A 144,179-nucleotide genomic window follows, 5' to 3' on the forward strand; every position below is an offset into this window, starting at 1 on the left:
TCTGCACTATTGTGAAAGCATTCCTGACGTTCTCTCTCCCACAGTTAGAGGTAAACAGATCACTGCTTCTCGGTCCTTCCGATTGTCCAGTCAACGCACACAATAGGCTAGCCAAGCGATGCCAACCCCTCCCACTCTAAAAAACAGAGGCGCCGGTCTCAAAGGACGGGTGAACGCTGTTTTTGTTTATTTATTCCTGTTTTGACACTCTTATTGCTGACACCGATGTGTGAATACGGTTGTTCCCTTGTAACATGGCCTTAGTAAAAGTCGGGTTGCGGCGTATGAGTTATGGTGTAGTTAGATTTGAAGGTATTACCACATTCATTTTCAGTTACGATTTTTTATTAATATTCCCGTGTAGATGACAACAGATTCGCTTGAAGCTTACGATCTTGCATTTGTGCCTTTTTTTTCCAAAGTATCTATACATGTGATCATATCGCATTATCAGTTACTATGTTTTCCTATAAAAAATAAACAAACACCATCTGAATCACTTCTTTTGCTACCGACTACAGGATTCAATCTGCGCTGCAGATCATCTTTAGGTCCGGCGCGGCAAAGTGCACTTTGTTGACAAGTTGCACTCCCCAGCGTTAGAACTTCAAATGATCCTTAGCGCATACTGAAACTGGTTGTCGGTAATGAAAGAAGTGATCCAGACGGTGTTTGTTTATTTATTATAACAAAAGAGATCACAGTCCCTATGACATGTAATCAGTTATGCTAAGTTTTACATTCTGAGTTGCCTCAAGTAGATTGAGTCAACTACTTAAGGATAACGCAATCCTACATGTGGAGCGGACTTATTGTTTTTCATGAAATATGCGCCCGAGTTTGTTTATCTTAAATTTGGACTTTCCTTCATTATTTTGTCTTCCCATCATCTTCAGCGACTTTACCATTAAAATTTGAAAGCGAACTCTTTTCCTTCTGGAAGAAAAACATTTGGTAGATTCATGCCTATCGTTTGTGTGGTACTGGACACCACTGGTGACAAAATTGTTCAAATGGCTCTGAGCACTATGGGACTTAACATCTGAGGTCATCAGTCTCCTAGAACTTAGAACTACTTAAACCTAACTAGCCTAAGGACATCACACACATCCATGCCCGAGACAGGATTCGAAACTGCGACCGTAGCGGTCGCGCGGTTCCAGATAATAGCGCCTAGAACCGCTCGGCCACCAACCTGTGTTTTAGAGCGAGATGACGCAGAGATTCAGGTTTTTCATAACTTCCCTAAATAGCTCCAGGCAAATGCGGGAATGGCTCCTTTGAAAAAGGCACAGTCGATTGCGTTCCTCATCCTTTCGTATTCTGAGCTTGTGCTCTGTCTGTAATGACTACACTGTCGAGGAGACATTAAACACTAACATTCCTATCCTTCCCTTTTCCCAATGACACCTCGATTCTAAGAACATAATAAATACTCATATCACATATATTAAGCTGTTGTAATGAATTTTACTGGATTTAAAGAGCTTTGTTACCGCTCGTTGGTCTTATTTCCTTTGTCCAAGCTAACCGCGTGACACAAGTTATGCAGAGTAGAATGAAGCCTCGCACGCATGGCGATACTTTCGTCGAAGAGGTGTTATCGGAATGAATAAATTTTTAAAGGGCGTTCTAAACTTGGAGCCTTCTTCCTGGGGTATGAATGTCATTTTACCCATGTCCTAACGAGAGGTGTTCTCATTGATACATTTTATTAATTTAATCAATGTATTCTCGTGTGTATAAGGGATCATAGTAACCTCAATGTTAAGGTCGTTCTTTTATGTTGAACTGAAATTTCATGTAATAAATAACTGATTTATATGGGAATTAGTCTTCAGTTTGAGCTACCCCCTGAAAGAGATTCACATTGTAGAAGCATCCGAGAGATGTACTAAATTCAGGTGTGTGTAATGAATCCCAAGAGAATCAGTCATCATCGTATTGTCTTATGGGATCACATGACGGATTTGTTTGCTTGTATAATAAAGCTTGTTTCAACCAAATTCACTCTGGCACATACCTTACGTCATATTTTATTCCAGGATTTTTGTGACACTGGACAATCTTGAGAAGGGCTTGTTATGCTTTGTAGCACACCCGTAACGTCAGGAGCATAGTATCGCAAGATTTTATGTCTAAAATGTTTGTGCGAGGTTGGTTTTCACAAAAATTTTGGGGTGGTTATCATATATGACAAGCTACCTCAGCACGTTTCTGGCATTTTTTTCGTTCATATCAATATAAATAAAGTGATAAATCATAAAAAAGATGTTGCTGCAGACATTATGCTTGCTGCAGTAATGAAAGTAGAAAAGGAAGGATTATTATTTTCCAAATCTGACACTCATTCACTATCAAATCAGATGTCAAGCCTTAGCAAGATATTGTGAGAAAATTCACCACGATGAAAAAAGAACAAAACACATCAATGGTTATTTTACAATGATGACGAAAATTAGTTACACCAACGTTTCCTTGAAATTGCAAAGTTCTACTGCAGTTTAGTGCTAAAAAAAGAGATAAATACTTTGACATCTGATATTTGCGTGCAAATGCTGGTAAATATCCTATGGCATGGCAGTGTGCGCAAGTCACTACTTACAGTAAAACCTTTGCCAGAGGCTGCTGATAAGAAAAATACAAATAAAAATAGCTCCCAAGAAAGAGAGACAGTGTTAATATAAGGGGCGTTCAAAAAGAAACGAGCCGGAGGCATAATTACATAAACCAGTACCTGTATGTTAGAAGTACTGATCCTGGCTTTTGAGACACTTGTCCCACTGTGACACAAAGTGGTGAATGGCTGTCTCATAAAACTCCCGGAGCTGCGATGATAACCAGTTCCGCATATATAGCTGGACGTCGTCGTACGAGGTGAATCGTTTGCCCCTCAGAGCCTCTTTAAGGGAACCAAAAATGGCGTAATCACAGGGAGAGAGGTCAGCACTGTATGAAGGGTGGCCGAGAACCTCCCATTTGAATTTCTGCAGGCGTGTGTGGGCCATATGAGGCTTTGCATTGTAGTGGACCAGAATGACCCCACGGGTGGGATTGCCTGGTCGTTTTGATTTCATCGCTTGGTGAAGGGTGGTCCCCTGCTGCAGGAAGTGAATCAGTAGGGTCCCCCTTAAAAAGGCTCCGAGGGTCAAACGATTCACCTGGGACGATGACCTCCTGCTGTACGTGCCGAACTGGTTAACATCACAGCCCCGAGAATTTTATGAGACAGCCATTCACCACCTTGTGTCACAGTGGAATAAGTGTTTCAACAGCCAGGGTCAATATTTCTAACATACATTCATGGACTCATGAAGCACGCAGCCCTGGGCCAAATAGTTTTTATTCTTGTCGAAATTGTGAAAATATGCTGGAAACTAACTAAGCTAATATGAAAAATACAGTTAAATATATACTTAAATTGTTATTTTAGTGTCTAAATTAGTCTGCTATAAGAATTATTTCTTCATCGAGAGTATTGTTTGATTTTTCTGCTTTTAGCACTTTTTCTTAAGAAATAATTTCCTTCTATACTTAAATATTCCCCGAAAACCAACCCCAATATCTGTGTCAACCAACCCGGAGTCGGGCTGAGTTGTCAAGAAAATTAAATCGTACAAAACTTTTTTTCTGAGCACCCAAATGCTGCTGTAGCCTAAAATTTTGAGCGGTATAGTCAAGGATATTTATTACGAAATATACTAACGGCAAATGAGAAAGCGCAAATACTGCCTCTTCAAAAATTAAAAATCATAATTTATGACAACCTGTCCCGGTCTCCACTAATGCTGTTTCCTGTGGCAAAACAACATATCCATCAATATTTTAGCACATGTCCATCTAATCTGTCCATTCTTCTATTCAGGGGTTTCTGTAGTCCGTTTCTTTCACCATTCCTACTAGAGTCTCGTCATCCGTACTCTTTATCCTTAGCGTCCTTCCCATATTTCACCTGTTTTTTTCTCTTTTCTCCACTGCTTAGTCAGCTGCAATTATTATCAATCATAACCATAAGCATATTACACAGTACTGTATAAGACACTCCACCATCGCTTTCTAGTGATGCGTTCCGTACCTGCCAGTCTGGTAGACTTCTAGCAGGGTGTGGGCTACACGACGCATTTTATTGTCACGGCTAAAATAAATACGGCCAGATCGTCTGTAACTACAAAGCTGGGTTTACTTCAGCGCTTCCGACCGATCATCAGAAACAGGATTCTGCCTCTTTGAAACACTTTCTCACTATCACAGCTAAAAGTAACTTGTCCGTAATACCTAATCTGTCAAAATATTTCAGTAGAATGTTATAAAAGTGGAAGATAGCTAGATTTTGTTATATTTCGCGGTTATTAGTTATGGAGTGAAGTAGAATGCATAAGCAATAATACAGTCACGTACCACTCATATCTATTTGTTGTAAGATTACAGAACGAATATCACTATCGTATAATGACATTCTCGCGACAAAACAACCCCTCTGTTCATAAAATGCAAGCTTTCAGTGCCAGAAAATTTTCCATTTAAAAAAATTTGCTAGCTATTTCGCTGTATTCGAGTTGATTTGCTTGAGAAAACCAACGCAGATGGAGACGAAACGATAGGTTTATGAAGCACATTAATTCAGCCACTGAAGAAAACACGTCTTTGTAGCAATCAACTTGGGCTCGATATGCTGGAACGTTCGCCCTCTAACTCCAGAAGGCTGTAGATGGAGTCATTCATTTTTCGTTCAATAGTGTCAACCGTCAAGCAAAAATTAGTTTCAGAAACACTTAGTCAAATATGCGGATGGACTGCGGACTACGTAGGACGAGTAACCCATAAAGTGCTCTAATACTACAGTGACTTCCCTTTCTACGCTGGACTTTAACTTTTCCTCTTCCGACGTGTCGTATTCATTTGTAAGTCGTCCTTAGAGCCGAAGCAGCGTCTGGCATTGTTCGAGTAAATGTGATAGAGCCGCTGGTATTCACGATACATATATGCATGACCAGATAGATAACGGCGATATCTCTCTGAGACAGCTTGCAAGGAATGCTGTTGTATAAAGAGATGCGGCATCCATAGAAAGTTGTTGCGAAATGCAGGAAGACTTTGAGACGTCTAGCTCTTGGTGCAAATAACTGCAGCTGCCTTTGGCTGCATCATCAGCAATCTTAATGGAGTTCGGCATGTAGCCACTAAACACCTTTGACCATTTGACTTTTAATTCTAGAGCTCATCATCAAATAGCATATTCATAACTGAGTCTGAAAATGTTGAGAATAAGTGGAGACTATTTTACACTACGCCTTGGACAGGTATGTGCCAAGTAAAGTGAAAGACGGGAGAGACCCATCGTAATTCGACAGCCATTTTAGAAAGGTACTCCATAATCAAAGAGAGCTTCCCCGCGGTTTTAAACATAGCCAAAGCCTAGTGCAAGGGAAAAATATTTTAAAAAATGAACGAAGGCTGTGCTGAAAGGGAGCACAAAATTATAAGCCTGTATCACTGACAATCGGAAATTTTGGAACACATTTTGTGTTTGAGAACGATAACCTCCCTCGAAATTCCATAGGAATCAACAAGGATCTGTGAACAACGATTACGTGAATCCCACTTCACTCTATTTGCACACAAGGCCCGTTAGGCAGTAGATATTGGTGCCCAATTTGATGTCCCCATTCCTTGACATCAGGAAGGCGTCCAGTACAGTTCATCACCGTCACCTATCGAAAAAAATACGGTGAGACGGGCAGTTGGCCCGCTCATTGTTGATCCGACGACAACCCAACTGAGAGACAGTCAACAGACCCACCGACAAGATAACCTCTGCTTCACCCGACCATCACACAACAGGGAGTTCAATGGAACAACGTGGAAGGTACTGGCGCTCACAACCAATTATACATTGAACTGTCAAACTACACACCGTGAAAACTACACACCGTGCTGGACAGCGACAACACGATGAGGAAAATACACTGCCTGAATTTACATCAACAGCCAGGGCAGCTAACCGGAACATTAACGGCCACAAGGCAGAAGATTCCGCTGGTGCACTTCAGTTCAAATAAACAAGTACAGTTAAACTTCACAGGATGGTGGCTAAAATTTTCCGACGTGAAAACACATGTTGTTGCTAGTGGGAATATCCCCACAGCCAACGATGAACTCCGAACGACACAACGTGAACAGTCGTGACTTGCTGGTAGATTAAGTCAAAACTAAACTTTCATGTCCAGGATCGGTGAGCCACGAACCTTGTAGCAACGGTAACAGCACCACACACTCTGACACTGCATAGAGGCCGCCAGCGGGCCCGTCCTGACGACGCATCGTGGAGATTTCCTCACTGCTCCACGCCAACCGACCAACTCCAGGCCTGGGAACGGTGAAAGGACCAAATATACGTCGGCTGATGTGACGTCCAACCAACAGTCGCCCTGCTCCAATCTCCCTCCGTCAGACAGTTCATGTGCGTCGAAAGCGGTCGACGAGCACTGGCTGTCGGCACCTCACCAGCGCTCCATCCCCAAATACCCTGCTGGTCCGCCCCGAACTGAGTAGTCAGACACACGACGACCTGGAAATACTATCGGTCGCTCTAGAGATGGTACGACAGTGCACTTATCGATATGCGCTGCTGCTGCCGCTCACGGGCGAGTAAGGTAGGAAGTCAGTGATGTCAGTAAATGGAATAAGAAAACGAGGCGGCAGTACCGTAATTGAATGACAAACAATAATGGCATGAACACGAACCGTGTATGGCTCATTTACACAGACTTTTAATTATTCCACAGTGCCTATACTGAATAAACATCTTTCTGGCCACAACAAAGATATGAATATGACTCTGAGTTTAGGCATACATAAACCTGACAAAATACCTCCAGTGCGCAAGCAACCAACAACTACGTGCAGCGAAATGGAAAATTACCAAAAAATCCTCAATTAATACCAAAGCCTTCTCCGGCGCCACTAGCACGATAACGGTAGGCTGCGAACTCTCACGGCGCGCGGATTCTCTCCACTGCACCCTGCGTCCGACCACTTCCGACTCCCCTCGACAACAGCTCGCTCGATACTACTCCCGATAATTATATCTCAGAGTTTGTGAATGTACACCGCAGAATCATAGACGACCAACTTTGAAGCTCATCTTAAACCCCTGGAATTATTTCAGCCACATCTAGTACACATGTCAATTACGATGTGGAAAGAAATATTGTGGCTGTGAGAACTATCAGTCTCCTATTGGGGTTGGGGGTGACAACGTAGAGAATGAAGAAGGGAAGAGGAGATGGACAGGCAAAGAGGAGGAAGAAGGACGCAGGGAGGAGGAGGAGAAAATGGACGGATAGAGGGGAGGGGAAATGGACAGAGAGAGAGAAGGGGAGAGGTGGACAGAGAAAAGATGAGGAGGAGACGGACTGAAACAGGGGGATGAAGAGATAGGTAGGGAGACGGGGGGGGTGGATGAGGAGATGAACAGAGACAGGGGTAGGAGGAGATGGGCTAACAGAAAATTGCAGTAAATAGGTGCAATGGCTGGTGCTCAGTACCCGCACAATGCCGATTGCTTAGGTAGTACTCTCTAAAACTGGACGTCTTTGATAACTTCGGTACCTGCTTAGGCTACTAGATATTAACAGCGTTCCACATGGCACAAGTAGGGTATTGATGTTGGACCAGCATGAGTAAAAACGCTGCTGGAGGAAATTGTGATGTATGACAGAATGAGAGAAACCACGTGGTCAGTAAACATTATGAACATCCTAACACAGCTTTGATAAGCAGTTTACTGGTTGTAAGCAAGATCGTGTTGTAGGCGTATGAGTGGATCGATGTCTTTGTTGTGATCTTCAGTCTGAAAACTGGTTTGCTGCAGCTCTCCACACCAGTCTTTCTTGTGCAAGTTGTAACACGCCCGCGGGTACAATGGCGGGGGTGATTAAACTATTTTCTCTCTTCGGACCGTGCTCCCTGTCCACACCACGTACCTGACAATCCCGCGGCGGTTGTACTGTCCTGCTCCACACTGCTGCTGGCTTGCCTGAAATTATCTATCGAAATATGCCAGCGGGTTTAGGGGAGCCACTCAACGTCAAAACACAACACTGTCTTACGTTTGGTATGAACAACTATATTCTGAAACGATAAAAGAAAATCGCAGGTTGCACTGTTTACACTCTAAGTCGTAAATGTTTATCCCAATTAACAATCTTGATGATTATCTGTCCACAATATCACTTGGACGAGCGTACGCGTAACCGAACACGGCTCGGATGACTGTTGATGATGCGAAAGCCGAATAATCGAACGAAAGTTCTTACACTCGCCACGCATACACAATTTCTTTTGGTACAGCCCTTCTTGATACTAGTAATAAATTTTAACACTGCTCACAAAGTTAAATTTACAGTTCACAGTTCTCAATTGTACGAGCGTGTGCTGTTGATTATTGATGATGCGGAAACGCGATGACTGAATGCACGTTCTCACGCTTGCTGCGAGACACTGGCACTTGTTTGCAGTCTTCTATGGTAACTAATTTTTGCTGATTCACTTTAGTTCATTGTGAGAGACCGAACACGGCGCGGATGATAAATACTGTACGGTACGACAAGCAACAAGAGGATACACAAATACGTTATCGGCGGCAATGTTCATTTTTTAATTACTTCTTGACGCACTTCCCTCTGAATCATTTGCATATTTTATCACTTTATTGTAATAGCACTTGTAGCAACACTTCAGCTTTCATACTAACAATGTCTCTCACATGCAGAGCTACCCACAACACAGCATAACAGTTCCGTGTCCCGTGCTCGACTCTGCGTAACACGCTGCCCGCAAAGACACTCCGCAACCAAGCCAGCGATATGACAATACGCTTGCAAAGTCTCTTCATCTCTGAATAACAACTGTAGTCTACAGCATTGGAATCTGTTACTGTACCTCAAATTTGCTCTCCATCTACAAATTTTGCCATATGTACTTCCCTCCACTACCAAATTGGCAGTTCCTTCTGACCCCAGGATGTATACTATCAATGGATTAGATTGTGTGACAAATTTCTTTTTTTCTCCACTTCGAACCAGTATCTCCTCATTAGTCACTCGAACTATCCGTCTTAACTTCAATATTATTCTGTAGCACGCATTTAGAAAACTTCTATTCTCCCATTACGTAAACAGTTTAGTGCCCATGAATGAAATAATAATGAAATCAAGACCTTAAGCTGTCCAGAGGCGTTGATATACATCAACGGGAACAGTTGAAAATGTGTGCCCCTATTGAGACTTGAACCCGGGATCTCCTGCTTATATGGCAGACGCTCTAGCTATCTGAGCCACCGAGGGCACAGATGATAGTGCGACCGCGAGGATTTATCCCTCGCACGCTCCCCGTGAGACCCACATTCCCAACTTAAGTGTCCACACACTGTATTCATAGTGCCCCTGCCCATTACACTCATTACTCGAGGCAGACAATCTTACCGAGTCCCGTAAGAGTTCGGGCAATGCGTGTGGCTCCAGCACAGAAGAAGAAAGTCAATGGCCAGTTAGCCTTAACTATATGAAGATGGTATCTGTTCTTTCGGATATGTCCGAAAGAATAGATACCATCTTGACATAGTTTATTGTCCATGTTCCACTTCGGTACAAGAATGGACTCAGAAGACTTTCGGAGAAGACTCCCTAACATTTAAATTTACAATCGATGTTAATAAATTCCTCTATTTCAGACATCTTTCCTGTTACGGCGTAAAGTCAAGCGCCGGCACGCCAGTGAGGAATGATAGAGAAGAGATGGCTGTGAGAAGACGTCAGCAAATCCCACGCTGACCGACCCCTTTCCAGGACGACAACGCGACAAGAGCGGCCCCTGTGCGAAGAGGACATAAGCACCGCGCCCGACTGGTCGCGATCCAGTTCAATAGTAGCTTCAAGACTACTGACTTGCTTAGCAGCGACTTAGGATTGTCTGTCCTGAAGAAACTTGATTATTTCGTGTGTCACCCTTTGCTTGCGACACATCTGTGTAATCGCAAAGCATTGTCTCTTTTCATTTTGTAATAAAACTCAATAATACTATTTGTTTGAATTGTTGGTCTAGCGAACCGAGTACCTAGGATTCCTAGACTCCTCGTATTCGACGACGAGCTTACAAAATTTCCCTTGGTATTACCAGTCCCCATTTTACATCGTCCCTACATCGTCCATCATCGTTATTTTGCTTGTTTTGCTGTTTTGTCCATATACTTATCAACAACTTTTAGTCTCATTTCCTAACCTAATATCTTCCGCATCGTCTGACTCAATTCGCCAAAATTCCATTACCCTTGTTCTACTTTTGTCGATATTCACCTTACAAATCCTTTTTAAGATAGTACCCATTCCTTTCAACTGTTCTTCCAAGTCTCTTGGCGCCTCTGATAGAATTTCAAGTTCAGTGACAAACCTCAAAGTGTTTATTTCTCCTCCTTTTCCCAATTTCTGTTTGGTTTTATCTACTGATTACTCAGTATCAGACTGAATGACATCAGCGGCTACAGCCCTGCCTCACTCCATCTTTCCCAGTGCTTCCCTTTCACTCTTCCTTCATAATTTCGAAGAGTGTATTCCACTCATCGTTGTGAAAAGCTTTCTGTAAATATAAAAATGCTATAAATGCCTGTTTAGCTTTCTTTAACTGATCTTACAAGATAAGCCATAGGATCAGTATTGTCTCGTATGTTCCTACATTTTTTCTTATCTCCAGAATGAAATTTTCACTCAGCAGTGGAGTGTTCGCTGATATGAAACTTCCTGGCAGATTAAAACTGTGTGCCGGATCGAGACTCGAACTCAGGACCTTTGCCTTCCGCGGGCAAGTGCTCTACTGATCTGCCCCCGAGGTCGTCTTCTACAAGTTTTTGTATTCATCTGTAAACAATTCATATCAGGATTTTGCAAGCATGACTTGTTAAACTGATGGTTCGGTAATATTCACACCCTCAAGCATCTTCCTTTTTTGGAATTGGTATTATTACATTCTTCTTGAGGACTGAGTTTGTTACGACTGTCTCATATATCTTGCACACTATGTGGAAGAGTGTTACCATTCTTTGTTCTATCGGTCATAACATTAATTCTGAAGGAAGGTCGTCTACTCCAAGTTCTCGTTTAGAAATGGTTCAAATGACTCTGAGCACTATGCGACTTAACTTCTGAGGTCATCAGTCGCCTAGAACTTAGAACTAATTAAACCTAACTAACCTAAGGACATCACACACATCCATGCCCGAGGCAGGATTCGAACCTACGACCGTAGCGGTCACGCGGTTCCAGACTGGAGCGCCTAGAACCGCACGGCCACACCGGCCGGCTCTCGTTTAGACTTTTGGTGTCTTACTTCTCAGTCGAACTCTTCTCGCAGAGTTCCTTTCTCAGTAGCCATTCGGATTGTTTGCTCAACACGTTGCTCTTGAGGTGTGAGTTTTGTCAGTGATGGTAGCGGTGATCCAAAGAATCTGTAAACGCTCAAGGGCCGATTTCCGGACGGAAGGGGAACATGGAATTAATCTTTGGTCTTCACATCAGCCGAACAATCAAGCACAGTCGAACGCAGCACAAATTCTAATCAATGTAACACTGTGAACGTCAGGTACGAGCGAGCAAGGATGTCAAATGATGGAATGTATCAGGCAGCGAGGTGTGTGGCTAACTGCCGACACTGACGTAAGTTTGTAGACAGCCACAGCCTACAGTGGTTGTACGCTATCACTTTCTCTGAGGCACAGAGAAAAGCGCAGAATTTATCATCTTAGTGATAAATCTTTTCCCGTTCGTACTACTTTAGGAAGAAGTGATTGTGCTCACTTTTTTCGTTGTATTCATCGCTCTCTCCAGGATGTTTAAGTTTGCTAGCCAACAACATCTACCAGATTTGAGCCGCATTAAATATCTGTTAGAAATGATGCTATGACATCTCTGCATTAGAAACTACATCGCTCTACTTGTTATAATTGCGCCTCTTTATATTTTTATTTTAGCCATGAGTCTTGAGAATGGTTTGTGCGGCGCTCTTGTGATAACCTCTTCATCTCAGATTAGCACTTGCACTCTGCATCCTCAATTATTTCTTGAATGTGTTCCAGTCTCTGTTTTGCTGTCTCCCCAGATATAAAACATGTGTCATACGGTCGATTTCTCGTGTTCCCTTCTTCGCTATTGCTGCTAAAAACCTCATTTCTTATCAGACCACGCAATTACCAACATTCTTCTGTAGAACGACATCTAAGGCACTTCAATCCTCTCCTTTTTCTGTTTTCTGGCAGTCCATGTTTACTACACAATTCATTCTCATATTTTTTTCCTCTCGAATTAGGCCTATATTTCGTAGTATTACACTTCTTTTGTCCAAGAATATCTTCTTGGACTGTACTTTTCATATCTTCCTTGCTCCGTCCATCACGCTTCCAAGGGAGCAGAATTCCTAAACTTACCTACTTCTGCTACCAAATTTATCGCTAATCTCATTTTTACTACTTCTTATTATTTTCGTCTTTGTTTGGTTTACTCTCAATCCATATTCTTTGGTCACTGGACTGTTCATTCGATTCAACGGGGCCAATAATTCTTCTTCAGTTTCACTGAATGGAAGTGGTCTGGAACACTGTCTTCCGCGATGACATCCCATAATCTTTTTGCACACATTTTAGCACTGTATTTTAGTTAAAGTAGAGTATTCAAGATTCTGAAACTGTCTAAGACAACCTGCCCACAGGTTAATGTTACTATGATTATGATAATATAACACAGAATAATATCTAACTAAAATTTCATTCACGTGACACTATTTCTTCAACGTGTTCCACTCTTGAAGTGTGGGTTTCATTACATCCTACCTGTATGATTTCTTCTATCGTAAAACTGATGCACTTTCCAGCAGCGATCACCTTCAGTTATTATGAAAGATTTAAATGCAAAATTGATATAGCATCGTTCCAGATGACGGCGAGTCTCGTGTACGCTTCGCCAAATGGGAACAGTCACGAAGAAATCGACACCGCTTCCCGCCCTAGTGAAACAGAATCCCAGTCCATCGCCCTCAGTAAGTCAATAGCTACCACGCAAGAAGGTTTGCTTTCCACAAATGGAGACTTGGCCTTGGAAATCGATAGCTCCTATCTACACACAGTTCGCGTAGGTGCTATATGCGACATACTGCTCATCAAGATAGAGGCATTCATTTCTGATTAAAATCGACTACAAAACTGTGTTTGCCACTGTAGGGACGTAGGCAATGATGGCTATTTCGACGGAGCACAGCAAAGATCGTACTTCCTCAGCCTTAATAGGTTGTTTGTGCCACAGTCGTTAAACGAATTTTCTATTGCCTAATTTTGTGTACGCATTGTAATTCAAAGTTACCCTCATTGAAGTGGGAGGAATGTGTATCTATTAACCACGCACTAAACACGTAAGATACTCAACTTAGGCACAATAAGAAAAAAATTTAAGCATATAAACCATTCAGCTACGAGTGCTACGAGCATCGCTTTCTTCTCTTATTATATAACTGAGGTTCCAAAATGGCTCAGAGATTTACGATTGAGGATAGAAGAGTTATAGCAATTGGACTGAAGTGTACGATTCAGTGAATGCAATCCGTCGAATGTAACAGGATCGATTTGCTCATGACACGCCAGGCCATTTCATAATCTGCTACATTTGACAAAAATTTGGGGAAACTGGTGTCAGTAGCAGACTACTATCATGGAAATCATGACGTGCGAGATCAGGTAAATCTGATATAACCGTTGTTGTCGTACATAAAGGTGCAGTGCAGGGCTCATGGAAATCAGCCAGGCGGTGCAGTTCTGAAACTGGGATGCCACAGTCAACTGCGCTGCACACTTTGAAATATGAACTAGGGATGCAACCATACCACATTCAAATCGTCCAGTCTTTAACAATGGAACAAAATCGTTGAATCCTACCATATAATAGCTGAACTAACGAATACTCAGAATCCCGCCAAGAAGGTATTGCCATTCAGTAATAAGGCTACCTTCCACACAAGTGGATTCGTTAAATGATGTTTTTGGGACAGTGTAAATTCTCATGAAATCGGGTAACATAAATGTGACTCTGCTAATGTGAATATTTGGGGTTCTGCGAGGGCCACTTTAATTGTAAGGCCCTACTCTCCTAACAGAGAATAAATACGTGCACTTAACAATGTTACAAGACCGCTGATGAAACTCCACTACAAATCCGAAGCGTAAGTTTCTCCGCCGTATTACGTGAACACTCTTCGTGTAAATCGCGGCCAGGCCTTACCCGGTAGATGGATCGGTGGTGCAGGATCATTTTAATGGTCTCCACAATCAAAGGACTCGACACCCCATGATTTTTGTTGAGGGTAATGGATCAAGGAGCGTACGCACGGCATGAAAGTTAACATCAGTGACCTGACGGATACGATACGAAAAATGGTATTTATTCGTGAAATGTATGTATGGTTTTCACGTGCTATGGTTAGTTGTTGGTTTCCATGTGTGACACGTGATGGCGATGAAGCTGAGACCGCTATGTAAATTAAAAATTACGGCAAAATCCAGTTGAACTGATTCAAACACAAAATTCAGGACCAGGAACATGTTTACCATTCTCTGTAATGAGTGTGTAATGTGTATGAAACAGCATCAAATATCTTATTAATTTACAAATGAGTTAATGTCTTATTATTTGACATTAAGGATGTAAAATATTTATGTATAAAGATGCGAAACCCTAATTATGTTGGTATTAATAGTCTATGATTTTCACCAGTAAAATAATGACAAAGTCAAAACCAGGACAGTTGATCTTCGTTGAAAAAAAAGGTACTTTTTCTCGCATCTCAATGTTTATGACGTCATATCGTCTGGATTAACTGTCGCACAGGCATGTAACTCTGCAGGCACTTTCTGTTCTATATGCTTATATTGTCTGCAAAACGTGTTGTGAATAGGGTTATTAGTAAAGAAGTAATGGACTAATATGTAATGCATGATGCTAAAGTTTTTCCATAAACCACAAAACACGAAAAGTGTAGTAAACGATAAACGTTTTTACTTAAAATCATTTAGTGTGAGTGCCGTAAAGGAAAAGTTGCTAAAAGTTTTGGAATAATGGATAAAGTTTGTTGGGAGTCGGTAAGTGCTCTCATTCTCAGATAGTTGTTTAATGAAGTCTGTGTAATTAGGCTGCCTGAAGACATATGCATAGTTTCTAACCTTAATACCTGACTTATTCTGTTAAACCCGTAAAGTAACAGGCCATATCTTTGTAAGTAGATTATGACAGCATTATAAATTCGGTTAAAATTAGAAGAAATACTCAAAACCAAATTTTTGTTTCCCTTGGAAGCCTTACATTGGGTGGCTGCAACTGGTTCTCAGTGAACATTTTAGTTCTTTAGTTATACAGATGACGAGCGAAACTGGCAATGCTTCGCAACTGTTAAATATGTATGGCAACTGGATGTACGTCCTAATACGAGATATCGTTGGAATTGTTTCAGGACGCAGATTTCGGCTCCTCGTTGTGACGTTGCCCGCTTTGAAGGTATGGAACTCGAAACTGTAATACATAAAATAAAATGTGAATGAAAAAGATCTCGAAAATTTCTTGACCGATTCACCTCCATTTTTGCTGCACTGTACTCTCACAGCATTCGGGTAGACATAGACAATGTAACACTGTACAGGTTTTCTGAAAACTGTGAAAAAGAAAACACTATGCTCTGCTGCGAAAACGTTCGGTTTCGATTTTTTTTTTTTTTTTCACCCCAGACGGTTTTAACTACGGCAGCAGTTCATTCAAACCATTAGGCAAAACTTTCCTCCCATATCGCTTTTCCATACGTGTAATTTTATGCACAAATTGGATAGGCAACAATGTGCCATCTTGTTTTCTTTCTCGCAATGGATATAGACTGTATATAGACTGAAGCGACGAATGGGAATTTTTACTAAGGCTGGGAATCGATCGTGGCTCTTCTGCTTATTGGTCAAGTGTGTTAGCCACTAAGCCACTTTGGGATAACGGGTCACACAGCTGCACGGATTACCCTGGCATGCCTCCTCCTCGATCCAAATCCTCACTCCCGCCCCAATCTACTTTATATTCCCTCTTACATACGAGAAAATACAAACGAAATGATTCAATTTCAGAGACATTACTGGTCACATACTGTTACGATGTGATCATGAGCATAAGACCAGTAAAGTCTCCGAAACCGCGTCATTTCATTTGTATAAGTACCTACACCTGGGTGTCAGGCTGGATCCCCATTTACGTTAGCCGGCCGAAGTGGCCGTGCGGTTCTAGGCGTTGCAGTCTGGAACAGCGCGACCGCTACGGCCGCAGGTTCGAATCCTGCCTCGGGCATGGATGTTAGTGATGTCCTTAGGTTAGTTAGGTTTAACTAGTTCTAAGTTCTAGGGGACTACTGACCTCAGAAGTTGAGTCTCATAGTGCTCAGAGCCATTTGAGCCCATTTACGTTAGATGCATAGGTGCTGTTTCAGAACACGGACAGCCTCGGCAATTCTGTTCGTGTGTAACGGGGAATTTAGATCGAGGAGTGAGGGGTACCAGGGTAATCCGTACAGCTGGGTGAACTGTTGTGCCAACGTTGATTACTGGCTAACGCACCTGCCTTGTAAGCAAGAGGCCCGGGTTTAATTTCCAATCTTGGTACAAATTTTCGTTCGTCACTTCAGTCTACACACATAATATCATACGTGTATGAGATAAGTAAAGTCTCTGAAATTGTGGCATTTCATTGGCAAAAGAAAACTTGTATATTGTGAAGGTTGTATTTATGGCTTATCGGCTGGTGATTAGAATACAATTACGCAGTCTGTCGTCAGACTTGGTAATGCTACCCATCCGCTGGCTGGAACTATGCGGAACAAACTCATTGAACTAGCATTCTCACAGATACAGCAGCTGGAATGGTCTCTCATAGCACATTATACTGATGCCGATTTAGCCACTCAGTCAGCTAGCGTACTTAAAACTGGTTGCGAAACAGCAAACTAATCCGCAAATATGCACAGGAAAGCACGGCACAGCACATTTTCTCTCTCACAGTCGATTGTGAAAGAAAACCTGTACATTATTGTCTAAAAAAGGATAGAAAACCTACCGTACTCTGAATGTTTGTCAGACGACTACGTTAAAAACTGAAGTAAATCAATCAAGAACATTTCACGATTTTAGCGAACGTTTCTTTTTATATTTATGTATTACATATATTTAAAAGATACATAGCCTATCGCCGCCAGAATTCTGAGCAAAGCTGAAGTAAAGCGGCCAAGAACTTTTTGAGACAAACAACTTTTCCCCATTTTCCCCTTTACGCAGGGTGAGTCTGGATGAAAAGCACATGCCTTCTGGGGAGCTAGTGTGTGTAGTTCTGAAAAAAAATTCATATGAACATATTCTCTATTCCGAACGATTTCCGAGACAGAACATGTTAGCCGGCCGAAGGGGCCGTGCGGTTTAAGGCGCTGCAGTCTGGAACCGCAAGACCGCTACGGTCGCAGGTTCGAATCCTGCCTCGGGCATGGATGTTTGTGATGTCCTTAGGTTAGTTAGGTTCAACTAGTTCTAAGTTCTAGGGGACTAATGACCTCAGCAGTTGAGTCCTATAGTGCTCAGAGCCATTTGAACCCATTTTGCACAGAACATGTTTAATGTACTTTATTACTTATTTTCTGTATTATTCAGTGCACTATCATTCTTTGCAACATACCGCAGTAGAGTAGAGGAATTCGAAACGAAGAGTTTGATGGAGGGCAGTTGTGGTCTATCAAGTCGGGAACTACCTCATACTGGCATACAAAAACTACCTAAGCTAAAGCTCATGCACGTCGCGGGAGATTTTCGGTATTCTCTGGCTCTCTTCACGCAAACTATTAACCCTAGAATAAAAATGAATGGGTCTTTTTCGTAGGAAATTAAATGTAGTTTAATTTTGTACTGTGGATTTCGTTTAAAACGAAAACGAAGAAAACTAACATTAAATGCGTTCTGTCTCGATAACAATGCGGAGTAGGGCTTATGTCATTGTGAAGTTATGAAGCTTTTTGTGTTCAGAATCACCAATACTATCACCCCTCAAGACAAGTACCTTTCCTCCAGAGTCACCCTGCATAATAGTAGGGATGGGAAAATTACAAAGACGGAAAAATAATCGCAACACCAGAAGGAGGTTGCGAAATTAAAGAAAGTTGGGAGGCGTGTTACTACATCGGAAAGATGGCGTCCAGTCAAATAGCACACCAGTCATACAAGAGTGTCGGCAGTAGCGCCACTATGAGGATGGAAGACAGTTTTGCTTAAAATTAACGCTGTGACTGTTGAGCGTTAGTTACCCTTGAGATTGGACGTGGTGAGTTAGTGTGGTCAAAAATGGCTTTAAGGCGACTAAGATGCCGTTGTCAACATCCCACTGACCTTGAACTATATCGTGTAATAGGGCTATGAGGAGCTGGATGTTCCTTCTGCTTTATTACAGGACTAGGGAAGGAATCTACTCACTGTACATGACTGCCGGCAGCTGTGTTCGGAAGAACGTGCGTTCGCGAGAAGACCGGGCTACGGTCGGCCACGTGGTATTACCGAGAGGACAGACCACAGCTTTCGGCATACGGCTCTGGCCCATCATATTGCATCTGCAACAGCAGACACAAGGAACTGTTACAAAACGGTTACTCCAAGGACAGCACCGAGCCAGAGGCCCTGTAACGTGCATCCCACTGACCCCAAACCACTGCTATTTGCGACTTAAGTGGTGTCAAGCAAGAGCTCATTGAAGGACAGAGAGGATATCTGTTGTGTTTCCTGGTGAAAGCTGTTTCTACCTCGGTGCCAGTGATGGTCGAGTGCTGGTTAGGAGGAGGCCAGCTCAAGACCTGTACCCAACCTGTCTGTGTGCTGGACGCACTGGACCCACACCTGGAATTATAGTCTAGGGTTTGACTTTGTATGACAGCAGGAGCACTCTCGTGGCTATCTCACGCACCCTCACAGCAAAACTGTACATCAATCTGGTGATTCGACCTGTCGTGTTGCCTTTCATGAACTGCATTGCAGTGGTGTTTTCCAGCAGGATAATGCTCGCGCATACAGATGCTGTAACCCAACATGCTCTACAAAGTGTCAACATATTGCCTTGGCCTGCTCGATCACCAAATCTGTTTCCAGTCAAGCATACATGGGACATCACTGAGATCATCGAACGACAATGCCAATATCATCCACAACGTGCATTAACCGTCCCTGTATTGATCGGCCCAGTGCAACAAGCATGCAACTCCATCCCACAAGCTGACATCTGGCACCTGTACAACATATACGTTTGCCCGCTTCCATTCAACAGTCTGGCGGTAACATCCGTTTTTAATGTACCACATTTGTGACGGCTCTTCTCGCGTTTACATTAGCCTGTGGGCTTGCAATGTTAATCACTTAACTAGAAGTGGAGTTGATCAGGTTTTTGTTGAAATGTGGAAATATGCAAGTGACACAGTCAAGACCTCCTTACACATGGCTCTAACAAAAATTTGGGTAACAGAACGATTCCCCGAGCATTGGACCACAGCTATCATCCGCCTACTACACAAAAAGGGAAACAAGAGCAACCCAGACAACTAGATTGCACATACAAAATTCTATCCAAGATCCTATTTGAAAAAATCAAGGTGCAATTAGAACAGGAGTTAGGGGAATATCAGGGAGGTTTCAAACCAATGAGGAGCTGTGCAGAGCAGATAATTAGTTTAAAATTGATTGTGGCATACTACAAGAAACGGAACAAACCTCTGGCAATTACATTTGTAGATTTGAAGAAGGCATATGACTGTCTCCACAGACCTTTAATATTAATAATTTTAAGAAATCTAGGACTCCATCCAAAACTACTTAAAATAATACAACTCACTCTAACCAAAACCAAATAAAAGTGAAGTTTAGAGGAGAAATTTCGTAACAATTCCTCATAAAAACAGGCTTAAGACAAGGTGACTGCCTATCACCATTACTGTTCAACTGTGCACTGGAATACATAATGAGAGAATGGTACAAGGACAATCCAAAGATAATAAGAATTGGAAGTGCAAAAGATGATATTAGCTTAAACTGCTTGGGATTCGCTGATGATCTTGCTCTTCTAGCCAACACCGTTCAAGAAGTCAAGCAACAAGTGAAATCACTACAAGAAATAGCAGAGAAAGTAGGCCTTAGAATATCATTTGAACAAACGGAGATTATGCTAACTGATCCTCCACTTGCAAACAAAATTACAATAGGAGAACAGGAAATCGAAATTGTTGATAAATGTAAATATTTAGGCGAAATAATAACATACAATCTAAATGAGAAGCCATCATGGCAGAATAGAATACAAAAACTGAACTACGCAAATTACATTACCAAAACTACATACAACAAAAAAAGCGTATCTATAGATGCAAAATTAAAACACTACAGAACAGTTACACAACCAGAAATAACGTATGTAGCTGAAACTATCTTCAAAACAACTAATAATTGACAGAATACTAAACATAGAAAGAAGAATAATTATGACATGTATAAACAAACAGTATAAAATAAATGGGCATTGGAGATTAGCATCAAATGAAACAGTATATAAGAAAATAGAACCAGTCGTGAGCAAGATCAGGAAGAAACGCATCTCATTCTTTGGACATCTGATGAGAACTCCAGAAAACAGAATCAGTAAAAAAAATAATACAAAAATTGTGGAATAGCAAGAGCGACATTAAATGGATCACAGAAATTAAGGAAGATATAAAAGAACACCTAATTACAGTAGATGACGTAAAAAACAAGACAGAGAAAACCAGAATACTGCAAGACCCGCAAACCAGACTACAAATGAAAATCAATAAAAGGAGTTCAGGAAGAGTGGCCTCAGATGAAGAAAGAAAGAAAATATCTGAAAGAATGAAGAAATATTGGGCAGACAGAAGAGCAAAACACCTTTCATATAAGAGTAGACACTAATCATTATATTACCTTAATATCATATTAAGTTATTGTTGAACCAAATTGTATCCCTGTGCAACAACTTGTTTACAACTTTGTATTTTTGACTAGAGTGGTCCAATGAAGGCCATAAAATAAATAATAATAATAATAATAATAATAATAATCACTTAACTAGACACCTCTGTTCCCGAAATTTCATTACTCTGCGTTAATTTTTTTTTGTCTGGCGATTTTTTTGCGTCAGTATATTTGCCTCGTGGCGAAGTGCTCTGCTGCGTGCAGCAGGCAGTGAGCGTTGGACGGCAGCAGCAGCGCTAACCAGTATCCAGGGACAGCCGACGCCCACGGAAGTACCCCTGCTGAGCGCCGAGTCTAACCTGCTGGCGTTACGTCACGGCCGGCATGCTGCGGAAGCGCCCTGGCTACGCTAACCCGGCCCCTGCCACGCCACTGCCAACTACCCGCCTGCCACCGGCCCTGCACAGCAAGCGTGGGGCTCCAGCTACGCACTCTGCCTGCACCGCTCCTCTCACAAGAATGTGAACCACGCAGGATCGGCTTGTCCGGTTGCAGACGGGAACTGTTCATCTTGCGACCTGTTCGCTGTGGCGTGTGCTGCAGTGGTGAGCGTCTGCGGATGCAACCACTTTGCCAGAGAAAGGATCGTGGCGCTTTTTTCGCTCCCGCCCGAAGACGTGAGAATCATGAGAAACATAGCAACCGAGAAAGCTTGAAAGGGCACGCAATGTTACAATGTTGCTGGAATTCAAGTAATTTATAGCCGTTCAGAGCTCACAAGAAGTTGAATGGCCTAGACTGAGCTGCAGTAACTACTCGTAATGCATTCTCTGGAGAGAGAGAGAGAGAGAGAGAGAGAGAGAGAGAGAGAGAGAGAGAGAAAACTTCATCCCTGTTCTATCGATTACCACTAACATCAGATTAGCGTTGCAGTTGTAGTAACAATAGCCATAGGATATTTCCAATGCCAATTAAACGTGTAACTTCGTAATGTACCAAAAATTTTCTTACTTAATACTATCAACAGCCTTGGAAGAGAATCTAAGTCTCTACATCGTCAGAAGCTGAGCAACAGCTGCAGAAACACGACATACCAAGAACACCCAGCCATAACGGATTTCCCACTCCAAATGCCAGTCATGCATATGGAACTTGAAAGGCTCCTCACCGTTAAATCGAAACACGTACCTTTTGTCAATTACTAATTTGTATGCCTATTTTGTGTTATCTCTTTCATATTCTTTTATGCTATTACTCGCTCAAAATCATTCAATTGTACATACTTAATTTAACTGATTTTCTTGAAAATCACCCTTCTGACTCTTTCGATGTGGTCCCCCACGAGTTCTTCTTTTGTGTCAACTCTTCATATCAATGCAGCACTTGCATGCTACTTCCTCAATTATTTGTTCCGTGTATTGCAATCTCCGTCTCCTTCTGCAGTTTTTATCCTCTACAGCTCCCTCTAGTACTACGGAAGTTACCCCTTGATTTCATAACACAAGTCCTATTATAACCCTACCACTACTATTGTAATTTAGTATGATTTTACCTAAATAACAAAAAACCCTGTCTCTATGTTGTCACGTATACTATACACCAAGAGAAAAAATAGTCCAGTTACGGGAAAAGCCAAGTATAACCCTCTTACTAAAATTTAGTTTAGTTTACAACTAAAGTACTATGGGAGGATAGTCCTGTTAATAGCAAAAGCTAATCAATAGAGTTACCCCTTTCACAGGATTTGACCGCGTGTTGTGTCTAATGGATAAGCATATCAAACTATTCACTTCTTTTCCTAAGATTTTTACCCAGCGGTTAAATAGAAACGCAGTATGATTACATTATACTGAAGCTAGGACAGCTCAGTTCCATGTTCATTTAGTGGTTTAAAACATGTACTAATGGTCGGCAGCCTATGCAGGCAGTGAAACAATGAAGTTTTGGGAAAGCAGAAGTATGAATTTTGCTTACTCTCTTGCTACAGTTTGCTTCTTTAAATAAATGTTACTGCACGTAAAGAATGTTGGCGCAGGCAATGGAATACTTTTACTACTGCACCCTTATACATTACGTTTTTAAAACAGAAAAATCCCAGTAGATCAGGGAATCGAAAAAAAATTTGGGCAGCGTGGACTTATAGAAAACCATTTTCTATAATAAACAAACATAAATACTAAAATAATTAGCTACTAAGGCAGACACTTTTATACGGATCGTTTCACTCCAAGGAAACCTCTTTCACACTAGAATTTACTTTCAAAAGCTATTATTCTTTGAAATAACTCTGTATAGTCATTTACCAGATTCTAGTAACTTGGCCACACTCTGATTCAATTTTACGTAAGCAAACTTTTACTGTAACACTTTGCAATTGCTAAGAAAAAATCAAAAATCAATTTAAATGGTGCCTCCTTATATTGACTTGGCACTTCATAAGATTGTAAATTCGGACCTATTTCTTATATTGTTGCTAAGCGTGACCATTTCTTAAAATGTCAAATTTTCATTGACGTGAACAATTTATACACACAAATATTTTTAAATACGGAAGGTCATCAGAAAATTATTTAACGTAATAAACAATTTACATAGCATTTTACTTGTGTTACTCACATACAATACAAAGAACTTCTCTCTCCAGTATAGTACACTTCACATTTACAGAAAATTTAGCATCAATAAGCGAAAATTTTTAAGCAAAAAATTATGAATAATTTAAATGAACCAAAAACAAATATTGTTATACTATCATCCTGTCCCGTCTTCTTGTCAGTGTTTTCCACATGGTGCTCTCTTCTCCGATTTTATCAGGCCACATAATTCTCAAAATTCTTCTCTAGCACCACATCTCAAATGCTTCAGCTCTCTACTGTTTCGGCTTCTTCTCCACAGTCCATATTTCCCTCTCATATAATACTGTGTTCCAAACGAACATACTCAGAAATTTATTCATCAGATTAAGGCCGATGTTTAGAGTGTAAGAGACCTTTTTGGTGAGGAATGTCCTCTTTACCTATGCAAAGCAGCTTTCATCTCCTCCTTTGTCCGCCATGTATCATTCCTTAACTTCGTCTACTTCATGAGTTACGTTGTTAAGTTTGTCGCAGATCTGATTTCTGATACTTCTTATTACTTTCGTAATTTTATATTCTGGACTAATGAGAATGATGACCCCAGTCAACAAGTCCTGTAGTTTTTCTACTCTTTCACTGGCGACTGCAAACTCATCACTGAAATCCTCAATTTCAATCTCACATTTGAAACTTTCATTTATTTGTAACATTGGGCTTTCTATGTATAGACTGAACACTAGGGACGAAAGATTACATTCCTGTGTTACACTCTTTTTAATCTCAGCACTTCCTTGTCGGTCTTCCACTGTTATAGTTCCCTCCTGGTAATTGTGCATATCGTATGTTATCCTTCCTTCCCTATAGGTTGCTCCTATTTCGTCACAGTTACTTAAAACTTGCACTATTTTACACTGTCGAACACTTTTCCCAGGTCAGCAAATTGTATGAATGTGAAAAACGGCAGGCACGCCTTTCGATTTAATTTGAGGATGATTCAATAACTGAAGGCGATAACTGAGTGGCATCCAGTAGCAATGTTTATTTATCATACTATCAGATCAGAGCCCCTGTTCATAACGATCTGTTTCTAGTTTCATATTCTTTCATTTAAAATGGTACTAGACTGTCGTGTTTTGTGGATGACTTCTATGCACATGAGAAGGTACAGTGCACTGGATGTGTGACAGAAACCGCAGTGAATGTAGAGAAAACAGCTGCATCTTTGCCATCAGCCCAGTCTGGAAACTGAGGTGTTTGTTTTGGAAGAATTTGCGACTCCTGGGCGAGCCAATGGGCGTAGCCGATCGCTGTGCCTTTTACAACTGGGACCTGGCCAGGTGTCGAACTGAGGGCGGGAGGCGATCTCTGTAGCAGGAGAGCAGTGCTTTCTCACGTTTTTCAGAGAGCTATTTATGGTTCTTGAAAGAAACATGGTTTGCCGAAAATCATGGCTCAGCCTTGTGAACAGCTCTCTAATTTCGTAGAACCTCTGAGGTGAGGCTAGTTGCTGGATACTAAAATGCGCCATTGCTAAATCTATCAGTGATGTCACAGAGTTGAAGCTGGGATGGCATAGTGCAGAAGCAGCGAACGAATAGCGCTGTTGAATGGCAGTATAAAAGGTGATTCAGTGATGATTTTACAAACTTCAGGGGATGACGAAAGGCAAATACATCACTTTGAGGTAGCACACTCTGCTCCATAAAGGACCGAGTGGGAAGTTATAAGTGAAAGTCGTTCTGATACCTCTGACAACCGACTTTTTCTGCTGTAAGCTCTTTGCTTTCCATGTTATGGGAGGAGGCAGTATGGACAAAAACCAAAAAAAAAGTCCAGTGAACATGGTCTCTAAAGTGTATACGTTACGAGGTAATAGGAATTGTTTATCCTTGCCACTGTGAAAAACATTTCTTTTACTGAACAAGTGCTCACAACTCTTAAGGTATTATTTTTGGAGCCCGAACTTGCAGGACAATTTTTTTCTTGTTTTGGTCCATACTACATCCTCCCAAAATATTTGAAGCAAAGATCTTGCAGTAGAAGAGATCCACTGTTAGGACTATCAGAAGGAATTTCGCTTATAACTTTTCCATCATTCCTGAAAGTTTGTAACATTATCACGAAATCATCCGGTATAGTATCATGCAGCAGCGCTACTTAGTCGCTGTTGGAGCACTCGTTATTCCGTACTCTTATGTTTTGCTGCTCTTCTTCAAGAATACTTTAAACCGAATATGGAACTACTCGTATATTAATTTAGCTGTCCTATCGAATGGTAAATCAGAACACTAATTTAAGAAAGAAATTGTTTATAACTTGAAATAAAATGCCGTCTTCCGTTCACTATGTGCGTAGCATGAAAGACTCATCTACACATCTAAGACACGAAGTTGCAAACACGAACCGACACGCCAGAGAAAATGTACACTTAATCCTACGCATATATGTGATGTAACTAAATGACTCCGTCAAAATTTGAGGTTACACCGCAATTTGACGTCCACCAACGACGCTACAGACCGTCGGAATTATAACCACCTACCTATAGGCTGCCCTTCTTCCGGAAATATTAGTTGGTAGTCTGATGGATATCAAACAGTACTGCTCGGAATGGGCTTTCCAGCAGGCAGGACGTTACATGCCGAAAGCATCCGCACCTATAACAGCAATACTATTGAAACGGCCAAGTGTTCGTCGCTGCCGAAGGGAGGGCACACGTATATATAGGTTGCCATAAGTGAACATTAATATCGGATGTGACCACCTTGAGCCTTTATGAAGGCTTGAAATCTGCTGGGGATACTTTCAATAACGTGTCTTAAAGTCTGCGTTAGGAATGGCAACCCATTATTCATTAAGAGCCGAAACCATGGGAGATAGTGATGTTGGATACTGAAATTTGTTCTAATTTATCCCAAAAGTGTTCCACTGGGTTCACGTCGGGATTCTGGGCGTGCTAGTTTATTTCAGGAATTTTATTACCCATAAACCATTGCCTTACAGGTATTGTTTTACGAGAGAACACCAGGCTTCGTGTACAGTGCAAGTGGAATCTCTGCAGGAACACATTTTGAAGTGACGAAGCGTACAACATGTATGCTGAAAAGTATGTGGACTGACGAGAAACTAGAAATCCCTTCACAAATTCACCAAGAAAGGGGATATTTGAAAAATGCCAACCACATCGATGTCCACTAAAATTGTAGCACAAACGTCTTGTTGAGAGGAATTGAATCTACAGCATGCGTGAATCAGCCAATGTCAGGCATTTGACGACACCCTCATAAAGCAGGTAGCATAAACGCCATGTACATTCTGTATATAAGGAGAGACGGCGCGCAGAAGGCTTCTTATTCAGGAATTGCATTAGAATACTGTTTGTGCGTGAGAAGAAAAAACGTCTAAATGCAAGAGCTGCAGGACTAGACTCTCGAGACTGTTGCTTATCGCTGTACAATACTGCTGCTCAGCTTTTCAGGGTCCCACGACATGCGATGGAGATTCGATTCTTTCAGGGAAACCACGCTGAACGCCATCCACAATCTCAGCAACACCGTGCGACTAGCGCCCGAAAGGATTGACACGTTAGATCACACATCCAGATTAAAACAGCAACGTAATGTACCAGGATATCGTCATGTGTGCGGAAATACAAATATCGACAATGTCATTGCGACTGCGTCTGGAACACCACTATCCGGACGGTGACAGTCGTTGTGGCTTTTTTGGAGGCCACGGCAGGGAGGGACACGCTAACCGTGCCGCGACTTACGGCATCACTGGACACTGGTGGCAGAACTTTGTCATTTTCGACGAGCCATGTTTCTGCGTACGTCATCAGGTGTAGTCGACCATGTATATAGGTTCAGAGGGGGACGAACGCTGTTTTTTTTTTTTTTTCCTTTTTTTTTTTTTTTTTTTTTTTTTTTTTTGACTGGTTTGATACGGCCCGCAACGAATTCCTCTCCTGTGCCAACCTCTTCATCTCAGAGTAGCACTTACAACCTACGTCCTTAGTTATTTGCTGGATGTACTCCAATCTGTGTCTTCCTCTACAGTTTTTGCCCTCTACCATGGAAGTAATTCCCTCATGTCTTAACAGATGCCCTATCATTCTATCCCCTCTCCTTATCAATGTTTTCCACATATTCTATTCCTTTCCTCTCCGATACTGTGCAGAATCTCCTCATTCCTTACCTTATATGTCCACCTGATTTTCTAAATTTGTCTGTAGCACTACATCTCGAATGCTTCGATTGTCTTCTGTTCCGGTTTTCCTACAGTCCATGTTTCACTACCATACAATGCTGTACTACAGACGTGCATTCTCAGACATTTCTTCCTCGAATTGACGCCTATGTTTGATACTAGTAGACGCCTCTTGGCGAGGAATGCCCTTTTTGCCATTGCTAGTCTGCTTTTGATGTCCTCCTTGCTCAGTCCATCATTGATTATTTTAATGTCTACGTAGCAGAATTCCTTAACTTTATCTACTTCCTCAATCCTGATGTTAAGTTTCTCGCTGTTCTCATTTATTCTACTTCTCATTTATTTCGTCTTTCTTCAATTTACTCCCAGTCCATATTCTGTAGTCATTAGATTGTTCATTCCATGCAGCAGATCATGTAATTCTTCTTCACTTTCACTCAGGATAGCAGTGTCATCAGCGAATCGTATCATTGATATCCTTTGAGATTGAATTTTAATTCCACTCCTGAATCTTTCTTTTATTTCCATCATTGCTTCTTCGAAGTACAGATTGATCAATAGGAGCGAAAGACTACATCCCTGTCTAACATCCTTTTTAACGCGAGCACTTCGTTGCTGGTCTCTTACTATTCCCTCTTGGTTCTTGTACATATTGTGTATTACCTGTCTCTCTTTATAGATTATCCCTATTTTTCTCAGAATTTCGAACATCTTGCATCATTTTACTTTATCGAACGCTTTTTCCAAGTCGGCAAATCCTATGAAAGTGTCTTGATTTTTCTTTTGTCTTGCTTCCATTATCAACGGCAACGTCAGAATTGACCCTCTGGTGCCTTTACCTCTGCAAAGCCTAACAGGTAGAGTGCATAAATCACCAACATACGGGTCTAGCGCCTGTCGAGGTAGATTGCATTGCCACTGAGTAGTTGCCGATCCCCCCTCCACCACCACACACACACTTACAGAGAACGTTTGCTTCATTAAGGCATTTATATTTCTGTGTATTTCACTTTCCAACTTCCTTACATATCAGGGGCGTTCAGCAAGGGTCTTTTCTTCCACAGCCAATTTCTGTTGAAAAAGTGTGGAATCAGTGCGGAACATAGTTTTAAGTTCAGAAAGGTGGCAGAACAATGCTTCGCCCGTCAGATGTTCCACTGAAAAGTATCTGCAAGATGGGAGGCAAGAAACCTGATTCCTGATCTCAAGAGTGTTAGAATGGAAATCAGACTCGATCACTTGGTAAAGTATGCACGAAAGGGAAATGACTCATCACAGGCGATGAGGCATGAGTACACCACTTAATCCCAGAATTGCCTACTATGGTCACCGGTCTCTGGTTCTGCTACACATGCTTAACGGGTTTGCTTCAGTACTATAACAAAAAAATGGCTCTGAGCCCTATGGAGCTTAACATCTCAGGTCATCAGTCTCCTAGAACTTAGAACTACTTAAACCTAACTAACCTAAGGACGCCACACACATCCATGCCCGAGGCAGGATTCGAACCTGCGACCGTAGCGGTCGCGCGTACTACAACACCTCTGTCAGACCCTTGAGAGGTGAAACGTCCCCTCAGAAAACTTAATGAATTACTATGCAGATAAACCTCTTACATTATTTGATTTTTAAACAGCTGAGCAGAACTGAACGTACTCAGACATTTCGCTCTTTACCTGTTCTGATCACCACTAAACTGACACACAATATTTTTAGCGCAACGCAATCTGACTTTCAATAATCCCTACAAAAGAATGGCCCTGACTAACATTAACCTATACCTTTCACAAATCACTTACCTCACAAAAATCTTCGTTACTCGAACAACTGGAATACAGCGAGCGCCACTAATGCCAGCTAAATAAAAGATTCAAACTACGGAAGGCACTAACTACTGATAGGCATACTTGGCAAATGAATGATTTTAATAGAGAACAAACAATGTATTTACCTTAATAGAGTTGAAAAATCATAATATACATAGCAGTTTACGACATCCAGTCTTAATTTCAAAACTCCGCCATTTCTCTCCCCACATCCACCACTGCTGGCGGCTCACCTCCAACTGCGCCACGCTACATGCTGTTAACATCCAGCTGCCTAACACTACAATGGCAGGCAACAATGCAAACCCAATCACCATCGAAGAGTCTTGCGGAGAATATAGCAAGTCCATAACCACCACTTGTGCACTCACAATGTTTTTGGAATTGTCCTTAGAACCAGCAATGCTGCTAACCAGTCCTTTGCTGAATTATCAACAAACGCCCAAACACTAACAGTCCTCTTTCTTTTCATATATTGTGCATATGACCAACAGAAATATGTGCAGTAAAACGAATGCTTACAAGTTACTAAATTTGATGAACTGGTGTCAATTACAATTTTATAACATGAGAATACAATAACAAAGCTACAGAAAACATCATTAAAAACATAATAATACAGATAACATTTGTAGTAATACAAGCTTTACAAAAGAATGGAAATAACATATACATCAGTGTTACAGGAATTATGACATAAGTAAATACATAAAAGATCAGAATAACTTCTGAAACATCAATTTCACACATGAGCATTAAAACAAAACAGAATAAATAATGTCTAAACATCTTTACAAAGTAAATAACATATTATTAATGCAAATTATATTTGAGGATAACAGTATTCCTCATCATAGTGAATGTAACTTAGTACCAGAAAAATTCTACAACGTAAGTCTTTTCAGATAAACACATAAAGACAAGAAGAACACAAATACACAAGGTACACAGACACATAGTGGAATGACACAAAAGGACAGGACAAGGTTTGTTTTCAGTGTGACATTTGGTACTGCAGTCCAACCCAAAACTTCATTTCATAGATGTTTCCTCTTATTTCACCTTTTTTTTATACCTTGTCAATACATTACTTCCAATTCATGTCAACTTATTCTCTTATATAGCCTACCCCCTCCTAAGATAACTTAAATCTACTGAGCTCAGGTGCTAAACTAAGGGACGAGGCAATGCAGCAGCATAAAGCAGCAGTATATCTAAATTAGCAGAGCAAATGATACATTACAACTAGTATGAGCCAATGTGCGCCAACAAGAAAAATAAATCAGTAGTAAAACTGGCTTAGCAGAGTAACCTTTCACAAATCACTTACCTCACAAAAATCTTCGTTACTCGAACTACTGCAATACAGCGAGCACCACCACTGCCAGCTAAATAAAAGATTCTAACTACTGATAGGCATACTTAGCAAATGAATGACTTTAATAGAGAACAAACAATGTATTTACCTTAATAGTGTTCAAAAGTCACAATATATATAGCAGTTCATGACTTCCAGTCTTACAAATTTACTGTATCTGATGGACACACTTCCAGATCATCCGCTCTCAAAACTCCGCCATTTCTCTCCCCACATCCACCACTGCGCAACTGCGCAACGCGCAACGCTACACGCTGTTAACAGCCAACTGCCCAACACTACAATAGCAAATTCCAACAATGCAAACCAGCCACAGACTGCACACAGCACAGTGATTTTCATATAAAGCGCTACATGGCCTTACCAACATAATAACCTAAACAGCCTACTTACAGAGGTATTGTTGCATCTTATCAACTAAATCTTACTTAATGGTGTGTGGGCAACGAAGGCAGTTTGGTGTGTGTTTGCCTCACACTTTTCGACTGTGCTCACTCACACTCACACATAGAACAAGTACCGCTGTAGCACTCTTGATGACCAAAGAACCTTATCGAAATGTATACACTTTGCGGCTCGATTTTGTTTAGGCATCCCTGCACTGAAGCAATACTGGACTGTAGGGACTTTTTATTGTCCCCTTCTTGTACTATCTCAGTGTGTAACGTTATATTTATTAGAGAGGTAGGGCATAAAATAAAAAACTGTGACCCCACTCCAGAATTGAGCCAGATTAGAGCCTGTCATGGATTACAAGGCACGATCACTTCTGTTCCACATAGCTACTAATCTGAATAGCAGTCATTACATCTGTGACGTATTGAAGATGGTGGCCCTGCCCCATCTTCAAGTTCTCCATGAAATTATCTTTCAGCAAGATAACACAACAGCGCAAATTGTCTGTTCTCTCTTGACCTACCTCTGCACAGAAGCAGTTTGACTGTTGCCACGGCCAGCATGTTTTGCAGACGATTCACCCACTGATTACTTCTCGTCGAGGACTGATAAAAAAACTGGCACTCATCCACTAGTCATTCACTATGATAGATTAATTCTGGTATAGAGCTGTCCGTCATCTAAGTGCAGTGGGTCTTGATGCCCAACCATTGTTACTACAGGGTGTGGTAGTTCCGTTTACTAAATTTCGAAATGTGTTAAAAGTAATATAAGGTTTATTTTCTACCTCAGTTGCATTTGTGTTATGGAACGATGGCTCTCCATCATTTGCAGACCTGTGTAGTTGCATAAGCATCTCAGCACACCTATCAGAATATGCGCAGATCACCTACAAATGTTATCATGTATTCTTCATAATGTACTAAATACGCGCAATAATTAACATTTCACATTTTGCTGTGCTTCTTGTGTTGCAATTTTAAGGCTAATAGTGCAGAAATGAGCGGATTACCGAACGTGTGCTAAGACACCAGTGGGGATAGCTTCCATCCTAGAGGAGGTAGTCGCAGAAGGCGAAAAAGAGGAAAACAGGTACATCAGATAAATGAGAACGTAGGTGCTACTCTACAAAGAAGAGATTGGCACAGGAAAGTGTATGGTGGCGGTCGCACTGAACCGGTCAGAAGATTCATGAGGGAGAAAAAAGGTTCATAGCTCCGAGCACCAGCCCTGAGTTGTTTATGCTCTGTAGTACGGAATTGCCGGCAGTATGTCAATGGCAGCCGCTTTCGTTAATAACAGTAAATGCGCGCGAACTGGTGCTCCGCAAGAAATTAATGCATCCGTAGGGCTTTGGCGGCTAGTGTCAACTGGCGCCACACTGGGCGACCGTATTAATCTTGTACGCACGTGTGTGTGTGGGTGTGGATATGTGTGAGAGCGTGTGTGTATACGAGTGGGTGCGTGTTTGTACACGCTGCTGGCCCGCTGCCAAGGTCACCCACAGACCTGCCGCAGACACTGCCGCTTTAGTCGTTGTTTACCCCGTCAAAGCTGTTGCATTCTTGGCAGTGACAACGCTACGCTACGCTCGTACACAGATGTGGCGTGAGGTGCCTCGGCGCACATTGCTTCAACGTGTGCAAAAGCCGATGACCTGCTGCTCGGTCTATCTTTACAATAGCCATCGCTTTCTCTCTCCCTCCCTCCCCCCCCCCCCCCTCTCTCTCTCTCTCTCCACTCTCACTTTGATTCTCCTCTGTTTCACATGACGCACTGTATTTTTCTCTGCCTGTAACGTCGTCTTTATTTTATGCTACACAGCGTTCAAAATCTTCAATTTTCTCTCCATCTCCTTCATTTCAAAATATTTTTCTTTCGTGTTTCTTCAATGCAGGTAATTCCTGTGTTACACGGAGTGCATACGAACCCCAACAAACACTACCCACAGTGAAACTTCCTGGCTGATTAAAACTGCGTGCCGATAAAGACTCGAACTCGGGACCTTAGCCTTTCGCGGGCAAGTGCATTACCATCTGAGATACCCAAGCCCGTCCACACAGCTATACTTCTACCTACCTTCCAAACTTTACAGAAGCACTCCTGTAGTGAGGACGGGGCGTGAGTCGTGCTTGGGTAGCTCAGATGGTTGCGGTCAGAGAGCTGGTTGGCCTCTGTAATAAGAAACGGAGTAGAACGATCAGCAAAACGAACTTGAAAGAAACTCATGTGACGCCCGCAGCGATCAAACACAACGATCAACAACAAACAAAATGAAAAAAAAAAAAATATGGTAGAGCACTTGCCCGCGAAAGGCAAAGGTCCCGAGTTCGAGTCTCGGTCCGGCACACAGTTTTAATCTGCCAGGATGTTTCATATCAGGGCACACTCCGCTGCAAGGTGAAAATCTCATTCTGGAAAATACCCACATTGTCTCATCCTAGGAGGTTGGTGCCAAAGTACAGGACACGTAAAGAGCCTTGTAGCCGAAACGTCGCCACGGGGCTTGATCTCCTCACAAAATCACATATTTTTGGACATGCTTGCACCATCTTGTCAATGAATCAGTATCAGCAGTTCGTTTTTTAAAATAATTTATTAATACTAAATGTACAAATTATCAGTGGAATACAGACAGTCGCACCAAGCAGTCACACCAAGCAGTCACACCAAGTTGCACACAAAAGAAGTCTTTCTAGTTCGGTACATTGAGAGGTTGCATCTCTCTTTCTCGCAGTAATTAGCATTTCTTTCTTTTACAGGCTAGAGCTATAGCATCATCACTATCATCGTTTTCTTCTTCTTTTTCCTCTTCTGTTTCTACTTCTTCTTCCTGAATTCACAGGATGACAGTTATGGAACTATATGAAATACAATCGTCATAACTTCGGAACAGTTTGCATTCGGACGTTCAAACTGCACGGCTGGCGGCAGGGCATGATGGAATTAGTAAGCGCTACACGATTTGGTTTAGCGACGAAGTCCACTTTCATTTGGATGGGTTCGTCAATAAGCAAAACTGGAGTATTTGTGGGACTGAGAAAGATACGTGAAGGTTTTGGAAGATGATTTCATCCCTATTATTAAAAGTGACCCTGATTTCGACAAGATGTGGTTCATACAAGAGAGAGCTCGACCCCATCGAAACATGAGAGTGTTTGATGGGTTGGAGGAGCTCTCTGGGGATCGTATTCTGGCTCTGGGGCACCCAGAGGCCACTGGCATCGGCCTCGATTGGCCGCCATATTCTCCGGATATGAACAAATGTTACTCATTGTTGTGGGCTGTATTAAATACAAGGTGTACTGCAATAACCCCAAAACCATTGCTGATTTGAAAACAGCTATTCAGGAGGTCATCAACAGCGTCGATGTTCCGACACTTCACCGTGTCATGCAGAATTTCGCTATTCGCCTGCGCCACATGATCGCTAATGATGGCAGGCGTATCGAACATGTCATAACTTAAATCCGAATATCTGTAGTGACGTTTACATGTTGAATAAACAGCGTGCACGCCGTAATTTATAACTAATTTACATTTTTTTTCATGTAGTTCAATAACTATGACCCTGCATGTCATAGTCGTTATTTTTAGCATACTGGCAAAGCTTTCGGTACATCTGGCATATGTCGTGATTTCCAGAGTTCGTTTTCGGTGTATGATAAGTAATCGTAGTGTGTTGCTGCTTGGTGATGCGTTATATATGCTGCAGTATGAACAACAATACAGATAGCGCCTTTGTTCAGTTGTTCGGAGAACTTATAGACGACGTAAATGTTGTCCAGGTCTCCAATATAAAACCTGAACATATTGCTATGCATCAAACAAGAAAACAAACCTGAGACAGAAGCGAGCAATATCAATCCAAGCTTGAGGGAGAAGACTTAAGTGGATATCGCTGTTCTTAACAGCTTATACTGTGAGGGAATGGAACAAATTTGTTTGCAGACAAGTCAGACAGCGTATACCGCCAACATTTACATTGTTAATCAAATACTTCTACTGCAGTTCAGATACCAGATAAATGGGGTAGGTAGTCATGCAAAATCCAACTACTCTGTCACGAAGCATTGGAGCTACAGGTTCCTGAAGAAATGTTAAAAATTAAGAGCTTCTCCGCAGAGTAAGCGAGCAGGAACATGTAGAAAATATTAACAGAAAGAAGGTACGGATTGACATGACATGTGCTGAGACATCAAAGGAACGACTTCTATGCAACATGAGAGAGCCTTAAAAGGTTAAGAACACAGAGCAAAACAGTTGCTGGAATATATCTAACAAATAAAGGACGTTCAGTACAACTATTATTCTGAGATGAAGAGAAGAATTCATGGCGGGCTGCATCAGATCAGATTTCCACCTTCGAATTTCTTAATCGGACGATGCAAAGGTACTTTTCCGAATGGTCTGTACAAATGGTTCGCTTTCACTAAGTGTTACGGGCCGACGTTTGCGGAAGCGTTCCATCTGAGCTTGTTTGTCTCCGTTTGAAAGACTGAAAGCTCTAGAGATGATGAAATGCAGGCTGTCTTAGAATGTTTTCACACTGATGTATGAATTAGTGAATTTTTCTAGTAACGAGCACCATCATCTTTTACCTCAACGATGGCTATGAGTCGATGTGGTACGTACTGTACAAGATATTGGAAACGTTAGGGAATGCTTTTAATACTCCAGGAATTAGTCTGATTTATCAACGCTAAACAGCTACATGCAGACATGAAAGTTCGTCGGAGTACTGTCCAAGATGCACACGTTCTTTTTAACATGACGTCGTGGTATGGTCTAAAGGATTGACGTCAGGTGACAGGCAAGTATTCTCACCTACATAGATGATCTACCCTGGGGGAAATGGGAAGTCTTACAGTACCATCACCTTTACCGAACGCTACCAAAGTAACACTCCAGCCTTTCAGAACCTGCCGAATACGTTAATTAATATCGCATCCTTACTCCAGCACTTCAGAACATACCGAATACGTTATTTAAAATCGCATACTTTTTGGGAACAGGAAAAAACCATTACTACAGAAGAAGAAGGGTCTGACATCATGATGGCTATAATCTGTGTGTCTAACATTGCCGAAAACTGGAGATGGGAGCACAGCGTACCTGTGAGAGGTGGCATGAGCCCCCTCTCATATTTCTATCTTACGATTTTCGTCTCTAATTGCATGCGGTGAAAAGTTGCTATTCCTTCACACGCGGACTTCCCACGCAGCGTCTCTCGTCACCCAGGTGGTCCGGTGACAGGCGGGCTCTGCGGATCTCGAGAGGGTTAAGCCGACGAGTGTGAGGGAGTCGAGTGAATGCTTTCCAGACGCCGACATTATCAAAAGACACGCCCGGAGGGGCCTGAAGTAGCGGCTGGGCTAGAGGTTCCGTTACTTCGCAGAAACTTAGCGAAAACACTTTCTGGCGGGCTACCAGCGAGGCGTGGGAATGACTTGTGTACCCAGGCAGTTGTGGCGGGAAAATTCCCGCGCTTTCTGCAAAATAGTAACTGTGATTGGCTTGATCAGGGCATAGCTCCGTGACGTAGCAAAATCAGCGCTGAAATTCGCGCCAAGAATCTCCATTGGTGGGAAGGTAGTGCTCCGGCAATGGAGTGTAATTTTCCTTCGGTTTTCGAGTTTCTGATTGGAACGTTTAACCACGGCCACTGTCGTGGGGGCGAGAATGTTCTGTGTTCGGCCTGTACGGGTGCTCAGAGCAGTCGGCTCTGGCCTTTCGGTCGAGGCCGTCGAAGCAACCAGCCATCGCCTCCGGTACGCCAAATCGTGTTCTTGCAGTTAAGAAGACAGATTGGTAATGTATGTCCGCAGCACCGGCAGACAGGGATTTTCCTAGGTGATAATCAGAGCTCAGCAGAGCGCGCCTGTTCGTCTTTTTCTAACTTTGTTCTGTCTTGGGTAGCAGCAATTAATGTTGGGTTGGCTATGTGTTTTCTCTTAAGATTTGAGTTGCAAGGAATTGGCTCCACATACCACTTCGTCATAATCGTCACAATCTAGTTTAGGGACAACTTCACATTCACAGCGTTTGTTTGAGTATCCAATTTGAGCCAATTTGATGTATTGTAAATGTTTCATGTGTTTTTGTTTATTGTTTTGTGTTTAGTCTTAATAAATCATATTGTTATTTTGGACAGAACTTTCATTCTGTTAATCGGTAGAGCAACCCTATCATTCCTCACTATGTTAATGAAACCTTCGTTTATTTAACTTATTTATCAAATTAAATTATTGCAGGTGCCAAACTCTCTTCTACTCCACTGGCAGGGTTGATTAGAGTCAGTTCGCATTTTTTTTTTTGATCCTTGTGCAACAGCAAAAGTCGGAGTTAGAATAGGGGGGGCTTAGAGCATCATTTACATATGTAGATTCTAGAAGAATTTAGTGTTAAATACACTGCTTGCCCCAGCACCTCGCATCTGCGGGACGTGAATGTACAGCTTGTCACCATCTCTCTAACTTTCAGAATTGTAGAATTATTGCCATGATGAGCTGTGGAACTGTTAAACTGGATCTGCCGAACTTTCAGATGAAAACAGCTAAAATGCGGACAGAGGTTGCAGAGTGTCACCATGAACCGTCAAGAATAGATTAAAGAAAGCTGGGTCGAGATATACAATTTCCATGTCACATTTACCACTGACACTTTGCTAAAGACAACAGAGACTTGGTGTACAGCCAAAATCAATTGCGACATTGAGTGGCACTCTGTTGTGCTCGCCGATGTGCATCGCTTCTCTTACTGGCAGTGAGATAGACGCCAGGTTGTTCTTATACGAGCTAATGAGGGGTCATAGGAAGCAGACATTCTCGAGACCCATACCTGTTCATCTCGAGAAATCATGGTGCGTGGAACTATTTGACATGACAACAAGATTGACCTAGTAATAGTGCAAGTCAGGCTGAATGCTCACTGGTATGGGGTAGCAATGGTAAACACTGTCAGGGCATGGAAAACAAAATTCCAACAGGTTAGTGCAGAGCCACACACTGCAGTTCACGTCACAAACTCCATGACGAATGTAGCGATCCTTGACTGGGTGTCCGGTCCCCTGATGTGACACCCACGGATGATGTCTGGTATGCGATGGGGGATTTATAGTTTCATACCAGCCTCCTCTCAGGAATATTTGTGAGCTGACAATGCATGTTTTTCATGAAAACATTGGGATAAGCAATCCTGTAATTTTCAAATAAAACATTAGTAGAATACTGCTGATACAGTGACGTCGATTAAATATCTGGAGATGGTGCAGCAAAGCGATGTTAAATGGAATGCCGCGTAATGACGGTAATAGGGAAGGCGAATGGTTGACTTCGACTTATTGGGAGAATTTTAGGAAAGTGTGGGTCATCTGTAAAGGAGACCGCTTATAGAACAATAGTGCGACCCATTCTTGAGTACTGCTCCAGTGCTTGAGATCCCAATCAGGTTGGATTAAAGGAAGGCATCGAAGCGGTTCACAACCATGATGCTTGCTTTGTTACCGACAGATTCGATTCGATCAACACGGGAGTATTACGGAGCTGCGCCATGAACTGAAGTGGGAATCCTTGGAAGGAAGACGATGTTCTTTCCGCGGAACACTACTGAAAAATCGGCGTTTGAGCTGACTACAGAACGATTCTCCTGTTATCAATGTCGCATAAAGACCACGAAGGTAAGATAAGAGAAACTGGAGCTCATACAGATGAGTGTAGGCAGTCGCTTTTGCCTCGCTGTATTTCCGAGTGCATAAGGGAAGGAAGTGATGCAATTTTGGTACAAGGTACCGTCTGTTATGTATGTGAACGTAGATGTAAATAATCTACATCTACATCTACATGGATACTCTGCAAATCACATTTAAGTGCCTGGCTGAGGGTTCATCTAACCACCTTCACAATTCACTATTATTCCAATCTCGTATAGCGCGCGGAAAGAATGAACACCTCTATCTTTCTGTACGAGCTCTGATTTGCCTTATTTTATCGTGGTGATCGTTCCGCCCTATGTAGGTCGATGTCAACAAAGTATTTTCGCATTCGGAGGAGAAATGTGGTGATTGGAATTTCGTGAGAAGATTCCGTCGCAACGAAAAACGCCTTTCTATTAATGATTTTCAGCTCAAAACCTGAATCATTTCTGTGACACTCTCTCCCATATTTCAACATAATACAAAATGTGCTGCCTTTCTTTGAACTCTTTCGATGTACTCCGTCAGTCCTACCTGGTAAGGATCCCACACCGAGCAGCAGCATTCTAAAAGGGGACGGACAAGCGTAGTTTAGGCAGTCTCCTTAGTAGGTCTGTTACATTTTCTAAGTGTCCTGCCAATAAAACGCAGCCTTTGGTTAGCCTTCTTCACAACATTTTCTACGTGTTCTTTCCAATTTAAGTTGATCATAATTGTAATACCTAGGTATTTAGTTGAGCTTACGACTTTTAGATTAGATTGATTTATCGTGTAACCGAAGTTTAACGAGTTCCTTTTAGCACTCATGTGGATGATCTCACACTTTTCGTTATTTAAGGTCAACCGCCACCTGTCGCACCATTCCGATATTTCTTCTAAATCGTTTTACAGTTTGTTTTGATCTTCTGATGACTTTATTAGTCGATAAACGACAGCGTAATCTGCAAACAACCGAAGATTGCTGCTCAGATTGTCTCCCAAATAGTTTATATAGATAAGGAACAGCAAAGGGCCTATAACACTACTTTACGGAAGAGCTGAAATAATGAATCAGGAGTTTCTGCATAGAACTGACGAAGGAGGTAACGCATGAGTAACACTGACAGTATGCTAGGACACCTGTCAAGACATCAGGGAATCAATTCCATCACACTAAACGAAGCTGTAGAGGGTACAAACCGTAGGGGAAGACGTATAATGCAATACATCCAGCAAATAACTGAGGACGTTGGGTGAGATGAAGAGGCTGGTACAGAAGAGGAGTTCGTAGGGGGCCGCATCAAACGTCAGAACACTGATGACTAAAACGGAAAGAAGTTATGGGCTTCTCTGTGAAGTTGAATGAATATTGAACCGATACTTCACGGCTGAGTACTTTCCACTACAGTCAGTGTTTCTAACCACTGTCATAAAATTTAGTTGAGATGTTGTAGAGGGGAAATAATTACATCACATACCTCAAAGTAAAAGTCTCCACTACAAAACTGTTTTAGGCATTCGTCTGGACGTATTGCCTGTTGTCTTCTGTCTCCGCCGACGTCTGTTTATCGACTTTTCTGATGTTTCGACATCATGAGTGTCTAGCATTTGTCAAGAATTCACCGTCCACTGATTTTGGCGTCACTCGTGCTGGCAAAACGTCAGAGAAATCTGTAAGATTCCGAGACACAAACAAACAAACCAGCTGAGCCTGGTCTGGCGGGAGGTCCCTGTGTCAGACGGCTGTGAATGACGACGACAAATATATGAGGGGTACAGATTAAGGCGGTTGCAGCAACATCAGCTTCACACATACCGTCCTGATAAAACTCATCTCTCTGATTTCCACAAAACCAATGTCTACCAACATCAGTGCGTACTTCTCTCTCGTTAGCAGTGCTAATCCTTTAACATACTGCAACAGATGGCTACTTACACATCATCTCCTAGCTGCGGACTGGCGTGTGATCTGCTGCAGCACGTAGCATGTAAAATGAAAGCTACCTGACAGCGACCTCGGTCGGCAATCACGGTCATTCCAAGTTTCGCAGTGGACGCTCGAAACGACTCCCTACAGGATGCCCAGTGCCAGAACAACTTTGGGGGTGACGTACTTTACACTTTTTGGTACGGCTAATATTCCTAGATTTCTAGAAGGCTTTTGATACCTTTCCTCACAAGTGACTATTAATCAAATTGCGTGAATATGGAGTATCGTCTCAGTTGTGTGACTAGATTCGTGATTTCCTATCAGAGAGGTCACAGTTCGTAGGGATAGACGGTAAATCTTCGAGCAGAACAGAAGTGATATCTGGCGTTCCACAAGGTAGTGTCATAGGCTCTCTGCTGTTCCTGATTTACATAAATGATCTAGGTGATAATCTGAGCAGCGCCCTTAGATATTTTGCAGATGATCTGTAATTTACCGTCTAGTAAAATCATCAGACGATCAATTTCAATTACAAAATGGTCTAGAGAGAATGCGAAAAGTGGCAACTGGCATTAAACAAAGAAAAGTGCGACGTCATCCACATGGGTACTGCAAGAAATCAGATAAATTTTGGGTATACGATAAATAGCAGAAATCTCAGGGCTGTCAATTCGACTAAATACCTAGAAATTACAATTCGAGTAACTCAAATTGGGAAGATGACATAGATAATATTGTGGGGAGGGCGAAACAAAGACTGCGCTTTGTTGTTAGAACACTTAGAAGATGACACAAACCCTCTAAAGAGACAGCCTACATCACACTTGTCCGTCCTGTGCTGGAATATTGCTGCGCGGTGTGGGATCCTTACCAGGTAGGATTGACGGAGGACATCGAAAAAGTGCAAAGAAGGGCAGCTCGTTTCTTGTTACCCCGCAATATTGGTGAGAGTGTCACTGAAATGATACGCGAGTTGGGGTCGCAAATACCGAAACAAAGGCGATTTTCTTTGCGGCGAGATCTATTTACGAAATATCAGTCACCAACTTTCTCTTCCGAATGCGAAAATATTTTGTTGACAACCACCCACGTAGGGAGAAATAATCATCATAATAAAATAAGAGAAATCAGAGCTCGAACGGAAAGGTTTAGGTGTTCCTTTTTCCCACGTGCTATTCGAGAGTGGAATAAGCAGTTCACATAATATGCAAAAAACTGGTGATTTCTCAAACTGGGGAACAATCAAGAATGGGGTGCAACAAGGTTCGGTCTTGGGTCCTTTGCTGTTCTTAATATACAGGGTGATTCAAAAAGAATACCACAACTTTAGGAATTTCAAACTCTGCAACGACAAAAGGCAGAGCTAAGCACTATCTGTCGGCGAATTAAGGGAGCTATAAAGTTTCATTTAGTTGTACATTTGTTCGCCATTTCAGCCAATAAAGTTTTTGGTCCCTTTTTCTTCGAAGGTGCTACTGTAACTGGGCTACAGTATCTGGAGATGTTAGAGAATTGGCTGTTCCCTGAGCTCGAACAAGAAGCACAACAATTCATATTTCAGCAAGATGGAGCGCCACCACATTGGCACTTATCTGTCCGTAACTACCTGAACGTCAACTACCCGAGGCGATGGATCGGCCGCCAGACAGCCCGTGACAGAGCACTTCATCACTGGCCTCCAAGAAGCCCTGATCTTACCCCCTGCGATTTTTTCTTATGGGGGTATGTTAAGGATATGGTGTTTCGGCCACCTCTCCCAGCCACCATTGATGATTTGAAACGAGAAATAACAGCAGCTATCCAAACTGTTACGCCTGATATGCTACGGAGAGTGTGGAACGAGTTGGAGTATCGGGTTGATATTGCTCGTGTGTCTGGAGGGGGCCATATTGAACATCTCTGAACTTGTTTTTGAGTGAAAAAAAACCTTTTTAAATACTCTTTGTAATGATGTATAACAGAAGGTTATATTATGTTTCTTTCATTAAATACACATTTTTAAAGTTGTGGTATTCTTTTTGAATCACCCTGTATATTAATGACTTGCCATTCTATATTCACGAAGATGTAAAGCTGGTACTTCTTGCCGATGATACAAGTATAGCTGTCACACCCAACAGACAAGAATTAACTGGTGAAATTGTAAACGATGTTTTTCAGAAAATCATTAAGTGGTCCTCTGCAAATGGGCTCTCATTAAACTTTGACAAAACTCAGTATATACAGTTCCACACAGTAAATGGAAAGACACCATTGATAAATATAGGCTTCGATCAGAAATCGGTAGCTAAGGTAGAATATTCAGAATTTCTAGGTGTATGCATTGATGAGGTGTTGAACTGGAAAAAACACACTGAGGATCTGCTGAAACGTTTGAGTTCAGCTACTTATGCTATTATGGTCATCGCAAATTTTGGCGATATACATCTGAGTAAATTAGCTTACCATGCCTATTTTCATGCTCTGCTTTCCCGTGGCATCATATTCTGGGGTAACTCATCATTGAGTAAAAGAGTGTTCATTGCACAAAAGCGTAATCAGAATAATTGCTGGAGCTCATCCAAGATCATCCTGCAGACACCTATTTAAAGAGCTAGAGATCTTCACTGTAGCTTCACAATATATATATATATATATATATATATATATATATATACTTATGAAATTTGTTATTAACAATCCGAACGAATTCAAAACTAATAGCAGTGTACATGGCTACAACACTAGGAGAAAGGATGATCTTCAGTACTCAACGTTAAATCTAACTTTGGCTCAGAAGGGGGTAAATTATGCTGCCACGAAAGTCTTTGGTCACTTACCTAATAGCATCAAAAGTCTGACAGCTAGCCATATAGCATTTAAAAGGAAATTAAAAGAATTTCATAATGGCTACTCTTTCTACTCATTAGATGAATTTTTAGATATAGTAAGTGGGTAATTTCCCAAACACCCACAAAAAAATTAAAAATATTGAGTGTCATGTCATATTTTGTGTAATGGAATATCTTGTATAGACACCTTTTATTAACCTGACACGTTCGGCATCATTACGAAGTGTCGTATTCATGATCTATGGAACAAGTACTAATATAATCTCTAATCTAATCTAATGGTAGAGAAGTAGTATGCAAATGGTTCGAAGAACCCTCTGCCAGGCACTTAAGTGTGAATTTCAGAGTGACCATGTAGATGTAGACGTCTGCGACCATATGCGCTGAGATACAACAAAGCGCTACTGTCAGTCGGGCAGCTAGCACAAAGACTGACAACAGCCGTCGCTGTAACGGCTTGACAGGCGCGTAAGTAGCGAGAGGCGGAGGGAGGAGGGCAGAAATAAATGGGCCAGGGGCCGGAGCGAGCAGCAGGTGCAGCACGTTCGGACGTGGCGGGCCCGGGCTGTGGACCCTGCTGCGAGTCCTTGGACCGCTGGAGCGCGGTTGACGGGCGGAGACTCACAGCACCCACTCTGCCGCTGGACCGCGGCCAAGGACAGCCGAGCGGCGAGGCACACAGTTGCTGCCGCCAGTCGCTCTTCTCTCCCTGCTCTCCACACTGGTCATACACAGGGTGGTCCACTGATCGTGACCGGGCCAAATATCTCAAGAAATAAGCGTCAAACGGAAAAACTACAATGAACGAAATTTGACTAGCTTGAAGGGGGAAACCAGATGGCGCTATGGTTGGACCGCTAGATGGCGCTGCATGGGTCAAACGGATATCAACTGCGATTTTTTAAATAGGTACCCTCATTTTTTATAACATATTCGTGTAGTACGTAAAGAAATATGAATTTTTGGATGGACCACTTTTTTCGCTTTGTGATAGATGGCGCTGTAATAGTCACAAACGCATGGCTCACAATTTTAGACTAATAGATGGTAACGGGTAGGTTTCTTTAAATTAAAGTACAGAACGTAGGTACGTTGGAACATTTTATTTCGGTTGTTCCAATGTGATACATGTACCTTTGTGAACTTATCATTTCTGAGAACGCATGCTGTTACAGCGTGATTATCTGTAAATTCCACATTAATGCAATAAATGCTCAAAATGATGTCCGTCAACCTCAAAGCATTTCGCAATACGTGTAACGACATTCCTCTCAACAGTAGTTCGCCTTCCGTAATGTTCGCACATGCATTGACAATCCGCTGACGCATGTTGTCAGGAGTTGGTGGTGGATGACGATAGCAAATACCCTTCAACTTTCCCCACAGAAAGAAATCCGGGGACGTCAGATCCGGTGAACGTGCGGGCCATGGTATGGTGCTTCGACGACCAATCCACCTGTCATGAAATATACTCTTCAATACCGCTTCAACCGCACATGAGCTATGTGCCGGACATCCAACATGTTGGAAGGACATCGCCATTCTGTCATGCAGTGAAACATCTTGTAGTAACATCAGTAGAACATTACGTAGGAAATCAGCATACATTGCAACTATTTAGATTGCCATCGGTAAAACGGAGGCCAGTTATCCTTCCTCCCATAATTCCGCACCATACATTAACCCGCCAAGGTCGCTGATGTTCCACTTGTCGCAACCATCGTGGATTTTCCGTTGCCCAACAGTGCATATTATGCCGGTTTACGTTACCGCTGTTGGTGAATGACGCTTCGTCGCTAAATAGAACGCGTGCAAAAAATCTGTCATCGTCCTGTAATTTCTCTTGTGGCCAGCGGCAGAACTGTACACGACGTTCAAAGTCGTCGCCATGCAATTCCTGGTGCATAGAAATATGGTACGAGTGCAATCGATGTTGATGTTGCATTCTCAACACCGACGTTTTTGAGATTCCTGATTCTCGCGCAATTTGTCTGCTACTGATGTGCGGATTAGCCGCGACAGCAGCTGAAACACCTTCATCATTTGTTGCAGGTCATGGCTGACGTTTCCATGCGGCTGAAAACTTACTGTTTCCTTAAATAACGTAACTATCCGGCGAAAGGTCCGGCCACTTGGATGATGTCCAGGATACCGAGCAGCATACATAGCACACGGCCGTTAGTCATTTTGATCACAATATACATACATTAACTCTATATCGACCTTTTCGGCAATTGGTAAACGGTCCATTTTAACACGGGACAATGCATCACGAAGCAAATACTCCGCACTGGCGGAATGTTACGTGATACCACGTACTTACACGTTTGTGACTATTACAGCGCCATCCATCACAAAGTGAAAAAAGTGGTCCAACTAAAACATTCATATTTCTTTACGCACTACACGAATATGTAATAAAAAATGGAGTTCCTAACTTAAAAAAAACGCAGTTGATATCCGTTTGACCTATGGCAGCGCCATCTAGCGGGCCAACCATAGCACCATCGTGTTTCCTCCTTCAAGCTAGACGAGTTTCGTTCTTTGTAGTTTTTTCGTTTGATGGTTATTTCGTGAGATATTTGGCCCGGTCGCTATCAATGGACCATCCTGTATATACAGCGTGTTACAGAAGTAATGATCAATAATTAGGGATATGACAAGAAAAAAAGTCAAGTATTCATGAGCTCTAAAACGCTTACCTTAAGAGCTATGAGCAATTCTTGATCTTCGATACTGTGAAACAAATCTCTTCTACTGCGAGCTCTTTGCCTTGCATATTTTGGGGAAGTAGTAATACGGACCAAAACAAGAAACAAGAATTGTGTTTCAAAGTAGCGAAGATGAACAAGTGCTCATGCCTCTTAAGGTATGGATTTTAGAGCACATGTGTACGTGACGTTTCTGTTTCGACTGATCATTCCTGTCGTATCCCTGAGTACTGACCATTACTTCTGAAACTCCCTGTATATATTAATCTGTATTACGACTGGTCTGATGCGACGCACCACGAATTTCTCTCCAGTGGCAACCTCTTCTCCTCACCCTACGCACCCTACGCCCTCAGGTATTTGTTGGATGTGTCTCGATCTATGTCTTCCTCTGCAGTACTTACTCTCTACACCTCCGTTTACTACCATGGAAGTTATTCCCTGACACCTTTACACGCGTCATATCATCCTGTCCCATTTCCTAGTCCGTACTTTCCACACACTTCTTCCTTCGCTGGTTGTCCGGAGAACCTCCCCATTCCTTACCTTGCCAGTCCACCAAATTTTCAACACTCGCCTGTAGCACCACACCTCAAATGCTTCGATTCTTTTCTGCTCTGGTTTCACCACAATCCGTGCTTAGCTATTATATTTGCTGGGCTCCAAACGTACATTCTCAGAAATTCGTTCATGTTAACTAAATCTTTCGTCGGTCCTTGGTAGAAGAATACAGCAATAAATGAAAAGCGCTAGTTTACTTTTGTTCTATGGTATTACTTTCATTGTCTTAGGCGATTTTCGGCTTACAAGGCCATCTACAGACATTTACTGACTATTGTCACCAAAGAAGTTACAATGTTTTTAGCTGCGCGGGATTAGCCGAGCGGTCTAGGGCGGTGCAGTCATGACTGTGAGGCTGGTCCCGGCGGAGGTTCGAGTCCTCCCTCGGGCATGGGTGTGTGTGTTTGTCCTTAGGATAATTTAGGTTAAGTAGTTTGTAAGCTTAGGGACTGATGACTTTAGCAGGTAAGTCCCATAAGATTTCACACACATTTGAACATTTTGAACAATGTTTTTAAACGACATTGGAAAAGAAGATACAGATCTACATTGAATCAGAAATGTACAGTAAATAACATCTCTTACAGTGTGGTGGTAATGGAATGTGAAAAATAAAAATCTGAATAGTAAATAAATATAAATATGAGAGGAATTCGTATTGAGCCGCATCAAATCAATCAGAAGACTGACGACAAAAAAAAAAAAAAAAAAAAAAAAAAAAAAAAAAAAAAAAAAGTTGCTGTTGTGATCGTGTGTCGTTATGCCGCGGGAGCAAATCGTAGTCCAAGCAGAAAATTAAAATCTTCTTCCATTAAGTACTATTCTTCAGTACAGATCCAGATCCATTTCACTAACAAGGAGACCCAGGAATAATTTTGGATGTATAATGTTGATTTCAGGAAAAAAGTTTGCATCTTTGTGAAACAAACGAAGTATTAATCAATCGATATTCCCACAGTTCGTTAACATATGGTGGAAGTGTCTTCTTTCATGTATATTTACAAAGAAAGTTTCTTTGGTTAAGCTTCGGAGTTCATAAGCGTCTAAAAAGCTGCCGACAAATTGATATCACTCTCTTTAATTTGTTAGTATAGGTTAAATATCTCTGTTCACTTCAGATATGAATCGCAATGGGAGATAACACACATTGAGAATGGGGATAATGCGTGCTGAAATATCACCTCGATATGTTATTGTAGTCAGCTTGAAAGACAACGACAAACATATAACAGTCACAATTCGTTCGTGTGGGTTCTTTACCAAAGCCTATTTGCAGTTAATAAATCAGTTCATACCACTCGACGTAACTCACGTGCAATGGATTCCTAACTCCGTGAAATAGTTTTTTGGTCCCCGTCAAATACTACGAGGGCTATTCGGAAAATAATATCCGATCAGTCTCAAAATGGAAACCACATGGAAAATGAAAAATGTTTTATTTGCAACAGTTAGCTACCCCTCCCAGCTAATTCTCTGTATAGTCGCCGCTCTGACTGAGACATTGGTCGCATCATTGTACCAACTTTCCAATAGCCACGGCACTGTAGTCAGCTGACTGTGATTTCGGCCAATTCTCTAAGCTGATCTCCAACTTGTTGTCTCTGCCAGAATGTTGTCTTCATAGCCAGCGGTTCATGTGAGCAGAGACAGTAATCGGAGGTAGCTAAGTCCGAGCTTTATGGTGGGTGATTAAGTACTTCTAATCGAAAACACTGCAGGAGCGTCCTCCATTGTCACTGCAGTGTGCGGACGAGAATTGTCATGAAGAAGGAAATGCTTGGCAGTTACTTTGAATGGGATGCATCACATCACATGAAATTTCTCACAGGCATTCGTACTTGTCAGAAGGCAATATTTTCTTGGCCTCTTCACGTGCTCACAGTGCGCTCAGAATTGAAAATAGTGACGTGACGCAATCGACGGGCATATTAGAGGCACTGTTCAATACATTTATTCAATGATTCATCACATTTTCACTCTCATTTCCTCTTCGCGATCGATTGGATCTTACTTTCCGCATAGCCCTCGTCATTTACTATCAATGATAGCTACATGAGCCTGTACAGTTTATAAATCTTCTTTTAAAGTTCAAAGTTTAAGTACGTCTTTGCATTCTAAATAATTAATCAAGGCTTCTCACGATTAACCGTCAGACGAATTACCTTCACGTACAAACACACACACACACACACACACACACACACACACACACACACAAATGGTTCAAATGGCTCAAATGGCTCTGAGCACTATGGGACTTAACATCTGAGGTCATCAGTCCCCTAGAACTTAGAACTACTTAAACCTAACTAACCTAAGGACGTCACACACATCCATGCCCGAGGCGGCATTCGAACCTGCGACAGTAGCAGTCGCGCGATTCCGGACTGAAGCGCCTAGAACCGCTGGGCCCCACACAAACACACAATGCGTAATAACATTTATTGTCATTAAACGTCCATTTAGCTTCTGCAAGACCTCGTACGAGCGATTAGTATTTCCATTTAAGTTTCTTAGCGGATGTTCCTGCAGCTAGAAACCCTGAAAATTAAGTATCCTCGTAATTCCTATCTCTCCTGTCCGAGATAACACTATCCGTTTTCCGAGGACTTGTTACGTACATTAAATCACGAAGAGACACAAATCGGGTAGAATATAGCTTTTTAACGCTCACCGTTAGACATTAGAGAGAACAGTGGTTACTAACAAGACAATTTATACTTAAATTAACGACAATGTCTTCCAGGTCGTCTGCCACCCGCCAACAGTGGCATCGTTTGGACTCCAATAGGACCCGATACTTCCTCCGCAGCGTGTCAGAACAGCACCGGAACATCTTTGTCTGGACTCGATGGTAGAGCATGAAATACAAAAAAAACGCAGCATTTTTAGTACAACAATTCACGTAACATCCGTAATAAAAAATTGTAATACCTATTTTAATCGCCTGTGGTCGCATACTGGAGGATACCGGTCTTTATCACGATTTACCGTAAGCACTAAAACGTATGCACTATCCAACGAGAACGAACGTTGCCGGATTGAATTCGTAATCATCATTGGTTGGCGAGAGACGGGCGAGCTACAACTCGCCATCCACTACGGCTGATGAACTCTGGCACAGAGACGAAATAACATGGAATGACGTGTCCGTGTCCGTGTCTGTTATCCAACTCATTCTGACTCGGTAGCCAAGTGGGTTAGGTCCTATGTTGCTGCTAGACCTGTCAGCTTCGTTTGCTAAATGCCGCACTTATTAAACTCCCAGATCACCTGAAAATTGACTATGTGCTCTTCGTATTATGCTGTAGATGCGCAATACCTTTTATTTCGTTGCTTGCTGTTCTTTCTGGAGTTGTAATTTTAATGACCAGCAGTACAGCACTGTTATTCTGGACCAGTGAATCAGGTATATAGGATGACCATTAATAAAATCGACGAACTCCATGGACGGGTTACTCTTTAGGAATGGGGAAAAAGGTCCTATGGACATGTCCCCGAAAATGCATGGCTGCCACGGTAGATGGCGCTGACGAATAAAAGTTCCTCTGACCAAGTGTCTGGTGTTGCTTGTGTGTTGCAGGGTGTGTAACTGAAGCAGCGTACTGTAAGCAGCCGAATGGTCTGATACTCATGTCGGGAACAATCCGAGACGGTGTTTGTGTAGGGGTAAGCAGATGGAAACGATCAAGAGGCAAAAAATGGTTCAAATGGCTCTGGGCCGGCCGGAGTGGCCGTGCGGTTATAGGCGCTACAGTCTGGAGCCGAGCGACCGCTACGGTCGCAGGTTCGAATCCTGCCTCGGGCATGGATGTGTATGAAGTCCTTAGTTAGGTTTAATTAGTTCTAAGTTCTAGGCGACTGATGACCTCAGAAGTTAAGTCGCATAGTGCTCAGTGCCATTTGAACCATTTTCAAATGGCTCTGAGCACTATGGGACTTAACATCTGAGGCCATCAGTCCTCTAGAACTTAGAACTAATTAAACCTAACTAACCTAAGGATTTCATTCACATCCATGCCCGAGACAGGATTCGAACCTGCGACCGTAGCAGTCTCGCGGTTCCGGACTGAAGCGCCTAGAACCGCTCGGCCACCACGGCCAGCGATCAAGAGGCAACACGGCTATACCAAAACAAATAGCCTCACAGGCAGCAACCACATCACGCAACATTTCAAGCGTTTTTTGTGAATGTGTGTGAGCGGTTCTAGGCGCTACAGTCTGGAACCGCGCGACCGCTACGGTCGCAGGTTCGAATCCTGCCTCGGGCATGGATGTGTGTGATGTCCTTGGTTAGTTAGGTTTAAGTAGTTCTAGGTTCTAGGGGACTGATGACCTCAGAAGAAGCCCCATAGTCCTCAGAGCCATTTGAACCATTTTGTGAAACTGTGTGATCAGGGAATCTTTCAGACAGACGAATGTGCATGGAGGCGGCGGGCTGTGCGTACACCAGATGTGGAGGCCTGTGTTCTACAGGATATTGAGACGAACCCTAGTAAAAGCTCTAAATCAGCTTTTAAATTCCTTGTGTGTCGAGAGATTTAACCGCAAAATGCATCTGTTACTCAGACGATAACAAGTACTGCTCGAGATGGAAATGGTTGTAACTTTGTTTTTAATAGGATTTTTGAGGTCAAAAACTTTCATTATGATTTGGACAGCGTTCAACACAACAGTTGATGCAACATTTAAAGACACACTGCATGACCTCAGTTTTGAAGGAGTGGTACGAGTTACCAAGTTATACCAGGACCAGGCATTAACCGCTCTAATAAAAAGACTATAGCATCTCACTGAAAGTTTTCGCTGGTAAATAAATAACAAACCAAGAGAATAAAAAATTAGAGTGAATAGAGTGAGCAAAATGCCTCGGGCCTTTGGAGGTGACGGAGTCCCACCTCTAACTGACAAACTAGGGACTCCTAAGATACGACTCGGCAAACAAATGGTAATGAGATGGGGAGCTATTAATATCAATGGGGGCTACTCTAGGAAGAAGGTAGAGCTGGCAGAGGCTGCAAGTAAGATGGGGCTGGATGTTTTAGCTGTTAGTGACATTCGGGTAAGGGATGAGAAAGAAGAGGAAGTGGGAGAATACAAGGTCTACATGTCAGGAGTCAAAGCAGGAATAGCACAATGGGGTGTAGGGCTTTACATCAGGAAAGAAATGGAACCCAGCGTAGTTGCAATAAGGTATGTAAACGAATGACTGATGTGGATAGATTTGACAGTGTCTAGCAAGAAAATTAGGATTGTGTCAGTATATTCGCATTGTGAAGGGACAGTTCAAGATAAGTTGGATAGTTTTTATGATGCACTCAGTGATGTAGTTGTTAGAGTAAAGGACAAGGACAGTGTTCTGCTCATGGGTGATTTTAATGCCAGGATTGGAAATCGAACAGAAGGGTATGAAAAGGATATGGGTAAATTTGGAGAGGATATGGAGGCCAACAGGAACGGGAAAAAACTCTTGGATTTCTGTGCCAGTATTGGCTTAGTAATCACAAACTCCTTTTTTAAACATAAGAACATTCACCGGTATACTTGGGAAGGCAGGGGAACCAGATCTGTCATTGACTATATAATAACAGATCAGGAATTCAGGAAGGCTGTGAGGGACACATGTGTATTCAGGGGATTCTTTGATGACACTGATCACTATTTAATCTGCAGTGAAATTGGTATTGTAAGGCCGAAAGTGCAGGAGGTCAGGTACATATGTAGGAGGATAAGAGTGGAGAAACTTCAGGATAAGGAAATCAGCACAAGTATATAACAATGATCTCAGAAAGGTACCAGTTAGTTGAATGTAGTCAATTACAGTCATTGGAAAAGGAATGGACAAGGTACAGGGACACAGTACTAGAAGTGGCTAATGAATGTCTTGGAACAGTAGTGTGTAAAAGTAGGATGAAGCAAACAGCTTGGTGGAATGACACAGTCAAGGCAGCCTGTAAAAGGAAAAAGAAGGCGTATCAAAAACGGCTACATACTAGAACTCAGGTAGACAGAGAAAGTTATGTTGAAGAAAGAAACAAAGCCAAACAGTTAATTGCAGCATCCAAGAAGAAATCTTGGGAAGACTTTGGAAACAGGTTGGAGACTTTGGGTCAAGCTGCTGGAAAACCATTCTGGAGGGTAATTAGCAGTCTTCGAAAGGGAGGTAAGAAGGAAATGACAAGTATTTCGGACAGGTCAGGAAAACTGCTTGTGAATCCTGTGGATTCCTTGGGCAGATGGAGGGAATATTTTGAAGAGTTGCTCAATGTAGGTGAAAATACGATCAGTAATGATTCAGATTTCGATGTACAATGGGATAGGAATGAGGATGGAAATAGGATCACATTCGAGGAAGTGGTGAAAATGGTCAATAGATTGCAGTGCAATAAAGCAGCTGGAATGTCAGGTCTTAAATGGCAGGACAATTGAAATGGCCTGGGAGTCGGGACAGGTTCCATCAGACTGGACAAAAGCAGTAATCACACCAATCTTTAAACATGGAAACAGGAAAGATTGTAACAACTACAGAGGTATCTCTTTAATCAGCGTTGTGGGTAAAATCTTCTCTGGTATTGTTGAAAAGAAAGTGCGAGTATTAGTTGAGGACCAATTGGATGAAAATCAGTGTGGGTTTAGGCCTCTTAGAGGTTGTCAGGACCAGATCTTTAGCTTACGGCAAATAATGGAGAAGTGTTATGAGTGGAACAGGGAATTGTATCTATGCTTTATAGATCTAGAAATGGCATATGACCGGGTTCCTAGGAGGAAGTTATTGTCTGTTCTACGAGATTATGGAATAGGAGGCAAACTTTTGCAAGCAATTAAAGTTCTTTACATGGATAGTCAGGCAGCAGTTAGAGTTGATGGTAAATTGAGTTCATGGTTCAGAGTAGTTTCAGGGGTAAGACAAGGCTGCAATCTGTCTCCACTGTTGTTCATATTATATATGGATCATTCGTTGCAAACAATAGACTGGCTGGGTGAGCTTAAGATGTGTGAACACAAAATAAGCAGTCTTGCATATGCGGATGACTTAGTTGTGATGGCAGATTCGATTGAAAGTTTGCAAAGTAATATTTCAGAGCTAGATCAGAAATGTAAGGACTATGGTATGAAGATTAGCATCTCCAAAATGAAAGTAATGTCAGTGGGAATGAGATATAAACGGATTGAGTGTCAAATAGGAGGAACAAAGTTAGAACAGGTGGACAGTTTCAAGTCCTTAGGATGCATATTCTCACAGGATGGCAACATAGTGAAAGAACTGGAAGCGAGGTGTAGCAAAGCTAATGCAGTGAGTTCTCAGCTACGATCTACTCTCTTCTGCAAGAGGGAAGTCAGTACCAAGACTAAGTTATCTGTGCACCGTTCAATCTTTCGACCAACTTTGTTGTATGGGAGCGAAAGCTGGGTGGATACAGGTTACCTTATCAACAAGGTTGAGGTTACGGATAAAGTAGCTAGGATGATTGCAGGTACTAGTAGATGGGAACAATGGCAGGAGGGTGTCCACAAAGAGGAAATCAAAGAAAAACTGGGAGTGAACTCTATAGATGTAGCAGTCAGGGCGAACAGGTTTAGATGGTGGGGTCATGTTACACGCATGGGAGAAGCAAGGTTACCCAAGAGACTCATGGGTTCAGCAGTAGAGGGTAGGAGGAGTCGGGGCAGACCAAGGAGAAGGTACCTGGATTCGGTTAAGAATGATTTTGAAGTAATAGGTTTAACATCAGAAGAGGCACCAATGTTAGCACAGAATAGGGGATCATGGAGGAATTTTATAAATGGGACTATGCTCCAGACTGAACGCTGAAGGGCATAATCAGTCTTAAATGATGATGATGATGATGATACCTTTCCCGCGATAGAACTGAAGCAAAACAGAACGTCGCTGTCAGTAAGACCCCACCAGACAGCCCCTAGCTATTCTTCGTTTATGCAGCCAGCACAGCAGAAGAGCGCTGCGCGCAGCCTAGTGCGCCCGTCACTGAGGGGCGTCGTTTATCTGATTACATTTATTCCAGGTTTCGATCTTCCAGTCAGTACGGCTTCATAGATACAGTGTGCGTAACGGCTCATAGTAGTTGAAACGAACATAAAACTGTGCAACAAAGAAAGAAAAACTAAAAAAAATCAGGGGTTTGCAACTGAGTTTGTCAATTTGATTTAGCTCTAATTGTACGTGTATTGCGACTATGAAGGAATCTTTTACAAAAATCAGTCAAAAATAATTTCAGTAATTTTAAGAAAATGGCACATGCATATTCCAGTTGCTCTTATTTATGTTTTAAGAGCAAAAGTTTTCTGTAGATAGACAAACCGCAAGCAACGAATACTGACATTGCACCGTAAGTCAACGAAAAGTACCTCTAGATGAGGAAGGTGGTACAAAAATTGTTATCCCCTAAGACACATATATGAAACGTCGGACAGGGTGCAGAGTTTATCTATGTAAAACGTTGCTTCTTGGCGTCCAGCCCTGTTGCACAAGGCTTCTTTTTCGTTTGGAAACGATTTCCGTCTGTTACTGAAGAAGAGGACAGTTCATCTCTTGTTCGCATATCTGTAACTACAAGCGTACAACGTCGCCCTCGTAATATGGACACTCCTAGTAAACGATTCAACACATCGAACGGTGGTTTTCACTAAGTCTAGACTTCACCAGACTAGATCATTTTATTATGAGGTAAGTACGCGACTATTTTTGTTTGTAAAGATTTGAAACAAAAACTTTTATGTAAAGAATAATATCAACTACTTTGATGAAGGACATAACGAGTTCTTGAAAAGACGTTAACTGCAATGAAACATTCGGTGAAGAAATGACGTGAAGGCAAAGTTCGTCTTCATAGCACGACCTATCTGTCATTTCCACGTATACTTTGCATGACATTTATTGGTTTAACATACGACTTGTGTGACTCGTTGCTGACTTGTGTATCGTGACGGAACTGTATTTCTTTGTACTAGAAACTATTGGGAGTCAAAAATTGCGGTAAATTTCCAAATTTTTGTTTCACATTCAACAACTATGTTTTTAACTGAATTTTTCTTCCGCCCACAACTTCTTCCTCTCATGTGCCAACCCCGTCATCTCAGAGTAGCGGTTACACCCAACAGCCTAAATTATTTATTATATATTTTTTGGGCTCGACGCTAAAATTCCATATTACAGAGCCAAAGGATTTTTATTCAATCCCCGGTCAGCTCTTGAATTGCTGTTCATCAAATGTTACTTCTATAAGCTCTGACAATGTTCGCTAATTTGAAAAACGTCGAACTGCACCGTGGCTTGGAATCCACGTTAGACTGCAGGTTTTCTAATACTGACTGGGTGCCACAGAATTTATTCTCTGACAGCTTAACATACATCCTATCATCCTGTCCCTTTTCCTTCACATGTGTTACTGTATATTCCTTTGCTCGACGAATCTATAAAAAAACTTATCACTTATTATAAGTTTATCTCATTTTCAACGTTTTTCGCTAGCACCACATCCCAAAACCTTCGTTTCTCTGCTTTAGTTCTTTTTCCTCTGTCCACGAATACAGTTATCAAGCCTGCAGTCTTGCAAGCTAGCGGAAAGCATAAATAATAATAAATGAAAAGCACCAGTTTGCTTTTGTTCTACAATATTACTTTTATTGCTAACCGGTTTTCGACTTACAATGCCATCTTCAGACCAGCAAATGTCGGAAGATGGTCTTGTAAGCCGAAAACCGGTTAGCAATAAAAGTGATATTGCAGAACAAAAGCAAACTGGTGCTTTTCATTTATTATTATAATGTTGTTCTACCAACAACCGAAGGAAGATTCTGTTAATATGGAAAGCATAAACTCCATAGAAAACGCGTTCTTGAAGGGCTCCTAAAAGAAGGAATCAAAATTCTGCTAGACGGATCCGAAACAACAGAAGATGAATAAGGACTATAATCGCGAAAACAATCTAAGCACTATCAAATCTCACTGCAAACATAAGAATATTAATTATATTTTATGGGCGCACCGGCAGACTCCAAACAACTAAACTTAATCACAAAATTGCGGCTTACAGATAGAAATTCAAAACCATAATCTGGATCCAGCAAGTAAAAAATAATTTGGAAAAGGCTGATTTGAGTGCACCAGGCATTTCCAGCACACAAAAACTTACTGCCAGAGAATGAAGTCACCACCGGCCCAGGAACAAAGTGGGCTGAATGAAGAAAAAGAATCCACGATCAAAATATGAGAGATGCTTGGAAAATCTGAATATCGAAACAATAGTTTTGCGTGATCAGGGTCCAGTCGCACGTAGCACATGCACGGTGTCCCAGAAATGTCTCACAAACTTAGATGAGTCGTACAGACTGTTTTGAGGAACAAATCAAGGATGGGAAGCATCCTCAAACGATGCTCCAGAGCGGCGAAGTTATAGCACTGGCGCCTGCCATTAGGCTACCCACTCAGCAGCAAATGTTACTTTGAACACTGATGGCCCATAGGCGGAACGTCGTTTCTTATTTGGTGATCGTGACTGATTATCATAAAGGGAGTGGCTGCTACGTAGACGGGCCTTAGCATCCTATGAATGTGATGTCCCGTTTCCGTTCGATTACTGTACGAACACGGGTTTCTATCAGCAGTTTATTTTTCTCCTGAAATCCTCTAAAATATCGAATGTTTTTCGGTATGTTGTTGCTGTTGTTGTGGTCTTCAGTCCTGAGACTGGTTTGATGCAGCTCTCCATGCTACCCCATCCTGTGCAAGTTTCTTCATCTCCCAGTACCTACTGCAACCTACATCCATCTGAATCTCTTGGTCTCCCTCTACGATTTTTACCCTCCACGCTGCCCTCCAATGCTAAAGTGGTGATCCCTTCATGCCTCAGAACATGTCCTACCAACCGGTCTCTTCTTCTCGTCAAGATGGAGAAAAATAAACTGTTGGTGTAACGCCTTGTCCGAGACTATCATCCACCGAGGAAACAGAGCGTCGCATTCATAGGAGGTGAGGCCTGTCTATGCACCAGCTACCTCCATTCTCTGCATTGGCGATTGTGTAAACAGTCGTGTTCACTGAATAACAAACAACATTGTGAGATGTTCCGCTTACAATCCGTCAGTGAACAAAATCACATTTGCTACTGGAGGGGTAGCCTAGTGGCAGGCACTCGCGTCTGTAACTTCGACGCCCTGTAGCGTCGTTGGATGACCTTTCTAACACGGGTTTCTATCCTCGATTTCTTCCTCAAGACGCCCTCTACAACCTCCCGAAATTTGTCGCAACATTTCTGGGACTCACTGTGTATTTGGAAATCAGACTCTCGAGTATTGCAACACTCCAAAATAACTAGATCTTTGGCACAGAAAAATCCGAAATGTGACAGCTAAAATGAAAACTTTGAGCAATCTACACGAGAAGTTAATAGGAACCACCTGGGATGTCACTGCAACAACCCTCTGATACTCAGACACAGAGTACTGCTGTTCCACATATCTAAAGAGCGCTCACACTGAACTAACTGGAACCGCGCGGCTGCTACGATCGCTGCTTCCTCGGGCATGGGTGTGTGTGATGTCCTTAGGTTAGTTAGGTTTAAGTAGTCTTAAGTCTAGGGGACTGACGACCTCAGATGTTAAGTCCTATAGCGCTCAGAGCCATTTGAACTAACTGAGACACAACTCACTTAAGTTGTACCTCTCATCACAGGGTTTGTTCCTCCGACAAACACACACTGGCTGTCGGTACTTACAAGAGAACCTCCCCATCGCACCCCACTCAGATTTAGCGTTAAGGTGGCCCAGTGAACAGCACGTCAAAAACTGAACTCAGATCAAGTATGAAAATAGGAAGAAGATGTGCTGAACTGTGAAAAATAAGCAAAATAGAAACAGTGAACGGTCCAGGCTCAACAAGTGCAACATTGAGGAGTGTGTAAGAGCTATGGCGTCCTGTTTAAGCGGTCACTCCAAAGCGGGCAAGCCGGGTTCTAAACCCCGCCGTGTCATTTTTTTTCACAACTTTATGAACTGTCCGTCCAGTCATTGAAATGTTTGTTCTCTTTCTGTTGTCTTTTAAGTTTTCATATTATACATTAGTTATAGAATACAAGTCATGTGGTACGAGTACATCACCGTCGAAAGTACATGTGATGAACAGTGAGAGCAGGCGAGATACCATATAGACGCCTGACAGAAGTGAAAACTACAAACAAAAGGATGTGAAATATGTTACGACAAACGAATTTAATAATCAAAACTTCCATAACGGAACACAACTTCACAAACGTTAAAAACACGTTTACAAAGAGCAAAGAAAACTGTGTGATTGTGAAACTGTTGCGTTCATTTGTTGCAGCTTGTGTGGCAAACTATTATGTTTTCATCATTTGTTTGGGAGTGACCACATTTACATTCACACGAACACGTAAATCGAACAAGGAGGCATATCTCACTCACTCACCAGACTTACAAATTAGGTCCTATCATATGACACACGTACTGTCACTAATACCGTATATGACACACCAGATCTGTTTTCCGATGGGGGATTCGGTTGACTTGTCGCCTTGTCATCAGAGGCTTGTAGTTGTCATTCGAAAGCCACTTCTTTTCACACTGGACTCTCATTCGGGAGGACGACGGTTCAATCCCGCGTCCGGCCATCCTGATTTTGGTTTTCCGAGATTTCCCTAAATCGCTCCAGGCAAATGCCGGGATGGTTTTTCTGAAGGGCACGCCCGACTTCCTTCCCCCTTCTTCCCTATTCCGATGACACCGATGGCCTCAACGTTTGGTCTCCTACTCCATAAAACGCCAACCCTCTTCCCTTTCGACTGCTAATAGAGTAGTTGTGCAGAATCAATTTGCGTTATAGGTCTCTTCCCCACATCTCGCTGTTGCAAACGGATACTACACCATGACACAAATCTGAATACAAAGAACAGCGGAAAAAAGGCACGTCTGAGCTTTTAACATGGCTCAGTCCAACATCTAACCACGGCGCCGTCGCTTTTCTACTGTGCTCAATGTTGCGCTTGTTAAGCTTGGTCTATTCAACGTTCCCTTTTTTCTTTCTTTTCCACAGTTCAGTACACCTTCTTCCTCTTATCATCCTTGATCTGTTTTCAGTTTTTGACGGGATATTCACTGGGCACGCTTACCACTGAGGGGGCTGCGATGGTGAGTTTTCCCTTGTTAGTAATATTCAACCACCATCCATAAGATGATCACTGTCATTCGTGAACGTATGGACAAGAATGAAAAACAACATAGAATTACCGATTCATCCAGAAATTTCATTATCAGCACCGCAGCGGCTGGGGTCTAGAAATCAATTGTGGTGCACAGCAGTCAGCCTGGAGGATGTTCGCTTCAATATGCTAGAAGCCTGGAACAATTAACGGCAGGAACGATCTTCAATGAAGTATCACCAACTAATCAAAACTCCCTGGGAGTGCCTGACGACATTGGTGCGTGCTAAATCGTATGGGAACTCACCGGCGCAGATGTGGAGCACTGCTGCACCAATGGGGATGGAACTGCCGCACTGAACATCACTGCGATGAAAAGCAGAAAATTGCACATCACGTAACATTTGTACGTTCATTCACAGCATTCAGAGGGACGATGAAAGACTTTCACAATTTGGCTGTAGAAGCATGTAACTGGGTTTCCAACATGGCCTTAGTGCTATGAACCCATTACGAACTTGAGATTGTGTGTGTATGCATAAAACGTAGATATTGGTTGTGAATATTGGCCTAAATGTATCTGTCATCGCGCGATGTACATTGATGGGCCAAAACATTATAAGCAGCTGCTTACTAGCTTGTTTATCCGTCTCGGAAACGAAATACGTCACTGATTCTACGTATCTTCTCAGACAATTTGTTGTTGGGTTTGTTGAGGTATGTAGCGTTAGATGTCTACGCACAGGTCATGTAATTCGCGTAAACGAGTCGATGATTTGCGTACTCGGTGATGGCACCCTATAGTGCTCCAGCTGGGTTCCATAGGAATTACATCGGATGAATTTGATTGACAATACAGCAACGTGAGTTCATTACAATGCTCCTCAAACTTCTGTATCACGGTTCTGGCTCCGAGACACGGACAATTACACTGCTGAAAGATGACATCGCCGATGACATCTACATCTACATCTACGTGATTACTGTGCTATTCGCAATAAAGTGCCTGGCAGAGGGTTCAATGAATCTCCTTCAAGCTGTCTCTCTACCTTTCCACTCTCGAACGGCATGCGGGAAAAACGAGAACTTCAATTTTTCTGTGCGGGTCCAGATTTCTCTTATTTTATCGTGATAAAGTGTTTCAGGTGGTTCTCAGCGTGTCTTCGATTACTACCACAGGTCCCATGCAAGCGCAGGAGGATTTCTCCCATAGCACAATACTACTCCCACCAGCCTGATTCCATGGCACGCTGCACGTTTCTAGCCGCCGTTCACCTCGATGACGGCGTTTGTGGAGACGACCGTCGAATCAGTGAAGCAGTAATGCGGTTCACCCGAGGAGTCGACACGTTACCAATGATCGACGGTCGAATCCCAATATCCCGTGCCCACTGCAATCGTAATTGACGATGTCGTTGGGTCAACATGTGTACACGTACGGATGTTATGCTGCGAAGCTCCATGTTCAACAACGTACGATGAATGGTGTGCCCCGAAACATTTGTGCGAGCACCAGCATCGTACTCAATCGACAGAGGTGCCACAGTTCCCCATGTGTCCTTTTTTACAGAGCAGACAAGCCTCCGAACCTCACGTTCAGTGAAGAGTCGTGGGCGTCCAACCATTTTGCGCCTACTGGGAGTTTCACTGACCTTCTACCTCTTTCCTTAGATGCTCACGACAGTAGCACGTGAACATAAGAACAGCTTTGCCGTTTTCGAGATACTCGTTCATAGGCTTTGCGTAGTAACAATCTACTCTTTGTCAGAGTCGCGTATTTCAGTGGATTTCCCCATTTGCAGCGCATATTTTCGCTCCGTGTCTGCACCGCTTGCATACGTTTGTTAGCGCGTCACGTGCTCGCAGCGCCATCAGGCGGCATCCAACTGCATCTGAAATGAACGTAAGAAATGGGAGAGGTTGTAGAGCGGATAATAAGATGCGTATTTCACCTAGCAACCCATGTCCGCATCCCTTAGAGTACGGCGCTAGGCGTCCTCGAACAGCGTCGCGCATCCCCAAGAGAGAGGGCACGCAACATGCAGTCTGAGCTGTCGTGGTGGCAGGTCTGCAGGGTAACGATATCAAAGTATTTCTGACATCAAGGTAAAAGAGACGTCAGTTTGAAGTTTTATGACCTTTAATAGTAAATGCTGTAGTCGACATAGTTGCGGATATTCCAGGCGAACAACACTACGAGTTTTCCGTCTCTTACCGGAACGTGAATGCTTTGCTTTTGGCTGTGCAGATGCCAGTTTGATAGATGTTGCATGGAGGACAACACACATTCACACTTGCGGAGTCTGGTTGGTCCTGACTCAGTTTTTCATCAAACGGGGACGCACTTGTGTTTGCTACTGTGTGGAGTGGACAGGAAATGGACCGCTCTTCTTGGGAGGAAAGGGCAGAAGTGCACTGTGCTTACGGGGCGTCGGATGGAAATGCTCACGCTGCTCATTCGACGGTTTCCAAATCATCGAGTGCCACATCCACGCACATTTACTGCTGTCCACAGCTCCCTACGAGAGACAGGTTCACCTGGGATACGTTTTCCATCACCACGTTCTTGTAAGGGCACATTTCCATTTAAGGCCTACTTCGAAACCTGGTGTATTCATTTTGTATTGCAAGAACGACGGCTTAAAGGAGACGGTCGTCAACGCACAGTGCGTCCACCAGCACTCTTGGAAAACACAAGATCGTGCCGTGTTGCACTTGAAATGGATGTAAGCCAGTCCACAATTTGGCATGTGTAGCATGAAGATAATTTACACACCGACCGCCCTCAGAACATTCATGCACTTAACCCAGACGATTTCCCACCTCAAATTCTGTTAGCGGTTTTTGCAAAGGTGGCCATTCAACCGGAATTTCCGAGCCATCAACTTCTTATGGATGAGGCATTATTTACACGAGAGGATATGTTCAACAGCCACAAACATCACGTGTGAGTACGGTGAAGACCGCACGCTACCTTTGTTCCTGGTCACCAAGATTGCTTCGCTGTCAACATTTGCGCCGGCTTGTTAGGCCCACACATATTCCTCCAGCGACTGATGGCAAACGGATCTTTTTACGAGAAACTCTGCCAGAGCTGTTGGAACATGTTCCACTCAACGTGCGACAGCGAATGTGGTACCAATAACCCGATGAACCTGCGCACTTAGCACATGCAGTGTGAATGTACACTACTGGCCATTAAAATTGCTACACCAAGAAGAAATTAAGATGATAAACGGGTATTCGTTGGACAAATATATTATACTAGAACTGACATGTGATTACATTTTCACGCAATTTGGATGCATACATCCTGAAAAATCAGCACCCAGAACAATCACCTCTGGCAGTAACAACGGCCTTCATACGCCTGGGCATTGAGTCAAACACAGCTTGGATGGCGTGAACAGGTACAGCTGCCCATGCAGCTTCAACACGATTCCACAGTTCATCAACAGTAGTGACAGACGTATTGTGACGAGCCAGTTGCTGGCCCACCATTGACCAGACGTATCCAATTAGTGAGAGATCGGGAGAATGAGCTGGACAGGGCAGCAGTCGAGAATTGTCTGTATCCGGAAAGGCCCGTACAGGACCTGTAACATGCGGTCGTTCATTATCCTGCTGAAATGTAGGGTTTCGCAGGGATCGAATCAAGGGTAGAGCCACTGTTCGTAACACATCTCAAATGTAACGTCCACTGTTCAATGCGCCGTCAATACGAACAAGAGGTGACCGAGACGTGTAACCAATGGTACCCCATACCATCACGCCTGGTGATACGCCAGTATGGCGATGACGAATACACGCTTCCAATGTGCGTTCACCGCGATGTCGCCAAACACGGATGCGACCATCATGATGCTGTAAACAGAACCTGGATTCATCCGAAAAAATGACGTTTTCCCATTCGTGCACCTAGGTTAGTCTTTAAGTACACCACCGCAGGCGCTGCTGTCTGTGATGCAGCGTCAAGGGTAACCGCAGCTATGGTCTCCGAGCTGATAGTCCATGCTGCTGCAAACGTCGTCGAACTGTTCGTGCAGATGGTTGTTGTCTTGCAAACGTCCCCATCTGTTGACTCAGGGATCGAAACGTGGCTACACGATCCGTTACAGCCATGCGGATAAGATGCCTGTCATCTCGACTGCTAGTGGTACGAGGCCGTTGGGATCCAGCACGGCATTCCGTATTACCCTTCTGAACCCACCGATTCCATATTCTGCTAACAGTCATTGGATCTCGACCAACGCGAGAAGCAATGTCGCGATACGATAAACCGCAATCGCGATAGGCTACAATCCGACCTTTATCGAAGTCGGAAACGTGATGGTACGCATTTCTCCTTCTTACACGAGGCATCACAACAACGTTTCACCAGGCAACGTCGGTCAGCTGCTGTTTGTGTATGGGAAATCGGTTGGAAACTTTCCTCATGTCAGCACGTTGTAGGTGTGGTCACAGGCGCAAACCTTGTGTGAATGCTCTGAAAAGCTAATCATTTGCGTATCACGGCATCTTCTCTCTGTCGGTTAAATTTCGCGTCTGTAGCATGTAATCTGCGTGGTGTAGCAATTTTAATGGCCAGTAGTGTATTTGTATGAAATCTTTGTTGCGAACCGGATAAGCCGCGGTGGGCCGGTGGCATGGCCTGCACGTTCCTCCGATTTAACGCCCATTAATTTTGGTTTCTGGGGCACCTAAAATCTGTTGTCTATGAAACACCCATTGAGGTTGATTAAATAGTGCCCATTATCGCAACCTGCGAAGCAATTTCCACTTTCCCAGGAGCGTTTGAAAGAGCGTGACATGCACTCCAAAATCATTGCAGGGAGTGTATTCAAGCGGAAGGGAGTAATTTCGAGCACTTTTTGTAACTGTTTTAAATTAAACGTTATGAAGCTTAACCCGACTTCACACCAATCTTGCTACGATGACGGATCGGATGGCATGCACACTCTCCAGCCTGGATGCGTGCACTGATTCGGCTGAGAATATATCCTCTCCTGAGGCGAGATGGTCCACTGATGTAACTATTCCCTGATGTATTGGATAATGAAGCTAAGATGCAGATGTCGTCCGAAGTAGTACACGTTCTATGGGGACCAGATCTCGCGACATTCTCACAACAACGATATCTCAACATCACGCTGAAAATTCACAGAAACACGTGCCCAGAGTGGACCAGTAATGTCTTGCTACAAAATGGCACCACGATACAGTCGCGTGAGAGGTAAGTCATGAGGACTCAACCCAGAACGCCTGTGACGTACTGTTGCGCCACGAATGGGATCTCTTCCTGGTCGCCGCCATTTTCCGACATGGCACCGACATTCATCGGCAGCCCATGCATGCCTGTCACAGCACTACTCCAAACGCAACCGTCTGTGTTGTGGTGTTAACGGCAACCTACGCACTGAACGGCAATTCCGTAGTTCGGCTGCTGCCACTCCTCGACCAGCGGTGAGGGGTGCCACAGAATGTTGCTTTAACTTCCTTACGTGTTTTTGAGTTGCAGATGGTATTCGGTTAGAACGGTGAGAATGAGTATGACAGCCATAGCGTTCCTATACACTCCAACTTCTGGCCTACGTCACATTCGAATATCCTACTAATCTAGACACTGCCAGATTCGATTACCCTCCCAAATGGAGACACATTGTGAAGCCCTTTTCAAACTCTGCAGGGTGCTGAGAATGCTTTTTTAGACGAGCATGCGGCATGTTCACAGTGACAACTCAACATCTAATGCCGTTATATACCATATCAGTTCAACTGCTTCAACTCTGTTCCAGAGACTGTAAGTTGTACTGGCTGGTGAGTGGAGCGTGGCAGTCTCTTGACAACCCATGATCAAATGAAACACCCTGCCACATTTAAAAGGCGTGTCGGAACGAGACTCCAACACTTTTGTGGGAAAGTGCTCTACCGACTGAGCTGCACAAGCACGACACACAAAGTCGTCACAGCTTTATTCCGCCGGTACCTATCTCCTACCTTCCATACTTCACAGAAGATCTCCTGCGAAACTTGTAGGACTAGCACTCCATGAAGAAAGGGCTGTGAGTCATCCTTGGGTCACTCTATAGAGAACTTGCTCGGGAAAGAAAATGTCCCGAGTTCGAGTCTCGATCTGGAACATAGTTTTCATCTGCCACTAAGTTTGATATCAACGCACACTCGCTACGAGTGAAAATTTCATTCCGTAACCAGATGTTTTCAATGGGTGAGACATCTGGAGAATGTGCTACCCAGAAAAATAGTCCAACAGCAGGTCAGTGTAGTAAGGATAACGTCCAATTGTGCTAGATATTTTTTAAGGATAATGGTGCTTAACACGTCAAAAATCTATTATCTGCTGTTCAAATTACCAGCAACGCGATGCCGTTGTTGTGTACATAATGACTCCAGGTGCTGGGGCAATAGGATGATTACGAATGCGACATGGCAACTTTCACTCTCCTCGTTAGTAGAGATAGTTTATTTACATTTTACTGGTTACATACGGCACATAATCGGAATAAAAAGGATCATAAAGTGAAGAAAACGTCTGAATCGAGATGCAAATTAAAGGAAACCACAACGGACTCATTCATCCGAGAGTTAAAGGTATCAAGCAGTTTATTATTAAAAAAAGATAACATGCCTCCTTAGTTTCAGGCTGTTCACTTACTATTTTCAACTAGTATATGTTCTAATTCTTGAACATCTTCTTAGGTCTAGTACAAATAATTTCCTTGAGACGGAAATGCTTCTGTCCACGTATCAGCAAGGTTATGGAAAGCATCGCTCGTGCGAAACTCTGCTTGCCCTTTTCTCTGTTGATAGCCTGCGAACCATGGATGAAGGGCTAAAGGCAGATTACATATTCCTAGATTTCTGAAAAGTATTTGACACGGTGACCCACTGCCGACAGTTAACGAGGGTGCGAGCATACGGAATAGGTTCCCAGATATGTGTCTTCAAGACTTCTTAAGTAACAGAACATAATACGATATCCTCGACAGCGAGCATTCATCACAGACAAGGGTATCGTCAGGAGTGCCCCAGGGAATAGTGACAGGAACGCTGTTATTTTCTACACACATATATGATCAGGCAGGCAGAGTGAGCAGCAATCTGTGGTTGTTTGCTGGTACGCTGTGGTGTACGGCAATGTATTTGAGTGACTGCAGTAGGATACAAGGTGACTTTGACAAAATTTCTATTAGGTATGATGAATGGCAGCTAATGTAAAAAATGTAATTTAATGCAGGTGAGTAGCAAAACCAAATCCGTATTGTTGGAATACAGCTTCAGCAGTACACTGCTTAACAGTTAAGTCGACTAAATACCTAGGCGTAACGTTGCAAAGCGATATGAAACGAAACGAGCATGTGAGAACCGTAGTAGGGAAGGCGAATTGTGGACTTCGGTTTTTGGAAAAGTTTTAGGATAGTGTGGTTCACCTGTAAAAGACACCGTATACAGGTCACTAGTGCAACCCATTCTTGAGCACTGCTCAAGTGTTTGGGAGGAAGACACCGAAGCATTTCAGAGGCGGGCTGCTGTGTTTGTTACCGACAGGTTCAAACGACACAAAATAATTACGGAGATACTTCGGGAACTCAAATAGTAATTTCTGGAGGGAAGGTGAAGTTCTTTCCGGGGAACAATACTGAGAAAATGTAGAGAACAGCAATTAAAGTTGACTCCAAAACGATTCTACTGCCACCAAAGTACATTTCGCGCAAGGACACGAAAATATGAGAAATTTATGCTCCTAAGGATGTATAAAGAAAGTCGTTTTTCCCTCACCCTACTTACGATTCGAACAGGAAAGGAAATGACTAGTAGAGGTACAGGGCCTGAACATGTGGTGGTTTACCGATTACGTATGTAGATGTAGACACGCAGTAGTGAAATTTGGGAGTATCACCAGCAGGTGCATACGATGAGAACAAGAGTTAAAAATGGCGAGAAACGAAGTATGAAAATGAGGGAGAGTATGTTCAGTGACAGTTTAGACGTCGTACGGTTTAAAAATGTTGCGCGATATCTTCCACTATCGGAGAAAAACCACGCCGTTTCCATCAGTGACAATTAGTACGTGAGGACCTTGTGAGAATGCTGCTTTACCTGGGAAACATCTAACTTCCTGTGTTTCGTTTGATGAGGAAGGCGGAGAACTGATAAGTTGTCGTGGCGACTCAGGAAACTTGTACCACTCTCTTTACATACAGCGGAAATGGCAGGGAATAAACAGCAGACGGAGTCGTAAGCGCTGATGGCATCGTATTCCTTCATAATGAGCAGTTTTCGTTGGTACCACCGCTGCGATCTTCCTGTAGTAGACCTCCACCATCGCCGTGATATACTGATTTCACAGAGCAGGAGCACCTTGTAGAACTTCCGAGGTAGTCTAATGAACACTCGTCCGGGCAGACAATGTACCCGGAACAACATACAAAGAATGCGGACAAACACAACTATACAGACAGGCAAGTCAACACCACGTAACACCTGATGAATCCACAGAAGACCAAGTAATAATATCGCTGACACAAGAGGCGAAAACGAGTAGTTTTTAGAATAACAAATTATCAACAATCAACAAATCTGACGGCTCGAAAATACTGTCGCAGAAGACGCCGACTAGCACCGTAGTGTAGTGGTTATGATACTAAACTGTTACATGGAGGGTCTATATTCGTTTCGAGTATATTCTATAAGCATTCATAGATGTCAAGAATCATTGTACTCGAATGTTCTGTTAACTCTATATATACTGTATGTGTTCTGGCCGGAGGCAGTTCGCTCCGCGCTCTTGTATGTACAAGTGCTGACTAAACCTTCGTTGCGCCGGCCGGTGTGGCCGTGCGGTTCTAGGTGCTTCAGTATGGAACCGCGTGACCGCTACGGTTGCAGGTTCGAATCCTGCCTCGGGCATGGATGTGTGTAATGTCCTTAGGTTAGTTAGGTTTATGTAGTTCTAAGTTCTAGGGGACTGATGACCATACATGTTAAGTCCCATAGTGCTCAGGGCCATTTGAACCATTTTTTTAAACCTTCATTAAGCGAAATTAGTGTTCGTCATTCTTCTAATTACTTCTTCTTCTGCGTGACATTATTCTGGTGGAGGCGCTGGGTATTGGAACTTGTGACAGCACACATTATCGACAACACAGTGGTTCGCATCAGGCCACGACAGAGCCTCCGTTTACATGGTGAGAAACCCGAGTTCGAGCCATATTCAGCAGATCGCAATCTGTCGGAGACAGAAGAAGAAGAAGACGTTACGATGACAGCAACTGTGTGCCACCACGTGAGACCTCTTGGCGGGTGCTCTGGTGACGATGGCTAAGATCCAAACAAGTGACTGAAGGTATATGAGCGTATAGCCAAATTTTACAAATGGGTTGACACCGTGTGCTTGGCTAACGGATTTTTCTACTTGGAGGGCACTGCCGAGCAATGGTGTGCGAACAATGAGGAGAAGTTCACAAGCTGGAAAGTATTCCAGGAGGAACTGCGCAAGTATTTCGGCGACACACAACGACAGAAGTGAAGGGCTGAAGATTAATTAAAGTGCACGGGACAGCGTCCAGGAGAAACTACAACATCCTACATTTAAGACGTCTTGGAGCAGTGTAAAATAGTGGATCCTAGAATGAAGGAGGAAGATAAGATTGCACATCTCATGAAGGGTGTTGCTGAGGACATGTATCAAGCCCTACTCCTGAAGGAGGTTTCGACAGCAGACGACTTCATAAAATGGTACCGGTATATCGAGACTATGCATCAAAAAAATTACACACAAGAAGTTTGAACGGCTTCCCAATGTCATATCGATATCTGTGATGGAGGAAGCAAATGATTTTACACGTGTTCTTCATCTGATAGTGAGAGAGGAAGTTCAGAAGGCACTTGACTTGCACGGTGAGCAAAACACCAAGACGCTTAAAGAGGTCATAAGAGAATAAGTGGAACAGACATTCAATCCAATCTCTCGTCCTTAATTTCCATTTAAAACGGTGAAAAAGTCGAGACCCAGGCGGATTTACGTTTATAACACCGCATGAGGAACCTGTTTGGGCACCAACGAAGACTGACGTCTGGAGGAGCTAGGGTAACCAACCAGTATGTTTCCACTGCGGACGACAGGCACATGTGGTGCGCTATTGTCGAGAAAGGCGTCGGATATTTGATGACGCCCGCGCCAGAAGACAGCAGACCGATCTTAGCCGGCGCCAACTCCTGGACGACAAAGATGAACAAGAAAATGTGGGTAGAGGACGATGTAGGTCACCATCGCCGCAATCTAGCCGCTAGGACGCTTCCCAACACGCCGATCGAGGTCTCCATCGCCGTTTAGAAGCTCCAGCCCATCACCTAACCGCCGCAACGTGGAAAACCAAAGGGTACAAACGACCTTCCATGGAGGTGAGGCCGCTGAAAAGAAAAATCCTCCTCCGTCGGCCACTACAAAAATGATAGGAATCTACGTCGATATCCTTTACCGAGCGAGGTGGCGCAGTGGTTAGCACACTGGATTCGCATTCGGGAGGACGACGGTTCAATCCCGTCTCCAGCCATCCTGATTTAGGTTTCCCGTGATTTCCCTAAAATCGTTTCAGGCAAATGCCGGGATGGTTCCTTTGAAAGGGCATGGCCGATTTCCTTCCCAATCCTTCCCTAACCCGAGCTTGCGCTCCGTCTCTAATGACCTCGTTGTCGACGGGACGTTAAACACTAACCACCACCATCGATATCCTCATGGATGGCCAACCAGACCAAGCTCTTGTGGACTCTGGAGCATCATACTCAGTCATTTAGGAGAAGTACCGTCGCCAGTTACAGAAATCCGTATTCGTCGACAGCAAAACATCCCTGCTGAAGGTGGCTAATTGGAAATATGTAAAAGCTACAGGAAGATGTATCATTCGTGTGGGTATAAGTGGCCATACACAGCCCTTAGAATTCATCGTCTTACAAGAGTGTTGTCCTGACGTCATTCTCGGATGGGACTTTTTGAAAGCTTCTCAGGCAATTGTAGTTTGTGTTCGCTCGGAGATTATTCTAGCCCAGATGAGATACTGTAAACAGGAAGACGCGCATCCGATTTTGTGGAGACTGTGTGCTGGATGAAGTGATCATTCCTGCAGTCAGCGCTAGAAAGGTAACTGTCACCTATAATGCCACGCATCAACCCATGGATCTTGTAGTGGAATGTAAGAGAACCACACCACTGAAGAGTAACTTGGTCATCCTGCCTCTGCTGTCTCGTTTAAGAACGCATTCGGTGAACTGTGGATAGTTAACTGTCGCCGAAAACCGCAGATCCTTCCGAGACACATGTGCCTAGCAAACATCGAGCCGTTACTTGAAGAACAGCTGAGCGTCATAGAAACCTCCCACGCCGAGTCTGTGGGCGAAATTAGCGCTACCACTACAAGAGCTTCTAGCTCGACTATCATCAAATCTCACTAAGGAACGACAGAAGAAGCTACTTGCCATTCTTGAAGATTTCTCTGAATGCTTCAATCCATAGGTGAAGAGCAAATTAGACAAATCGACGGTGAAACACCGGATTAGCACATAGGTGAAGAGCAAATTAGACAAATCGACGGTGAAACACCGGATTAGCACTGGATACCATCAACCAATAAGCCAGAGAGCATACCGTGCGTCAGCAACAGAACGTCGATTAATTCGCGACAGGGTAGAGAAAATGATGAAGAATGACATCATTCGGCCTTTGCAGGACCCATGGTCGTCACCAGTCGTCCTCGTCAGGAAGGATGGAAGTTGGCGCTTTTTCGTTGATTACAGGACGCTCGATAAGATAACTAAAAATGACATTTACCCTCTTCCAAGAATTGACGATACACTAGATTGAAGGGGGCAAAGTTTCTCTCAACCATGAACATGTACTTCGGATACTGGCAAATCGAAGTAGATGAGGCTGGTCGTGAGGAAACTGCATTCATCACCTCTGAGGACCTGCATGAGTTTAAGGTAATTCCATTTGGTTTGTGTAATGCACCAGCAACTTTTGAACGTATGATGGATAATCTTCTACGTCACCTGAAGTGGACGATGTGTCTTTGTTATTTAGATGACATTATAGTGTTCTCAGAGACATCTGGTGAACATATAAAAAGACTGAGGGCCCTTCTTAAGTGTCTCCAACAAGGCGGACTGAAACTTAATCCAAGAAAATGTGTCTCTGGAGCAAACGAAATCAAAATACGTGGACACCTTGTGTCAAACGGAGGTATGCGGCCAGACTCAGAAAAGGTGAGAGCTATAACGGAATTTCCTATTTCTAAAAGTATTACAGACGTGAGAAGCTTCCTCCGATTACGTTCTTATTACCGTTGATTTATGAGACTTTTGTATCCAAGCCACGCCACTCCAAGAGTTGTTACAATCTGATGCTAATCTCGGGTGGTGCTCAACAAGATTCTTTCGATGTGCTGCGAAAAGCTGTGACGACTAACCCTGTACATGGTCTGTATGATGAAAGAGCACCTACCGAATTACACACAGATTCCAGCGGGTGTGGGATCGGTGCTGTTCTGGTGCAAATTTCTGATGAGAAAGACAAGGTTATAGCCTATGATTCTAGGACACTTACAAAAGCCGAGGGAAACTACTCAACTACGCAAAGAGAATGTCTTGCTGTGATCTGGGCCTTGTGCAGGTTTCGACAGTAACTCTATGGAAGACCATTCACAGTTGTTACAGACCATCACTCACTCTGTTCTTTGGCAGGTCTTAAGGAACGAACAGGACGACTCGCCGGGTGGGCACTACGTCTACAAGACTATGACATTACCATTGTGTACAAAAGTGGAAGAAAACAACAAGATGCCTGTCCCTCAAGAAACTGTGCAAGACCATCAAGACTTGAAGATAGTGACTGTCTTACTGCACTCCAGGATCTCTGTGCTGATCAAAAGAACGCCACCAAGATATCTCAAATTATGCTTGCTTTAAATCAGTCAGAGGATGTGAAAGGACAATTTAAGGTATTTAATGGATTGCTTTGCAACAAAAACTTTGATCCGTTGGGAAAGACGTGGCTGCCAGTGATTCCTAAACACATGCGCTTAGATGTTCTACAGAAATTCCATGACACACCTGAGGCCGGACATTTAGAATTTATTAAGACATACGATAGAATCCTCAATAGATTTTACTGGCCACGTTTATTTAGAAGTGTCCGTCACTATGTGTCGCACTGTCGAGAGTGTCAAAGGAAACAGGCAGTTCCTCAAACCACCTGGCAGACTCATACCAATTCCACCAGCCGAAACGCCTTTCCAGTGTGTTGGATTAACCTCCTCGGACGATTTCTAACTTCTACTAGTGGATATAGATGGATTATTGTTTGCACTGATTATCTGACACGCTATGCCAGTACAAAAGCCGTGAAAACAATCGAAGCATCCGAGGCAGCTAAATTCATCGTGGAAGATATTGCATTAAAACACGGTGCCCCAAGGTCGTCCATTATGGATCGAGGGAACGTTTTTCAATTGAATCTTGTGACAGAGATAAACCGTCGTTGCAACATTACTCATCACATGACGACTGCCTACCACCCACAAACTAACGGGCTTACTGAACGCCTTAATAATAACTTGGCCGACATGCTATCAATGTTCGTCAATGTTGTGGAGATCATCTGGGATGAGGTGCTACCTTTCGTGATGTTTACCTACAACACCGCCAAACAAGACACCGCAGGATTTACGCCATTTTTCCTAGTGCATGGACGTGAGGCAACTACGACGATGGACACTGTATTTCCGTTACATCCTGACGACGTGTACGACGACTACATCGGCCAGGTGTTAACCAGAGCTGAGGAAGCTCGGCATTTAGCTCTACTCCGCACGCTGCAGGCTCAAGGAAACGATCGACGAAGGTATGACACGAGCCACCACCCTGTTGTCTACTAGCCTGGTGACCTCGTCTGGATCTTCACTCCTGTTCGGAAGATTGGTCTCCCTGGAAGCTCCTCAGGCACTACTTTGGACCTTATAAGGTTGTAAGACAGTTGTCTGATGTTTCGTATGAGGTTGAAGATTTCGACCCCGACACAAGACGCCAAAAAGTCAGAGATACAAAAATGGTTCAAATGGCTCTGAGCACTATGGGACTTAACATCTTAGGTCATCAGTCCCCTAGAACTTAGAACTACTTAAACCTAACTAACCTAAGGACATCACACAACACCCAGCCATCACGAGGCAGAGAAAATCCCTGACCCCTCCGGGAAACGAACCCGGGAACCCGGGCGTGGGAAGCGAGAACGCTACCGCACGACCACGAGATGCGGGCTCAGAGATACAGTCCACGTCCTTCGAATGAAGCCCTATAAGGATCCTGCAAGCCTGGGCAAATTCGAAGCTCCAGCGACAGGCAACAAGCGAAAAGGTGACGAAGAGCGTAGCAGCAAAAGAAGATCTAAGAAGATCACCGCCAGTACGAGAATCAGTCATCGGGAGTCGGAGTATGCACTCGTTCCCGGACTAGGAGGACGTAACACCGAGACACTGTTCTCTTAAGGAGGGAGCTATGTCACAGCAGTAGCTGAGTAGGACCGTGGTGTAGTGGCTATGATACTAAACTGCTGCATGGAGGATCGTGAGTCCAAAACTCACCTGGACTGTACATTTTTAATTTCTATATTCGGTTCGAGTACATTCTAGAAGTATCCACAAACGTCAAGAATCAGTGAACTAGAATTTTTTTTTCTTTATTGTTATTTTAAAACCTGTAGAACAGGCAGGCTGTCAGCAGTATTCTACGCTGCTCTTCAGCCATACAATACACAATGAGAAAAAACAGAATACACATAAGTTACAGAACGGTGGGTAATAAAACAGTAGACACATAAAGACAGAGCCGTTCACACTCGACGATAATCCACACTGCAAACTGTTGACACGACGCACAAACACTGAAGATGTCGATGGCACAGGTGAACGATAGAGTGCGACGGTGAACACTGAACATTAAACGCGACGGCACACATGAGACACTGATGGCGGTGATCTCCGGCGCGCGAATGTCCACGTAGCGTGTGCGTGTCCGGGGACCTGCCAAGAAGGGAAGAAAGGTGAGGGGGGGGGGGGCGGAGAGGGGAGAAGAAAGATGCCAACGGCTGAGGAGATGGGAGGAGGAGTAGAGGGACAGGGGAGGCGAAGCCCGGGGGAGGAGTGGGGAGAAATGGAGGAGGGAGGGAAGGGGGAGAGAAGGAAGGGAGGGTGCCCAAAGGAACAAACACAGGAAGAGGAAGGGAGGATCAAAGTTGGTAGGAGGGGTAGATGGAGGGGAGGAGGGCATCATCAGGGAGGGGGAGCTGGCGGAAGCCACCTTGGGAGAGGGTAAGGAGGGTGGAGACCGGGTGGGATGTGGGAATACAGGCGTGGCAGCGGACGGGGGTGGGAGAGGATGGGTGAGATAAGCGGGTGAGGAGGATCGAGTTTATGGGAGGTGTAGAGGATCCGTATCCATTTAAGGAAAAGGAGGAGGTGGGGGAATGGAATTAGGTCATACAGGATCCACGTGGGGGAGGGGACATGGATGCGAAATGGGAGGCAGAGAGCATGGCGTTCAAGGATCTGAAGGGATTTATAAAAGGTAGGGGGGGGGGGGGCGGAGATCCAGGCCGGCTGGGCGTAATATAGGATAGGGTGGATGAGGGATTTATAGGTGTGGAGTATGGGAGAGGGGTCCAGACCCCACGTACAGCCGGAAAGGAGTTTGAGTAGACGGAGTCAGGAGTGTGCCTTGGCTTGGATTGTCTGGAGATGGGCGACGGTCGAGGGTGACGCCTAGGTACTTAAGGGTGGGGGTGAGGGCGATAGGACGGTCATAGATGGTTAGACATAAATCGAGGAGGCGGAAGGAAGGAGTTGTTTTGCCTACAATGATCGCCTGGGTTTTGGAGGGATTGACCTTGAGCAATCACTGGTTGCACCAAGTGGTGAACTGGTCAAAATGGGATTGGAGAAGGTGTTGGGAACGCTGCAGGGTGGGGGCGAGGGCAAGGATGGCGGTGTCATCGGCAAACTGGAGAAGGTGGACAGGGCTGGCGGCGGCGGCATGTCCGCCGTATACAAAAGGTACAGAATGGGGGAGAGAACGGAGCCTTGGGGCACACCGGCAGAGGGAAAAAAAGGTGTAGGAATCCGTGTTATGGATGGTGACGTAGGAAGGACGGTGGGAGAGAAAGTAGCCGATCAGACGGACGTACTTAATTGGAAGGGCGAAGGTTTGGAGCATGAAGAGGAGACCGGAATGCCATACGCGGTCATAGGCACGTTCGGGGTCCAGGGAGAGGAAGATTGCGGGGCGACGGGAATTAAGCTGTTCGGAAAGGAGATGAGTGAGGTGAACGAGAAGGTCGTCGGAAGAGAAGGACGGCCGAAAGCCACACTGGGTAACGGGAAGGAGGCGGTGCTGGCGGAGTTGCTGGTGGATGCGTCAGGTGAGGATGGATTCCAGGACCTTGCTGAAGACCGAGGTAAGGCTGATGGGACGGTAGGAGGAGACGGCGGACGGCGGTTTGTCGGGTTTAAGGAACATCAGGATACGGGAGGTTTTCCACAGGCCGGGGTAGTAGCCGGTGGACAGGACTACATTGTAGAGCCTGGCCAGGGTGGAGAGGAAAGAGACAGGAGCTTCACGAAGGTGGCGGTAGGTGACACGATCGTGACCAGGAGCGGTGTTGCGTTTTTTGCGGAATGTAGCAATGAGATCCTGTGTAGCGATAGGGGCATTGAGTAAACTAGAACGTTCTGTAGCTGTATATATACTGAATGTGTTCTGGCTGGAGGCAGTTGGCTCCGCGCTCTTGTTTGTGCAAGTGCTGAATAAACCTTCGTTAAGTGAAGTTAGTGTTTGTCATTCATCTAATTCCCTCTCCTTCTAGGTGACAATACTATTAAATTCGTTTATTATTGTTTGACACTTTTCTATAGCTCCTGTGAAGTTGCAGTTTGAAATGCTGGTGAATGTATGCAGGAGATAAACGAGTACTATAGTATTGTCTACCGCCATCAGATGGCTTTGCTGCTTCTCATAGATGGGGCATAAAAGCTGCACTTGTTCCGCTTTGCGAGTGTGCTGATGGGCGTCGATAAGAACGTGGAAGCATACAGGTACTGGCAGTGGTGAGCAGTTGTGTTTCTCTGGAAGGAAGGTATGACTGCTTCAGACATCCACAAGTGTTTTGTAGCCATATACGGTGAAAGGGCACCAAGTCACAGATCCATGTTTCATTGTGTATAACAGTTCAGAGACTGCGCTGACAAAAGCAAAAGCGTTGGCCGTCCAGCAACTGCACACAAATCAAACAATGCCCAATGACTAGATAATAGGACACAGGTAAATCATGTTTGATGAAGAGAAGACAATCTATCTGTCAGAGGGAGCCCAGCATTCAATCAACCGCGAGGATTTGAAGACAAAGAAAATTATGTGTATGAATTAGCATGGTATCAGAAAGGACCACTGATGAGAAACTCAGCAACCCTTTACTCACATAATGTCCTGCAAACCACGGGGAAAGGCCTACAAACAGATTTCATATTTCTGGATTTCCGAAAAACGCTTTACACCTGCCACACAGCAGAGTGTACAAGCATAAGGTATAGGTTACCAAATATGTGAGGGTCTCCAAGACTTCTTAGGTAGCCAAACATACAACATTATTCTCGACGGCGAGCGCTTGTGAGAGACACGAGTATTGGAAAAAACGACGTTTTGTCAATGGAGAGAGTGAGTGATTATTTTGTAAAAAATTTTCTGTTTGTTTAGACGCAGTCACATTCTTATGACACAGTCGTGACCGGTTTCGGCCATACAATACCGTCTTCAGATTCTATAACAATATAAAGGAAAATTTACATTAAAACCTAAAAAGACAGGCGTATCTTTAAGAGTGCCCAAGGAAATGTTACAGAACCGATGTTATTTTCCACATATGTAAATGTTCCGGCGGACAGGGTGAGCAGCAATCTGCGGTTGTTTGCTGATGATGCTTTGGTGAACTGGTAGGTATCTAAGGTGAGTAACTCTAGAAGGATATAAGATGACTTACATATACTTGCTAGTTGGTGTGGGGATTGGCAGCTAAGCTCTAAATGTAGAAAAATATAAGCAAATGCGGATAAAGCCAAACGTTGCAGAGCGATATGGAATGGAACGAAAATGCGGGTTGGAGGGATCAGATAGTGGTAGCGAAAGTACCCTCTGCCACACACCATTAGGTAGCTTGCGGAGTATGATGTAGATGTAGATGTGAGTGTGACGGTATAGAAGGCGAATAATCGTCGACTTTGGTTTATTGAGATAATTTTGAAAAAATGTGGCTCATCTGTGAGGAGACGGTACATATGACGGTAGCGCGACCTGTTCTCGAGTACTGCTCGAGTGTTTGGGGTAGGTACCAGGTGTGATTAAAAAAAGACATCGAAGCCGCTAGATTCGTTACCTGTACGTTCGAACAACACACAAGTGTTACGAAGATGCAGTGGGAACTTAAATGAGAATCCCTGGAGGGAACGCGGGGTTCCTTTCAAGGAACACTTCTAACGTACCACCACTTCTTCTACTGGCTATTGATGGCGGAGACTTGTCATGAGTACATACAAGTGATAATTTGCTCAATGGATATTTTAACGCTACTGAAGTCGTTCTGACATTTATACGTCCCCCAGTAGGAGTACATTATTCTCATTAATTATGTAAATTGTCATGTGATAACCCACCTGTTTCCTAATCTTATCCTGTGGATACGATAGAATGGCAGGATAAGCCGACAAAATCCAGTCCCCCTTTTAACGAATAAGTTATAAAATGTTCAAAAAAGGCAAGATTAAGTGGTAGAGGAAAACACTATGTACTAAAGGATAAATACTGTGATTTAAATACATTTATTTATCGAAAAAACAATTTAAAGGAACTAAGTATGGACAACAAATCTCAGGTTCTCCCTGTATTAGGAGGTGCATTCAAGTTCTAAGGCCTCCGATTTCTTTTCTCCAAACTGGAAAGAGGTAGAAACATGCGCATTGTTTTAAAATGAGGCCGCGTTCATTGTCAATACGTCCCAGAGATGGCAGCACCGTACAGCAGATGGAATTTTACCGCCAGCGGCGAGAATGAGAACTGTTTTAAATACTTAAAATGGCGACGTTTTCCTTACTTGAACAGCGTGCAATCATTCGTTTTCTGAATTTGCGTGCTGTGAAACCAATTGAAATTCATCGACAGTTGAAGGAGACATGTGGTGATGGAGTTATGGATGTGTCGAAAGTGCGTTCGTGGGTGCAACAGTTTAATGAAGGCAGAACATCGTGTGACAACAAACCGAAACAACCTCGGTCTCGCTCAAGCCGGTCTGACGACATGATCGAGAAAGTGGAGAGAATTGTTTGGGCGGATCGCCGAATGACTGTTGAACAGATCGCCTCCAGAGTTGGCATTTCTGTGGGTTCTGCGCACACAATCCTGCATGACAACCTGAAAATGCGAAAAGTGTTATCCGGGTGGGTGCCACGAATGGTGACGGACGACCACATGGCTGCCCGTGTGGCATGTTGCCAAGCAATGTTGACGCGCGACGACAGCATGAATGTGACTTTCTTTTCGTCGGTTGTGACAATGGATGAGACGTGGATGCCATTTTTCAATCCAGAAACAAAGCGCCAGTCAGCTCAATGGAAGCACGCAGATTCACCGCCGCCATAAAAATTTCGTGTAACCGCCAGGGCTGAAAAAATGATGGTGTCCATGTTCTGGGACAGCGAGGGCGTAATCCTTAACCATTGCGTTCCAAAGGGCACTACGGTAACAGGTGCATCCTACGAAAATGTTTTGAAGAACAAATTCCTTCTTGCACTGCAACAATAACGTCTGGGAAGGGCTGCGCGTGTGCTGTTTCACCAAGACAACGCACCCGCACATCGAGCTGACGTTACGCAACAGTTTCTTGGTGATAATAACTTTGAAGTGATTGCTCATGCTCCCTACTCACCTGACCTGGCTCCTAGTGAGTTTTGGCTTTTTCCAACAATGAAAGACAATCTCCGTGGCCGCACATTCACCAGCCGTGCTGCTATTGCCTCAGCGATTTTCCCGTGGTCAAAACAGACTCCTATAGAAGCCTTCGCCGCTGCCATGGAATCATGGCGTCAGCGTTGTGAAAAATGTGTACGTCTGCAGGGCGATTACGTCGAGAAGTAACGCCAGTTTCATCGATTTCGGGTGAGTAATAATTAGAAAAAAAATCGGAGGCCTTAGGACTTGAATGCACCTCGTAATATTGGCCCTTAAACTGTCTGGCTCTACCCTATAATGTACTCGCGATCTGTGAATAGGCGCAGAGTAACTGACATACCCCGTTGTACTAAATAGCAACTACTACTATCTCAATGAGCAGTGTGAAAGTTCAGTGCAGAATGGACTAGAACACATGAATCACCAATGTAAATTCACTTTCCTACATGCCGGTGCATAAGCGAGATCTCAGTAATGATCAGAAACCATAACCACAGGACTTCTCGCCTAAGCGAGATAATAGCAAAATTGTACTTCACCAAAATTACAACTGGAGACATCCGTCGACTGCCATGGACGTCCGAGACGACTCTCCTGCTCCACGACTCCGCAACGACTCTCTCCTTTGTTCTTCTCTCTTCTTTTCGCTGCTCAGTCTTTTCTCCCCCTTAAATTTGGGTGCCGAATCATCTTTCCGGAAGGCGCTCGTTTCTGAAGGCCGACCAATCGCAGTTTAGAATCCAGATCGAACTTCTTTATATTTCCGTATTAAAGTACGCGAAAACCTGCTGCCATGTGTTTTTGGCCGATCAGGTCGCCTTCTCACGCCTGCCCGCCAGACACGTGTTCCCGTTTTGCAGGTGGTCTAGCTCAAGGGCGGGTCCCGAGATTATCGCCGGAAGCGGATGTGCTCTCCTATTGTCCGAAGGAATGTGTGAGCTTCCTGTGTCTTTCCGTTTCTACCGCGAGTTTCACAGCTCTGCTTGTTCCCCATTCACCTAACCAGCAGACATTATACAATTAGATTAGAGATTAGATTAGAATTACTTTCATTCCAGTTGATCGGTAGTGAGGAGGTCCTCCAGGATGTGGAACATGTCAGAAAAACAACAATACATGACATATATTTACAACTAAAACAAATAAGCTGATGTACAAGTCCACAGGTCACATATGGAATGATTGTCATTTGTTAATGAACACTATATGAAAGAGTCATTTTACAAATACTAAAGCACCAAATTTAAAATAAAAATATTTTTTATTATTTATAAGGTAATAAACATGTAATACAACTACTATAATACTTATTTACAACGAACATATTACTGCACTGAAATGGTGCAGAAGTTATATATATATATATTGAGAAATTCGTCAATGTAGTAGAAGGAGTTGGCCACCAATAAATCCTTTAGGCTTCTCTTAAACTGAATTTCATTGGTTGTTAAGCTTTTTATGGCTGCTGGCAAGTTATTGAAAATGTATATTTCTGAATAATGCACACCTTTTTGTACAAGACTAAGTGACTTTAAATCCTTGTGAAGATTATTCGTATTTCTAGTACTGATTCCATGAATTGAGCTGTTGGTTTGAAAAAGTGATATATTTTAATGACAAATTTCATTAAGGAATAAATATATTGGGAAGCAGTAGTTAGTGTCCCTAGTTCCCTAAACAGGCTTCTGCGGGATGTTCTTGAGTTCACACCACATATAAATCTTACTGCACGGTTTTGTGCCCAGAAAAATTTAGCTTGGCTTGATGAATTACCCCAAAAAATAATCCCATATGACATTATGGAATGAAAGTAAATATAGTATGCCAGCTTTTTCATTTTTATATCCCCTATGTCTGACAAAATTCGCATTGCAAACAGAGATTTGTTAAGACGCTTCAGCAGTTTTGTGGTGAGCTCCTCCCAGTTGAATTTATTATCAAGCTGTAATCCCAAGAATTTAACACTGTCCACTTCTTCTATCTTCTTGTCATTGTATGTTAGACATATACTCGTGGGACACCCCTTACAAGTTCAGAACTGCATGTAGTGTGTTTTTTCAAAGTTTAGTGACAAAGAATTGGCTAGGAACCAGTGATTAATGTCCACAAATATTTTACTGGCTGATCTTTCTAAGACTACATTTGATTTGCTATTTATTGCAATGTTTGTATCATCAGCAAACAAAACGAACTTGGCATCTGGTAATGTTACTGATGAGAGGTCATTGATATACACAAGAAAAAGTAAGGGCCCCAAAATGGAACCTTGTGGGACCCCACATGTAATTAGTTCCCAGTTGTATGATGCCTGATAGCTTGATACATGTCTCTTTCCTAATAACACTCTTTGTTTCCTGCCAGAGATATAAGATTTGAACCATTTTGCAGCACTTCCTGTTACACTATAATATTGTAATTTATTTGAAAGGATATTGTGATTTACACAGTTAAATGCCTTTGCAGATCACAAAATATACCAGTTGCCTGCAATTTTTTGTCTAATGAATTAAGCACATTTTTACTGTAAGTGTAGATAGCCTTCTCAATATCAGAACCTTTTAGAAATCCAAACTGTGACTTTGACAGTATGTTATTTGAGATAAGATGGTTATAAAGGCGACTGTACATTACTTTTTCTAAAATTTTTGAGAATTCTGGCAACAGTGAAATTGGAGGGAAATTTGAGGCTATTTCTTTATCTCCCTTCTTAAACAGTGGCTTAACTTCAGCATATTTCAACCATTAAGGAAATATTCCACTGATGAACGACTGGTTACACAGATAGCTTAGTATGTTACTTAGCTCAGAATCACATTCTTTAATTAACTTTGTTGATATTTTATCATACCCACTAGATGTTTTTGATTTTAAAGATTTTATGATGGACATTATTTCTGTTGGGGTAGTGAGGGTCAAATTCATATTATGGAAGTTACTTGAAATTTCTGGTCTGAGGTATTCCATAGCAGCATCTACCGAACCTGACAACCCCATATTTTCAGTAACAGTTATAAAATGTTTGTTAAAAAGTTCTGCAACACTATACACATCTGTCACCAATGTATCATTTACTCTTAATGCTATTTGTTCCTCTTCATGTCTGGTTCTACAGGTCTCCTCCTTCACTGTATCCCATATTGTCCTTATTTTGTTCTCTGATATGACTATCTTTTCCTTGTAATATATTTGCTTGGTTGTCCGTATTACAGTCTTTAATATTTTGCAGTATTTCTTGTAATGTGCTATAGCATCAACATCGGAACTGTTTCGGATTGACAGATACAGTTTTCTTTTTGTTTTTCCTTGAGTAATCCATGGCTTCTTTGTAGACTTTGCTCTAACATTGGTAAGTTTTGGGGGAAAACAGTGTTCGAATAGCACTTTATTAGCAAAAGTGTTATATTTTTCATTCATGCCATGAGCACTGTAAACATCAGTCCAGTGAATGTCTCTGAGGAGTGTCCTAAAATTATCAATAAATTAAGCGTTTAGCGCGTTGTCTATCTGCAAGTGTCTCCCACTTCAAACTTTCTAAGACATTTGTAACGCTCTCGCGATGGCTAAATGTACCAGTCACGAATCTTGCCGCTCTTCTTTGGAGCCTCTCAATCTCTTGAATCAGATCCAGCTGAACAACAAGACTGGACAAACTAACGTATTATAAGCAATTTCCTTTGTTGAAGGACTGCATCGCTTCAGGATGCTACCAATAAACCGCAATCTACAGTTCTCCTTGCCCGTTACTTCTGTAATCTGAACATTCCGTTGTAGCTTGCTGTCCAGGTTTCGAGAGGGTGCGTTTCTGGATGAGGTATCGAATATATTGCTTCCCCCTACTTACACCTCCCGAGGAGATCACAAATGTAAAATTAGAGAAATTTGAGCGCGCACGGAGGCTTTCCGGCAGTCGTTCTTCCCATGAACCATACGCGACTGGAACAGGAAAGGGAGGTAATGACAGTGGCACGTAAAGTGCCCTCCGCCACACACCATTGGGTGGCTTGCGGAGTATAAATGTAGATGTAGATCATTTAGAATAGTCACACCCAAATATTTGACGGATGTTACCGCTTCCAAAGACCAGCCATTTATTTTGTACTTGTACAATAATGGGGATTTTCGCTTTGTTATACACAGTAGGTTACACTTACTAATATTGAGAGATAACTGCCAGACATTACACCAAGCATTTGTTTTCTGCACACTTTCGTGTGATACTACTTTCCTGCAGACTACAGCATCATCGGCAAACAGTCTAATGCCGCTGTCAATACCATCAACCAGATCGTTTACGTAAATCGTAAAAAGCAGCGGACCTATTACGCTGCCCTTGGGCACACCTGATGTTAGGTTTGTTTCTGTTGAAGTCCCCCCATTCTCTGTCTGTTAGAAAACTTTCTATCCAACAGCATATGTCATCGGATAAACCGTAAGGGATCACTTTTTGGAGCAAGCGACAGTGCGGAAGTGAGTCTAACGCCTATCGAAAGTCGAGAAATATGTCATCAACCTCGGAGCCGGCATCTAGAGCCTGTTCAATATCACGCACAAAGAGGGCCATCTGTGTTTCACATGACAGCTGTTTCCTAAAACCGTGCTGGTTTCTGCAGATGAGCTTCTAAAAGTCTAGAAAGGTCATTATGTATCAAGCATCAGCCATAATTTGAGGAAGAAATTTATGAGAATGTACGTTGCGAGTACAGCAGTGTAGGTAAATAAATCATGGTTTTTTGAGAAAAGCGGAAAAGATGAGAATACAAGAGTTTGAGATGAAATGCTATAGAAGAATGTCGAAAATTAGATGGACTGTTAAGATATGAAGTGGGGAGGTTCTCTGTAGAATCGGGAAGGACAGGAAGATGTAGGAAACGTTTTTAAGAAGATGGGACTGGATGACAGGACACGTGTTATGACATGAAGCAATAACTTTCATCGTACTTAAAGGAGCTGTAGTGAGTAAAACTGCAGAGGAATACAGAGACTGGAATTCGTACATCCAGCACATAACTGAGAGCATGGAGTCCTAGTGTTGCTCTGAGACGAAGACTCTGACACTGGAGAGGAATTCATGGCGGGCTACATCAAACCAGTCAAAAGACTAGTGACCCTATAAAGAAAAGAAAAAACACATTATAAGTTCTCTCGCGACATGATAGAAATGCCTTTACTGTATGGTCGTTCAATGCCACGATAAAGATTTTCGTTTTCCTGTTTGTGTTTTACTTGTATGTAAGATTAGGGAGTGTGATTAGTGATTCTCCCTCTGATAGGGAACGGGGGTATGTAGATCACTAGCACTGAACTTTTACTCCCTGTTGTATCTACGCCGAAGACAGCATCAAGAAGTGGAAGATATACAATAACTTCTTTTTATACACTAGCTTCAGTTGCTAATTAGTCATCTTCAGGTCCCATTTCGCACTCGTTAAACCTGTAACGTTGCTAGTTTTCACATTATGACACTTTAAAAGTATGCGAGTAAGTATTCGAACCTCAACGTGTCTAATTAATAGCCTAAACCATTCATTAGAAAAGTTATTTTTAACAGTCAGTTCTGTGAATAAACATGACTCCTAGTTTACAACTTAGTGCCCATCGATTCCCGTCTGACAACGAACATATTGACCTTGAAGTTCCTTCATATTTTTCCTTTGGACAACCTTCTTATTAATGGTGTTACTGTACCGGTAATTGGCTTACGTTTCTGGCCTATAGTATGTTTTTGTAGATACACGTCATTTACAAGCGTTCGTGCAGTCATGGATAAATTTACTGTTGCAATGCTGAAACGTTTATAACAGAGATGTTCTTTCTACAATTTGTTTACAAAAAATGGTTCAAATGGCTCTGAGCACTATGCGACTTAACTTCTGAGGTCATCAGTCGCCTAGAACTTAGAACTAATTAAACCTAACTAACCTAAGGACATCACACACATCCATGCCCGAAGCAGGATTCCAACCTGCGACCGTAGCGGTCGCGCGGTTCCAGATTGTAGGGCCTAGAACCGCTCGGCCACACCAGCCGGCCCATCTGTGTATGGGAATGACGACAGTGAAAATTTGTGCCGGACAGTAGTTAGATCGTGGATTTCCCGTTTTACTCCAGCTTAACGGCTTTCCTCATCAGCACACGTCTCACGGCCAGACCAAAACTTACATACCTTGTCGTTCCAGAGTCACAGTCTGCACTTGTACAAATTATTTAAGCGGACCACACCGTGGTTCAGGTCGAAAAAATCGATTTTTGGTTTTCATCACATTTCGATAGCTCAAGGTTTTATTAAAGTACTCGGAAAAGGATTTTTCTGAAAAAAATGTTTTTGAGCACTTAAAGAGCGTTTTCCTATCACGTGTGTTTATGTGCCACGCCCACTTTTCTGTCACCCACTTTTCTGCATATATTTTAGATCTTAATATCCCCTACACAAGCACATTACGGATTTTTTTTTACTCCCGAGTGTGTTGGCCATCCTTGGAATGCAACGGGCGGTATTCCTTTGTTTCTGATGTTTGCAAACAACACGCTTTCAAACACGCGGTTAGTGTTGTTCAAGTGTGATTACGAGTAGTTGTTATAGAAAACTTGCAGGTATATTATGGGCAGGAAATTAGGAGAAATAAAGAAAATCTGGAGGCAATGAAGAGAGATATTTAGGCCATATTCCTCCATAAGTCCTCTACTGGTGATAAGCTATGTCATGGATTGTGTCCATCAGGAGTAAATTCGTGGTGCAAATGCAATAGGTTTCAGGCAACTGGAGAATCTTATTCTCACCAGCATTCTCTCCCTGCTGCTGTTACTACAGCAATTAAACCAATTTTCAGAGTCTTGGCTCATCCTGACCTTCTAAGGAAATATCTGCATGGACAGGCACAGAACCCAAATGAATGTTTCAACAGCATAATTTGGAACCGCCTTCCTAAAACTGTACTTGTAGGCATGCATACAATGAAAGTAGGAGTTCATGATGCTGTTATTACATTCAGTTGTGCTATTATTGGAAAGTGTTGGGTACTGAAAAAGCTGGGAATGAATCCTGGTGAAAGTATGATCACTGGCTGCAACATTGCGATAAAATGAGGATAGCCGATGCAGACATGTCTGCATCTAACACGGCCAAGAAAACAAGACAAACATCCAGGAAGGTGAAAAAGTAGCTGGAAGACCTGCTAAAGGCCAAAGAAGGGCCATCATATGCAGCAGGACAGTTTTAATTAACTGTAAGTAACAAATTTCAAAAGTATTTTCTTTAAAGTCAATTTCCCGCAAACTAAAATTTTCAGCACATATCCCCCATTATATCAGAAACTATCAAACATAAATGAATGAAATTTTCAGAGAGTTTGAATAATATACAGTACTGGCCATTAAAATTGCTACACCGAGAGAAATTGCAGATGACAAACGGGTATTCATTGGACAAATAAATTACACTAGAACTGACATGTGAATACATTTGCACGCAATTTGGGTGCATAGATCCTGAGAAATCAGTACCCAGAACAACCACCTCCGGCCATAATAACGGTCTTGATACGCCTGGGCATTGAGTCAAACAGAGCTTGGATGGCGTGTACGGGTACAGCTGCCCATGCAACTTCAACACGATACCACAGTTCATCGAGAGTAGTGACTGACGTATTGTGACGAGCCAGTTGCTCGGCCACCATTGACTAGACGTTTTCAGTTGGTGAGACATCTGGAGAAAGTGCTGGCCAGGGCAGCAGTCGAACATTTTCTGTATCCAGAAAGGCCCGTACAGAACGTGCAACATGCGGTTGTGCATTATCCTGCCGAAATGTAGGGTTTTGCAGGGATCGAATGAAGGGTAGAGCCACGGGTCGTAACACATCTTGAATGTAACGTCCACTGTTCAAAGTGCCGTCATTGCGAACAAGAGGTGGCCGAGACGTGTATCCAATGGTAACCCATACCGTCACGCAGGGTGATACGCCAGTATGGCGATGACGAATACACAATTCCAATGTGTGTTCACCGCGATGTCGCCAGACACGGATGCGACCATCATGATGCTGTAAACAGAACTTGGATTCATCCGAAAAAATGACGTTTTGCCAGGTTCGTCGTTGCGTACACCATCGCAGGCGCTCCTGTCTGTGATGCAGCGTCAAGGGTAACCGCAGCCGTGGTCTCCAAGCTGATAGTCCATGCTGCTGCAAACGTCGTCGAACTGTTCGTGTAGATGGTTGTTGTCTTGCAAACGTCCTCATCTGTTGCCTCAGGGATCGGGACGTGGCTGCACGATCCGTTACAGCTATGCGGATAAGACGCCTGTCATCTCGACTGCTAGTGATACGAGGCCGTTTCGATCCAGCACGGCGTTCCGTGCTACCCTCCTGAACCCACCGATTCCATATTCTGCTAACAGTCATTGGATCTCGACCAACGCGAGCAGCAATGTCGCAATACGATAAACCGCAATCCTGATAGGCTACAATCCGACCTTTACCAAAGTCGGAAACGTGATGGTACGTATTTCATCTTCTTACACAAGGCATCACAACAACGTTTCACCAGGCAACGCCGGTCAGCTGCTATTTCTGTATGAGAAATCGATTGGAAACTTTTCTCATGTCAGCACGTTGTAGGTGTCGCCACCGGCGCTAACCTTGTGTGAATGCTCTGAAAAACTAATCATTTGCATATCACAGCATCTTCTTCCTGTCGGTTAAATTTCGCGTCTGTGCCACGTCATCTTCGTGGTGTAGCAATTTTAATGGCCAGTAGTGTAGTTTTCTCATAAATGTGTCCAGTTCTTGCCTAAATTAACATGTGTTAGATGGGCAGAGTGTGGTACCCTTATTAATTCCCGTACAGAGGAGGGCATTTTACGTGAAAGACGCCGCCTTTTATAGGCGGATGTATACGATGTTAAGAAGCACGGTGCAGTGTTCCTTCCCCTGTCCCTGCCCTTGATTAAAATCGGAACTGTAATTAAGGCATGTGTTGACTCTGTGGCCAACCGACTTGGCCTCTGTACTCACAAAAGCTATTTCTACAAACAATAAAATTCCCGCTGTGCGAAGTGCCGCCTGGGAGGTTGGGTAGCTCTTTGTCCCTCCGGCAAATTCGACTGGCGCTTGTCTGGTCCCTCGCCGTTACTGCTTATCACTGCCAGCCCCTTAGAAAGCGCGGTGCTGTGAGGGTAGGCTTAAAGAAAAAAATTATTTTACATGCAAATGAGGAGTTGGGCCTCTTTTTATCTGCAACCCGCCAGCCGTGCATTATTAAAGGGTCGAGAGAAGGGCCGAGCAGGTTTTATTGGTGGTGGAGGGACAAAAGCTGGCAACAGACGTCGGCTGCGGGGGAGCATAAGGAGGGATGTTTATCCCGTAGGGCAGGCGGTAGTTTGTGGAGCTGGCAAGGAAACTGCCAGGGGTGGCGATAATGTGCGCCTCGCAGGTGAAATCCGACTTCCCTCACCACCGGTCCCTCATATCTTTCTCCTCCCTCTCGCATTCGTTTAATTCCCTGCAGTTCCCCATCCAGCCAGCACGATACTAATTTACATGACAGTCGGCTGTTTTCCTTGTTAACAGGTGGACTTTAACATCCCCCAGTCGCCACTTCCCCCTGTCCCAAGATGCTCCGACCGGGAACATGAATCACAGCTGCAACACGGGTAGCGTTTGTTAACTCAGCGGAACACTGCTGGAAGATAACTGTTTCCTGTGATTAACTGCCAACAACTTTTTTTCTCATTAATAAGATATAGGTTTGCCCCTGCCCTCGCACAAAAAAATTCTTCATTGTAGTTAGGTATCATTGATTGTGGAATATTCAAAATTCGTAGCTGTTCATTAAAACTGCAACGCCAGGAAGATTTCACATCTGGTTGAAGACACTCTTTGATGACTGAACTGAGCGTAGCTATCAAATGGCGGGAATACTGTTTGCTACGTTTCATGCAGTGTTCTAAATAGTCCCATGCACTTTCAATGTGATGAACATTCGGTAATTCGGGGGAGGGGGCAGTCTAGTTGTGGTAGCGTAACTGAGTAAGCGTGCAGTCCTGTGGATATCTAATCAAACGGAAGATGGGTATAAGGAGTGTTCTCATCATGAAGATTCAGATGAAATGTGACGAATCGGACGTCCTTATTCATTCGTGGAGGTATTTTCCGCCTATGCAACTAATTGAAAGTAGTTTGATATTGCCATACTCGTTTCACCTCACCTCTTCTATTCGTGAAGCATCCTCAATGACCTTTATACATGTATCTTTTAACACATACAATAAATGAATAATGTGGTAGCTACAATATGTTGCTATGTTACATCTGGTCATGTTTTTCTCTTGTTTTTTAGGTTAGAATACAGTTTTATAGCACAAATTCCGTGACGTGAAATTATAGTTCGCTATGACCTTACGACTGACGGCGCTGTTAACCCAAGTGTGTGGTCTTGGAGATGTGTTCATTAGTCTCCATGCCACAAGTGGTCGATTTCCGGCGTTCTTTCACGTACATTTGATTCATTACATCACATACATCACTTGCACTTTGCGTTTTGTGTTCAACATGTGTGTGTTTCCGTGTTGCCAACTATCGCTGTGGCCGGTCTGGCACTGTGTGTGTGTGGTTTGATATTTTCATTTGTTCTCTCTCTCTCTCCGTGTGTGTGTGTGTATATATATATATATATATATATATATATATATATATATATATATGGTGATCAAAATGTCAGTATAAATTTGAAAACTGAATAAATCACGGAATAATGTGGTGTCTAGACAAGACAGCCTAGACACAATGAGAGGAAGCCGAAAGGCACTCGCTTAAACTCACGCAGGCTGGCGTGAGGTCTGAAACAGGATACGTAATGAATGCTATAAAGAAAAGTACGTAGCCTCTGGAATACTTAACTTTAATCCACATTTGTAGAACATCGCTCTTGATGATACATTAATAGACTCTCAATATCAATTGAATACGGCACCTTGCTAGGTCGTAGTAAATGTAGCTGAAGACTATGCTAACTATCGTCTCGGCAAATGAGAGCGTATTGGTCAGTGAACTGTAGCTAGCTACGTCGGCTGTACAACTGGGGCGAGTGCTAGTAAGTCTCTCTAGACCTGCCGTGTGGTGGCGCTCGGTCTGCCATCACTGACAGTGGCGACACGCGGGTCCGGCGTATACTAATGGACCGCGGCTGATTTAAAGGCTACCACCTAGCAAGTGTGGTGTCTGGCGGTGACACCACAATAATGTAGGTAGAGAGGTACAAATTGACACACATCCTTGGAATGACATGGGGTTTCATTAGAACCAAAAAAATATAAAAGTTCAAAAAATATCCGACAGATGGCGCTTCATCTGATCAGAAAAGCAATAATTAGCATAACAAAGTAAGACAAAGCAAAGATGATGTTCTTTACAGGAAATGACCAATATGTCCACCATCATTCCTCAACAATAGCTGTAGTCGAGGAATAATGTTATAAAGAGCACTGTAAAGCATGTCCAGAGTTATGCTGAGGCACTGACGTCGGATGTTGTCTTTCAGCATCACTAGAGATGTCGGTCGATCACGATACACTTGCGACTTCAAGTAACCCCAAAGCCAATATTCGCACGGACTGAGGTCTGGGGACCTGGGAGGCCAAGCACGACGAAAGTGGTGACTGAGCACACGATCACCACCAAACGACGCGCATCGTCGGACATTTTGCGAACTTCGTTTTTTTTTTTTTTTTTTGGATCTAATAAAACCCCATGTCAATCCAAGCATGTGTGTCAATTTTTGCCTCTCTATCTACTTTATTCCGTGGTTTATTAAGTTTTCAAATTTATACTGACTTCTTGATCACCCGGTATATATATAAAAGGCACTGAGGATGCTTCACAAAGAAAAGAAGCGAATCGCGTATGGTAATAAACTAACTGCCTTCCGTTAGTTGCATAGACGTAACGTACCTCTTCGAATTTTGAAGCAACTAAGGAACGACGGAAAACTGAAGAAATTATGGTCCTTATTCGCGTTCGCGGTAACTACACGACTGATCAGCCACGTTAAGAACACCATGAAAGCATCACACACTCACCTCCGACCCCGACTATACCCTCCAAGCTCTTCAGGTTAAACACCTCTTTAATTTGTATTGCACACTATACCTTGCATCTTTTAGCACGGGAGTCGTAGAACCACACTACACGCTCCCGTCTCTGTACAGTTTCTAAATCTATACTTTGCAAACAACTGTAAAGTACATGGCAGAGGGTACGTGCCATTGTACCAGTTATTAAAGTTTCTTCCGGTTCCATTTCAAGTATGGAACGCGGGAAGAATGATTGTTTAAAAACTTCTGTTCTCGCTGTAATTAATATAATATTTTCCTCACGATACTCACAGGAGTGATATGTAGGGGGTTGTAGCATATTCGCAGAATCATCATTTAAGACCGATTCTTGAAACTTTGTAAGCAGGTTTTATCGGGATAGTTTACGTCTGTCTTCAAGAGGCTGCCAGTACATGTCTTTCGGCAACTCCATGACAATTGCCCACGTGTCAAACAAACGTATGGCCACTCGTACTACCCTTCTGTGTATTCATTCAATATCCCCTTCTAGTCCTACTTGGCAATAGGTCCGACACACTTGAGTAATATTCCAGGATAGGTCGTATGGGTGATTTGCAAGCAATCTCCTATGTAGACTGCATTTCGCTAGTACTCTACCAATAAACCGGCTTGTGCTACTTGATTTACCCACGGAGATGTCCACGTAATAGTTCCATTTCATACCTCCACAAAGTGTGACCCCCTTGTATGAACTGATAGATTCTAACAGTGAGATTATAGTCATACGATATAACAATTTTTTGTTTTATGAAGTGTACTGTTTTACATTTCTGAATATTTGAAGCAAATTGAGAATCTTAGCGTCACTCTGAAGTCTTACAAGATCTGATTTAATTTTTGTGATGTTTGTTGTCACACTGGACTCGCATTCGGGAGGACCACGGTTCAATCGCGCGTCCGACCAGCCTGATTTAGGTTTTCCATGATTTCCCTAAATCGCTCCAGGCAAATGCCGGGTTGGTTCCTTTGACAAGGCACGGCCGACTTCCTTCCCTGCCCTTCCCTAATCCGATGAGACCGTTGTCCTCATTGTCTGGCCTCCTCTCCCAAACAACCCAAACCAACCACTGTTGCCATGCGACGTACGTCATTACTCGTTTACAGGTAACGTCAACTGTTCCAGCGATCTGTATGACTGTTGCAATTTCACAGGTTACTAAGTAGAGCTAACCTCAGCCTTGGCAGTGTACGCAAGTGCAGAGATGCCCATTTGATGCATGGATTAGCTGACGGCAATTGCGCTCAACGTTTGTACCGGGAGAGATTTCCAGAACGAACGTGGCCATGAACCAGTTGCCTGGCCTCCACGCTCTCGGGTCCCAAACCCACTGTACTTTTATTTGTGGGGGCGTTTGAAAGCTCTTGTGTATGGAATCCCAGTACAAGTTGTTCAGGGTCTCCGTCCCGTATTACGGAATGCTGAGAAATCACAGGCAGTACTCCATGGATACGTCAACTCATCCCAGACTCACTATGACGGCGGGTTGACGCAAGCATCAATGCCCACGAAAGGCGTATCGAACACCTCATGTGAGAAACAGTTGCATGTGGTGTGCTGGTCAATTCTTTTCGTGGGTGTTTCCCATGATTGATGAGGTGGAGTAAATGAGTTGTAACGTAGAAACAAGGCGTTTCAAAATCCATGTTCATATTACATAATTTCCTCGTCTACGTTTGAGGAATGTCTCCTGCAATTTGTGCGGTACATTTTCGTTACAATTGTATCGTACTTCTGTGCTTGTTTGTTGGACATCTATAATCCAAGCCAGACTCCTAACACTTCAGAGGAATGCTTCTACCTGTCTGCCACGTTCACTGATCTCTTTCACACTTCTTCTATTTTCCTCTGTCACACTTTCCAAGCGTGTTACTTTCAGGCTCCGTCCATTGTTCACATCCAATACTTGATCCGTCCATCTTTCTTTCTACTTGAAACCAGGATCTCACATTTGCTTACATTAAGTTTCATTCCATAGTTCCCAAGCCTCCAACTGTTACTGACTGTGCTCTTCCCTGTTTCCTCGGATCATCAAGTCATCCGCGAACACCTTAGCTTTCATCTTGTCTTCTCCAGTTTCTTCTGCCACTTTAGGAATTATCTCATGCAAGACCACAACGAAGAGGAAAGTTGACGGTGGACTACCCTGACTCAAGCCATATGTTTGCTTGAACCAATCTGTCCTTACCTTTCCCACTTTCACACAACTTAGGCTTCCACAGTATATCTCCTCCACTCTCCTTGTTGTCTCTTTTCCCACTCTCTTCTTTTCTAGTGCTGTGGATCGCTTTTGTTTACTTCAAAATGACCGTTTTCAGGCAGTTTGTTAAATAACAAAATTAAACAGCAATTGGGTTATAATCATGAGTTTACAACATAACGAAGTTAAAATTTGTTCTTTGCAATCACAATACAGAAGTTGCTCAATATACCATATCTCATTGTTACAGAGTAACAATTGTTAACGGAACTGCCAATTTCTGTGACATATGCTGAAACCATACGTACATGTAGGCGCTTTATATTAAAATTTTAAAATAAATTTCATTGCTGCAAAACACCTATACACTTAAACAGTGCCCTCTGGACATAATAATAGACTAAAAATACGACAGTGAAACAACATATCCATAGGACTTTCCGAACTCTCATACATTTAAAACAATAGTGAGGATTTCGTAGATTTAAAAACATACGTCCATTGGACGATTGTAGATGTAGCTGCCGAAGTTCCAGGCCGAAAGTAGCGAAAACCGCGCCGATGCTTCCTCCGTAGTGTCAAATTCGACGTAGCCAGCGTGCGGCGGACTGCCTCACTAGACGCCTCGTAAAACTACCCGTCCCGTACCAACACGGTGTCATATTAACGGCTAAAACATGTGATTAAATTTCATAATAATTACCATCACTTCGATCGTTCAAAATTTCTGCCTGGTTTTCTAGCCACTGGACGTAAATTTCAAGTTACTCCAGCACATTATACAAAAAATTTCTCGAGTTCTGTGTAGTATTTCCATCCGTTTTTCTGCTGTACGAAGTTCATGTTTGCTATTTTTTACGTGAACACAAAATGCTGTCGGTTTATTACGATTTTTTAAAGATTTTAATGAAATGCAGTCTGAAAGTCTTTGTTACTGTTTGAAACACTTCATCCTCGTCTTCGACTAATAAAATCCAGTCCTGTAGTTTCAGCCAATTTTAATGTTTTCAGGCGGTGCTCCAGGAAAACGAGTTGGAACTTGAAAACGCTTTACAGCGAAATATGCAAAAGTGAACTTTGTCAGTATGCTGCATTAAAAGTCAAAAGTGACATTGATTAAAAGCGATTTATATGACCATGGATCTCAGCCATCAAAATAAGAATGAATCCTTCGTTGCTGTGTGTTACTCTTTAACTTTCATGGTAAAGTGGTAAAATGGCTTTGTAATTTATTACTGTGTGTGAGTATTTGTGTGTGTGTGTGTGTGTGTGTGTGTGTGTGTGTGTGTGTGTGTGTGTGTGTCTGAGTAAGAGAGAGAGAGAGAGAAAGAGAGAGATTTTATTCAGTACATTACCAGAAACGAATTGATGCTCATTGCCTTTTGAAAGCGGAGCTACTGCATTATTGCTATAGCAATATATATTAAGTGCATTGAAAAGAAAACGGATACCTTTACATTTATAACAGGACAAACTATTGCAATGGAGATCGGGAGTCAGGTGAAATTGCGAACTCCTTCAAAAGAAATTCGCTTAAAAAGTTTTCTGAACACGTATAAAACCGATGCTAAGTACTCTAATACAGCGACTTAATGAAAAAACGTCCTTGCGTTGGTATTCAATAGAGCAAAATTTACAGCTCTCTTTTTCATATCAATGAGGAGAACCGTTGTGGTTCAGGCAGCAAGTGAATTTATGATGCCAGGATAGTAGCAGACCTTTTCCTGTTGTTTCTTTTCCTTTTTTATTTTCGATTAGCAGCGCTCTAAACACAGAGCTGCAATGGACTAACAGCAAATGTAAACAAACGAACGCGAATGCCGACATATGTCGTTCATGGTAGCCACCTGTTTCGACTAAGATGTTGCACTTCGGAAATGACATGTCTGTCAACAGTATTGGAAGTAAAAATGTACTTTCCGTGAGGCAGATCGGTGAAAGACATGTGAGGACGTGAATATGGGATTATTACCGGCTGTGAGGGTCACAGTTAGGCTCGGTGTATTCCGTATGCCAGTAGTGTAAGCATTATACGAGTGGAACCTTGCTCTCCTGACATTTTCAGGTAGTGAACTCACATTGTGACACGATATGTCCCTGCGCAGCTGCAGAGCAAGTAGAGCAGCTTTCCCTCTAGCGCTCCTCTCTCTTACTAAAGCAACAAGGTTTCCACGAGAGAAGCCTAGAGGGTGAAAATCAACAGGGTGAACCCGAACTCCATCGACCAAATTTCGGGAGAATGTTCAGGGATTCCTACAAGAGTACTCTGGTATAAAGAGCCTGTGATGACCGGTAGCTTGCCACTGAGTAAAAACTTAATTGTGATTTATGCGGTTTTTTACCCAGAGTATCTTTTTTTCTGGGGAAATCACTGTATAACAGTGACTACAGAGCCTGTAATATGCAACCACCAAAACATACAACACAAAAAAACAGAATAATACTATAACTCTGGGTTGAAACACGTACGCTGTCATCGTAATGTGTTCGGTCTGTTCTGTCAGTTTACAGTGCGCCACATCATCTCATCAGAAGATTCCAGACGCCCGTGTGTAATGCAGAATTAACCACTAGATGACACTGGGGGGCGCTTCTGTCAGTATAGAAGTAACCAGTGAATAATGGGTTGTCAGCAGAGACGCTGTGTCAATAGGTTTTTGAACGTCTGTGAAGAAATGGCAACCAGTTCTTCCTCAAGAGCCAAAATCAGAGTAGATAGTGATGCGGGAATTGGGGATCCGTGTGCTGAAAGTCCGCGATTTTCTACTGTCCGCGCGCATATTTGTCTTGCTAGAAGCCCATCAAGGTATGTGATGCAGCTGTTCATTCTTGCACGTTTGTCTTGTCGGGGACTAATCGCGTAAGGTCGTTGATTCTGCATGAAGTGTTTTGTCACGCTTTCTACTGATTCACAGTCCTCATTCCACCAAGGATTCAGATGTTAAGCCCATAATGCTCAGAGCCATTTGAACCACCAAGGGTGCTTTTTCCTCGCCTTTGTAAAGGAATTTGCTTATGGGCAGTTTCGATAAACTTATCTTTGAGTTGTCCCCAGTTTTGCGCTTGCGTTTGGTCGAGTCCGTTTGCTAATAGTGCTGGCTGTATTTTACTAGTTTCAAGAGCTACTGAATGAATTTTTCGTGCATTCAATTTAGAGTTTGATCATGGTCTCTCAGTTTTTGGTCCTTTGTGTACTTCAGCACTTAAAATCTCTTTATGATGTGGATACGAGATTACGATGTAATCAATTTAGAATTTGTATTCTTGATGAGCGATTTTGTTTGTTTGTTTTGAAGGTTTTTTCTTATGGGTTGACATAATTTTGAGGTTGAAATTTCTGCATAATTCTGGCAGTCTCTTTCCCTTTTGGGTGGTCCTATTTGAAAGCAGGGACCTCACCAATAGTTTGCTTGATTCTTCTCTCTTTCCCTAACTGTGTATTAGAACTGCCCGTTAGTACTTTTACATCATTTTTTGATATTTTGGAGGTTATATTTTCTACCTCTTCCAGGGAATTATTCGCGTTTTCTTTGTTAGGTTTCTTTTCTTGGTTAGTCTGTATATGTATATTAATTTTCGCATACATTTTATTTGCGTTTTTCAAGGGCACTGTCTGTTAATTTCGAGAAACAATATTGAGAAAATTTAGAGAGCCGATATTTGAAGCTGACTGCCAAACGGTTCTACTGCCGCAAACATACATTGAGCGAAGGCTTACGAAGATAAGGTACGAGAAATTAGGGCCCATACGGAGGCGTACAGATAGTCGTTTTTCCCTCGCTCTGTTTGCGAGTGGAATAGGAGGGGAAATAACAGGAGGTAGTACAGGTTAACTTGCACTACACACCGTACGGTGGTTTGCGGAGTATTTATGTAGATGTAGATTACAAGCTTCATTTAGATTATGGAATAAGAATGCAAGACATAGATAGGCTGCATTCATAGGAATTCATCTGTTTACGTTTAAACAGTATGTGTTTTTAATACATCCGCAGCGCTGTTATCTGGCAGTCTTATTTCTTGCTCATCTAATATTTTAATTTTTTGGTTCCTTATGTGTTTTATCCTAATTTTTTGAAATTTTACGGCTTTAGGAGAGAGTCACTGCGACAAAGGAAGCTTTGATTTTGTGCTGGAGTTGGCCAGGAGAGTCCGATATCCTCCTTTTTACGATATAGCATATCAGTTTAGTCTTCCCAGAATCTGATAGACTATTTGTACCAATGATAGCAGAGGATTTGTTACCTTCTGGGTTAACATTGTGATTACTAAGACGCTCAGTTGATATACTTGAAATTATAGGATTGAGTTTACGAAAAACTCAGTACATATGGCTGGAACGTTATTTGTAGAATTTTAAGTTACTGCCGCATCTCTGGTGAACAGACACAGACCACACGACCACTTGATCGAAGTCAGACACAAAGTGGAGTTTGTTAAAAAAAGATATCTTTTCTGCTAGTCTCGCTGCACCGAGATCATTTATCTCTACCTGTACAACGTTATAGGTTTTGTCTAACAAGAGAGGTTCGTGAGGACGACATCTCAAAACCGCGTCCGGCCATCCCGATTTAGGTTTTCCGCTGTTTCCCTAAATCGCTCGAGGCAAAGACCGGGATCACTTCTTTGGAAGGGAGCACCCGATTTCCTTCCCCATTCTTGAATCATTCCGATCTTTTGCTCCATCCCTAATGACCTCCAGTTAATATTAATGAGATTCTAAACAGCTGTTTCATGTTGCTAACCTATTAGGCTACCGACTCACCTACCGATGAACGCGTTAAGAAACTAGAAATGTTACACAAAATTAGTGAATTTTTATAAAATTAATGAACTTAAAATGACCGGTTTCGGCCTAGTCTTAGACCATCTTCAGAACTGCACTGTGAAACATAGAAAACGTGCGAGTTACATAAAGAAGTCAGTGACTTAAAACAATATAATTTATACCTATCAAAATCGAAGAGAGTCATTACCCATCAGCTCCAGCTGACGATGACGAGAACAATCAACAAACGTCAGTCGCTGAACCTGTTGCTGTTGGCTAGGCAGTATTGCGTTGTATAGGTCTGGTGAAGTCGTGTTTTTTGCTGTAAGATGTCAACGTAAGGCAATGAGGAACGATTTTCATAAATTACGTATCATTTGAGATATAGTTTATCTAAACGTGAATAATTATAAGAAAGTAGTGCCTATATGACAAAACAGAATGTTAAAAGTAGTAAGTAATGTAATAAGGTTATTTAAAAATTATTTATCTTATTTCTTGTGGTACCATCCGGCAGAAATAATTTATTTAACTAGCATAAAACATCCATAGCATTGGCTATTTAAGCAACAGAATGCGTGTATAGAATAACAAACTGATTTCTGTAAAATAATTATCATCTATGATCTTACTCCGATGTCTCCATGGCAACGGCGTCCATAGATAGCAAGTTTAAGCGAGAAGAGTGGGCCATTGCTCTACCAAATTTCGTATTATTCGAACACAATGTAATTACTTCATAGTTATCATAGATAATTATTTTACAGAAACTACTCACTACAGAAGTCACTGACTTCTTTATGTAACTAATACGTTTTCTATCTTTCACAGTGCAGTTTTGAAGATTCCCTGACACTAGCTGGTCATTTTAAATAAAATAATCATCACGGTATAGGCTGTTTTCTCACTAATTTTATATAGCTCACAAGATCGCTCTTTCTCAAAAATGTTACCAAAAATTAGAAAGGTTTTGTAATTAACAGTGATTGTAAATCTCATTTTCGAAGTTTTTTCCATGTGATTCTGAGGAATGCGTCTTCGTGTTTAAAAAAATTGTGTCTGGCCACTGACTTCAAATGCTCTAAGTATGAAACAGATTGAAGAATGGTCCAAATGGCTCTGAGCACTATGCGACTTAACGCCTGAGGTCATCAGTCGCCTAGAACTTAGAACTAATTAAACGTAACGAACCTAAGTACATCACACACATCCATGCCCGAGGAAGGATTCGAATCTGCAACCGTAGCGGTCGCTCGGCTCCAGAATGTAGCGCCCAGAACCGCACGGCCACTCCGGCTGGCAAACAGATTGAAGAGTGCCCATCCCTATAAAGTAGCCTTGTGCAATGGAGTAGTCAGCAGTCATTGGGGTCCGAATCAAAACAGTAAGATGATTTATTACCCAAGCAGAAAATGAAACGTCTGGTTTTATTCTGTTAACTGTGGTTGTTACAAGAGACCTACAGTAAAAATATTCCCGCTTCCAATAGTAGCACTTAGGCGCCTCTTACGTTCGGAACCAGTGCCGCACTTATTGGCTCATAGCAGGCGTTATTTCATCTGATTCCATACTATGGCCCGGAATATCACTCTAGGGCACTCAGTTGTCGAGCACTATTCTATCGCCTCTGGCACTACGCGTTAATACTTGCAACGTGTAACCTTCTCCAAGGCGGGAGGGCGGGCCCCTCTTTATAGCCCTGTGTCGCCCGCAGTCCTACATTCGACCGGGAGGGTGGAGGCAAACCAACCTTACGACGGCCATCCCAGGAAACGGCCGCAGTAAACACTGTTGTCTGTGAAGCTGGGCGAACACTACAGCCGCTCTCGGCGGTTTTAGAGACCGTTCGCCGAGGAAACAGCCTACAAGGCGTTCGAGAGCTGGAGCGACTACATTGCCCATAGGCTGTAGCCATTCACAACCAACGTAAAACACCGAGCGTAAGTGGTTCCACAAGTGTGTACAACAAAGGAAGAGAGCGGAGTATTTCTTCCCCCGCTTTTACTCTGCAGCTCATAAACCGGAATGTGGTTTATAGCAGCTACTGAAGATTACATTCTGTGTCGAGGTTACCCATGTGCCCTTAAAAGTAATGGGCTCCAAATAGAAATAACGTAGCCATATACATCAGCAGCAGTCATTTGACGTTACTTATTTACGCGTGTCACCTTCAGCTGCCGTTGTGGGCTTCAGTCCGAAGATTGGTTTCAAGCAGCTCTTCATGCTAATCTATCCTTAGCAAGCCGCATCACCTCTATATAGATACTGTACCCTACATCAATTCCATTACTGTATTCAACCCTCAAGTAAGCGCTTGGTGGTGGGTACATCGAATCTTTGCGTGCGAGTCCTGATTTCTCTTCTTTTATTCAAAAATGGTTCAAATGGCTCTGAGCACTATGGGACTTAACTGCCGAGGTAATCAGTCCCCTAGAACTTAGAACTACTTAAACCTATCTAACCTAAGGACATCACACACATCCATACCCGAGGCAGGATTCGAACCCGCGACCGTAACGGTCGCGCGGTTCCAGACTGTAACGCCTAGAACCGGTCGGCCACTCCGGTCGGCTCTTCTTTTACTACGATCATTATTTCTTCCTATATGTGGGCACCAACAAAATATATTCGCATTCGACGAAAAAGTTGGTGATTGAAATTTCGTGAAAAGATCTCGCCGCAACAAAAAACGTCTGTTTTTATGATTGCCACCCCAACTTGCGTACCATATCCGTGACATTCTCTTCCCTGTTTCGAGATAATACAAAATGAACTCCTCTTTTTTCGATGCTTCCGGCAGCTCTGTCCCAAACGGATCCCAAACCGTCCAGCAGTAAACCAGAAGGAGATGGACAAGCATAATGTAGGCAGTCTCTTTTAGTAGACATGAATCAAATGGCTCTGAGCACTATGGGACTTAACTTCTGAGGTCATCAGTCCCCTAGAACTTAGAACTACTTAAACCTAACTAACCTAAGGACATCACACATATCCATGCCCGTGGCAGGATTCGAACCTGCGACCGTAGCGGTCGCGCGGTTCCAGATTGTAGCGCCTAGAACCGCTCGGCCACCTCGGCCGGCTAGTAGACATGTTCCATTTTCTGAGTGTCCTGCCAATAATATGCAATCTTTGGTTCCCTTTCCCCACGATATGATCTATAAGACCGTTCAAATTCAAGTCATTTGCAATATTAATCCCTAAGCATTTAGTTGGATTGACAGCCTGAGTGATTTATCGTATGAGCAAAACTTAACGGACTTTTCCTAGTACCCACCCCCTTTGATTTGTTCCACTTGTGTTGATGTTCATGCTACAGCCTCATTTTAATACACTATTTGTGGTGTCGTCTGAAGGACGAGGTCCTGTGACAAAGTTGGTGCCACGGGATGGACCACAGATAAGCCTAGTCGCTGCCGGAAGAAACGACTAATGACGGACGTCTGCATGGACACCGCCCTGAAGAGTTCCATACGCCATCTCTGCAGAACGCTTACTTACTTCAGAGCGGAGTGCATATCGTATGGTGGGGTACCTGGAAGCATGGACTGCCGATGAATATCACTGTATTGTGTTCAGAAATGAATCGCAGTTCAGCGCTATCCCAGATAAGCATTGTCGCTGAACTCGGCAGTGAGCCGGGAAAAAGACTCACTCGTCCAGTGTTTCGGATAGGCACAACGGTATTGCTCATGGCATCATAGTGACGAGCCATCGGGTATGACTTCAAGTCACGGCTGTTAGTGACTGAGAGAACACTGAAACCACAGTGGTACGTCACGGACATACCGCGTCCTAGTGCGTTACCTCTCATGCAACAGTATCTTAGTGCCAGATTTCAGCATGACAACACTGGTTCACACTTGTCACGTGTCTCCATGAACTGCCTGCGTGAGGTTGAGGTACTCTTGTGGCCACCAAGATTTCCAGATCAACCCCGAAGAATACGTGAGAGGCCAGCAAGGATGCCAACTCCGTCCCAGTGCCACTATACAGATGTGATGGATCAGCTACAACAATTGTGAGATAACTTGTCTCTGCAAAGGATACAACTGATTTTTGACACCATTCCCGTCCGAAGCGGTGCATGCATCCAGGAGAGACGGGGTGCAGCGTCATACTGGCAAGTGGCCTCTACGCCAAATTTGCTTTAAAATTTACTCGGTAATTTAATCACCGAGCCAACACATGTTCTCTCAGTCTGTGAGGCTTCATTTCATTTTCTTCTCCCCTTCTGTATTCTTCGCGCTTTTAGTCAGGCTGTGTATTTATTGCCATCAGGAATGCTTCAGATCCTGTTAACAGTATGCCCTGTTCCTTGACTTCAGGAAGGCATTTCACACCTTCGCGCACTGCTGTTTAGTGAAAAAATTTCGTTTGCCTCTGTCAATTTTGTTCCGTTACGAGCGACGTGTTGAATTCTGTCTGCAAGGAAGCGTTGAATACAGTCGCAAATCTTTGCGACTGGATTCAAGATCTCCTTGCAGACAGAATTCAACACGTCGCTCGTAACGGAACAAAATCAACAGATGCAAAGGTAATTTGAGGAATACCCCAAGGAAGTGTGATACTACTGTTACTGTAATACAACATATATAAACAATCTAGTATAAATCGTCGGATGCTCTTTACGGCTGTTCGCAGATGATGCGGTTATCTATAAGAAGGTAGCAACGTCAGAAGCTAGTAACGATTTGGAGAATGACCTCCAGAGATTTGATGAGTAGTGCAGGCTCTGGTTGCTGATCCTGAACGTAAATAACTGTAACATACGGTGCATACATAGGAAACTATATCCACTACCGTACAGCTACACTACTCATGACAAACCGATAGAAACTGTATATACTGTAAAATATCTAGGAGTGACTATCCAGAACGACATTAAGTGGAATGACCACTTAAAACAAATAGTGGAAAAAGGAAAAGCCAGACTCAGATTCATGGGAAGAATGTTACGTAAATGTAACTCATCCACGAAGGAAGTGTCTTTAAGACGCTTGTTCGACCGATCCTCGAGTACTGTTTATCTATGTGAGAGTCCTACCACGCATGGCAAAGAATAGAGAAGATCCAACCAAGAGCGGTGCGTTTCGTCACGGGATCTTTTGGTCGGTGAGAGAGCGTTACAGCGATCTTCAACAAACTCCATTTGCAGACGTTACAAAAGAGGGGCGTTGTACATCAAGGAGAGATTTCCAGAATGAGATTTTCACTCTGCAGTGGAGTGAGCGCTTATATGAAACTTCCTGGCAGGTTAAAACTGTGTGCCGGACCGAGACTCGAACTCGGGACCTTCGCCTTTCCCGGGCAACTGCTCTGCGTCGTTACAGGAAGGCAAAGGTCCCGAGTTCGAGTCTCGGTCCGGTACACAGTTTTAATCGCCCAGGAAGTTTCATATCAGCACACACTCAGCTGCAGAGTGAAAAATCTCATTCTGGAAACATCCCCCAGGCTGTGGCTAAGCCATGTCTCCGCAATATCCTTTCTTTCAGGAGTGCTAGTTCTGGAAGGTTCGCAGGAAAGCTTCTGTAAAGTTTGGAAGGTAGGAGGCGAGATGCTGGCAGAAGTAAAGCTGTGAGGACGGGGCGTGAGTCGTTCTTGGGTAGCTCAGTTGGTAGAGCACTTGCCCGCGAAAGGCAAAGGTCCCGAGTTCGAGTCTCGGTCCGGCACAAAGTTTTAATCTGCCAGGAAGTTTCAAGGAGAGACTTATAATTGAAATTTCGAGAGAGCAATTTCCCGGAAGAGTCAGACGAAGTATTACATCCCCCACATACGTCTCGACTCTCGGGTAATGACCATGAGGAGAAAATTCGAGAAATTAGAACCAATACAGAAGCTTACCGACAATCTTTCTTCCCACGCGATATTCGCGAGAGGAACAGAACTGGAGGGCTCAGTTAGTGGTACAAAAAGTACTCTCCGCCACACTCCATGAGGTGGCTTGCGGGGTATGACGTAGATGTAGAAAGGAATGTTATTCACTGAAATTAAAGGGAAAGTAGACAGACTGTTCAAATTAAGTGAGCTAGTCTACCTGATTGTTATGGCAACTATAACTGAAAGAAATAGATTGAACAGCAAGGAAAAAATTATTCATTTCGAGAAGATTCAGGCTTTTTTACCTGAGCCATCTTCCCTTATTTTGCTTTTTTTCTTAATCACGCTACCTTAAGCTCCATTTGATAAAATATTACATATATAATGGTACTATTGTTGTTGCTTTGTCTTGTTTTCAGTATGTCGTGGTTCACTACTTTACAAGTGCTTTTTTTACTTGTTTAACCAATAATGGGCCAAGCGACAATTTCAATATCTTCTTATTTGCTCTTTTGATTTTCCTCCAATATTTTTTTGATAATTTCTCCTTGTCTCTTTGTTCTTTCTTCAGACAACTTCACACTTGTTTTCTTACTGGTAGGAGCGGCTGGCATCCATCTATAATTAATGTCTTCTTCCGGAAAACATCCTTTTCTGCTGCTTCTTATACCTTTATGTCCTATATTTCTAAATCCTTTAACTTGCGTGATCCAGCTTATAGCTAATTTATTTTGCCAGGGATACCCGAAAACTTTCGTCTAACTATTGTCATTCATCCTGTATGAATGTCCAAAACATACATTTAACAAAACATACATTTAACTTCCAGTTTCTGCTATTTCTTCTATATTTTGATGCATTTCATCATTGCTTCTTGATTTCCAGGTATCTTCATTATTTTATAGTTCTGATTTCTTTTCGCCTTAATAAGTCCTCTGATCTTATGATAGAGAATCAGAGGTATAATACAATACGAGGGTAAGTTAATTATTATCCGCAAAGTAGCTATAAAATTTTATCGTAATCAAAAAGGAAACTTACAAAAAAAATGGCTCTGAGCACTATGGGACTCAACTTCTGAGGTCATAAGTCCCCTAGAACTTAGAACCACTTAAACCTAACTAACCTAAGGACATCACACACATCCATGCCCGAGGCAGGATTCGAACCTGCGACCGTAGTGGTCTCGCGGTTCCAGACTGCAGCGCCTACAACCGCACGGCCACAAGAAACTTACAAGAACATCATTTTTCGACATAGTCTCCTAGCGTTTCAACGCACTTGTTCCATCGTTGTACAACCTTCCTGATGCCCTCATAAAAGAAGGTTCTCGGTCGAGCTCCGAGCGAAGAATGCAGCGTTTCTTTCACTGCTTCGTCAGAGGCAAATCGACGGCCCCTTAATGCCTATTTGAGTGGACCAAATAAGTGATAGTCAGAGCTTGGTCGGAATTTGTTACAGATTACAGTTCGCACTGATAAAATGTCAATTCTGTGTATTCAGCGTCCTAATCAGCCCTTCTTGTTGTTTCTATATCGCTAAACCAACGCAAGTTTTTTTTAATTATTCCTGTCAATACAGTTCCTTTATTTTGATTCATCTCTTTCTTATCTAAACTTAGGTATGTGGAAAGTAACGGAATACTACCACGTCAGTTTCCCAAGCAGTACATGGTATATCACCCATGTGAAATGAGGTCCCATACTCCGAGGAGCGTAGGAAACGATGCGGAAGACCAGCACCGGCGACTAGGCAAGGTCGTATCGGAGGTGGTTTGCCGTTGCCATCCACCGACCGTAATGGGGATGAATGATGATGAAGACAACACAACAACACCCAGTCATCTCGAGGCAGGGAAAATCACTGACTCCATCGGGAACCGAACCCGGGACTCCGAGCGCAGGAAGCGAGAACGCTACCGCAAGACCACAAGCTGCGGACTGATATGTGAAAGAGTCCGAATTAAACGTCTCTTCATTCGGGTATCTGGGAGGGGAACACATTGAGAGCGAGCGTATAAGAAAGGAAGGAAGGAGGAGAGAATGAAGGAAGGAAAGATAAGTATTGGAACGTGGAATGTCTACACACCGCTGCAAGCAGAGCCACTGGAAAATGCAAATCAGAAGTTGAAAAGGAAACAGATTAGATGTCCTTGGCATGCTTGAAGTAAGATGGAGAGAGAACTGAGTGGTAGGAAGTGGAGATTGTAAACTTTTCTGCTCAGGGGAAATCAAGAATAGTGAAAACAGTGTAGGTAAACTGTTAGGACAGAAACCAAAAAATAATATAATAAAGGTGCAATACGTTAATGGGAGATTGATAATTACATGACTGCAGGGAAGTTCGAAATATGTCGACCAGCCAGCACAGAGATGAGGAGACGGAAGAAAATAATGAGATGATTCAAGAACTTATCGAGACAGGAAGTAGAAATGCCTGCATTATTATTATGAGGCACTGGAATGCAGTGCTGGGCGAAGAAAGAGATGAAGATCAGTGGGAAAATTTAGATTAGTGATAAGAAAAACGAGAAGTCGATGCCTAATGAGCTTCTCCAAAGAAAAGTCACTACTAATGGGTAACACATTATTTGAAAATCACAAAATCAGGCGTTGCACATTGATTTCATATTTGCATGGAGAAAGGTTTCTCATACAAAGAAAGATTTAAAAACTGCATGGAAAATACCAAAGCTTACCCAGGAGCAGGCATAGACTCCGACCAGTACCTCGTAGTGGAAGAAATACAATTGAAGTTGGAGAAAGTATGGAGAGGTAAAGCAAAAGAAAGGTTAAACTTGAAGATACGCAAGTTGGTAGGTAAAATTTCAGAGTTGTAAGACAGGTTTATGGAAAATGGTAGGGAGGTAGAAAGGGAGAACGTGTAAATGACAAAAGGATAAATGACAAATGGATATAAATTAGAGAAGGACTGATGGCCTCTGCTAAAGAAGTATTAGGAATTAAACTGTCCAAAGTATCAAGAAAGAACCGGTAACGGGGAACATGCTGAAGAAGATGGGAGAAAGGAGAAAGTGGAAAAATGTGGCAAATGAAGAAGGCAAAAAGAAATACAAGAAACCGAATAATGAATTAAGAAGAGAACATGAAGACGCAAGAGAAAGATGGGCAAGAGGGAAACACGAGGAAAGAGAGAAAATGGAGAGAGAGTGAAAGTATGAAATGATGTTCAGATTAGCTAGGGAGATAGTTTTCGAAAGTAGAAGAAGGGAGACTAACATGGAAGTAGAAAGACTGGACAGTACAATTGCTGTAGAACCACAGGAGATTCTCAAGAGATGGCAAGAATATAAAGAATGTCTGTATATAATGGATCAAATACCAAGTGAAATCAAGCTTGAAGAGGACCAATGTGTGGCGGAAGATGGAAATGGGTACAGCATCTTGGAAGCAGAAGTAGAAAAGGCGACGAAGGAGATGAAGAATCGGAAGGCACGTGGAATCGATAACTCGCCAGAAGAAGTGTTGAAGAGTTTGAGAAACAAGGCAAAGAAGGGAAAAGTCTACCTCTGTAATGAGATATATGACAAAGGGGAATGGCCTGATGACTTTCTTGCAACTGTAACGATACCAACTGAGAAAAAGAGAAATACCAAAAATGGGAAGAGCATAGTACTACCAGCCTAATTACTCATGCATCTAAAGTGTTCCTGAGAGTGTTCAGTAGAAGGCCATATGGCAAGTTAGATAGATGGACTGGGGAGGAACAGTTCAGATTCAGAAGAGGAAAATGAGCAAGAGATATATTCGACTGTTAAGTATCACAGGGTAAAAATACACTCCTGGAATTGGAAAAAAGAACACATTGACACCGGTGTGTCAGACCCACCATACTTGCTCCGGACACTGCGAGAGGGCTGTACAAGCAATGATCACATGCACGGCACAGCGGACACACCAGGAACCGCGGTGTTGGCCGTCGAATGGCGCTAGCTGCGCAGCATTTGTGCACCGCCGCCGTCAGTGTCAGCCAGTTTGCCGTGGCATACGGAGCTCCATCGCAGTCTTTAACACTGGTAGCATGCCGCGACAGCGTGGACGTGAACCGTATGTGCAGTTGACGGACTTTGAGCGAGGGCGTATAGTGGGCATGCGGGAGGCCGGGTGGACATACCGCCGAATTGCTCAACACGTGGGGCGTGAGGTCTCCACAGTACATCGATGTTGTCGTCAGTGGTCGGCGGAAGGTGCACGTGCCCGTCGACCTGGGACCGGACCGCAGCGACGCACAGATGCACGCCAAGACCGTAGGATCCTACACAGTGCCGTAGGGGACCGCACCGCCACTTCCCAGCAAATTAGGGACACTGTTGCTCCTGGGGTATCGGCGAGGACCATTCGCAACCGTCTCCATGAAGCTGGGCTACGGTCCCGCACACCGTTAGGCCGTCTTCCGCTCACGCCCCAACATCGTGCAGCCCGCCTCCAGTGGTGTCGCGACAGGCGTGAATGGAGGGACGAATGGAGACGTGTCGTCTTCAGCGATGAGAGTCGCTTCTGCCTTGGTGCCAATGATGGTCGTATGCGTGTTTGGCGCCGTGCAGGTGAGCGCCACAATCAGGACTGCATACGACCGAGGCACACAGGGCCAACACCCGGCATCATGGTGTGGGGAGCGATCTCCTACACTGGCCGTACACCACTGGTGATCGTCGAGGGGACACTGAATAGTGCACGGTACATCCAAACCGTCATCGAACCCATCGTTCTACCATTCCTAGACCGGCAAGGGAACTTGCTGTTCCAACAGGACAATGCACGTCCGCATGTATCCCGTGCCACCCAACGTGCTCTAGAAGGCGTAAGTCAACTACCCTGGCCAGCTAGATCTCCGGATCTGTCCCCCATTGAGCATGTCTGGGACTGGATGAAGCGTCGTCTCACGCGGTCTGCACGTCCAGCACGAACGCTGGTCCAACTGAGGCGCCAGGTGGAAATGGCATGGCAAGCCGTTCCACAGGACTACATCCAGCATCTCTACGATCGTCTCCATGGGAGAATAGCAGCCTGCATTGCTGCGAAAGGTGGATATACACTGTACTAGTGCCGACATTGTGCATGCTCTGTTGCCTGTGTCTATGTGCCTGTGGTTCTGTCAGTGTGATCATGTGATGTATCTGACCCCAGGAATGTGTCAATAAAGTTTCCCCTTCCTGGGACAATGAATTCACGGTGTTCTTATTTCAATTTCCAGGAGTGTATATTGAGAAATTTATAGAAATTTATGCTGTTTTTATTGCTTTGGAGAAAGCTTTCGATGGAGTACAATGGAGCAAGCTGATGGATATTATGAAGAAGAAAGCAGTAGATTGGAAGGAGAGACGATTGGTACAAAAATATATCTACGACAGAAAGTAAGATGGAAATGAAACATCTGAAGGAAGTATCGTTGAAAGGGAGGTTAGACGTGGTTGTGCCTCTCCCCTTTATTGTTCCATTTGTATCTGAAAGAGACTGTTGCGATAGGCATGGATGGAAAAACAGGAGTGTGTGTTGGTAAAAAGAGAATAGAACAAATACAATTTGCTAATGACATGGGGCTTGTGGCAGAAAGTGAACGAACTGTAAATAAAAGGATAAAAAACGTAAATGATGCTTGGGTGGAATATGGGAATGAACGCAGCAAAAACAAAGAGTATGGTTACCATTTATGTATTTGGAAGTACTTGAGAGGTAAAAACTCGTATTGCTATCGCGAAGAAGGCAATCAATAGAAAGAAGCAAACTCGGTGAAGAAGCAAACTGCATAAAGGGGCAAAACAGATAAGTATCTGAGGAAAGGATATAGCAGGTGTTTTATCTGGAGTGTGGCACTCTATGGGTCAGAAACATGGACACTGAGCCTACCCCCATAGCTGTAGACAGCTGTGGTGGTACTTTCCCCCCCCCCCCCCCCCATATATATATGTATATATATATTATAATTTTTTCGCTTTGTGATAGATGGCACTGTAATAGTCACAAACGTGTAAGTACGTGGTATCACGTAACATTCCGCCAGTCCGGACCGTTCGCCGGATAGTTACGTTATTTAAGGAAACAGGAAGTGTTAGCCACATGTGAAACGTCAACCACGACCTGCAACAAATGATGATGCCCAAGTAGGTGTTTTAGCTGCTGTCGCTAATCCGCACATCAGTAGCAGACAGCGCTAGAATCGGGAATCTCAGAAACGTCGGTGTTGAGAATGCTACACCAACATCGATTGCACCCTACCATATTTCTATGCACCGGGAATTACATGGCGACGAGTTTGAACGTCATGTACAGTTCTGCCACTGGGCACAAGAGAAATTACGGGACGATGACAGATTTTTTTCACGCGTTCTATTTAGCAATGAAGCGTCATTAACCAACAGCGGTAAGGTAAATCGGTATAATATGCACTATTGGGCAACGGAAATTCCACGATGGCTGCGACAAGTGGAACATCAGTGAACTTGGCGGGTTAATGTACGGTGTGGCGTTATGGGAGGAAGGATAATTGGCCACCACTTTATCGATGGCAGTCTAAATGGAGCATTGTATGCTTATTTCCTACGTAATGTTCTACCTATGTTACTACAAGATGTTTCATTGCATGACATAATGGCGATGTACTTCCAACATGATGCGTGTCCGGCACATAGCTCGCGTGAGGTTGAAGCATTGTTGAATAGCGTATTTCATGACATGTGGATTGGTCGTCGAAGCACCATGCCATGTCCCGCACATTTACCGTATCTGACGTCCCCGGATTTCTTTCTGTGGGGAAAGTTGAAGGATAATTGCTATCATGATCCACCGACAAAGCCTGACAACATGCGTCAGCGCATTGTCGGTGCATGTGCGAACATTACGGAAGGCGAAGTACTCGCTGTTGAGAGGAATGTCGTTACACGTATTGCCGAATGCATTGAGGTTGACGGACATCATTTTGAGCATTTATTGCAGCAATGTGGTATTTACAGGTAATCACTCTGTAACAGCATGCGTTCTCAGAAATGATAAGTTCACGAAGGTACATGTATCACATTGTAACAACCGAAATAAAGTGTTCAAACGCACCTACGTTTCGTATTTTAATTTAAAAAACGTACCTGTTACCAACTGTTTGTCTAAAATTGTGAGCCATTTGTTTGTGACTATCACAGCGCCATCCATCACAAAGCGAAAAAAGGTTGTCCAACTAAAACATTCGTATTTCTTTACTTACTACACGAATATGTAATAAAATGGGGGTTCTTATTTTAAAAAACGCAGTTGGTATCCGTTTCACTTATAGCAGCGCCATCTAGCGGGCCAACCATAGCGCCATCTGGTTTCTCCCTTCAAGCTAGACAAGTTTTGTTCTTTGTAGTTTTTTCGTTTGACGCTTATTTCGTGAGATATTTGGCCCGGTCACGAACTATGGACCACTATATATATATATAATTCTCTTCACTAGGCCACCAGAACTGCCGAAGAGGAATCATGTACTGTCGTAATGAAGGTTCTGTTATTGTTACCCTAGTTCTTGCTATTTAAGTGAAAAGAGTCATGATTAGAAAGTACCTATAACATTCACTTGCCTGAATGAACAACGTGCAAAAGTATGCGTCTTTGAGTAAAGGGAACCCGTAAATACGGATGAGTTCTAACAATCGAGGTCAATTTTGCTCGTCTCCGCTAATTAACTCCGTAACTGGAATGAATATCAGCTCTCTGCTCCCTATAGTGCCAACTTCGCGAACTCGAGCTCTGTTCCGTAATCGCAAAGTCGGCTCCAGAGCTCACGATTCATTTGCGGCGGTTCTCGCCAGTGGTGTCTGCCCTCCTCCCCCCCCCCCCCCCCCCCGTCCCCCCTACCCCTGCAGTTGATGAGTCCTCGACTGGTGTTGATGGGGCGTATTAACGCTGCGGCGCCGGCGTTAATTAAATTAGGCGCACTCGCTCCGCATATTAATGGGCTGTTGCTGTTCGCACGGGAGCGCCTCCCCAATCACTGGCGGATCAGACAAGCTACTCTGCTTGATGACGTCTCCGCGCTAAGACAGCTAAACGCGTATACGAAGGGGGAGATTGCTCCTCTACGTGGAGCGTTGAGGTCAAAGACTAGAATAGCTACGCCAGAAGCCTCACCGGTATTAACATCACGCACAGTCTTATAACGTGCTTCTCTGGAGAAAAACGTGTGCAAGGTTTCTTCCGCGGACCTTCACTCCAGAACGTTAACAACGACGCGTGGACACCTGCAGCGACTTGGTTGAAATGAAAAATGCGGACAACTCTTTTCTGAAAGAAAAAAACATCCCAGGAGACAAGAAATGGTGTTATCAGTACGAGCCTACCAAAAAAAAAGACGAAGTGCAGAAATTAAAATGAAGGATTAACACTGCGACGTCATGAGCGACATTCAATCCAATTCACGAGAGTGTTTTTTTTTTTTTTTTTTTTTTTTTTTTGACAGTTTCACGTGGTTGTTTGAACGGTCTGTGCGTGGTGCTCAAGTGGATGAGGAATGGGGAGAGTATATAGAGCACCTGAAGCGTTAAACCCACAATCTTAATTTTTCTCTACTTTTTATTAATCCAGTCTCGAAACTTTTTGGACTGACTGAGTATGTCGCACAGTGCTTCTCATCTATCTGAAGAGCTTTGGATGATGAAATTGCAACATGAAGGTCATCTAACTATCTTGTGTCTGCTGAGTGGGTACTGGGAGCTGGTCCACATTGTCAACCACAAAACTTACAAACGAGATAATGTATTCCCACGCCCTTGGAGCGGGCGCCATCAGTAAATAACAAAGTCTCATACCATTCCATTGTTGTTTTACAACTGCCACCCCGTACCTGTTCGTTCATTATTGCTTCAGGTAACACAGTGTTAAGTTGTACTGCATACGTCCAATTGAGCAGCAGTAATATAAAATAAACAGCGAGCTATATGAGCAAAAAGCTACGATCCAGGCAAGAAAACGACCCAGATTCCAAGCTAGCTTAACAATCCCTCAATGAGGCTGTTGTCTGTGGGATGATTAGTAATCGAATAAGCGTTAGTTGTAAGGTCAATAGGCTTCAAATCACTGCCAAATCAAATAAAAGTTTTCATTGTCTTCTCCAACTAGCTTAAGGCAAATGTCAGTACTTTTCCTCCGAAAAGACCAGTTGGTTTTTTGCCATCATTGTCCAGTCTAAGATTGAGCTCTGTCCAAGAGACATCATTGTCGGTGGGACGTTTAAGTGAACTTGCCCTCACTTGTTTGCTGTCCATTACCGTTATCATCTAAAAATTCTGTAATGCTGGTTGATTTTTGACAGACCTGGAATATGGCTTTAATAAGCACTAGTTAGTGTTGGATTAATAATGTACTGGTCACAGTAGTTTAACTGCAAAATCATTCCTTCTAAACGCGTTTGGGCTGTATGTGGCGCTGTCACTGGACATAAAGTACACATTCTACTGCCACGAACATAAATTTCGCGTGAGGACCTCTAAGACGAGATAAGAGGAATTTGGGCTTCTACAGAGGCATACAAATAGTCGTTTTCCCATCGCTCAGTTTGCGAATGGAACAGGGAAGCAAGCGACTAGTAATGGTACAAGGTACCCTCCGCCGTGCACTGTTATGTGGCAGCTTTCCCCGAAAACTGTCAACCTATATATTTCATGATATTAGATACTTACCTCCTTGGTCAATGTAGTCGATCTCTTACTCTCCATCAACTGCAGATAATTTCGGTACTACCAGTGATTGCCCAACTAACTATCTTCTTCCCTTCTTTTACTGCGATGGAGGCATTGTTATTTATCTGCAGGGTTGAAAGCTACCAAGTTAGCTAGGGAGACAAATAATTTACTTTAATGGGCCAGGAAAGACCATAAACATGTTCAATACTGAGGGCTGCCTTTCAATGCAGGTAGACTAAAGCGAAATGCTCTTTGCCCGCCCTCATTCTCTGTATAGCGTCCCCAGTGCCATACTACGAAAAGACAATATTTATAAAGAAGACATTCATAATTTATAAGAGATTTTTTTTTTCGTGTAGCCGTAAAATAATAATTTCTCTGTGTAGGTTTAGATTGCAAAGAAATAATTTATGACAGAATGATCTAAAGAGACGCCCAGTTACACTCTTTTGTTAATTTTTTAGTCGACCTTACTTCTTCGCTTGTCTTGAATGTGTCTAGAGGGACATCTTGCGTGTGCTGACGAATGTAAGCATATTTGTATGAGTTAAGCATATAATATACTGAATTAATATTATTGTGAACTTTTAATTTGTAAGAGGTGATCCCGATTTCATGTCCGCCTTCCTTGAATTAACCTGCATTCAAGTAATTTACAGCTCAACAATCGCAGCGGCCGATGCAGCCAACGACGCCATTACGTGGCGATATTAACTTATGAAAAATTAGCGGAAGCGGAAAACTCGCCCGCTATTAGCATAATATTAATTTTTCTCCACAGCCGCACGAAGTTGCAGAAATACTTAGCTTTAAGATTCTTATTTTCAGTAGCATAGCCGAGACCCAGAGCCAGGACTCTGACTGCAATACAATGGTTAACGGAGGTAAGAAAATACTCTCGCGCGTGTGTGGGCCGCAATTGTAATTAATAACTAAAGATCTTTTGCTTTAACGTCAACTGACTAGCCGAGGAAATTTATATGGAAAGTTTATTACATTGTTCAACTTAAATATCATTTTTATTAAGGCCCACCACGTAAGTCGGCAACAATCAAAAAATAATAATAACAATAATAATATATACATTAAATTACGACGACCGACGGACGCGAGATTGGCGCCGCAACTTTGGGGCCCGATTAATATGATTCTATTGTAATGAATGTAATTATGTATGTGTCTAATTGTTGTAAAATATTAATGCTTGTATGAATTCTTTTACATGTACAACAACAAAACCACACCCTGAGGAGATCTGGAGAGGAAAAAGTGTAGAAAAGAAAAAGGATTGCGAGAAAGAAAAATAAGTAAGGTAAGGCCTATTGTGCAAGCATCCTGTGTAGCTCTGTGCGGAATATCGAACCCATGTGCACATGAGATACCTTCGGTGTTTCGTGTATTTATGTGTTTATTTTTGGAGGGGATAATTATTCGTTTTGTGTATTTATGTGTTTATTTTTGGAGGGGATAATTAATCGTGTGTGTATCAGTGTTAAAGATTTGTCAGTGGCTTAAAGTGAATTTAGTATGGGTAAGATAGGACAACCTAAAGCATCCGTACCAGAAGAACAAAATTCTGTTAATATGGAAAGTGAGGATCATTTGCAATACGTAAACGAATCCCAAGCCACCGCCTCGGATAACATAATTTCCGGAGCGGGGGGCGAGGATCTGTGGACGGTGAATGACGCTCCACAGCAGAATGGGAATAGAGTAACAACTCCACTGCCTGGGCAGGGGGGCCAATCGAGTGCTAGATTAAGCGGGGTACCAGTATGCTCACCGATTGCAGACCCATTTGCAGAATTTCTGCGCAGGTTAGAAGAAAGAGATAGGGAGAGAGATCAGAAACTGGCTCAGATGCTCTATGAGCAAGAGCAACAAAGAGAGCAGAAAGAAAGGGAAAAAGAAAGAATGTCAGAACAGAGGGAAAAACAAAGAGACGAAAAACTGGCTCAGATGCTACGTGAGCAAGAGCAGCGCAATGAAGCGAAACTAGATAGGATCCAAAGCGAACTAGCCGAGATGCGGGATGCGTGCAAAGAGATCCCCGATCTTGTGCAGAGCTTAGCCGGAGAGATGCAAAAATTACAGGTATCGCAGGCTAGGCTTGAAGACAATGTCCAGACTTTAACCAACCGCGTGGATAATGTGGAGATAGATGCACGGAAAAGTATTGACGCATATTTAGAAGTGCAAGCTCAAAAAGTAGAAAAAGAATTAAATGAATGGCTAGAAGTAAAGGATCGCGAGATATCTGCAAAGATTGAAAGCGACGTAAAAACAGCTGTAGAACAAGCGACTGCGGCCGCGAGTGTAAATATTGACGCCAGCGCTGCCGCACTACATGCCGAATTAACACAGATTAAGTCCCGTGTGACTGCGGAGTTGCCAAATTGGCAACAGGAGGTCGCGCGGAGACTGTCTGCGTTGGAAAGCAATGTAAACAGTGGCGGACAGATCATGAATCCGACTCCGCGTACTGATTACTATAATAACGCTGACGGTAGCCAGGGTGCGAGTGCGCAACCGCAACCTAATGCGAATTATGAGCACGAGCAACACGCGATACCGTGCAGCGCACATCACGAAGTGATGAATGTCCCAGAATGTAACAATCAGATGTGCAAAAAAGAGGACAATGTAATAAAACACAGGACATTCCAACCTTTCAATAGCGAAAAACGAAATGTCCACCCTGTTGTATTTATTAAGAGCTTCAGAAACGTGTTTCCTAGGACATGGACGGAAAGACAAAGAATACAGTTCGTGGTCTCCTTTATTCAAGGTGACGCGGCACTGTGGGCCACCGACGTGTCCGAAAAATGTCTAACGATGCAACAGTTTGAAGGTGCATTCTTGCAAAAATTCTGGTCCGATAGCGTCCAAGAAAGACTACGTAAGGAGTTGTACAGTCCAGAAATGTACAATCCTAAGATGGGAACGTTACGCAAATATTTCGAAAAGTATATAAACAAAACCAGGTACTGGGACGAGCCAATGTCCGATCGTGACATAATCAGATTAATAAAAATGAAGTTGCCCAGTGAAATTAAAAGATATTTCATCAATGTGCCGGAATACGATATAGAACAATTCATGGAAATAGTGGATTCTGTTGACCTATTGATCGAAGATATGAAAACCGAAAACAAGTGGAACCATGCAGGCTATAATCAACACAAAGCCGATTACAATAGCAGCCACAGTAACGGTAGTAACTTAGTACCAAATGGTAACGGGAATAGGCAAGAGCACCGGCAACAGAATCAAGGCACAAACAATGGCAATGGTTATAACGGCAACGGCGATAATCGTGAAAATCGAAAGAGACATCATGATGGACGCATGAGTAATGGATATAATGGTAACGGCAATCCGCAATGGCGGAACAACCGAAACCAGTGGCGTGGTCGTAACGAACCGACACCACAGTGGCAACAAAACACAGCGCCACAATGGAACGCCAACCCAGGTCCATCACAGAACATGTCAGGAAGTTACAACCGACCACCGCAAAACCAGAGCCATACACAATATCAAAATACACCATCGGGGAGGCAGGGCGGCCAACCCAACAGTAGCAACAACAACAACCAGAACCACAATGTGAGGTTAGTGGAAGTGACAGACAACTGTCAACCCACTGATGCTCATCCGTTAAACTAAAGACAGCCACAATACGCTCTCCGTTGTTGGCTGCAGGATGGTGTAGTGAGGGCACATTCACAGATGACAGCCATAAACTTTGTATGCTGAGATACAATGAAGGAACAAAAATAGAAAAGGAACTTGTAGACATACCGCAGACATGTAACCGAACCGACAAAAGTGTTGTGCAGGCTATATTGCAAGCAGATATGTATGGAGCACCAATACACATAATAGTCGATACCGGTGCGTCAACCAATGTCATGAGCGCAAATTTTTACAAGTACTTGAGTCAAAATAATAGAATACCAGTATTGCCAGTGAAGAATTGTCGTGTTACAGGTGCAATAGGTGCACAATCTCATATCATAAAGCACCAGGTGCAGGTCGAGTTTACGGTAGGAAATGAAGCAATGAAAAGCTCGTTCCTAGTAGTTAGGGGATTAGGTGTTGCTTGCATCCTGGGGATGGAATTTTTACGCCAGAGGGACGCAAAAATCGACCTCTTGTGCGGGAAAGTAAGCCTTATGAATGAGAATAGACGTGTAGTTTTGCCGTTGTTGAGGACACGGGAAGTGCACGGTAAATATTGCCGGAGCTTTCAAACGAGATTCGAAGGAATACAGATAATGAATTTATATTCTGACTTAAGAACAAGACAAGCATGTTATAAGGAGTTTATTACTGAAGACAGAGAGGAAAAAAGGAAACTGATAGCCATGAAAGTTAGGGAGTCAGAACATTTGACTGAAGCACAACAAAACGAATTGACTCAGCTACTTACAGATTATGAGAATGTGTTTTCGGAAAAACCCGGTGTTATCGAGGGCTACACCTATAACATCGAAGTGGTACCTCACGATACTTTCTGTCACGCAAACTACACCATCCCGTGGTCAAAGAAGGAGGCAGTTACGAAGGAAATAAGAAAAATGCTTGATTGGGGGATAATTGAACCATCTCTATCCCCGTACAGCAGTCCGCTCGTGGCCGTAGCGAAAGCGGACGGCAGTATACGTCTCGTGCTTGATGCGCGCGATATTAACAAAATAATTGTACCTGTCAGAACGCGACCAGAAAACCTGGATGAACAGATACAGAAGTTTTATGGAGTTAAATATCTGACCTCTGTCGATATGCGTTCGTCGTATTGGCAAATCCCACTAACTGAATCATCAAGAAAGTACACTGCCTTTGTGTTTGCCGGCAGAAGTTACCAATTTAAAGTTTTACCATTTGGATTAAATGTTAGTGCAGGTGTCTTCATTGCAGCGCTCGATAAAGTATTAGGACCAGATTTGTTGGACCGAGTAACGTTGTATGTCGATGACTTATTAATAGCTACTCCCGATTGGGAAAGCCACATGGACACGCTGAGATGCGTACTAAAAAGATTTTCTGAGGTAGGCGTAACAGCAAACCTCGCAAAATCCAAATTTGGCAGGGAGAGAATAAAATTTCTTGGTCATGTAATATCACCTACAGGTATTGTGCCCGATCCGAAGAAAATGGCAGCAATTGAGAACTTCCCTCCTCCTAGAACCAAGAAACAGTTAAAGGCATTTCTGGGTCTAGTGTCATTTTTCAGACGATTCATACCTGACCAGCTTTTAAATGATAATACCCTGTTAAACTTGTTGAGAAAGAATACACCCTGGATATGGAATGAACTGTGCCAGCAGTCATTTGAGCAAATACGACAAGCCCTTCTAAATGCTAATCTACTGTCACATCCTGACATGTCAAAGGAATTTTGCCTTGCTACAGACGCCTCCACTGTCGGACTAGGCGCTTGTTTATTTCAAATCGATGAGGATGGTGGAAACAAGAACATAAGAATAATCGGTTTCGCAAGCCGAGTGTTGTCAAGCTGTGAACGATCATATACAGTCACCGAACTCGAAACACTAGCAGTAGTATGGGCCATGAAGAAGTTCAGATACTATGTGTACGGAAAAAATGTAAAAATTTTCTGTGACCATCAGGCCTTAAGTTTTTTGCTGACATGCAAGTTAATGCACGACAGGTTGACTAGGTGGGTGCTTGCTCTGCAGGAATATCAATTTCAAATAATGTATATAAAAGGTTGTGACAACGTAGTGCCTGATGCTTTGTCACGGTTGCCGCAAGGTCTGCCTGAGTTAACAACAATACTAGAACAGGCAACAGAGTACAAAATTTTAGTTATGAAAGACCCTACTTGTCGAAAAAAGTTCCTGCAGACGTGCAAGCAACTGCCTAGTTTGCAGGACGAAGATACAGCTTGGGGAAAAGTCAAACGAGAACTCCTATCTTCGGGTGGAAATCAGATAGGTAGCCATTATTCTGTGCAAAATGGGGTATTATATTACCGGAAGGATGTTAACAAGGACTTGTGGTGTATCTGTGTACCGGAAGTATGTATCAGTGATTTAATCTGGCACGTGCACCTTTCGTGGGGACACGTGGGTATTGAAAAATGTAGAGCACTTCTCGCAAGACAATGTCATTTTAAGAATATGAAAAGAATAATTCAGAATGTTGTAAGGACATGTGTAGTTTGTCAAAGTACGAAACCTACAAATCTGCCCACTGTAAGTGAATTGCATCCTGTTGTTCCTAACAAACCATTACGACTAGTTTCTGTTGACATTCTAGGGCCACTGCCCACTGGCAGAGGTGGTGTGAAATATGTATTTGCTGTATATGATGCCTTTTCCAAATTTCTAAAATTGTATCCTGTAAAAGCTTCAACGGCCACACCCCTCATTCAGAAATTACGAACAGATTATTTTGTTAATGTTGGCAAACCACAGATCATATTATCCGATAATGCCACCTATTTTACTGGTCTCAAATGGAAAACGTTTCTACAAGAGCAAGGTGTTAAACACATTTTTGTAGCTCGATTTCACCCGGAGAGCAGTCTTGTAGAGCGTACCTTTAAAGAGTTGAACAGGTTCATGAGAACTTACATTCCGAATCGCCACACCAAGTGGGCAGAATACGTTTCGACTTTTGAGGAACTCCATAACAGATTGCCACATTCAGCCACCGGTTATACTCCACTAGAAGTCATGTTTGGAAAGAATGAAACCGACAGCTGGCTGTCACCATTACCAACTGTACCACGACAAGTTGTACCTCACGAACAAATTATAGCTGAGACTCTAAATAACTTAACGAGGTGCGCGGAGCGCCGAAAGGAAAAGCATGACAAGAAAATAAAGAAGGTAACAGTGTATCAACCAGGTGACTTGGTTCTAATAAGGACTCATCCCAAGTCATCTCTGTTAGCGAAAAAGAATAAAAAATGGCAACTGGTGTATGCCGGGCCCTACAAAATCATAGACATACCACATGGATGTAGCTATTTGTTGGGTGACGTAGAATCGGGAGAGATTAAAGGACTCTATCCATACAAAGACTTAAAGAAGTTCGCTCAGTAGAGCAACGTTTACATATGTGTAGTAGGTTAAGTTTAGAATGTATTTTTTTCTGTGTGTAAATGTTAAGATTTTAGTGTAACATTTAAAGACAATGAGGCACACAAGATTAGTGCGATTCAATTTTGTAGATGTTAAGGAATAATAGTATTTTTAAGCAATTGCATTTTGAAGAAAAAAATGAACGTAGGTTTAAGAATATGTTAAAAATTTCATGTTGAAAAATGCTCTAAAAATATTTTTAAAAAATCAATAACATGTAATGATGAAAGAATTTTTCATTAGTGTGTCATGAATATTTTTGAACTGTAGTAGTAATGCAACTTATGAAATTCAATATTATAGTGTATAAGTCGTTTCATGTATTTATGTCTATACCGATCTTGAAATATGCTCAAGCATAATTTACTTAATAATGTGAGTGCAGGGTGTACATCACCCAAGGTACCTCATGTGTTGTGGACCAAGTACAAAGCAAATCAGTAAACGCGACTACCGCTAAGCACTGTTAAAATATATTACCATCTGCTAAGGCAGAGATTTGCACGAATTTGTAGTGTAAACAAAAGTCACAAATCTAACATTAATCTAGGAACTTGCACGCTAGGCCTAGATTATAAAATGTCTACAATAATGCGAGAGGCAAAGTTTTGTAAAGTCGAGCCTGGCTCTGGAGAGCAAGTACGCAATGAGTGGGCAGACATGACATGGGGACTTACCTCAGATGAGACGGAAATACAATTGTATAGTCAAAAAATCTGAAGGCAAGTACGACTCTAAGTGGAAAATAAAAAGAGATAATTAGTGCGAGAGACTGGTAAAATCCAGCACTAGCCAAAATCCAGTTCAGACTGAATGAAATACATTAGTGTTTGTGAACTAATCGAAACAGTTACTTTAAGCAGTGTGAAAAACTGTGAAGGTGAAACTGTGATATGGACAGTGAGGTGCTAGTATTGAACGTTCAACAGCGGTGAGGACGCCAAACGCCAATATTACGCACGAAAAACTGTGAATTTGCCTATAAATGTGAACTGTTAACGTGAAGTGAACCCACAGTCAATATTTTTGGGACAGACTGTAGTTTCAGTGAGCACAATAATGCGAGATTGGAATGCGATGCGTGGACTGTTGCAAAACAGCGACCGCAGAAACGGCGAATGTTTGTGCTAAGCTCGTTTGGGACACTCACCAGTGCCTGCGAGTGCGGCGAAAACATAAATAATTTTATCAAGACAAAAACTGACGTGTAATGGAAACAGTATTGCATCAAAACTGCATTCACGGGAGAAGGTCCATGTCATGTTTTCTGCAAGACAGTGCTGGCTTGACACTCGGAAACTGGCGAAAACTTAACAACTTCTGCCGCACTAATAAATTTTTCTTTCCCACTAGCGTAACCATCTGCGGCGGGAAACAAATATTACGTTGGTTGTGTGTATGTTTCATGTACTACGTCGGAGATGCGTAGCAGAGCTGACTCCTGCCAACAAGAGCGGGGGGCGAATATCATCCCACTCCGCCACACCCGGGCGAGACAGAAGCGGATCGCCAACGGTGCAGCCGATCAGCTGATTCTGACGTTACGCGACGGCGAGACACACGCTGGCGTCGAGCGGGCGTTGACCTCTCCGCAGCCGCCTCGAACGCCGAGCACCGAACACACCAACCGACGCCGTCGCGAGCCAAACGTCGCGGCGTAGATCATCAACGACACCGCAATCAATTGTTTTAATGACCTCATTTATTTGCGTAGTGCAACAAAACATTATTTGCACATCCTGTACTCCAATGACATCCCAGAAACATTTAAGTGAAAGTGACCCAAGTAGTTAGTCTGTCGCTCCGCCGAGGTTTTCCCCAGGTTTCCCTACGGCCGCGCCAAATGGGGAGCGAACAGTTGACATCCCTGGGACTTCAAATATTCCGGACTAACTCGTGGTTGTATACCTTGAACTTCATCTGTATTACACTTTGTGTGCAACGCACCTCAGTAATTACAACATACGATGTGACATATATAGACTATGAAAGAAAACTCTGCGTGTGGACACTGTGGACATGAAAGTGGAAATATTTATGTCAAAAAACACGAACATTTTTTATGACATAAACATTTCGGGGGGCAATATAGCGTCCCCAGTGCCATACTACGAAAAGACAATATTTATAAAGAAGACATTCATAATTTATAAGAGATTTTTTTTTTCGTGTAGCCGTAAAATAATAATTTCTCTGTGTAGGTTTAGATTGCAAAGAAATAATTTATGACAGAATGATCTAAAGAGACGCCCAGTTACACTCTTTTGTTAATTTTTTAGTCGACCTTACTTCTTCGCTTGTCTTGAATGTGTCTAGAGGGACATCTTGCGTGTGCTGACGAATGTAAGCATATTTGTATGAGTTAAGCATATAATATACTGAATTAATATTATTGTGAACTTTTAATTTGTAAGAGGTGATCCCGATTTCATGTCCGCCTTCCTTGAATTAACCTGCATTCAAGTAATTTACAGCTCAACAATCGCAGCGGCCGATGCAGCCAACGACGCCATTACGTGGCGATATTAACTTATGAAAAATTAGCGGAAGCGGAAAACTCGCCCGCTATTAGCATAATATTAATTTTTCTCCACAGCCGCACGAAGTTGCAGAAATACTTAGCTTTAAGATTCTTATTTTCAGTAGCATAGCCGAGACCCAGAGCCAGGACTCTGACTGCAATACAATGGTTAACGGAGGTAAGAAAATACTCTCGCGCGTGTGTGGGCCGCAATTGTAATTAATAACTAAAGATCTTTTGCTTTAACGTCAACTGACTAGCCGAGGAAATTTATATGGAAAGTTTATTACATTGTTCAACTTAAATATCATTTTTATTAAGGCCCACCACGTAAGTCGGCAACAATCAAAAAATAATAATAACAATAATAATATATACATTAAATTACGACGACCGACGGACGCGAGATTTGCCTTTCAATGCAGGTAGACTAAAGCGAAATGCTCTTTGCCCGCCCTCATTCTCTGGGCGGTCCAGGGGACCAGCTATTTCCTAAAACCGGTATTGTTTAAGACGCTAGACAGAATCCTTTTAGATGAGATAAAAATTGAAGTTCTCCAGATAATGTAAGATGTTGCAACCGCTGTTTTACTGGCACCCACACCGTGGAAGAACGTTCACTTTAAATCTTTGTAACAGTCCTTCTGATCGATCTATAGTGTTTATTTCTTTAGAGTGTGTGCTTCCTCCGGTAGTTCTATATGTAAACCTTTCAGTTCGTCAACTTCAGGAGCATGTTTTGGAGTGGAGGTCAGAGGGATCCCTGCACCATTGTACCGTTAGTTAATAATAAAAAAATCCGCCGGATTAGGAGTTTGTTTAACTTATTTACAAGATGATTACTCGACAGAATTTGCAATATCTGCTGGAAGATAGAGACGACTTGCCACTGAGCGATTGAAGAGTAAACCCACTTGCAGCCCGATGATCGAAGAGAAAAGACTTGCAGCCAGACGAGGCTTGCAGAGATGCATGAAGATGTTTCCTTTTTAGTAATGAGTAGAGAGGGCAAGCTGAGCACAAAATCTCAAGTCGTTACTGTTCATGTACAGAGGAAGGCATTACTGTTGCTTAAGTAGATACGTCATTAACTGTTTATTGAAGCCGGACATGTTTTTAAGTTCTCTAACATAACGAGGGAGGTTATTCCATAGTCGGGTTCCTGCTACTGTAAAGGACTTGGAGAAGGTGACTGAGCGATGCAGTGGAACAGAGAGGATTTTATTATAATGGGAACGTGTGTTTCTGTCATGTTGTTCCGACATGAGCGTTAGGGACGAGGAGAGATATGAGGGACAGTGTACATTTATAAGGCAGTATATGAGACAGATTGTATGGAAATCTCTGCGTTTGTCTGCACTTAGCCAGGACAATTTTGCATATGCTGGTGAAATGTGATCAAAAAGTCGAACGTCACAGATATATCGTACGCAGGCATTCACGACCAGTTCTAGACGTCGCGAATTTTCGTGAGAGAGGCCTTGTAGGATAATATCGCTGTAGTTAATGATTGGGGTATAAGCGTTTGTACTAATTTCTTTTTCAGATCGAAAGGGAAGAGTTTTTTATATTTTTGTAGGACATGAAGGGGATGCTGATGCTTTTTTGCACACTGCAGTTACGTGCTCTGTCCAATTTAGATTTTCATCTATTATTACTCCCAAACTCTTTGCTGAGGGAGAGAAGTTAATATTTGTTCCATTTAGGATAAGAGATGGTACGGATTCCCGATGTTTTGGACTAATGAGCTTAGAGCGACCAACAAGTACCGCTTGGGTTTTAGATGGGTTTAGTTTTAGACCCATGTCCTGTGCCCATTTTGACAGTGCATCGAGGTCAGTATTGAAATTTTCAATAGCTCTCTTGAGATTGCTTGGTTTCGCACTTACATACAACTGAATGTCATCAGCATACATATGATATTTGCAATAGGTCAGAACCGATGACACATCAGTGACATACAGAGAGAAGAGTATAGTACCTAATACTGAGCCTTGGGGAACGCCTGACACTACCTGCCGCCATTGTGATTTTATATTCCCAGACAGAACGCGTTGCTGACGAGACGTCATGTATGAGCGAAACCATTGCACTGCACTTGATGAGAAATTTGGCTCGCTAAGTGTGGCTAGTAAGATGTCGAAGTCGACAGTATCAAATGCTTTGCTGAAATCTAAGAAGCAAATGATAGTCGCTTCTTGTCGGTCCATGGCAAGTTTCAGGTCATCTGTCACCTTTATCAGTGCGGATTTTGTGCTTCGATGTTTACGGAAACCAGATTCGTATTCGTCTAGTAGGTTGTTAGTAGTTAGGTAGTTGGTGAGCTGGTCATGAACTATATATTCTAAGGACTTTGATAGTGCAGGAAGAAGGCAGATGGGGTGGTAGTCAGAGGGTGCTGTGGCGATGTCCTTTTTAGGCAGTGGCTTAATTTGTCCCAGTTTCCAGGCCTCAGGGAAAACACTTGTGATTAATGAATCGTTGAAAATGTCTGTTATAGAGGGCAGTAGTTGGTCAATAACAAATTTTACCATCTGGATAGTGATGCCATCATGTCCAGTAGATGCTGATCTAATCCGCATTATGGCTTTCTTGACAGTATTGAAAGTGACGTGCTGTAGATAGAATTTTTCTTTGCTACAGTCGTTCATCCCCATGAAGTAATCAATGATTCTCTATTTTTTTGCTGTTCAATTGTGGTTGTAGGTAATGTGAAGAATCGGTTTATTTCTTCAGCTGGGACCATGCGATTATAATAAATCTGATTTATATAGAGAACAGTCGTTTCTCGTATAGGACGATGATCACTGCTATCTTTAAAATATCCATATTTGGTGTGTTACCCGAAATTTCATGCTTGACAAGGCCTCCTCAATTAATTACCATTCAATAAGACCTTACCGTTTGTGAGACATTGTCATTACAATAAAGTCTACATAATCATATGGGGTGCTTCACTCCTCTGTAGATTACCAGAATCGAACTACAGCATCTTATTGGTATGCTAAGCAGCTCAACTGGCACCAAGCAGCACCATGTGGTGGCTTGCAGAATGTGTAATCTGATGTAGATGAAGGTATCCGTTAGATGTATTCATACTGAACCAAGACAGTGATAAAAACGAGTCTTGTCTTCTCACAGGACAACCCAGTCCAGCTCGAGCAGTAATGACCCATGCTGCTAATGCTTTTACGTTATTTCTTCCACAGATGTTATCATTGACTGAATATGACCCTTCATCTGCATCATTGTCAACAACAGTGAATTGCACGGATTAGGGTGCTTCCCAGTATATTACGTAGTCTTTCCCTACTTTTCGCATATGTAGTGCAGCGAGAACGACAGCTTGAATGTCCCCCTGTGCCCTGTAATTTGTGCAACCTTGTCTGAGCCATCCCTAATAAGGGAGCGATACATAGGAGCTCTAGTACATTCCTAGTTCTACAATTAATACTGATTCTTGAATCATTGTAAGTGGATTTTCGTGGGACAGCCGGAATGTTCCAATTCAAGTATTTGAGTATCTCCATCATCTCCTCGTTGAATCAAACAAATCTGTCATAATTCGTGCTGCCTTGATTCAACAGTGTGCAAAACTTAAGAAGGAAAGTAACTTTCGCATTATGCGCCACTGCTAAGTAGTGTAGCTCGACAAAACTTGGACCATACGTAGAGTATGTGTATGAAGCCCTCCCGGCTAGCCGCGCGGTCTAACGCGCTACTTCCCGAGCGGGAAGGCGTGTCGGTCCCCGACACGAATCCACCCGGCAGATTTGTATCGAGGTCTGGTGTGCCGGCCAGCCTGTGGATGGTTTTTAAGGTGGTTTTCCATCGGCCTCAGCGAATGTGGATTGGTTCCCATTATTCCGCCTCAGTTACACTTTGTCGGCGATTGCTGCGCAAACTATGTCTCCATGTACACGTACATCATCATTACTATCTTACACAAACATTTGGGGCTACACTCGTCTAGTATGAGACGTTCAAGGGAGGGGGGGGGGGGGGGGTAGGAGGAGGAGGGGAAAACCGCACAGTAACCCTGGGTTCAGTGTGGAGCGGCCGTGGGGTGGGTGGACCGCAGTGGCCTGTTCTGGAGTTGTGATCCACTGTGGGCTACGGTGGGACGAAGGCTCTCCATTTTCTACGTCCCCAGTTCGATACAATACAATACAATACAATGTGTATGAAGCTGCGCCAACACATACACACAGTTTGTAACGTTAGTACTTATTCTATTGTGTTTAAATTTTTAAAGGCGCATTTTAACTCTTAATTAGGATGACCAGATGTCCCATATTTTGCGGGCTTGTCCCTTATTAAGCTTAAGTGTCCCGTTGTCTCCGTTTTAAGTTACGTGTAGCACAAGCGAATGGATAATAAACATCTTCATACCCGAGGAATGAAGAAAATATATTCTTTGATTAAAGCAGACTGAACGAGGCTTGATTTTAGGAAGTTATTTGGTTGTTACTATGCAGTGCTTCACACTGCGAGCAGTTCGTCCGTTTTCTTTGTGCATTGCCTATTTTTTCCAGGTAGCGCGTTTAGGACCACAGGTTACGTTACTTGATGTGATACATCGCAACCCCTTCACAGAAATGACAAAAACTAATTGCGTGTTTACCGATGAAATTAGGTTGTGCAGCGCACATAATGTATAATGCAGTACAAACCAGTGCTCACATTCTCTAAGCGGACGTAGAAACCGTTGTAAACATTTTATTCAATATTTACATATTTACACAATTCCTGTGGAAGAACTGAAAGGTTTGCGGAAGTGGAATATAAACAGGTACCTTATTGTGTTAAAGGCAGATGGTCTTGCTTGGAACCGGCTGCTCACAGAAAAACTTACATTTACGATTGACGAAAATCTGATTTTTTTCATCAAGAAAAAAGCACTACTATAATAAAATCATTCTTTAGGGATCATCAGTCGCTGCTTTGGTTTATTCAGGGCCAATTGAAAATGTTTCCATCGTCAGTAAAATTTAATGGGGCAAGAGATACGTCAGCAAATGAAGTTTGGAGGAATTGGAAATACTGATAAGGAAAGTGACATCGAGGAAGAAGGAAACCTTTCTAAATATGAATATTCAACCTTTGATAAGTACTTTGCAAGGCGATAGCTCGCTGAATAATTCTCTTTTCTTGAACATTTCAAGTTTATTTGAGGAGGGATTAATTTACCATACTGGAAAATGGGGTTACCCATTTAGTGCTTTGAAACCATTTAACTCGGTTCAACTCAAATATCCTCTCCGTTGGTGGTGGGGTCAGCAAAATCTTAAAAGCTTAGCAGAGTTTGATGAAAATAATCTGAGAGAAGTGGGATGATGATTTTTTTGTGCAAGTGAACCATGTTAAAAATATATGCAAAGTGATACACCATGATTGGACTGTTCAGTGAGCTGGTGAAAAATGGTCTATCATTTTCAACTTCCTTCCATCTCAATGTATCTGCAGTGCTTTCTGGGCTGATGAAGAAAATAGGTTTAGTGGGAAATGAAAAGGGAAAATTATGGCTCACTTTCAGGCTATTTCATGCGTTGATATTTTCTTGGTAAGTAATGCAAAGTATTTTCATATTTTTAATGTAAGTTTAAACAAAGGGACACGACGATCTATGTAGTTATAGCATAAACCAAGTATTTTAACACATATGGGTTACCTAACGTTAACGAAAGTTTCCACAAAATGTCGATTCATTTCAGCTTATAATTTGTGTCCTATATTTTGGTTTTGAAAATCTGGTCACACTATCTTAACGCATAGATTATGACAACTTTTTAAATTGTAGAGTTTGGTCCATTATCATAAGGAATACTGAAAAATAAATGTTTGCTTTTCCTGGAAGCTGCTAGATAGGTAACCTGCAACAGTGATCTGTGTGGTGTCATTTCTTTAATGTCACAAGCTTACCGGTAATATTCTAGTGGACGAGCTGGGAGATTTGATGAGTGCATAAAAACATATTAGAAAGTTTGGGACTATGTGAGGTATCTTTAATGACTGAATGTCATACTAGCCAATGCTCCAGGAGCACTTCGCTGCGGATACGTTTCAAATGTGCCTCACGTAGCCGCATCACAAAAATGTGATCGGGAGATCGAACTTTATTTTATTTTAATTCATAACTTATTCACTAATAAAATAAATGAAATTACCCATTATTAAGCAGTACTTTGCATTTATGTTTCAGCTTTTGGTCGCCCTCCAAGCGGAACATTTTCTTAAAAAATTAAAACTAATAAATTGCTTAGATATCCTGTCGACAACGAGGTCATTAGGGCATCTCTTTGCCATGGTACCAAGCTCGGTCCTCGACCTAAGGATTTTAGCGCATATTGTCATCCAATACGACATTGCTATGCAGGTGTTATTCGGAATTAAGATGCAATGTTCCTTCGGACATGCATGCACTGTGGCGACTACAGCCGTTATGAAAAGGATTGACGACAGTGAAAATTTGTGCCGGATCAGGATTCGAACCCGGATTCCTCGCTTTTCGCGAGCGGTCGCCTTACCATTAGGCATCCGAGTACGACTCACGGCCAGACCAAAAATTCCGTATGTCATCAAACATCTGTCTACAACCTGTAATCGTGCATCTATTATGGATATTTTACAGCTGATGGTTATCCATATGCACAACTGCGAATCCATTTCTCGTACGTTGCCCAAGAATTATTTTATACTAGCGAACCCAACGTGCTTCGGAATTGCTAAATATGTGTGGGAATTGGCTACACATCCTAAATTCCTGGAACCACCTCTCTCTGACCATCTTCTCATCCCCCCCCCTCTCTCTCCATCTCTCTTCTCTCTCTCTCTCTCTACATCTCCTCCGGCCCCCATATCTCTATGCATAACCTCCTCCGCCCCCTTTCTTTGTCCATGTCATCCTCCCCTCTTTCTATATCAATTTCCGTCTGAAAGTTCAGTAGAGCAACGCGTAAAAATTTGAATAAAATCTGTCAAGATCTTTTCGAGTATTTTCATAACAACGCTTCTCCCTTTGTATATGATGTATATATGTACACACACTAGAAAAATGTATGGTCTATGTCTGTCAGCACGTTCATTAGAGTGTCGTGCAAAAAATTATAGTAAACCAGTCAACATCGTTTCGAGATTTTCGGTAACAACGTTTCCCCTTTAAACATTAAATATGTTTTTACACATATCATATACTGTCAAGCTGATTTTTTTTCTTATGGAAACATGTGACAGCGCAACTGTCAAAATGAACCCAAAAACTTTATTGTCTTTTTCATATGAAACATTTCATTATCGTCCGCAATTAAGAACACAACAAACATAAAAATAACCAAATCGGTCGAACCGCTCTCAAGTGATGTGATCTTAGTTTGCAACTTTTTCGGTGGATTTTCCAAAAATTTTCTTTCATACAAACCTGGTACTGACTATTACGAACACAACAAAGCCAGAGCTCAACAAGATCTCTCGAGCCGTTCTTAATTGATGATATTTCATTCATTAGGCAATTTGTGTTAATTTCCGATTTTTCCGTTAGATTTTCCGAAAATTTTTTTCACACACGCGCTATATTGACAACAAAAACACAAAAAGTCCCACAAAAAGTTATGGAAACATATTATCGATCAGTACAACAAAATTGACTTAAGAAGACACGGCAGGATAACCAGGTTTGCTCTGAGAACTATTTACCTTTGACGAGTGACTACTCTGTCAGGCACATGGGGTGCTTCTTAGACACAGCATTGCGCACTGCTTCCTGGAATGGACAGACGGGTGGTAAACAAGTGGACTGGTGTGTCGCCGCTGTAACAATAGGGCCAGTTCTGCTCTGCTGCAGACAATCGACGTACGTGACCCGTCGGGCGACGGGCAGCTTGGAGACAATGCGTGTGTACTCGTAGAAGGAGGACGCTGTGGCTCACAAGGACACGAGGGGATGGTGCGCAGTTAGCTGCAGTCCAAGGACTCAGCAGCGCATTTCGGTGGTAACAAGGGGGACGCTGCCTTCTTTTAAAATTATGTACGCCCACATATCAACATCTACAGATCATTACTCCTGAATTCACTGTACAGTACATACTGTAGACAATTAGTACGAGTGTCGGGCACTCCGTGCTCCATGTCATTCTAACCATTCTGTCTCCCCAATATAAAGTATTTGAGTCGCATGACACCCAAGCTAAATGCCTGGAGGAGGCAGCTGAGTCGCCGCACACTCTGACGTTTGCATAATGTATCTAAAAGTATATCGCGAGAAAAACGCCGCAATTCTTCCAAATATTCTCATTTAACTTTACAAGCTAATCGTAGTCCTTAAAGAAATCAGATGGACAGATGTTGTGAGAAATGAAGAGGTTGTCCACAGAATCGGCAATAAGAGTAACATGTGCAAGACACTGACAAGAAGAAGGGGCAGGGTTATAGGACATCTTTCCCTACAAGGGTTAAGATGTCTTCCACTACAATTTTTACCCGCTATAGCTCTATTGAGTGCCATTTCAATTATTCCTTGATATCTTACCTCTTCATGGTCCTTGAGAGAACTGGAGAGGGTAAAAACTGTAAGGAAAGACGCAGACATTGGTTGCATGTGTACTATGAGATGAAAAGATTGGTTCAAGAGAAGAAATCATGGCACGCTGCTTCAACCTAGTCCTAAGACTGATGAAAGAAAAAGGTAATTTCGTGAGTCACCTGTGGGAAGAAGAAACATGTCTCCAAATCTTCTTACAACGTTAAGATCTTCGTTCGAATTCCAAAGCACCCCTCTCTGTGACGCACAACGCCTCTGTTGTAGTGTCTGTCACTAGGGTTTACGATCATCTCTGGAACGCCCCCGCACCTAGTAAAGATTCAGTGAGTAAAATGGGCTGCTTTCCGTTGGGAAACCTCTATTTCTTGTATTATTTCATCCCGTAAAGGCTCCAGTCCGATAAGCAATACAAAACGATCGGTCGAATGCATCTTTTGTAAGCCACTGTTTTCGTTGGAGAACTACATTTCCTTAAGACTCTTCCAGTGAATCTGAGCCTGGCATCTGCTTTTCCTACAGTTGTTGTTACGAGGCTGTTCCACTTTAGGTCGATTCAGACGATTACTTCTAGCTGTTTTAGAGCTGTTACTGTTTCCAGCGATTTTTCACTAGTGCGTACTCGCACAGTAATGAAACTCTTCGCCCATTAACGAGGATTACCTTAAATTTACTTACGTAGAGTATCATCTGTCAGTCCCTGCACCAATTATCGAACCTGTAGCACTCTTCCTGGATTCTTCTGAAGCCTTCTTGCGTTGCTCTCTTCCTACAGACGATAGTATCTTGTGGAAATAGCACCATAGAGCGTCCGCCATTGTAAACTACATAGCACTTTAACACACATCATTTGATCCGCTTATTTCGTCTCACTAAGAACAAGGTATTGAGTACCATCTTCTACAAAGTCTTGCATCCAGTCACAGATCTGATTCAATGCTTGATGAGTTAGTATAATGTTCACTAAACAACAGAGCGACACTGCGCTTCCGCCGCGATGGCCGAGCGGTTCTAGGCGCTTCAGTCCGGAACCGCCCTACTGCTACGGTCGCAGGTTCGAATCGTGCCTCGGGCATAGATGTGTGTGATGTCCTTAGGTTAGTTAGGTTTAAGCAGTTGTAAGTTCTAAGGGACTGATGACCTCAGATGTTAAGTCCTATAGTGCTCAAAGCCAGTTGACCCATTTGAACTGTGCTTCCGGATGTCAATTTTCTTGTGCCGACTCATGTAGGGGAGCCCTGGAACGAAAGTAACAGTGGTCAACATTTCAGACATACTGAGAAATGTCATTCGTAGAGTCTCCTACAAGCAGTGGTAAGATTACTTGTGAGATGGTAGTCTGGGAGAGCGAAACTACAAAGGTAGATGTTTATTTGTGAGTTGGTTGTCTGAGAGAGCGAAACTTCTTTTTATTGGTTGAACTAAAATAAATTTACCCGAATATTTCTTTCTACTGATTCCCAAGTAAGGTATTTTCTTTTAGCTAACATATGAAAATGTATGTTCGTTACTGTAACATCATTTTGCGATTTAATTTAAGTAATTTCGCGTTTTCGTGTTTTTATGTATCCGTAGGTATTCAGATCCACTCTTAATATGGTGTTCTGGGATCTTATAGTATCCTTTTGGACATTTGTAAAATGTTACAATTGATCCCCAAAGAAAACAAATCGTTTTTCTGTCTGCTTCTACACAGTTTAGCTTATTTGAATACTATTTGGAATACATATTTATTAAAATGCTCTGTATTAATCTCTCTTATAGTAGACCGCGTAATCGTAACCGTATAACACAGTGGGGGAAGATGACACTAGAAACGATGGACGCTGCAGCTGTGTAAGTTTTAAATCCCACAAAGTCAGTGAGGAATGTGGTGAGACAATTCAAGACCTATGAATGTCACTGCATAGGTTTTTTCAGAAAACGAAGAACAACAAGATTCTAAAAGTAGGTTACAATCTGCGTAACCGAATATTCAGAGCCGAGCAGGAAAAGAAACTTGCCGACTGCGTCAAACATTCCTCCGATGTCTATAATGAATTGTCCATGACTGAAGTTAAGTTGTTAGCCCCTTAGTTTACTGTAGACTATAGACTACGATTTCTCGAGAAACAGAGTGAAAAGGAAATGGTTGGAGTGGATTGGTTGATTACCTTTCTGAAATGGTTCATTATCAGTTCGTCGTCCAGAAGCAGTAATCAGTAGCAGCAACGAATTTAAATAAATGAAATGTGGCATTTACTTCAAGAATCTTTCAACAGTATTAGACCACTACCAGTTTTAGTGATGGAATGTGTGTAATATACACTAGATTGGTGGTCACACTGCGCAAGCTCCAGTAAAAATATTCACGGATAAGGGGAAGAAAAAAGTTGGTACAACTACTTCTGCAGAACGTGGAAATCTTCTGATAGTTTGGGTGACTGTGAATGATCTGTACCTCCAATGTTTCTGCTCTATCGTAAAACTTCCCGGGGCCCATTTTCTGCAAGGTATTTCTGTTATTAAGTGAATTATCTATGAGTAATGCATTTTGAAGAAGATATCACAATGATATAACTATTATCTACACAAAACGAATATATTACAATTCCACCTGTATGGGTTATGTATTCCGCCCGGTGGGGGGGATATGTGTGACATCAAGAAGGTCATTCGGAAATGTCGATCCACAAGGGACACGGCACATCGTAAGGAAGAAAAAGAGGAAGGGAAAAATAGAACTCGCTTTGTATGTTACAACTGGCCTACACCCGGGGGGTCTCTGGGAAGCTCTCTGGCGCACTCTGGGATGCTCTCTGGAACAGTTTTGTATCCATTTTATTTACTATTCGTTTATTTATGTTTAACGTTTCAATTTTTAATTTTTTTTTATTGCTCATTTTAGAGTTGCGAAGCATCCTTATCTATCTCGTGAGATTTTTTTTTTAAAGTCTACTTCTAATTTAATCTTAATTTCTTATCTTTTAGATCTTTAAATTAATTATATATTAATTATAATATGTGTGTGGGTTGCAAGGGGTTCCAACCCCTGGGGAGGTGGGTGGGTGTATTGGCATGGCTGTGTTGACTTTTCTGCTGCAGCTGCATACAGCGGCAGTGCCTACGTAGTTCGCCTGGCTGCCGCTAGAACTCGGAGGCAGAAAAGATAAAAGAAAATTGTCCCATCCGAATTGGGCGGAAATCGGTAAATGTGATGTACATGAACAGACAAACAGATGATTAGAATTATTAAAACACTGATGATTAATTCAACAGAAACAGCTTCACAAATTGGGCAAGTCAACAACGTGTTGGCCCACTTATGGGCCACGTGAAAGCAATTATTCGGCTGGACGTTGATTGATAGACTTGTTGGCTGTGTTCCTGAGGGACATCGTGCCACGTCCTGTCCAACTGGGCGTTAGATCGTCAAAATACCGAGCTGGTTAGAGGGCCGTGCACATAATGCTCCAAACGTTCTCAATTGGGGAGAGATGGGGCGACCCCGCTGCCCAAGGTAGGGTTTGGCAAGGACGAGGACCGTGTGCGGTCTTGCGTTATCTTGCTGAAGTGTAAGACCAGATGGCTTGCCACGAAGTGAAACACAACATCGTGGAGACACCACGGTGCTGTAAGGGTGCCGCGGCTGACAACCAGAGGGGTCCTACGATGAAAAGAAATGCCACCCCAGACTATCACTCTTAGTTGATATACTTTGGATAAATGGCAGCATCGCTTGTAAATACTGAAATCCTATATTTTACAGATCTTCAGTCCAAATTATTCGAACAAATTAGGCCCCTATCATTATAGCACAACATTTACTATGGGGTGTAACATGTACTGTGATGATTACTTCCAACAAATGTCTTCACTTTTTCTGCGTACAATAATTATTAAATATACTTAGGGTCCTATCTATAACCTTAGCAGCTAACCTTAGCAGCTGCCGATCCAATGTACAGTGAGCTTCACTGTACGTTGGATCGGCAACTACTAAGGTTGACTGCTAAGTTTACAAGATAGGCTTTTCTGTAAATTTAAAAATAAGTGTGTGCATTAAAAGTGAAGATATCTGTTGTAAGTAATCATCGCAGTACATATTACTCTTCATAGAAAATGTTGTGCTGATATGGATCTACAAGTTTCGAATAATTTCCACTGTAAATGGTTCCACAGTGACCAAAATCGACTTGTAAAATTAAGGATTTGAATATTTACGACCGATGTTGCCATTTATTCAAAATATATTGACGATAATACGGTCTTGGTGCACGCGGTTCCCAATTGAAATAGACATTAATTCATTGTTAGGTCGTATGGCGAGCGACCATCAGTCTGGTATTCAGCTGCTGTCCAGGGCGTCCCCAAACACGTCTTTGGCCTGGAACCTCATTGACTGGAGCAGAATTGTCTTTAGTACTGCGTCCCGTTTCGGAATGAGCCAGAATGACCAGCGCAGATGCATCTAAAGATGCTCCGAACGGTGATGGCGTACCAACCTGACTGTTATCCGCCATACGGCCTCACAACCTGGAGTAATGGTCTGGGGTGACACTTATTTTCATTGCAGGACTTTGGTTGTCATTCGCCACTGTCTTACAGGACAGTGCTACGTGAACGATGTTCTACGTTCCGTTTTGTCGCCCTCCATGGCAAGCCATTTCCGGCTTACATTTCAGCAAGATAACGCGCGCCCAGACACTGAGAGAGTTCCTACTGTTTGTTTTCGTACTTGCCAAATCATACCTTTACTAGCAAGGTCGTCGTATCACTCCCCTATTTAGAAAGTTTGAAGCTTTATGGGCAGCTCAGGATTTTGACGCTATAACCCGCCAGTTGGACAGAATTGGGCATGATATCTCTCAGGAGGTCATCCAATAACTCTGTTAATCAATGCCAAGCTCAATAACTGCTATCATAGGAGTGAGAAGTGGACCAACATTGACTTGCTTATTTTGTGCTCTTTCTCTTGAATAAATCACCCAATTTTTCTGAAATTTTAATCATTTTTTGTCTTTACATGTACCTCACATCTACCGATATCCGTCCCATTCAGACACTGCCTTCGTCGTGCTTCGTATATACTTTCTCCTCTTAGAGTGAAAAACGCAATATTTTAAAGTAAAGATTTAATGAGCTTGTGAAACATTAGGTGAAGCTAAGGTTTGTGGCGCCTAACCTGTGAAACGGCTTCTGGCTTGGCTGCATGTGGAGTGCTTACTTTCGTTCGCTGCGGTGCCAGGAGGGGGAAGCTGGCGAGCTCACTGTCTCGGCCGCCGTTTACCCCCGGGAAGATGCCCGGTAATTAATCTGATAGCAATCTGAGTGAATCTGGGGCCATCCTTTGTGGAACTGAACGAGGAATGATTGCCGCCCCTGCCCAAGACTGAATCTTGGAGCTCCAGAGCCGGAGTTAAGCGATCTACTTGATATAGTGAATACTACAGCGGAATATTGTTAATGCCAGTGCCCTACAACGTATTCTCAAAAGCATTGCTAAACAGAGAAAGAACTAAATCCCCAGACCGTTTAATTACCAAGGAGGTTTCAGAAGGGAGAGGTCATGTGCCGAACAGATTTTGAATCTGAAACGTAATCGTGTGTGAAAAACAGAGGTGAAAAAATTTCGTGCTCACATTCGTAGACTTCAGTGAAGCTTATGACTCAGTAAATAGACGAACACTGTTCGAAATTTTTGAGGAGACAAATTTGGACGGAAAATACAGTGAAATGATGAAAAAGACTTTAAGCAACGCAACATCCATGGTCAAGATTAGAGGAAAGCTTCCAAAAGTATTCAAGATTGAAACCGGAGTAAGAGAGGTAGACGAACTCTGCTCTTTTCTCTTTAAATGTGTACTTGATGAGGTTATCAGTCAATGGCGACGAGAAGTTAAATGAGTGGGGTTCAAGAAAAATGGAATACGGATAGACGATACCGTGATATTGTCGGAGTATTAAGAAAAGGCGGTTAAACAAACCACGCAATTACAGAAACAAATGACTAAAGCAGTTCTGCCCAACCAGCTAGCCACGCAGTCTAATGCGCTGTTTCCCGAGCGGGAAGGCGTGCCCGTCCCCGGCACGAATCCGCCCAGGAGATTAGTGTCGACGTGCGGTGTGCCGACCAGCCCGTGTATGGTTTTTAAGGCAGTTTTCCATCTGCTTCAGCGAATGCGGACAGGTTCCCCTGATTCCGCCTCAGTTACACTATGTCGACGACTTCCGCGCAAACAGTCTCCACGTACGCGTACACCATAATTACTCTGCCACGCAAACATTTGGGGTTACACTCGTCTGGTATCAGACGTTCCCGTGAGGGAGGTGGGGGGAGGGGGTCCACTGGGGGCCGAACTGCACAATAACTCTGGGTTCGGTGTGGGGTGGCGGTGGGGTGGGTGCACTGCTGTGGCCTGTAGTGGGTTTGTGAACCACTGAGGGCTACAGTGGGACGAAACCTCTCCATCGTTTCTAGGTCCCCGTTTCAATACACAATACACACAAAGCAGTTCTACAGATCTCTGTCAAGAAGGCGCCGTATGTGATGAACATCAACGCTGCTCGTAGATGGATGACATTAGAAGGAGAGAAAATTCAGGCGGGGGAGAAATTTAAACACCTGGGAGACTAGGTAGAAACTGAATGAGATTTTCACTCTGCAGCGGAGTGTGCGCTGATATGAAACTTCCTGGCAGATTAAAACTGTGTGCCCGACCGAGACTCGAACTCGGGACCTTTGCCTTTCGCGGGGAAGTGCTCTACCATCTGAGCTACCGAAACACGACTCACGCCCGGTACTCACAGCTTTACTTCTGCCAGTATCTCGTCTCCTACCTTCCAAACCTTACATTTTGTGACTTGTCGTATTCGGCAATACATGAAGTTTTACACGTGACGTGTAAAGTCACTGTAGTCATGCAACTGTTAGAAGACGTTGTCACTGTTATAACTGTTCTGGTATAGAGCAACAGCCAAATTGTTGTAGCGACTGTTAACAATGAGTGTTGGCCTTCAGCTCCGCGCTCTGTTTACTGAATAACTGTTGGTAAAATTTGTTCATTTGAGAGAACGCGTGGGGTTGTTGCATTCTTATTATAGTTCTTGTGGGATGAAGTTGAACTTTATGGAAATTTCCTTGTAACGTAAGCATAAGCCCATGTCTACTCCTTGCAGGTTCGCAGGAGAGCTTCTGTAAAATTTGGAAGGTAGGAGACGAGATATTGGCAGAAGTAAAGCTGTGAGTACCGGGCGTGAGTCGTGCTTCGGTAGCTCAGATGGTAGAGCACTCGCCCGCGAAAGGCAAAGGTCCTGAGTTCGGGTCTCGGTCGGGCACACAGTTTTAATCTGCCGGGTAGAAACTCGGCTGACAGAAAAGGAAGAAATGGGAACGTGCATAAACAAAATGAATTTACCACACAAACTAACTATGAACATCTATAGTAAGAAGAATATTTCTATCAGTACAAAACTGAGACATAACCAGACAGTAATCCGTCCTGAAGCCTTATACACAGGAGAAACACTTAACCTTGTAAGAACAAGAGTACTTAAAAGAGTGTTGGAACGAAAGATTCTAAGGAGGATATTGGGACCTCTAAGAACAGAAGACGTCAGTTTACATGTTAACCAGAAACCACATAACAAGATTGAGAGAATCTCTGACATCATCAGGAAAATGAGAATCGCCTTCTTCGTACACATCCTTAGAACAGACCATGGGAGATTATCACAGCAAATCATATAGTTTCTAGTGGAAAAAGAGAAGTGAAGTACGCTGTATCCAAGAGGTAGAACGGGATCTGGAGGAAGTGAGAACATAGTAACCGGGTGATCTTACAGGAACATCATGATTTTTAAATAAAGAGGACAGAACTAGACCCGCAGCGAAGGCATCATGGGCAGAAGAGCGAAGAAGGTTGCACAGTATGGGAATGAAAGAATACTGTACGACGAGAAAGACCAGAAGAAATGAAGCTGAAGCGAATTAACGTGGCTCTCAGATGGCCAAAGCTTAAAGAAGAAGAATAATTAATACATATTCAAAATTGCAGAAAAAAATTGTTGAATAAATTACGTAACTTTCATAGTATAAATGGACTCTGTTAATTGGAAAAAAAGATTGAATTTTGTTACAATTCACCCCAGGCTCCCCTGCTGGTAAACATACTTAGCAGCAACACAGGAGTAAAGAAAAGTTTATTCTTCGCCGTTGTGATTCGGCTTTATGCGTTAATGGGCTTGTTGGTCTGAGTGCTGAGGAAAAGCTATTACTCTTCAATTCTCGAATGTATGTTATGCACCTGAAAGGTCACAAGTTTCCTTTGCATGCATCTTCTATGAACATGGTTCACAAAGGTATCACGTGCACAGTCCCTTCCTTATGTGGTTCTCCAACGTGGCAAGCCCTTCATTAAGTCAATAGTATGCATCTAATCTGCATACTAATGGAGTTGCAGTAATAGTTAGCGCGTGCTACTTCCTTATCGCTGTTAGGTGTATGATACACCTAAAGCTGCCCGTTCTTTCACGATAATGGCTTTTACAAGTCAACCGTCTGCATAACGAGGAAGAAAGTTTTCTCAATTTAGAAACAAAATATTCTTACTGAGTGACAGTAACGAGCGCATCTGAGCAACTAGCTCCAGCCGTAGTATACGATACGCACTCTAAAAAATTAATCCTTCATTTTTAAAATATTGAACAATGTAACTGTTTTCCGATGATTGTATTTATCACATTATATTCTTCTAAATGCAATGACGTGATCAATGTGATCCGTTACATCAAAAGCCCATAGTACTGGGCGATTCAGCAACAGATTCCATACCTCCGCTGATTTCTCAGTTCTTTGCAACAAGAAAATTAATTATATTTATTCCTATTAACAGAATACGAGCACCTCACACGAATGCCAATCAAACAAGTTATTTATTAAAATTAATAGTCTCTCCGAGCTGTGATTCCCGTCACATTGATCAGGTCATTGCATTTAGAAGAATATAATATGATAAATACAATCATCGGAAAACAGTTACATTGTTCAATATTTTAAAAATGAAGGATTAATTTTTTAGAGTAGCGTTTAGGTCCATAGATAGGTCCATTGCCAAATGTAATTTGTCGTTTCATCCGTCTTTGTAAAAGGGAATTTTAAAAGTTCAGCAGTTTTTGTTATGTTATAAATTCTTTGTTCTTCTATTAATTTTATTCCCTTTATTATAATGGTGCAAATTGAGTAATGTATTTTGTAGAAGTATTATCTCGCACAATTGTGTTTTAATTTGTAAAGAAGTCAGACAAAAGTCTTGTTTATATCACTATGTGACATAATTGTGTCTGGTGAAAAGTACTTTGGCTAAAAACAGTAAAATAAAAATAGTACCTCCAGAAAAAACTAGCTAACATTCACTTTTATATCAGATGTTAACAAATTCCTCTTTCGTAGAAACGCATTTCTTGCTATTGCCAGTCTGCATTTTATATTCTCTCTACTTCGGGCATCATCGTTTATTTTACTATCGTTATAGCTAAAATCAACTTATGGTTTTGGTTTCTTATGCCCTAATCTGATTCCGTCAACATCGCTACATTTAATTCGACTACATTCCATTACGCTTTTTTCACTTTTGATGATGTTCATTTTAAATCAAGACGCCATCCATTCTATCCAAATGTTTTTCCAAGTACTTTGTCATCTCTGACGGAGTTACAATATTAGCGGGAGATCTAAAACGGTTTCTTTCGTCTTAATGAACTTTAACCCCCTTCTCAAATTTATCCTTCATTCTGTTGGCGGTATGTTCAAGGTACAAACTGAATACTGTCAGTAGAGCCCTGATTCTATTTAAAATCAAATGAAGAAATATGTAAATAAATATATAACCAAAATTACGAAATATGTAATGAAGAAATCATATGTAAAATCCAAAATTTTATTTTGTGGCAGAAAATATGCGTTCATAGGAAGACTAGTGAAATATCTAATTCTTAATCAATTTACTTCTATTATAAAGTACTGAAGTACGTCTCTTATTCAAGCATTTACGTCACACTGGAACGGGATGCATGGTTAATTATAATATACTTTTCCAAATGTTGTGTTGCCATGCACAGCCTTCTGCCTGCAATATGGTTTTTATAAATCGAAAAACGTAGCTCAACTTCGCAAGAAGCCAACGGTGCACATTTAAACAGGGGATTGTGTTAGGAATGATATTCCTAGGGGGCTCTAAAATTTCACCACTGAAGAAGCGAGAGAAAATTATAAACTTTGAGTATCCATGACTCTTATTCAGCACAGACGGCAGCTTGCTGGAAAGTACACCATCCACTTCACTGGGACAGCACTTACCTTCCGACTACATACTCCCACAGCCTCTTGGAGCGGCATACCTGAAGTCTCCAGTTTCTTGATATCGTCGGGAAACCAGCTGAAGTGACTTGTGATGTATGAAAGTGAGCTGAACGCTTTACATCTGTTGAATGTCGACATGGATTCATTCACTTAAGGATCAGAAGATAAATTCTCCGTCACTGACTTCACAGTTTCAAGTGCTTACTGCAGAGAATCACAGCTTAAAACCATGTTGCTCACCTTGTTATCACTGGCCCTTGAGGCAAAGGTATATCATGTAGCTGCTGCATTTAGCGCTGTACGCGATTAAGACATTTCAAGGAAACCTTCTCCGTTACCGATGGGAATTGATGTCAAACTGTCTCTGCCGCTCGTTACAGTGCATTAATCGTACATGTAACACGCACCAAGTTCGGATAAAATGCATTAAACGATTTCCACACTTTCAACATGTTTGGAGCTGCATCTGCGTACATAATTAGAATTCCCTCTTATTTTATGCCAGCTGTCCATAGTACCTCAAGACCATCATTAATGAATCTATAAAATGTCGGGCTATTTGTTGCCTCCAAAGGTTTACAATAAATCAAATTCGGTTTAGACTGAGTGTCCAGTGTGTCTATAGATCAGCGATGAAACGGTCTACAGCATCTGCCGTCTCATTGGCAGAAATCCATATATGAGTTCCCCCTATGTCAGACCCAATTTTTTTCTGATAT

This window comes from Schistocerca serialis, chromosome 2 (assembly GCF_023864345.2).
Source record: "Schistocerca serialis cubense isolate TAMUIC-IGC-003099 chromosome 2, iqSchSeri2.2, whole genome shotgun sequence".
Taxonomy (NCBI): Eukaryota; Metazoa; Arthropoda; class Insecta; order Orthoptera; family Acrididae; genus Schistocerca; species Schistocerca serialis.